At 43.1% G+C, this 134984-nt stretch overlaps 24 protein-coding genes, 2 non-coding genes and 1 pseudogene across 31 annotated transcripts; 14 read left to right on the top strand and 13 right to left on the bottom strand.

Annotated features, from left to right (window-relative positions):
• Window positions 1-1233: 1233 nt before the first annotated feature.
• On the top strand, window positions 1234-5362 carry LOC127774125 (protein SODIUM POTASSIUM ROOT DEFECTIVE 3-like). Its single transcript, XM_052300408.1, has 3 exons — window positions 1234-1753; window positions 1887-1962; window positions 4418-5362. Exons 1-3 carry the CDS (start codon window positions 1508-1510, stop codon window positions 4576-4578), a joined length of 483 nt encoding a protein of 160 aa, XP_052156368.1. The 5' UTR covers window positions 1234-1507; the 3' UTR covers window positions 4579-5362.
• An 88-nt stretch (window positions 5363-5450) lies between these two features.
• LOC127774124 (calcineurin B-like protein 4) lies at window positions 5451-7626 on the bottom strand. Of its 2 annotated transcripts, none has more exons than XM_052300406.1 (8): window positions 7252-7626; window positions 6977-7070; window positions 6791-6850; window positions 6562-6670; window positions 6424-6476; window positions 6217-6297; window positions 6000-6112; window positions 5451-5904 (listed from the first exon to the last, which is right to left on the bottom strand). In XM_052300406.1, exons 1-8 carry the CDS (start codon window positions 7323-7325, stop codon window positions 5850-5852), a joined length of 639 nt encoding a protein of 212 aa, XP_052156366.1. In that variant the 5' UTR covers window positions 7326-7626; the 3' UTR covers window positions 5451-5849. The 2 variants fall into 2 exon arrangements, with proteins under 2 accessions (XP_052156366.1, XP_052156367.1); XM_052300407.1 differs by having other exon boundaries at window positions 6977-7059; window positions 7252-7622.
• An 11849-nt stretch (window positions 7627-19475) lies between these two features.
• LOC127772842 (uncharacterized) lies at window positions 19476-22449 on the bottom strand. The gene is made up of 2 exons (XM_052298826.1): window positions 21774-22449; window positions 19476-20352 (listed from the first exon to the last, which is right to left on the bottom strand). Exons 1-2 carry the CDS (start codon window positions 22407-22409, stop codon window positions 20191-20193), a joined length of 798 nt encoding a protein of 265 aa, XP_052154786.1. The 5' UTR covers window positions 22410-22449; the 3' UTR covers window positions 19476-20190.
• A 903-nt stretch (window positions 22450-23352) lies between these two features.
• Window positions 23353-25587, top strand: LOC127773205 (pentatricopeptide repeat-containing protein At3g49240, mitochondrial-like). Its single transcript, XM_052299232.1, has one exon. The coding sequence runs from the start codon at window positions 23443-23445 to the stop codon at window positions 25363-25365; it is 1923 nt and encodes a 640-aa protein (XP_052155192.1). The 5' UTR covers window positions 23353-23442; the 3' UTR covers window positions 25366-25587.
• Window positions 25588-25809: 222 nt separating this feature from the next.
• On the bottom strand, window positions 25810-32388 carry LOC127773206 (CLP protease regulatory subunit CLPX1, mitochondrial-like). 2 transcript variants are annotated; one of them, XM_052299234.1, is made up of 15 exons: window positions 32257-32388; window positions 31943-32138; window positions 30699-30827; window positions 28721-28821; window positions 28558-28637; window positions 28369-28419; window positions 27983-28057; window positions 27819-27896; window positions 27526-27582; window positions 26986-27056; window positions 26788-26887; window positions 26604-26708; window positions 26457-26519; window positions 26220-26342; window positions 25810-26153 (listed from the first exon to the last, which is right to left on the bottom strand). In XM_052299234.1, the coding sequence occupies exons 2-15, from the start codon at window positions 32131-32133 to the stop codon at window positions 25833-25835; spliced, it is 1545 nt and encodes a 514-aa protein (XP_052155194.1). In that variant the 5' UTR covers window positions 32134-32138; window positions 32257-32388; the 3' UTR covers window positions 25810-25832. The 2 variants fall into 2 exon arrangements, with proteins under 2 accessions (XP_052155194.1, XP_052155193.1); XM_052299233.1 differs by lacking the exons at window positions 30699-30827; window positions 31943-32138; window positions 32257-32388 and adding exons at window positions 28900-28958; window positions 29183-29484.
• Window positions 32389-32846: 458 nt separating this feature from the next.
• On the bottom strand, window positions 32847-35528 carry LOC127773208 (uncharacterized). The gene is made up of 2 exons (XM_052299235.1): window positions 35026-35528; window positions 32847-33450 (listed from the first exon to the last, which is right to left on the bottom strand). Exons 1-2 carry the CDS (start codon window positions 35403-35405, stop codon window positions 33216-33218), a joined length of 615 nt encoding a protein of 204 aa, XP_052155195.1. The 5' UTR covers window positions 35406-35528; the 3' UTR covers window positions 32847-33215.
• A 300-nt stretch (window positions 35529-35828) lies between these two features.
• LOC127773300 (probable starch synthase 4, chloroplastic/amyloplastic) lies at window positions 35829-44269 on the bottom strand. 2 transcript variants are annotated; one of them, XM_052299344.1, is made up of 16 exons: window positions 44043-44267; window positions 43443-43551; window positions 42839-42914; window positions 41804-42749; window positions 41661-41712; window positions 41209-41331; window positions 41057-41132; window positions 40784-40968; window positions 40470-40661; window positions 40313-40381; window positions 39319-39528; window positions 38915-39040; window positions 37508-37657; window positions 36915-36976; window positions 36756-36831; window positions 35829-36684 (listed from the first exon to the last, which is right to left on the bottom strand). In XM_052299344.1, exons 1-16 carry the CDS (start codon window positions 44165-44167, stop codon window positions 36514-36516), a joined length of 2748 nt encoding a protein of 915 aa, XP_052155304.1. In that variant the 5' UTR covers window positions 44168-44267; the 3' UTR covers window positions 35829-36513. The 2 variants fall into 2 exon arrangements, with proteins under 2 accessions (XP_052155304.1, XP_052155305.1); XM_052299345.1 differs by lacking the exon at window positions 38915-39040 and having other exon boundaries at window positions 44043-44269.
• A 4323-nt stretch (window positions 44270-48592) lies between these two features.
• On the top strand, window positions 48593-50010 carry LOC127773301 (probable serine acetyltransferase 5). Its single transcript, XM_052299346.1, has one exon. The coding sequence runs from the start codon at window positions 48595-48597 to the stop codon at window positions 49681-49683; it is 1089 nt and encodes a 362-aa protein (XP_052155306.1). The 5' UTR covers window positions 48593-48594; the 3' UTR covers window positions 49684-50010.
• A 2047-nt stretch (window positions 50011-52057) lies between these two features.
• LOC127774637 (disease resistance protein RGA2-like) lies at window positions 52058-53636 on the top strand. The gene has a single exon (XM_052300917.1). It carries the CDS (start codon window positions 52758-52760, stop codon window positions 53544-53546), a length of 789 nt encoding a protein of 262 aa, XP_052156877.1. The 5' UTR covers window positions 52058-52757; the 3' UTR covers window positions 53547-53636.
• Window positions 53637-56333: 2697 nt separating this feature from the next.
• LOC127774972 (putative disease resistance protein RGA3) lies at window positions 56334-57865 on the top strand. The gene has a single exon (XM_052301266.1). It carries the CDS (start codon window positions 56369-56371, stop codon window positions 57830-57832), a length of 1464 nt encoding a protein of 487 aa, XP_052157226.1. The 5' UTR covers window positions 56334-56368; the 3' UTR covers window positions 57833-57865.
• Window positions 57866-60895: 3030 nt separating this feature from the next.
• On the top strand, window positions 60896-62557 carry LOC127774282 (putative disease resistance RPP13-like protein 1; annotated as a pseudogene).
• A 334-nt stretch (window positions 62558-62891) lies between these two features.
• On the bottom strand, window positions 62892-66014 carry LOC127773823 (RGG repeats nuclear RNA binding protein A-like). The gene is made up of 6 exons (XM_052300006.1): window positions 65523-66014; window positions 64863-65250; window positions 64643-64784; window positions 63785-63943; window positions 63638-63700; window positions 62892-63309 (listed from the first exon to the last, which is right to left on the bottom strand). The coding sequence occupies exons 1-6, from the start codon at window positions 65725-65727 to the stop codon at window positions 63121-63123; spliced, it is 1146 nt and encodes a 381-aa protein (XP_052155966.1). The 5' UTR covers window positions 65728-66014; the 3' UTR covers window positions 62892-63120.
• Window positions 66015-69482: 3468 nt separating this feature from the next.
• TRNAV-UAC (transfer RNA valine (anticodon UAC)) lies at window positions 69483-69555 on the top strand. Its single transcript has one exon. It is a non-coding gene; the product is annotated as a tRNA-Val (tRNA).
• A 100-nt stretch (window positions 69556-69655) lies between these two features.
• On the top strand, window positions 69656-71095 carry LOC127774528 (uncharacterized). The gene has a single exon (XM_052300789.1). It carries the CDS (start codon window positions 69842-69844, stop codon window positions 70097-70099), a length of 258 nt encoding a protein of 85 aa, XP_052156749.1. The 5' UTR covers window positions 69656-69841; the 3' UTR covers window positions 70100-71095.
• Window positions 71096-71661: 566 nt separating this feature from the next.
• Window positions 71662-75537, top strand: LOC127772487 (hexokinase-2). The gene is made up of 9 exons (XM_052298416.1): window positions 71662-71939; window positions 72772-72922; window positions 73015-73197; window positions 73388-73462; window positions 73571-73726; window positions 73988-74086; window positions 74157-74287; window positions 74708-74789; window positions 74875-75537. The coding sequence occupies exons 1-9, from the start codon at window positions 71677-71679 to the stop codon at window positions 75217-75219; spliced, it is 1485 nt and encodes a 494-aa protein (XP_052154376.1). The 5' UTR covers window positions 71662-71676; the 3' UTR covers window positions 75220-75537.
• A 952-nt stretch (window positions 75538-76489) lies between these two features.
• Window positions 76490-79475, top strand: LOC127772857 (uncharacterized). Its single transcript, XM_052298841.1, has 3 exons — window positions 76490-76808; window positions 77465-77575; window positions 77762-79475. The coding sequence occupies exons 1-3, from the start codon at window positions 76557-76559 to the stop codon at window positions 79010-79012; spliced, it is 1614 nt and encodes a 537-aa protein (XP_052154801.1). The 5' UTR covers window positions 76490-76556; the 3' UTR covers window positions 79013-79475.
• Window positions 79476-79846: 371 nt separating this feature from the next.
• TRNAK-CUU (transfer RNA lysine (anticodon CUU)) lies at window positions 79847-79919 on the top strand. The gene has a single exon. It is a non-coding gene; the product is annotated as a tRNA-Lys (tRNA).
• Window positions 79920-80269: 350 nt separating this feature from the next.
• On the top strand, window positions 80270-84297 carry LOC127774727 (putative F-box/LRR-repeat protein At3g18150). The gene is made up of 5 exons (XM_052301009.1): window positions 80270-80488; window positions 81569-81681; window positions 82562-83389; window positions 83487-83645; window positions 83753-84297. Exons 1-5 carry the CDS (start codon window positions 80407-80409, stop codon window positions 84167-84169), a joined length of 1599 nt encoding a protein of 532 aa, XP_052156969.1. The 5' UTR covers window positions 80270-80406; the 3' UTR covers window positions 84170-84297.
• A 796-nt stretch (window positions 84298-85093) lies between these two features.
• On the bottom strand, window positions 85094-87460 carry LOC127774775 (glucan endo-1,3-beta-glucosidase 8-like). Its single transcript, XM_052301067.1, has 2 exons — window positions 86697-87460; window positions 85094-86067 (listed from the first exon to the last, which is right to left on the bottom strand). Exons 1-2 carry the CDS (start codon window positions 86934-86936, stop codon window positions 85999-86001), a joined length of 309 nt encoding a protein of 102 aa, XP_052157027.1. The 5' UTR covers window positions 86937-87460; the 3' UTR covers window positions 85094-85998.
• A 1495-nt stretch (window positions 87461-88955) lies between these two features.
• Window positions 88956-93645, bottom strand: LOC127774885 (probable hexosyltransferase MUCI70). The gene is made up of 9 exons (XM_052301177.1): window positions 92950-93645; window positions 91944-92186; window positions 91633-91846; window positions 91418-91527; window positions 91140-91339; window positions 90594-90697; window positions 90003-90190; window positions 89723-89922; window positions 88956-89543 (listed from the first exon to the last, which is right to left on the bottom strand). Exons 1-9 carry the CDS (start codon window positions 93188-93190, stop codon window positions 89334-89336), a joined length of 1710 nt encoding a protein of 569 aa, XP_052157137.1. The 5' UTR covers window positions 93191-93645; the 3' UTR covers window positions 88956-89333.
• A 1826-nt stretch (window positions 93646-95471) lies between these two features.
• Window positions 95472-97005, bottom strand: LOC127774933 (non-classical arabinogalactan protein 31-like). The gene is made up of 2 exons (XM_052301223.1): window positions 96636-97005; window positions 95472-96102 (listed from the first exon to the last, which is right to left on the bottom strand). The coding sequence occupies exons 1-2, from the start codon at window positions 96850-96852 to the stop codon at window positions 95804-95806; spliced, it is 516 nt and encodes a 171-aa protein (XP_052157183.1). The 5' UTR covers window positions 96853-97005; the 3' UTR covers window positions 95472-95803.
• Window positions 97006-104206: 7201 nt separating this feature from the next.
• LOC127774796 (non-classical arabinogalactan protein 31-like) lies at window positions 104207-105335 on the bottom strand. Its single transcript, XM_052301088.1, has 2 exons — window positions 105004-105335; window positions 104207-104875 (listed from the first exon to the last, which is right to left on the bottom strand). The coding sequence occupies exons 1-2, from the start codon at window positions 105260-105262 to the stop codon at window positions 104529-104531; spliced, it is 606 nt and encodes a 201-aa protein (XP_052157048.1). The 5' UTR covers window positions 105263-105335; the 3' UTR covers window positions 104207-104528.
• A 2585-nt stretch (window positions 105336-107920) lies between these two features.
• Window positions 107921-108697, bottom strand: LOC127774505 (uncharacterized). Its single transcript, XM_052300764.1, has one exon. It carries the CDS (start codon window positions 108619-108621, stop codon window positions 108193-108195), a length of 429 nt encoding a protein of 142 aa, XP_052156724.1. The 5' UTR covers window positions 108622-108697; the 3' UTR covers window positions 107921-108192.
• Window positions 108698-109905: 1208 nt separating this feature from the next.
• LOC127774486 (uncharacterized) lies at window positions 109906-110718 on the bottom strand. The gene has a single exon (XM_052300744.1). The coding sequence runs from the start codon at window positions 110485-110487 to the stop codon at window positions 110038-110040; it is 450 nt and encodes a 149-aa protein (XP_052156704.1). The 5' UTR covers window positions 110488-110718; the 3' UTR covers window positions 109906-110037.
• Window positions 110719-118370: 7652 nt separating this feature from the next.
• On the top strand, window positions 118371-120141 carry LOC127772837 (receptor like protein 29-like). Its single transcript, XM_052298821.1, has one exon. The coding sequence runs from the start codon at window positions 118414-118416 to the stop codon at window positions 119827-119829; it is 1416 nt and encodes a 471-aa protein (XP_052154781.1). The 5' UTR covers window positions 118371-118413; the 3' UTR covers window positions 119830-120141.
• Window positions 120142-125413: 5272 nt separating this feature from the next.
• LOC127773559 (serine/threonine protein kinase OSK1) lies at window positions 125414-129846 on the top strand. 2 transcript variants are annotated; one of them, XM_052299662.1, is made up of 11 exons: window positions 125414-125581; window positions 126114-126291; window positions 127055-127239; window positions 127464-127646; window positions 127747-127878; window positions 127972-128157; window positions 128250-128339; window positions 128415-128498; window positions 128631-128771; window positions 128859-129086; window positions 129377-129846. In XM_052299662.1, exons 2-11 carry the CDS (start codon window positions 126117-126119, stop codon window positions 129488-129490), a joined length of 1518 nt encoding a protein of 505 aa, XP_052155622.1. In that variant the 5' UTR covers window positions 125414-125581; window positions 126114-126116; the 3' UTR covers window positions 129491-129846. The 2 variants fall into 2 exon arrangements, with proteins under 2 accessions (XP_052155622.1, XP_052155621.1); XM_052299661.1 differs by having other exon boundaries at window positions 126110-126291.
• Window positions 129847-129930: 84 nt separating this feature from the next.
• Window positions 129931-132737, bottom strand: LOC127773560 (heat stress transcription factor A-4d). Of its 2 annotated transcripts, XM_052299663.1 has the most exons (3): window positions 132452-132737; window positions 131740-132208; window positions 129931-131502 (listed from the first exon to the last, which is right to left on the bottom strand). In XM_052299663.1, the coding sequence occupies exons 2-3, from the start codon at window positions 131974-131976 to the stop codon at window positions 130360-130362; spliced, it is 1380 nt and encodes a 459-aa protein (XP_052155623.1). In that variant the 5' UTR covers window positions 131977-132208; window positions 132452-132737; the 3' UTR covers window positions 129931-130359. The 2 variants fall into 2 exon arrangements, with proteins under 2 accessions (XP_052155623.1, XP_052155624.1); XM_052299664.1 differs by lacking the exon at window positions 132452-132737 and having other exon boundaries at window positions 131740-132364.
• Window positions 132738-134984: the final 2247 nt, after the last annotated feature.

Below are 134984 nucleotides of genomic sequence, written 5' to 3'. Positions count from 1 at the left end.
AGTGGCCACTAGTGCATGTTTGCCAAGGTTGCACATTGTCACATGGAGAGCCCAGCTGCTTGTCTCCTCCCACCTATCAAGCCAAAACTTGTCAGCATCCAGCACGGCATGCTATATAGGCCTGTTTAGATTCCAAACTTTTTTTCTTCAAACTTTCAACTTTTCTATCACATCGAATTTTCCTACACACACAAACTTTCAACTTTTCCGTCACATCGTTCCAATTTTCCAAACTTCCAATTTTGACGTGGAACTAAATACAACCATAGTGTTGTTTGCAACAACTCTTTAGGGTGTGTTTAGTTCACACCAAAATAAAGTTTGGTTGTAATTGGAACGATGTGACGGAAAAGTTGAAAGTTTGTGTGTGTAGAAAAGTTTTGATGTGATGGAAAAGTTAGAAGTTCGAAGAAAAAGTTTGGAACTAAACTCGACCTTAGCAAGAAAAACATCTACTCCATCCATAAAAAAAATATAAGCATTTCTGTCATTTGAATATATCCATAAATATAAGCATTTCTACAGTAGTATTACTTTCCCAACCCAACCGTTTATGGTTTAGGCCCTTATTAATTTCCAAAATAAAAACTTTTCACCCATCACATCGAATATTTGGATACATGCATGGAGTATTAAATATGAAAAAAAAACCAATTACACAGTTTGCGTGTAAATTACGAGACGAATCTTTTAAGCCTAATTGCGTCATGATTTGACAATGTGATGCTACAGTAAACATTTGCTAATGACGGATTAATTAGGCTTAATAAATTCATCTCGCAGTTTCCTGACAGAATCTATAATTTATTTTATTGTTAGACAATGTTTAATACTTCAAATGTATGTACGTATATACGATGTGACACCCCAAAATAAACTTTTTTGCCATCTAAACCGGGCCTTAATTTTCACCTCATCCTACCCCCAACAACCTCTCATTTAATAAGATTCATCACAGTCTTTTTTTTTTCTCTTCATCCTTAATCCCTCTTAAAAAAGCTCAGAATTTTACTTACATTTGTGTATGGAGGGAGTACTATCTCTTATCATTGGACATTGGACAAAAATACCTACCTGTCCTTTGGTTGTAACTTTTCAAACGTATTTGAGCAAGAGGAGCGCACTGACGAACAAATTTGCCTCTGTACTCTGTGGCCCTCATCTTGCTCACCCTAGTACTGATAGTACTAACCTTAACCTGGTAAGTCTACTACTAGTAGTAGTCCAGTACTAGCTAGCTCTTGTACAAACTCTCATGGATATTCCCTTGCAATAGCACAGCCAAATAGCAACGGTACCATCACCATCATTTATCATGGGCACAACTTGCTAGATCTCATCCAATCTTGGTGATAAAGAAGAAGGGAATGTCAGCTGCCATTTTAAACATCCCTGTGCTTGTTGTTCATAGCAACTTCAATTCGATCACAGAGATAAGGTCAGGTCATAGATAAATAGAGAGATTGTCTCTGTCACTGGTTGTGTGTGTGTGTGGGAGAGGCAGTGGATGATGAGGGCAATGAGGAGGAGGAGGCTACGCATTGGCAAGGTGCTGGACTGCTTCTCCTTCTCCATGTGTTGCGCGAGAAGCAGCGGCTGCCTCTGCTTGCGCGCGTCGGAGGAAGACGGCGACGAGGAGGCGGCCATGGAGAGGAAGTCCCTGGTGAGCAGTAGTAGCCAGGTCGACCAGGTGATCAGGCTTCGCGATCTTGTTGATGGCACGAGGACGCTCGGGTTCCATCTAGAACCAAAGGTATGCAAAATGTTCTTCGTCTTCGTCTTCCATCAGATATCCAAGTGCAATTGATCAACGTGCTTGTGTCATTGTGTGCCTGTGCCATTGGTTGATGTGCATTCTCTGTCTTTTTGGTTGTGTTTTGATGCAGACTGTGGAGCTCAAGGTGTCCATGCACTGCAATGGGTGTGCTAAGAAAGTTCAGAAGCACATCTCAAGGATGGAAGGTAACAAAACATCATCATCTTTTAGCTTTTTCTATGACGAACTTCTCAGTTCAGAAAAACAGTTTATTTCTTCCGGACAGTTTTCAGACTGTTTGATAGGTAGAGAATGTTAACTCTTCTGCTATCGTCTTGAGAGTCTGCTCTCCCTACCTTCATCGGTTCATCGAACATATACGTTAACCGGTTTTATCCAAATGCTCGATCATTTCAACTAACGTTAGAGAATCCAAAACATAAATCCCCTCCAAAATGGTTCAGGCCAGGTAATACCTTTATTTTCCAGACCAAGCTGAACTCCACATTTGCACTCACCTCATGAACTTTCCTAAGATACACTGTACTTTGCGACCCTTTTTCAGTCACGGACAAAGTGCCCTTCTTTGTTCTTTCTTCTTTTTTTTGCTTTTGCCCCTCTCCAACACTCTGCAAAGATCAGTTCAGTTTCCAGAGCTTGCCATGTAAGGGCCTGTTTGGGAAACAGGGACTTGTTTACATCGGATGTTTGGACACTAATTTAGAGTATTAAACATACACTAATTACAAAACCCATTCCATAACCTTGGACTAATTCGTGAGACGAATCTTTTGAGTCTAATTACGCCGTGATTTGACAATGTGATGCTACAGTAAACTTTTCATAATTATGGATTAATTAGGCTTAAAAAATTCGTCTCGCAGATTAGCTCTCATTTATAAAATTAGTTTTTTTATTAGTCTATATTTAATACTCTAAATTAGCGTCCAAACATTCGATGTGATATGGACTAAAAAGTTTTAGCTCCATCTAAACACCCCCTAAGAGTAGTTTAGACTGTAATTCATCTTCTCCAGTCGCTTGCTAGGTAAATGGCCTGGGCATTTTCTTGGCTGTACTGTAGTCTGTAGTACAACCGATGAACCGAAAAACACCGTACAGACCAAGGCCACAGACGCATGGTACGGTGAACATTAACTCGGCTGCTTTTATGCATCTGTGCTTCACTGTCCTTGTACTACTCCAGATCTTGATACTCTCTACCAGCAAAATACTCCCTCCCTCCTTAAAAAAAAGACAAACCCTGGTTACCGTATCCAACGTTTGACCGTCCGTCTTATTTAAAAAAATTATGAAAAAAATTAAAAAGATAAATCACGCATAAAGTATTAATCATGTTTTATCATCTAACAACAATGAAAATACTAATTATAAAAAAATTTCATATAAGACGGACAGTCAAACGTTGGCACGGGAACCCACCGTTTACCTTTTTTTTTTAGACGGAGGGAGTAGTCAGGACGGATCATGTTCCGAACATGGATGGCAGCATAAAATGCGAACACAATCCTTTCACCTTTCCTCTGTTCCCCAATCTGGATGGATCTACTCGCAACTGTCATTTGGATCTTCCTGTCATCAACCCATGATCCTGTGATCATGGCCACAGCAGTAGTAACAGTTCACAGTGATCCTCAATCTTGGCAATTCAGAATTCAGAGACGCCATAGATCATTAGCAGTACAGTACTCGCTTGCTCTATTATTGCTCCTGCATACTGTACGCTGATGAATTCGCAGGCTGTCATCAATTTCATCAAAAACCACGGTGTTCTTGTCACCGTCACCGATCAAATCACCCTCCTCTGGTCGCATGATCGCGTGTCCTGAACCCTGAACTTGCATGTTTGCAAGCTTCTCGTGTCGCTCGATCGAACTTGCTCGTCGCGCCGGGGGGGGGGGGGGGGGGGGGGGGGGGTCCAAGTGTTTCAGTGCAAGTGTCGCTGCGTCGGCGCCGGCCGACAAAACGCTCGCCTTCTCCTTCTTCACATGCTCGCGCTGGGTACATGTGTGCTTCCCCCTGGTGCTGTGGTGCATAATTGATCCTTCGAATCCACACGCGACAACCAGAAAAAAAATTATAACATTAGCATATCCATTTCAAACTTGAAATGTGACATGAAAATTGTTCAACAAGTCTATGCTGTGGTTTGGCAAAGAGAATACTTCATCCGTATCAAGATATAGCAGCCTAATACTGGATGAGACATATTCTACTATGAATCAGTATAGTGTTTTATACAATACTATGTTATGTACTCCCTCTATTTTATATTATAAGACATTTAACTTTTTTCCCAGTCACTTTCGTTAAAAAAAAACTTTTTTCCTAGTCGAACTTTGTTAAGCTTAACCAAGTTTATAAAAAAATTTAACAACATATAAAATATAAAATTAGTATAACTAAATCTAACATTAAATACATTTTTATAACACGTTTGTTTTGTGTTAAAAATACTACTATATTTTTCTATAAATTTAATCAAACTTAAAGATGTTTGATTAAGAAAAAGTCAAATGACTTATATAATATAAAAACGGAGGGAGTATTTTAGAAGGAAGGGACTTATATGCTGGTGTTTTTTTTTAGATAATATATATGCGGGTGTGTTGAACTTGTGGCGTTTTTGTTGGGTTGCAGGCGTGACGTGGTTCGAGGTGGATTTGGAGAAGAAGAAGGTGGTGGTGACGGGGGACGTGACGCCATTGGAGGTGTTGCAGAGCATCTCCAAGGTGAAGTTCGCGCAGCTGTGGCCCCTGCCCCCCCAACCTGCTGCACCAGCCATCGTCTCCTCCGCCTAGATCTCGATCCGTTCCCATCTCAAAATGGCGGGGGCCAAGCCAAGCCAACCGCGCGTCGTGTGCCACCGTAATATTATCGCGCTCACGCGGGGAAATTGCAGATTCAGCGATGCATTGGCATTGTTACCGAGACCAACCAGGCAACCATCGTTTTTACTGCACCCTCTTGCCGGCTTCTCTCTGTGTTTGGAAATAAACCAACCTAAAATAAGTTGAAACGGCACAAGTTCAAAATTGTTATACTAGGTAACGTCTCATTTTATTTTAGGTTGATTTATTTTAAAACGAAGAGAATAGCTCCATATGTATACATGCCACGGTAATCTAAGGCTGACGCGTTAGTCGATCAAGCTACGTTTGAATTTTCACGGCGATCTATATTGGCACTAGGAATAATGAAGAGGGAATTATAACTACTAGAGGCTGTTTGGTACGTACTCCCTCTGTCCCTTCAAAAATCAATCTAGGATTGGATGTAACACATTCTAATACTACAAATCTATGTTCAGATTCGTAGTACTAGAATATGTTACATCCGATACTAGATTTGTTTTCTGTGCAACGGAAAGAGTATGTGGATATACTACTTTATAGCTTGTGTGGAAAATGAATTGTTTCATGGGGAAGGTGAAGGTTTCTGCAGAATTTTACGAGATTTTCTGTGTTCCAAATAGGCTTGTAAACATTGTACTACTCGTGTTCTGAAAAAAAAACATTGTACTGTTTGCTTTGCTATGAGATTGGTCGATCTATTTTTCTGAGTATTTTCCGCCCGTCGTTGTGCGTATGGTGGGAGCAGATTTCTCACCCGACAAACACTTTACAAGGACACGTTTTGATTCTGCTAGGCCGCTTTGGGCCATCAAAATCACTTTCAAGAAGAAAAATGAACACTCCTGCATCTCTTCAACTATAGGTCAATGGTCACCAGTGTCACTTCTGACTCACAACTATACATACAAGACGGGAAAAAAAGAAGGCATTTCAGCAGGTCAGAGTGCTTAATTTTGCTTGTGTTGCTTCGTTGAACAATCTTGCTGCTGGGCCCTCTGTATCCCTCGCATAAGCAGAAGAAAAGCCACTCTGATACTTATTATCAGATGCCATTCTGTTGTTCATGGCGTCATTCACTCATGCGATGACGGTCAACGCATTTCAGTTGCAGCCTGCTTCTGAACTCCGGCGCATCCAACAAATTGAGCTGCCTCGAGCTTCAGCAACAATGGAGAACTTTTGGTTGCTTGTAATACGTTCCAATGGGATCTGTATTTTCAGTCATGGGCTTCTGAATGCATTACAAAGCTCGGGAACGCCATGGTAATGTCCCTGAAAATAATCAATAACACAAAATTGAGATTGGGAAAAAAGTACACTTCTAGTTCTAATGTTTCTAGTGAGAATTCAGTATTTTCACTACTCACTGCAAATAGGGAAGTGACATGTTCCTTAGTGATGCCGGGTTCGCCTTAACAAATTCTTCCCATTCCTCAGGGTCTATCCTGCCATCTCCATTTGAGTCTGCTTGACTGAATGTCTGCAAGACAAAAAGGAGCAGCATGAGGATCGAGTCAGAAAAATCATCTGAAAATTATATTTGAGAGAGTAAATGCTTAGAAGGATCTTTGTTAACTAGAGTACATTATCGACAATTGCCTCGACAGCACATTCGGAAAGATGTAGGTCTGATTCATCTAGAAGTGCCAAGACCATCTCCCTGAGCTGTTTCAGTAAGCAAACACAATCTGTTAATTTCTTGAAAGGGAAACAAAATCAACCTGTTAATTGAAGTTCAGGGTTAATAATGAAAAGTACAAATTGCCGTGAAAGAGAGTGATTCAGATTCACCTCTTCTTTCTCAATATATCCTGTCCCTCTTAGATCATAGAGCTTGAATGCAACTGCCAAGATGAGGAGAAAGATAAACTGAATACGCCTATTTCTGAAAATAATAAGAAGATGAATGCACAGGAGGCAGGGCCATACACGCAGTCTTCTCTGATTTAGGCGCTTTTGGGTGGAACACACTGAGCGACCGTACAAACTCCCCAAATTCGATCACCCCATTTCTCTTCAGATCAAACAAATCAAACACCTGCCATGAAAAACATGCAACAGAATGATCATTCTTTGTTCAGAGAAGAATCAAACAAGATGACCATTTGGTTGGCCATCTCCTGCCTGCTGACAGAATCAGGACTCAACAAGAACAAACCCTGTCTGCGAAGAGATTCGCCTTCCTGCTGTTCCTGAACAAGGCAAGCTGAAACTCCTCCTGCTCAACAAAAAACACACCATGATCAGCGCATTCAGAAGGTACAATGGTAGTACATCATCAAGAAGATTGGCATCCCAGAAACGCCATTGGAGGCAGCTATCTAATCAACTCTGCTTAAATCACCTTGTGGATGAGGCCGTCCTTGATGATGGAATAGCTCATCTTGTTGTACAGCTCGCGCAGCGCCTCCACCTCGTTCACCGTAACTGCAAGAACACTGCAAAATCATCCACAATGCAGAGGCAAAACAAACACACAGCCGTTGTAACTTGTACCAATAACTGCTTAACTATCAATGGTGTTGCATATGCATCGGTGATGTAATTAAAGTATTTAACGAGTGCAATAAAGCTTCCATTATCTTGAAAAAAAAAACGCATAGGTGAAGAGGTGCTCACAGGTGGTTTGGGCGGCGAGGACGGCCGGCTCCTCGTACCCCGGCGGCCGCTTGAACTGCTTCGACGGCGCGCATCCCATGGCGACCTCGCCGTGAAATCCGAACGATGCCTTCGCCGACGAGAAGAAACTAGCCTACTCAGCTACTCTCCCTCTCTCTCCTTGTCTCCTTGATATCATCCATACACACACGTATTCGCGCGAGGTGAAATCTGAATTATTCTGACCTGAGATTACGGGGAGAGGAGAAGACAAGAAGAGGCCGAAAATTTTCTGGAGAAGCGTGCGGAAAAATTTTGTGGGCGACACGCACGCCTCCGCCTCGGCGCCTCGCTGGAGTCTCGCTGTGTCGCAGCTTACGCAAGCCCACCGTTATTTTTTATAGCGAGTTCTCCGGCGCTCCAAGTCAAATTCGCTAAGCATATGTCGCCAAGAAAAGAAAAAAGATTGCGTTTTTTCCTGCGTGCATTTGGCGATCGTGTGGACTGTGGACCTCTGCGCTCCGTGAGCGTGACAGCTTATAGCAAGCGTAATATAGACCGTGTTTAGATCCAATTTTTTTTTCAAACTTCTAACTTTTTCATCACATCAAAACTTTTCTACACACACGTAAACTTCAAACTTTTCCGTCACATCGTTTTAATTTCAACCAAACTTTCAATTTCAGCGTGAACTAAACACAACCTATAATCAGCTACTAGTTCTAAAAATTAAAACATCATTTACAACCTACTTACACAATAGTACTAGTTAGTTAATAGATATATACTATATTATTAATACATAATTCATCTATTTCTCACATACTTCCTTTGTTTTATATTATATAAATCGTTTAACTATTTTCTCAGTCAAAGTTTTTTAGATTTGACTAAATTTATAAAAAAAATCAACATCTATAATACAGAATTAGTTTCATTAAATTCAGCATTAAATATATCTATCTATTATATACTAAAAATCCATTAGACTTCCTACAAACGCTCTTAAGTTGCCACGTGAGATTTCTATAAACGCTCCTAAGCCGCCACGTGGCACTCTAATAAATTAGAAAAAATATATAATTTAAACTGATGGGCCAATTAGATTTATCTCATAAAAAAATATCCTTCCTCAATTACAACCTTACGTAAGTTCTCATCTCCTTCTCCTCATCTCTTTCCTTTTTTTTATGTATGGTAGTTAAGATTTTTCTTTTATTACTTAATAATTAATTTCTACACTTCTATCTCACGAGAATGGCTGTGGACTCTTGATTGCGTGTCCCATGCCTAAATATATAAAATATTAATGATTAGATGCATGCTTTTATAAATAACAAATCTATTTTTAACTAACAATTTAGAAAAAAGATAATAGTTACATAGCAAAATAATCATAATTCTAAAAAGTTACTCCCTCTATTTCATATTATAATTCCTTTTAACTTTTTTCTTAATTAAAATTCTTTAGGTTTGACCAAATACATATAAAAAATTTAACAACATCTATCACACAAAATTAATTTGTTAGATATAACATTCAATATATATCCATAATATGTTTTTTTTTGTAAAATTTTACTATATTTTTCTATAAACTTGGTCAAACGTAAAAAAATGACAAGAAAAAGTCAAAATGACAAATGACTTATAATATGAAATAAAGGTAGTATATCTGTTTTTATTTAGTTTATTTGAACGGTTGTTTCATAATTAGACAGCTAAATAATTTAAATCAATATTACCAATATTTTACTATAAAATAAAATATGTTATTTGAACTGCCATCTATTCTTTACATGACAATCCAGATAACATCCGATTTTTAATTTATTTACACTGTTGATTTTATTGCTCATATTTTACTATGTAAAATTTAAAATATGTAATTTGAACATAGACCAACAAGCAAACAACACTGAAACATTAAAAAAGTGACAACATGTATTATGTCATCTTAATCATTGTACATAATAAAAATTAGAAAAATACAAAGTCACCATGTATGACCTTTTAGAGCCATGTTAAACTACCAAGTATCACATTTTAAAAATTAGTAAAACTTATAAATTCAAAGAAAAAATAAAACATCTACCCAACAGTTTTTGCTTAGATCGATGACCTATTAATATTATTTTCAACTATCAAATCTACTTTTAGAAAAAAAAATCTATCAAATCAGTGACATGTCACATCTTGAAAAAAAAACTTGCAAATCGTAGGAAATTAACATATGATAATTTGCTTTCACTTAAATTACTTAGAAAAATACAAAAAAAAAATCCGCTCCATATGCGCCCATCACTACACACCCACTCCTTCCCCTCTCTGTCTCAAGCTCTACGCTTTTCATTCCACTCACGTTCCTATTTAACTAAAAGATAAATAATCTTTAATTATAAGTTTCACGTCTGATTTCTAATCTTAACTATTGATCTGTTTATAACCAAACCAACGATATAAGATCCATATGCCTATATATAGTTTGCTATATAACAAATACGACATTTTAACACAATCAGCCTATTACTTACAGGTATATCAAATGCAGCCTATGATACATGCCCGTGCGAATGCGCGGACTACCTTCCTAGTTATATACTAAAAGTTCATTAAACTTCCTACAAACGCTCTCAAGCCGCCATGTGGCACTCCTACAAACACTCCTAGACCGCCACGTGGCACTATCTAATCTCACCGTCGATTTTCACTTAAATTGGTGGCCCCTATATTTTTGACCATTAGATTAGATCTGTTATTAAAAAAATAATACCTTCCTCCCACACAAGAAATATATAACTGTTTGTACTACGTACGATTCAAAGGAAAAAAAAATAAAGCTGGCCTACTGTGCCGCAAGAAAAAAAAAACCATATACATGTACTTATACAATATACAGAAGAAAATAAAGTCAAAGAAACATATGTACGTAATACCATCATTGGAAAGAAAATCGACAGGATTTCCTATATATTTTTAAAAAATAAAATATATCTATCTATCTATTATATACTAAAAGTTCATTAAATTTTCTACAAATGCTCTCAAGCCGCCACGTGATACTCTAATAAATTAGAGAAAATCCTAAAAATTCTAAGAATAAGCAAACCAAATACTATGGGGTCCCACCTCTCCTCTTCTCCCGGGCATGTGTAGGTATACTAAAAGTCCATTTAAACTTCCTACAAATGCTCTCAAGCCGTCATGTGACGCTCTAATAAATTAGAGAAAATCATAGAAATTCTAAGAATAAACAAACCAAATACTATGGGTCCCACCTCTCCTCTTCTCCGCACATGTGTAGTTATATGTACGTACATTCCATCCCTTCTTTTTTTTCTTCCTTTTCCATTTATATAATGGATATATATTTTTTAAATAATCATAATTTTACTAACAAAGAATCTACCATCAAACAACTCACATGTAACTAAATTAGCTCTACAGTTATTGAAAATAAAATTTACACCATTATATGTTACCTATTAAATTAATAATGTACTCCCTCCGGTTCTATAATAATTGACCTTTTGGACAAGGTTGAGATCAAACTTTTATAACTTTAACTATCAATAACTTTAAAAATATTTAGTTTAAAGGAACTAGAACAACATATATAGATTTGTCTCTCAAAGCACTATAATAAAAGTAAACATATATTTATTTATCTTATACATTATAATAGAAACATATATTTATTTATCGTATATATTATAATAGAAAAATAAGGTCAAAGATATATTTTGTAGACCGTGTTATTATCCAAAACTTCAATTAGAATGAAACCGGAGGGAGTAAGATAATTTCCACTTAATTAAACCGTCATACTCATTATTTGTACTATTATTTTCAAATAATACACTATTTTAAAATAAAGTTTACACAATTATATTGTGTACCTATCAAATAAATAATTTAAGATCTATATTAACTAATTTATACGTGCACTTAAACCGATGAACCCATTATTTAAATCATTGGATCTATTTTTTATTACAGTGGACTATCATTCTCAAATAATGCATTGTTTCAAAATACAGTCTATGACATTATATTGTGTACCCATTAAATTAACAATTTAAAATCTATATCAACTAATTTACACTTACACTAAAACCAGTGGACATTATTTAAATCATCAGATCTATTATTTGCTAATAAATAAAGCATCCAAAGTTCCCTTTTGGCCCGCTGCACAATGCATGTATGCACATTTGCCTTTTGCACGCGTGACAAAGCGTCGTGTTTGAGGCATAAGGTGATCACGACCGCCGCAGCGCTACCGCTTTGCTACATGTCAAATCATATATGGAGATGATAAATTTTGTTAATAACATGAAAAGAAAATTAGAGGTGTGATGCAGCGAGAGAAGAATTAAGCACTGTGGGTTGTGTTTTTGGAACACTTAGCTCCGTTTAAGCTGAACCGAGAGTTGATTACAGAATAATTATAATGTATTGTGTTATGTTGTATTTGGATTTTGTACTATTTGTTCGTACAGTTGAAAGAAATCATTATATTATAAATGTGAGCACAATATTAACGAATATCAATGGAACTCTTCTAAGACAAGGGAGTTTAAAACCCTCTTTTTTTTTCCCGATTCCATAGTTTGAATTTCATTTGCATGTTTTCCAAGTTTCTAAATGGTGTCTTTTTTTAAACAACATTTTAACTTTTTAGAAGTCAATTCATTCGTTTATACCCTCAAATAGCTATCACATAAATCAGATAATTCATCAATTTCAGTTGTCCTAAACCCTAAGTAGTACATTTTTTTCATGCGAGTCATCGTGAACAGTAAATTGGGGATCAACGGATAATCATAGTCATAAGATGAATATGTAAGAGCTACTATGAACAACGGTAAATAGGTGTCAAAATCAATTGCTATAATTAGACATCTAATGGCTTCTCTCTACATGTATATAAACATCGACGAAGCTGGAACAAATATTACCATATACCCCATACATATATATTACATGGTTAATATTCTAATTACATGTGTTAAGTCCTATAAAATTTCTTAAAATGCTCTCGAGCTGTCACGTGGTGCTCTAATAAATTCGAGAAAATATTAGAAATTGTATGAAAAAAAAGCAAAGTATATATTACTTGATTTTCACTTAAATTGGTACATCCAATATTATAAACCGTTAGACTAAATTGATCTTAGAAAACACTAAATACTATGAGGTCCCACCTCTCCTCCCACGGCATAGGTGCGCACCTACGTACGTGGGTACATACACTTCCCCTCCCTTTTTTCATTTTCCCCTTTCTCCCCTCCCTTTTTTCATTTTCCCCTTTCTTCTTTTTTTTCCTTGCATACGCTTCCCTCCCTTTCTTACTATATCATGCGTCTTCATGAGGCGATTTAATCACAAGAATTTTGAATATCTTGCTCTCGCACTATTCATTTGTGGACATACTACATGATATGTATATGGATGGATTGTATGATAATTAACTATCAATAGTTTCTTATTTACTCGAGAAAAAAACATGATTCAAAAGTGGTAAGTACTTAATCCATCTCCTACTCAAATGTTTATGAATGGTTTTTTAAGATACCTTAAGAAAAATAGAACCTTTAAATTATTATAAAACGCTATTATCCCAACTTTAGTTTGCCCTTAATCTATTTGACAATTTAATTTTGAACAAATAATAATCTTACCTTTCAATAATATAAGTGCACGCGCATGCGCGCGGGCCACCTTTCTAGTTTTGATATAATGTTTGTTTTGTATTGATAATGCTATTGTATTTTTCTATAAACTGATCACAAATTTGATTAGAAAAAAAAAAGACAAACGACTCATAATAAGAGATAGATGGAGTAGTTTATCTAAGTTCGTGTTACAGTTATCTATTAATTTATAATCCCTGTTTTTTTCTTTTATTTTTCTTCTCTACGTATAAATTTAATGCGACAACTTATACAGCTCACTTATGTCACCTTTTTAACTTCTATATCGCGCTCGTGACTCGTGAGCGAGCGCCGAGTCCACACGATGATGCACGGTGCGGCGGTGGCGGTGGCGGCGGCGGTGCTCCCCAGCTTTTGCGTGCGTGCGTACGCGCGTCGCCGTGCCGCGAGAGCGGCTGACGGCCACGGATGATGGGTTTGCTCGGCAAGCCGGCGACAGACACACAGTATCGGATATTTTATTTCCTTTTCGCTTACTTCCGACATCAAGCTGGCTCTTCACCGTGCGCACACATGGCGCCTTTTTTTTTTCATGACAAGCAGATTCTCATGGAAAATACTCCATCCGTTCCCTCTCAGTTAATCATTATATTGCATGAGTACATAATAAATTCTTTCATAATGACTTTACTCGGTAACAAACTCAATCCATACAACATTCGTATCATTTACTAATTAACCGATAATAAACCAAAACACTGTTATGTGTGTTATGTGCATGAATACAGCATCAATGTCTATTTAGGAATACTCCCTCTATCCTATAAATAGAGCGTGCACACATTTTAATATTTAATTTTAAAAATATTTGGCTAACAATTATTATATTATAAACTAAATTTTATTTACTAAGATAGTGTCAAGTTTGACCACGCCTTATATTATAGGATGGAGAAAGTATCTTTTAGGCACATATAACGAATAAACTTAGAAAATAAATACTAATATGATGATTATTTAGAAATAATTTAAAAATTGTATACGACGATCAATTGGGAATGTAGAGAGTATATACATGAACTACTAACGATCTCAGATATATGTGAAATTTTTTTGTGATAATTTCTGATAATAACAGCTTGTATCCAGATTCAGAAGATATCGCAAATAAATAAAACAAATCCCTGAATAAAGCCATGAAAAAAAGATAAGGGCGTTCTTCGCACACTCACAAAAAGATTAATTATGTTTGCTTCGTTCGGGCAAAAGATTGTTGCAGTGTTTGATTTGACCACGGCAGAACAAGATCACGCCTTAATAATCTCAGTACATTCAGCAATCTACCACTAATGTTACATATGCATATGCAAGAGCCGGGTCAAAGTGCGAGCGAGATTCAGATTAGCCAGCTCCCAGCCATTCGATATCATGCATGAGCGGTAAAAAGTAAGTTTCAGTGAGATGAGAGAGCTAGTGTCTGTGTTTTCTGTACAGTTTTATTATTATCTATTAAATGAAATTGACGGCTGTCTGATTCGTTACAAAAAAAACCAGAGAGAGCTAGTGCCATCACACGCACGCAAGTTGGGGGCTTGGAGCGAGGCAGCATCGTCGTCTTCGCTAATGGTAATGGACAACTCGTTTCGCCCCAACTGTGCGACAGCAGTATTCAGTACTATGTTCGCCTAAAAAGACGACAATTTTACACTATTTATATCAGACGATTATTTTTAAAAAATATTATTATTATTATTGTTATTATATGATAAAACATAAATAGTACTTTATATGTTACTATTTATTTAATATTTTATATATTTTTGATAAATAAACAGTTAAATATTGGATACGAAAATCCATGACTCCGCTTAAAATGGACTAAACTAGTATTACTTTGTATCCACAGCTTGCGGTTTCAACTGCACATAGGAGTAGCTCGCTTGAGATTTTCTTTTAGCTCGCTTGAGATGAGACTTGGCCACACGTTTGCCACACCACACTTGTGGCTGTCACAGTTTATTAGGCATGTGTTTGGTTCACTGCAACAGTTGTGGCTTGCCACAGTTTTTCAATAGCATGTCCCACATATCATAAACTTAATTTTCTTGCTAACTTTGCCACACTTTGTGGCTAGCAATTTGTCCACCACAGTGGCTACCACAACTTGCTTGATGTTAGTTGTGGAAGTGTGGCCGGCAACCAACACACCCTTCATTTGCCGACGCCAGCTGACTTTGTGCCCTGTCCTGTTTCCTATGTGGCCTGTGCTACACTACAGTGTCACTAAGGTCCCGTTGTTTTCAGAACTTCGCTTAACTATTTCACGTCTCTGAAAATATGTTTTTTTTTTCAAAAGTAGTTAGATCTCTAAATGTTTATTAAGTTTATCGTTGAAATATTTAGTTTATAATTATAATTTTATTGGTAATCTACTATGATAATTCAGTTAATAATCTATTTTAAATAGGACTAAGTTTCCTTCCTTTCCTTTCGCTTTCTTTATTTTCTGCAAAGATGAGAAAAATGTAGATTGAGATTACATGCAGTCACAACTAGAACTGTAAGTTAATAACGGTATGGTATCTTATCATTCATTTTTTATTTTTTTAGATCAAAGACGCAAATCAAGTGCTATAGCATCATCACTACAGTGGTTGTACGGTACTATTTTCTATGTAAAACAGTGCTCCAAGAATAAAGAATTCAACCCTTACATGTAGGGATGCAAGTGGGTAGTCTCACTACCCGCATAAAAATTCGTTTGATAGTTCATTTTTCGCATGGTGATATAAAAATGAACTGGAAGTGAGAATAAAAAATCAACTTGCCCGTCCCGCTTGCACCCATACTTACACGCAATTTGGATGGTCGTGACTGTTTAAGATGAGTCACACTAACGACTGCACATGAGCAAAATCCTGTGAGTGGCTATAGCTAGAAATTCAGAGAAAGCAGGACCGGGTTCAAGCCTTTTGCCATGATTCGTCGCTCGATTTTCGCTGGGGAAAAGTGCTCCGCTTCCACTGATGATTTTGGTGCAGTCGGCTCACGTTGACGCTCGATAAAGAGAAGTTAGTACTACGTGGCCGCTCTCGGTGCACCCGCTTTTAGCTACGCGTGCGGGGCAGCCAACGGCGGGCGGAAGAAGAGGTGAATTGGGTTTGAAGAGAAAGTCCAAAGTGCTGACTATAATAGATAGTCATATCATCTATAACAAACAATATAGTTATTGTCTATAATAGATTGACTGTAACATATATATTTTATTATCTTCATGGGACCCACCATCTTTCCCAATCTTTTCCTCTCACCTCTTCTTCTCTAGTCCTCCGGACTACGGTGACGCACGTGGATGACGGTGGCGTACTAGTGCCCACGGTGGCTGGGGCGGACGAAGACACCAATTGCGGCGGAAGATGGCGACAACACGATGGCGGTGACACGACGGTCGCGGCCACAGTGGACAAGGTGATGCTGGCAGAAGGATGCGACGACGCAGTGGATGAGCGCGCTGCGGCGGAAGAACGCAACAATGACGACCATGGTGGACCAAGGACGACGACAGCAGAAGAGAGCGATGGCGGCGGCCGCCGTAGACGAGGGCTGCGGCCAAGCCGGACACGGGCTGCCACGGTGGATGAGGTTGTAGCCGAGGCGGATGCAGGCAATGAGCGTGGAGGATAAGGCCAGCAGTCCGACGACCGCAACGGACTAGGCGGTGGCGGACGCGGTTGATGGTGACAGCGATGGTGGCGACGGTGGACACGGATGAGGGTAGCGGCGACGGACGTAGTCGATGGCGACTGTAGCCATGATGGACGAGGGCAGTGGCGGCGGTCACGACAAACGTAGTCGACGGCAAGGGCAGCCATGGCGGACGAGGACTGCAACAGCGGCAATCTGGTGGAGCGCGACGCCCGCGGACGTGGCAACGGCGGCTTGCGTGGGTGCACCCATCGTTCCTGGTGGGCCGACGTCTCGGACAGAGAGTGCAGTCGGGTGACTAATTAGTCGCTCGCTCCTTCTCTCTCTTCCCCTCTCTCCTTTAGCTCATAAAAAATCCTATATGGATCATCTACCATCTATTATTGTATCCACTCTAAAACGTCCATTATTTTTTTTCCAATAACAGCGTACTTTCACCACGACACCACGTGCACACCGGATTTTGAGTTATTATGTATTTGAAAGATGCATGACTTTCCCACCGTATGTTAACCAAAGCCAAATATTATTAACTGTAGCCTTTGAATTTTGGAACTCAAGTCACGCTTTAGAGTTTATTTTGGTTCTCTTTTTTAAGAAAACATAACAATAGATTAACGTGACATGTTTTACGAGCTTCTAAACTATGATTTTTGTGAAAATTGTATATATATAAACTTCTAATACAGATATAAAGATTTACTCCCTCCGTTCAGATTCGTAGTTCTAGGATGGGTTATGGATCTAATCCCATCTTAGGTTGCTACATATTAGGATGGATGGAGTAACTTATAAATTAGTTTTTGCTTGTTTCTCTCTCCTTTTAAGACGCAGCTCAACTGATCAAAGCACGGTGATAGCAATGGCCCGTGCATGATATGGCTAACATTTAATTCCATTCACTGCATCATGGTATGCTCTGATTGAATGTGCGTGTGAAATTGCGAATGTCCATGCATGTGAATGTACCTAACAGAAACACCCCTGAAAGCATGTCATTTTATATTCTTTTCATCACAATTATGGTGTGCAGTTTGCTATCACCAGGTACATTTGCGTAACAAAAACAACTTAACATTGATATCTTTTTTTTTCCAAAAAGACGAAAGGGCAGGAGCCATGACTATTACATGCATTTATACTTGCTGGAAACAAGACATGCGGCCTTGTTTGCCGCTACTAAAGTGTGTTACTGATGACACTATTATCTTAGATACTCTAATGAGTGGCAGACACCTTCAAGCATGACATGAGCATTCCAAGGAGCTGCTTTATCTCACTTTCTTTGAATCTAGAGAATTTCCATCTTTCCGTTTCTTTCCATGTTGACCTCTATTTTCTTAAAGCACCAAGGTGGAATCAGCGTCATACTTTGCCTGATTAAGAGTTGTGTTTGAAAAATCTGTTATTTTGTACAGAATTATTACACGCAGTCACGCCCCCAGTCATTCGTCCAAAGATGGTGAACAAGCAGGGAGCAACACGTCTTGTCTATTATGTGGACTAGGATTAATGGTCAGTTGGGCTGAATGTACTATCACCGCTACTGGCTACTCCCTCCGTCTAAAAACATAACCTATTATTATAACGTGACACATCTTAATATAATAAATTTAGACATAGAGTATGTTTCTACTTTTGTTTTTTTAACGGAGGGAGTATGCTCTTATCTATGTTCCTAACTTTACCTTTCTCCTTTTTAACATGTACACTTTTCAAACGTTAAACAATGCATTTTTTAATTTGTATATATAGTTGTTTTAAAAATCATATTAATCTATTTTTAAAAGATACCCCATCCGTCTAAAAAACCTAATCCTAGCTACGAATTTGAACACATGGTTTATCTTTTTTCGAGACTAAGTAGTAGCTAATACTTAGTTAATCATGTGCTAATGTGTGTTTCCTTTTACGTGTTGAAAAGAAGGGGTTCCTAACCTCTCCTCTCGAACACACCTTTATAAGGTCCCAATATCGTTTTCGTTTTTAACTTTATCATTTTCAGTTTTTTTATCAACCAAGATAAACATATATGGCAAAACATGGTTTTTCACTCGTTTCCACTTTCCAGCCGTTTTCAGGTTTTCGCCCTTACCTAAAGCACCAAAGTGAAATCTGTGTCATGCTTTGCCTGATTAAGCAACGTGTCTGGTTAAAATCAGTGTTTTTTTTTTCCAAAACACGGTATGGACGCAATCGCTCATATAGATGTGTGCAAACTCACCTATATAAACGCATACATATATACCCTACTCCTAGGACTCTATAAACACCTCTTAAAAATTAGATCGTTATATCTTGAGATTCATAAATTAACTATAGACGTCTTATTAAGTTATTATTGGCATGAATGTTGTCTACCCCTAAAAAAATAAATAATCGTAAATATGAGCACATGTGCTAAGGCCCTGTTTGGTTCGTGGGACTAATCCACTAGTCACTCTATTTTAATCCTTAAGAATCCAAACAGGGGTGAGTAAAAGGGATTAAAAGTGCATATTGAGACTTATAGGACTATAGTGGCAACCCCTCTCTAATTCGGTAAATGTGACTTTAGTCTCTTTTAGTCCCTAGATCCAAATAGTAGGGGAATAAAATTTTAATCCAGGGACTAAATGATTCAAACGGGATCTAAATCTAGAACTTAAATCTAGATGAACATATTCCACCAAAAAATTAAGTTACACTCGCTTTACATGTCAGTGCTTCACAAAAGCGCACCTCATCCGCTAAGTTAGCCTAACGTTTTGATGTTAGATGAGCAAATTATACAGTAGTTGCATTACAGTAGTTACAATGTAATTATCCTACAATTTAAAGTATTTTAATAAAAAAAATTGTAGAATGTTATATACCTCCACCTTATCACGAATAGGGCAATATGGCCTCGTGAACCAGCACGCCCTGAGGCATCGTCAGGATTCGTGGCGCACCACTGGGCTCTTGTCAATGTTGAGTTTCACGGAAATCTCGTCGTTGACAACCGACAATGCCATGCTTCATGTGATAAAAAATCGATACCATCGTCGACTTTGGAGCGAGATCCCTCAATTGAAAAGGTGCGAACTGCCAAAGTGCCAAGTAAAGTAGTACCAAAAACAAAAGCATTGAGCAGCACGTGTGCCCTAGCAAAGCAGCAACTTAGCATGACCCAATTTGCCAAACATAGCTAGACCAATTTGTACTTGCTGGTAATACACCAATACTAGTTGTTAGTAACAGTTAATTGTCCAGACAGAATTTGTTTGACTGAAGCCAGTAACAATCAGCATTGGTTTCACTATATGATACAGAGATAATATGCCCAAATTATGGCTTCTTGATCACAGTGGTTGTACAGGGTAACTCCAGAATTTTCAGATCTGAGAGCAAAACACTCCTACATTCAATGATGTCAATCAGATCAGAAAAGGACTTAAATCTCAACTATGAATTGAGAATATCAAATTCGTGGCTATCCCTGCTATTGAGTTACATATATGTACAGGCAAACAGGCCAGGAAATAAAATTAGCTATCTCCTGGAACAATGGTTACACCAGATGCACCAAAAATCTTCGTGTCAAAACGATTTTTCCATTTCTGAAGTACAACAGCAGTCAAATGGGAACAATACAGCCCTGACAACAGAACCAGGCCACCATGATGCCTAGCAAAGCGCCGGCAAAAACCTGTGATGGAGTATGCCCTAACAACTCCTTCAGTTTTCTTTCACTAATTGGATGGCCTTGAAACAGGTCCTCAACGATCTTATTGAGTACCTGTGTCAATCATAAGGAAGATATCAAGTAACAATAAGCGAGTACTATAAAACTGACAGCATTTGGTGCATCTGGTGTTATTGTGTATTACCATTCAGGAAATAAGCACCCTATCACAAGTCATATATAACACACTATTGCTACTGTGTTGTTGTGATGGCTATCCAAAACCAATATCCAAATGGTCCTGAATCTAAACTCGAGCATCAGAATGCAATCGTGATAATTATCAGGATTTTCCCCTTTCCAAAAAAAAAGTATCTGGACTGCATTTTTTTTAGATGATATGTACGGCAAGCTTAACTGGATTTGCTGCTTGCTATCAGTTTCCATGTGATAAAACAGTAATGTTACCACTACCCCTTAAAGTAAGTTGATAAAGAAAAGCATACTGGCAAAATGATTGCAGGTCTCAGGTCTGTGCCATGTGTTATTCTAAGGTAATATGTGAAGCTTCAATCAGGGAAGTAATATATATTTGAGTAGCTGGTTTTATGATTTACAAAAAAGATAATGAGCTAAGTAAGGTGAATGTAGCACACAAGTTTCATACCAAACTACAGCAATTGTTTGGAAGGAGCAAGACATTGGTCTTGAATGCCTGAAATCTATTTTGATGCTAAATACTAAACAATCACAAAACTATTTAACACCGTTCCATTGCCCCCAACAAGTACACTCAAGTTTGTAGTTCAACATATGGTGAAAAAAGTATCTGGGGCCACTGGAAAGCTAAGACAAAGCCAAAATTTGTTTATGCGAAAAGATACTAAAACTGCCATATAACAACTTCTAAAGCCCAAATAACAGCAGCTCGCACATGATTAACTTTTGCAATTTGGCTGGCTTGTTTTATATCAGGACAGCCATAATCTTATATATGTAGCACAATTCATAATAGTATCGCAATGATGCCAACGCGAAATCATAGTCCCCATTGAGTTCAGAATGTTAGCTTCAGATTTTCAGTTGTAAGTCATATCACAAATTTACAATCATTTGCAAATGGTAACCATTACACTTACTGCTGAGAGACGAAAACCATAAAAGCAGAGTAAAATGAACACCAATGTTATCCCAAACAATGATAACATAAGCAATCAATCTGTATGTACACCACAAATACTACCACATTGAAAGTAACAACATAGGAGTATGCAATCCCATAATCACTCCAACATTGGGTAAAAATGTAAAATATACCACCAGCCGCAAGTTCAAACCTCACAAGGGCCATCGAATCAGTCATTCATCGATGATTGAACAATGTGAACAAAAAGTATCCTACCCCAAATAACAAGCAATCTCTGAATCATTTTGACAAATTAGCTATCAAAATCAAAAGTTCAGAAAAAAAAATGTATCACATACATCTAAATGAAATACAGAAATGGACAAAAGCAATCGAAGCATTGGCTCACCTCGGCCTGCATCCCCGCGTGGCGCCTGACGCCCGTGGCGTCATACATGACTATCAATGTGAACCCGAGGCAGACAGGGAAGAGCGAGTCGCTGACGCCGTGGCAGAGCGCGACGGAGGCGGTGAGCGCGGTGCAGAGCGCCGTGTGCGACGACGGCATCCCGCCGGAGCTGAACAGCATCCGCAGGTCCCACCGCCGCTCCACGAACGAGGTGAGCACGACCTTGGCCGCCTGCGCCACCGCCCACGCCACGAGCCCCGACACGAACGTCGGGTTCGCCGCGAGCGCCAGGATGTACGGGTTCTCCCGCGCCTTGGTCACCGCCGCCGCCGTCGTGCTCATCAGCAGCGTCCCTATCCTCGCCCCTCCCCCCGCCGCCCCCGCCCCCACGGCTAGGTCCGGGAGCTCCCCTCCCGCGCGCCCTCCCCGCAGCGCCGCCGCGAGGAGCCGGGAGAGCGAGGCGGGCGGCCACACTGGCGGCGGCGTGGACGGCGCCGCCGCGGCATCGGAGGACGAGGAGGATAGCGTCTGGACGCGGCGGCGGCGGTGGCGCGGGGGCTTGAGCGGCTTGGAGACGGGGCTGAGGAGGCTGCTGGGGAAAACCCTAGAGAAGCGGCTGGAGCTGAGCACCTCCATGGCTGCTGCTCCGCATCGCCGCGGAGGTGGAGACTGGAGAGTGGTGGTGTGGCCATGGCGATTAGGTGGTTCAGTTATTTTATACCGACGTCACATTGGACAAAATTACCCCTGTTTTTCTCGCGTTATTACGTTATTACCGTGGTTTGTGGCATGGGAGGGGTAGATGCTGCAGGGGTTGTTTTGGGGAATTCGCCACGGTGGCATATTACTGCGAAGATTCTCGGGTGGTCGGAGTCGCCGTCTCGGCGTCCGGCGCGGCCAATCGCCGGCGGACGCGTGGCCGGAGCGGCCAGTGCGGTCGGGGTCTTGGACCCAGTGAGCTCGAGTCGACACTGGAGTTTTTGAGCTTGGCTTGTGGTGGCAGCTTCGGAAATTTTCCTTTTTCTGTTTGTGAGAAATGGATTTTGGGAAATTTTTCTTGTGTTCTTTGTTGTTCCTGACAATGACATACTGCTCCACCTGGCACATATTTTCTTCTGCCTTGGAAATTTGCAATCAAAGAAATGCAAGAGTGATGTATGGCCATTTATTCCCACAAGCATATTCTTTTTTTCCAATAGGGAATAGCATATGCTGATACGAAGCTCGAAATTGCTCGTTTTTCTCCCCCCAGCATGAATTTCTTGCAAATAATTATATATATATAACATAAAAATATTTTCAACACAAACAAACATATTATCAAAAAATAAATAATATTATTTTAATGAGACTAATTTGGTATTTTATATAGTTGTTATTAAATTTTTCTATAAATTTGATAAAACTTAAATAAATTTGACTAAAAGAATCAAAATGATTTATAATATAAAATGAAGGTGGTACTTTTTTTTTTCGCAATCCCCGAGAAAAGCAGAAGTATTTTGAAGTGTGGCTCGAACATCCGTTTCTTTGTAGAGAAGGCGTATTTTTCCAAACACCGCCTTCGGGCCACCGCCTTGCGATTTTCCCATAGCCCCAGAGTCCCCAAAACCCTCTCCTCGCTCGCCGCTCGCCGCCGCCGCCGCCGCAGCCGGCCCAGCCGCGGGAGATGTCGCTGTCGAAGCCGTTCTCGGCGCGCCGCCTCGTCCCGGCGCTGTTCCCGCTCGCGCACGCCGACGCCGCCTCGGCCGCGGCGTCCCGCCGGGCGCGGCGCCGCGACGCGTTCGTCGCGACGCCCCCCACGCCGCCGCCGTCCCCGAGCGCCGTGCGCCTCGCGGAGCCCCTCCCGTCGCTCGCGCCGTCGCGCCTCGCGCTCCACAACCGCATCCTCGCGCTCCTGTCCCCCTCCTCCAAGGACGGGGAGAAGGGGGCCGACCTCGCCGAGGCCGCGCTCCTCACCCGCCACGCGCTCCACTCCAACTGCCGCCCTTCCTCCTTCACCTGCGCCGCCGTCCTCGCCGCGCTCCTCCGCGCGCGCCGCCTCGACGACTTCTTCGCGCTCCACCGGTTCGCCCTCCAGGCCGCCGTCCCGCCCACCGCCGCCACCTACGCGCTCTACCTCTCGGCCCTCGCCGCGCGCCGCCTCCCCGACGCCGCGCTCCACCACCTCCGCCTCATCTCGCGCCCTGGATCCCCCGTGCCCCCGTCCCCGACCGCGTATCGCGTTGTCGTCAAGTCCCTCGTCGTCGACCATGGCCGCCTCACTGATGCCCTCGAGCTCAAGGATGAGATGCTGGCCTCCGGGTTCGTCGGGCCCGATCCACAGGTCTACAACCTTCTCATGGCTGGGTTCGTGGAAGCCGGTGATGGCGCCAAAGCCGTGGAATTGTACGAAGAATTGAAGGAAAAGATTGGCCGCGAGCCAATTCTTGATGGCATTGTGTATGGGAGCCTCATGAAGGCTTACTTCCTTATGGGAATGGAGGAGAAGGCAATGGAGTGTTACAAAGAGGTTCTCGGTGCAGAGTCGGAGGTGAGGTTTGGAGCTGAGAGTTATAATGGTGTGGTTGATGCGTTTGGGCGGAACGGAAGGTTGGATGATGCGATCGAGCTGTTTGAAAGAATGCTTCGGGAGCATGATCCTCCACTAAAGATTGCTGTTGATGTTAGAAGCTTCAGTGTGATTGTGGATGCTTACTGCACTGCTGGTAGGTTCGGTGATGCAATTTCTTGGTTCAGGAGGATGGGGGAGTGGGAAGTTGTTGCTGATGTTGCAGCATATAATAATTTGATCCGGCATCTCAGTCTTCAAGGGTTGGTAAGTGAGGCCGAGTTGCTATACAAGGAGATGGGAGAAAGTGGTCTTAAGGCAGACGAGGAAACATATGTGCTACTGATGCAAGGGTGCTTTAGGGTTGATCGCATCGATGAAGGCATTAATTACTTTGACGGAATGGCTGAGTTGGGGTTGAAGCCCGACGCAACTGCCTATCATAAGATTGTTGATGGCCTAATTGGTTTTGGTATGCTGGACAATGCCCATGGGTATCTCGATAAGATGAGGGGGAAAGAAATTAGCCCAAGCATTGCAAGCTATGAGGCACTGCTAAAGGCATACATTGGTGAAGCTAGTTTGGATAAATCAATTGACATCGCAAAGGATATTCTTTTGGATGAGAAGGTGGTGTTCAGCGATGAAATGAGGGACCTATTGGAAGGCGCACTCCGTGAAGCAGGGAGGGAAGGTGACATAACCAAACTATACGAGGATGTGGAGGAGAAAAAAGCTGTGGCAGCGGCTCGGGCAGAAGAAGAGAAGGCAAAGGCAGAAGCTCTTGCAAGGGAAGAAAGGGAGAAGAGGAGGGCAGAGGCTGCTGCAAAGGACGAGGCTGCAGCTAGAGCTAGTGCCGCTGCCATTGAAGCCATCCTTGGCCATAAAAGGAAGACTGAAAATGTAACAGGAGAACCTGCACCTGATGCAAACTCACTGGATGGTGTGTTTCAGAGTAGGTTTGGAATCACATCAGCTGGAGATGGTGCGCTTCAAGGCACTTCTTCAGGAGGTGAAACTAAACAAGGAGATGGACACTAACATTTGATGACCACAGGAAATCATGTCTTAGTCTGCCTGTGGATCTGATAACCCCGTCATTTTATATCGATTCTAAGAGCATCGATCAGTAAATTGAAATTCTCAGAAGCCTGAAGATTTCAACATTTGGTGTCAAATGAGTAAACGGCAGTAACTCTGGTTGAGTCTTTTGTAACTGCAATTATTGCATACGAATAAAATGACGGCCACAAAATTTTGATGCATTACGGTTTAAAGTCCCTTTTCTATTTGTGCAGTGTGAAATGCTTTTCCAACTTTCCTTTTCAATTTGCCACCAATTTTTTCTCCTCTGTATTACGGAGACCAACCTTGGCAGTTGTGAAAAACATCAAAATATTATAGGTGAACCGTGAGCCCCAGATATTTCCAGGCTCAAATTTGTTGCATCCCATTTATCAAAAAGACAACAATGACACCGTGACGAAAATAAAGCTTAATGCTATGCTTTATTGTGTGAAAATGTTGGCTTTACATAGTATCGACACAACCCATTCGTATATCGAGGAGAAACAGTGAAATGTATGGTAAACCCACAGCTTAGTTGCTGACAAAGCGACCAAAAGGCAGAAGCTGACAATGCGAGTACGTTTAGGGTTCCCAGGGATTAAGCCTGGCAGTCTAATATTATTCTGGTAAACATATAGTTCTAAGGCTCCATCATCCCGGAAAATCTTGGCTCCACATCCTCGAGAATGCACTGACCCTACAGACTCTTCATCAACAAGAACAGCAATTATCTTCTCTTTTCCCTCTCTTGCATCAGGAATCTGCAAATAGAACCAAAAAATTAGTGCTGGTCGATGTTGATAGAAGTTACGGCATGTGCAAGTCACCTCAAACATTGCTTCTGTCAAAATATCTTCCATTATAGATCTCAGTTCTCGAGCCCCTGTTTCTCGTGAAGCTGCTTTCTTTGCTATTAACCGCAAAGCATTTTCAGTAAAATGCAGCTTGACCTTACATGGGTAAAATGAGAAAATAGTTTGTTGTTAACATACAACAGAAGACGGTGTTTTTAATCATAACTTGCAGTTGAATCAAAACAATCAATACAACAGAACCAGACTCACATCATTCATTTTAAACAACTTCTTGTATTGTTTTCCTATTGCATTTTTTGGCTCCATGAGAACCTGAAGAGATAAAGTAGATTCATTTAGGAATATGTGGTCAAAAATAAATTGCATAAAATTACAAATTTATAGAACCATTGCTACCTGAACCAATTGAGCTTCACTGAGATCATTCAAGCCAACTGTTATTGGCAACCTCCCAATAAATTCTGGTATGAGGCCGTATGCAATCAGGTCATCACTTTCAATCTAAGTAGGAAATCGTTGAAAATTATCTCTATGTGGAATTAAAATAATGTGTTTGACAAATGTCAGCAACTGATCTTACAGCTTCAACACAGCATGATTCCCCGATAGCATTTGTCCAACCACAGTTTCGCAGATCACCAGATGTTGGAAGTCCAAACCCCATATGACAGTTTCGGTGTCTTCAATAGCACAAGTACTTTAAGGCAATATATAAGTCTGGATAAAGATGGACAATTCAGAGAATTATAGAAGTTTGTATTATTTGTAAGTGCACAACCTTTCTGATACTATCTTTTCCAAGCCAGAGAAGGAACCTCCACAGATGAAGAGTATATTCTTTGTATTAACCTGCAACACAAAATAAGTCTTTTTAAATTCTAACAACCTACTTTGAGTGTTCTTGATCATAATATACTGGAACTACAAAAAGTATCTTGCAAGAAAAAAAAATCGTATTTTATTATTTCCAGGCAGTTATTCTTTTTTTGCCCGGCCTGACCAATTTCATTAAGATAGGGAAGAAACAGGCAGTTATTCTATATATTTCCAATTCAGCAATGATCAAAGTAAAAGGTTACCTATATAAATCCCACAACAACCTATATTTAGAGACAGATGGAACTTAGTAATTACTTCGACTTTGAACCACAAATGCAATTTGCAGAGTACGACAACACCAATGATAAATTACATTTGAAATCAAGAACCCATAACTTCGTTCTGTAGCAAAACTATCATGCTGATAAACAATAAGGTAGCTATTAACAAAACAATTTAACTGACTTAACAACTTAATCAAAAGATTCAGAATCAATACCTCAACATAACCATCGGATATACTATCTTGATTTCTTTTTCTTGGTACATTGATGACCTAAGAATGATAGCAACAAATGGGTCTTATTTCAGAGACAGAACATGACTGAATGTACATTCAGGGAGAAAAAAAAATTATGGTCAGCATCAGTCACACATGCATTAATTGACATATACTTACATATGTTGTTAATCAGATCTCACTCTATTCAGAAGGGCTAGTGTAATTACCAAGTATGAAAAATACAAAGATAAATTTACTTTACAGAGCAGAAGATTAATATATGCACTTACTGTTCCTTCAAATATTTTTAACAAAGCATGCTGGACACCCTCTCCAGAGACATCCCTCCTGTCCTCATTGCATTCAACCTGGATGTGGGAATGTATCCAATTATTGCAAGTGCAGAAACATTCGCTAGGCACGGAAGTAGTTCAAAACTAATTTGTTCAATGACCTTCTTTATGAGTTTATCAACTTCGTCGATGTAAACAATCCCGCGCTCTGTGGCTTCCACATTGAACTTAGCAGCCTAAAAGGAAGAACATGTCAGAAAAGCAATATATGGTTAATGGTTAATAGTTTAATATATAAGCTTGATCCTGTTCAGATTATGCCCAACGTAGCTATTGGCACCAAAACATTTTCTTGCAGATGATAGGTGATCCAAGATTCATTATACACAAAAAGGAACTGGTTATTAACAATTTGCAGGAGAACTGTTAGTAGCATGGTAGCTTAGGAAAATAATGTAAAACAGTATTCAACTAAAATATTAGGAACACTAGATAGCCCAAAAGAGTACATAAATGGCCAGAAAGAGAGTGATAGGCTGTTACATACCGCCAGAAGATTGCAGATTATAGATTCCACATCTTCACCTGAATACCCAGCCTGAAAAGGAAGTTGTTTTGGCATCAGAAAGAATAAAATAGCATACACAATCAGCTTTTTTTGCCACGATAGCCATGACACGCTGGAGTAAGCACACATAGAAGAAATTTTCAGAATGCTTGAACCAGCCTTTCCTACCTGTGTAATTGCAGTTGCATCAGCAATCACAAATGGAACATCGGCAAATCGAGCTAAAGTTTTTGCTAACAGTGTTTTGCCTGCCATAGGTTCATAGCAAAAGAACGAGATAAGCAAACAGCATTTTCACAGTACAGATGAACCACGTATGTGTTCGCGTCACCTGACCCTGTCGGCCCAATCAGAAGGATGTTACTTTTTTCAAGCTCAATGTCATCATCACCACTCATACTAACATCGCCACATGCCGAGCTCTTCATAGAACTATATCACCACAGATGAAATTGAAGTCAAAATCGTGATGCATAACTGAACCACCAAATGAAATTTCCAGAATCTAACCAATTTGAAGATTCACTGTATATCCTCTTGTAGTGATTGTGCACGGCAACACAGAGCACCTGCATAAGCAAAGCTCCCTTGTTAAACCTAGCCGCGAAATTTGTACATAGTTCCATAATTTCAATCGAACTTGCACAATTGTAAATTGCTAGCAGATAGATCATATATGTAGTAAAGCAAAGTAACTCATGCTCAAACTCGAGCTCATAGCGTCATCACTGGTCACACCCCCAATCAGCTACACAGTACACACCACACTAACGAGGAGGGAGGTTTCGTTAACCTTCTTGGCCTTGTCCTGGCCGACGACGAACTCGTCCAGGCCCCTGCGGATCTCCTTAGGCGTCGGGAACCGACGCGGCGACGAGGACTGGGCCGTGGAGGAGTAGGAGCGGAGCGCAAACACCGCCGCGGACAACCGCGAAGCGGCGCCGGCGCCGGCGCCGGCGCCGGTGCGGGCGGCGAGGAGGAGGCGGCGAGTGGCGGAGTACATGAGACCACCCGCCGCCGCCGGCCCCGGTCGCCGGAGCAGTCACCGGACGGCGATCTGTTCGCCGATTAGCTAACTTCGCTGCCGATTTTTCGCCTGCGCGTTATTATTCGCTTCAGAACCTTCGAAATTATACTAGATTATACCGCACATGCGGAGTATAATTTTCGTTGGCCCATATAAATGAGGCCCATCATAAAAGTCCACATGGCAGCTACTATTTAGGCCCATATAAATGCAGCCCAATATCGGTACCGCGTGATGGTCCGATGTGGGCCTTACTCCTCGATAAGTCTGAAAGGTGGACCCAACTTAGTTTTAATCTGGGCCGTTTTTGTTCGATCAAGCGATGTCCGGTGGCCCAAGGTAGGGTCGCTGTCAATTATAGCGATCCAAATAGGGTCCCACATTGAAGAGTTACGTTTAGCAAGGGTCTTTTTTGAAAAATCTGGGCGGCCTGTGTTTGATCAAGCTGTCTACGTTGGATCAAGGTTTTACAAATGGTCTTCATAGAAAATTTACCATCAGTCGTTCGTTCAGAATATAGCTGGATTTTATTACTATATTAGACCTTGAAACTAAGAAGAGGAGACGTAATGATACAAACTTTAACTGAGAAATGGACAAGTGTAATGCAGTTACATACATTTACATCACAGATTGACGGTAATGGATAAGAACCTACATAAAACAGGGAGAGATCAACTAACCGAGTTTGCAATGCAAATCCTTGTCAGTCAAAACTCAAAACTCAGAAGAAATAAGTATGAGATAAACCATCAAAATGTAATGTGTATATAGGTATAAGCACACCAATGAGCTTGGTGCTAATGTTAATCGACAATTATCAAGAACAGAGGCTAAACTGAAATTTGCTAAAAGCAGACTTGGTCACTGAACTGAAAGATAAGGAGAAAAGTGCATGTCCACATACAGAGAGACAGAGAAACTATATGCTTGCGACAATGAGAACTGGCATCAAACACGCAGCAAAATAAAGCAATCAATGGCATCAATATTCAATAAAATATCGGAGAAAAATTACTGCATACTTCAACTACGATTCACTGAATTATTGAACTTCGTCATGTTGGTTTAACTGAGCCGTCTGTTACACCAGCATCGAGAAATTTCGGAAAACAAAACTCTGAATCAATCAGTCATCCCATCTCAAAAAACTGATATCCTAACACTCTAGCAGAGTCTTCAATGAGAAACGGCGAGTCGGCGACTAATGTGGTTGCTTAGCACTCAGACATGGTAGCCAGTGAAAGTAAATCCTCTACCAACGATCTCACCAACGCAGAACCACGCGTACAACTCAATGCCAAAAAGTGCAGCAACGCCAGCATGCTCAACGTTCAGATCCTTTCTGTTTCTCCACAAGTTCTTCACTTGATCCGCTTCCTTCCAGAATGCCTCATAGCGACCAGGAAGGCTGCAAGAAATGTGTCACTAGTCAGTAAAGACACAGAGATTGAAGATACGAAATGCACCTTATAATGTGAGTGAAATTATGGTATCAAATGAATGATCAAGTATCTTCTGTCACCTATGTAATGAATCATCAAATTATGGCACCATATCAGATGTATATTATAATTCATAATAGCACTGGCAAAGACAACCAGAGGAATGTGCACTGAAGGCGCACTTTTAGCACAACACGGATGAATAATAATGGTGAAATAGACAAACTACTACTCTATCTCTATGAAGTACAAGCAAAATGCAGCTCAAACAAATAACTAGTATCGGTCTTCTCAAAAGACAAATGAAGACAAAATGGCTGATCAGGAACAATTACATCCCTGGGACTCTGTCCAAGAGAAAAGCATTGGCTCAAAACAAAGTAATTTCTCACAGTTAAAAAAAACTCAAATAAAGCTTGCTTCTCATCAGATCAATCTTGCTAAGGCCAAGATCAGTGACTTTCAACCCACATTACCATATAAACCCACTACCCATCTCTTGCGTCTTCATTTACATAGAATTTAGGAGGAACTTGTTTTCCATGGCTAATTGCATGCAACGTGACAACTTGTTCAGCAAAAATACTTAACATCCTCAAAACACGGTTGCAATGCATCGCTATGGACTATGTTCACAACATGACCATTATGCATTATGCATTGCTCAGCTTCTAATAGACGGGAAGCATAGATTCCATTATTAGGATGGATGGAATAGACATCGCTGATCATTATTCTAACTTCCGATATAGCAAGAGAACATCACCAAAAATAACACACTTTTCAACACTGCAATTTCCAGACTTTCAATGGTACCAATTTCCTGCATTGTCACTTTACATGATGTGCTGCTAATTTATTCAATTAAAACAATCAGCCAAAATTGCTGGTCTATCTAATTAGGCAACATAATTAGGTTTCGCCATAGATGATTAGAATCCCATATTCGGCCTTCCATAATGTGGAAGTGATCGAGATCGTGTTCTAATGGAGTGCGCAATCTAAACAATAGAGATAATTCAGATGTGGAGGACTAAGAGATCGTGGAGAAGGTGGAGGGAGATCGTGAGGGTGGACCGACCTGGCGAGGCGGGTGTAGAAGAGCTGCTTGGAGAGCTCCTGGCACCTCTCGATGGTGGGCGGGTCGGCGACGTACTTCTGGTTCTTCTCCATGAGCGCCCTGTGGTACGCGCACCCGTGCTTCGCCGCGAACCTCGCCGCGTCGCACGCCTTCGCCTGCATCTGTGCCAGCTTCGACGCCAGCACCGCCATTAGATCTGCTCCAAACCGAGCCACAAAACCCCGAGGTGGGAATCGCAACAGCAAATGCGGTGAGATCGTGAGGAAGAGGCCTCGATTTGGAATCGAAATCTAGTGGGGGTTTCTCTGATTTACCTGCGGGGGAGGGGGAGATCGGAGGGAGAGGGGATCGAAGAAGAAGGCGGCGTCGCGAGTCTGAGAGCGAGCGGATTTTGCCTCTCTTGTGGGGAGGTATAAAAGGGTTGGGGCTTTTAGGCTTTGGGAAGGGGTCAAAGCCGGTTTAGTTTGGGTAAATCACGATTTGATTTAGGAGTATTTTTATTCAGGTGTTTCCTACTATCTACTATTCGTTTGTTACCCGGATAGTTTTTACTTTATCTGCGGGTGAATAGCCCATATAGTGATATAGGCTTTGGAATTTTGCCCCATGGTCAATTTAGTCTTTGATGTTTTAAATTATCCAAACAAATACTCAAGATTTATCAATTGGTTTAACATAGTCCTTCGGTCCAAAAGAAACGCCATAAAAACGTCATGTGGACATATCACGTCATCGTGCAAGGTCAGCAATTGTACATTCTATCTTTATATTTACTGTAGTTAAAAAGAAAGAAATTGGGATAAAAAGAGAAAAAACAAAAAGTACGCATGACTTAACTTCTGAACTCTCCAATATACAAGTTATATAGACTGATGAGTAAAGAAATCAGAACATATAGCAGCCATTAACAATTTATCATCACTTCTATTAATTTTTTTTATATTATCATCACTTCTATTTACACAAGTTGGTAAAGTATACAGCATCACAACGCCATTGAGCGTCATACCCAATGTTACATCACTAGTAGAAGACAAACACAAATTACAAGATATTATACATAGTATTAAAGCAGCAACACCGCAACAGCATCACCAATTGTTTTTTTGTCCATGAACGGTGATCAAGGTAGCCAAGAGCTCACTATCACTGCATCTACTACAGAGAGTTTGATGATCGGAAAGCACACGCTTTCCTTTATTTAACACAGAAGCTCGATAACATTTTGACAGGATCGTATTCGTAGCAGATAGGAAAGCAGAGAAGTGCTGGTTCACTTGTTCCACCAGTGAAGGAAATCCCTGCGCCTGTTGATCTTCTTCTGCAACTGCAGGACGCCATACAGTAGAGCTTCAGCAGTTGGAGGGCATCCAGGGACGTAGATGTCCACGGGAACAATCCTGTCGCATCCGCGCACAACGGAGTAGGAGTAGTGGTAGTATCCACCACCGTTGGCACAGCTGCCCATTGAAATAACCCATCGAGGTTCTGGCATCTGATCGTAAACCCTGCAGAGAACAACAGACAGCTACAAATGTCAGCAACATTGCAAACTATAGCTGTGCGACTATCGGTATTGAGCTGGTAGTGAATAAAAGACAACCACTAAGGAGAAGGTCACCAAGTTTACACAGGTGTCTGTCAGTTAGTAGTTCACATAAAAATTACATGTACGCATGTTTTAAAGGTCTCCAACCAATATTATGTTTTTTACTGTTGGTCCTTATTCCTTATGATTCCCATAATACACGCACATTGAGATTTGAGAACCATGAGATCATCAACACAAAAAACACTGTTCTTTCAAAAAGCAATAAACATGTCGGCAATCAGAACCAAATTCTCATAAGAAAATAGGTTTACTCCGTAGGGTAACCATATAGGCACACTTGCAGAGGTTAAACCAAATTCCTATAAGAAAAATAGCTATGCTCCCTAGGATAACCATATACATACATTTTGCAAAGGTACTACAATTGAAGGGTTTTTTTTGGACGAAGTACTACAATTAATTAAAGTATGTGACCATACTCCACTAAGGAACCAGCAATCTTTCTTCTACAAGATGCATACATTTAGATTTGTTGCTTTCATAGGATTCTCTGAGTAAGCAAATGGACATGTTTTTATTTCAGCATAGAAAGTTGGAATGTAACACATAAAGCACACAAAATATTATTGTACTGTGTACCTATGAATTTTATTCATGAGGTGTTTAAACTCATCGAAGTACCTATGAATTTTATTCAAAATGTATTTAAACACATTGCACTCTCCATATCCTAAGTCCTAATAATGCATTAGAAACAGTACCAATTCTAATATTGGTACTACATAGCTACAAATAAAAGAAACAATGAAGGGAAATCACTCTTTAAGTACAAAACATAACTACTTTCAACTAACAGAAGTGGATATGAATGCATATTTAGCAGTTGTACTTACATCAACCATGTTCACAAGACACATGGCTCATGTTTTGATATGGAAAACCATTATTCTATTCAATGAACCCTTATGATATTTGAACAAGCACGACACTGTTCTATTCCTGACACTAAAAAATGCACGTGCCTCTGATTTACAAACGCATGCTAAACCAGTATACAATTCTCTATATAATCTAAGAGGAAAAATAGTTCAACGGCATATGCCATACAAAACCGAAGCTGTGAACACATGGGAAGCTCAGACTAAGCGCAAATTTATCTACTCCTATGAGGAACACGCAAGGGATTGACGCCTATAAGGATAAAAAAAAGAATCTGCAAAAAAATTGATCTGCACAGAATCATTCTTAATGAAATTGGTCGGCCTCGTTCGGCCGACCCGGCAAAAAAGAATCTGCACAATGAAGTATTAAACATCGTATGCAACTTGACATGACAAAAAAAAATCCCCAATCCAATCGCCCTCCTCTACCGAAGTCTATATAAGCAGCATCACCAACCAATTCAAAGTGCAAAATAGAGCATCCTAACAGAAAATTGCTACTCTTCTCTCAGAGACGATACGAAATAAATCACAAATTTGATGGTTGTATGTAAAGAAGAACGCAAGGTAAAGGGCGCAAGTGTACGGACTTGCGGAGCGCGGGGGCCATCTTGTTGGTGAGCGTGCCGGCGACGATCATGCAGTCGGACTGGCGCGGGGAGGGGCGGAAGATGACGCCGAACCGGTCGAAGTCGTAGCGGGAGGCGCCCGTGTGCATCATCTCCACGGCGCAGCAGGCGAGCCCGAACGTCATGGGCCAGATCGAGCCCCGGCGCGCCCAGTTCATCAGGTCGTCCACCTTGGAGATCACGAACTCCGCCGCCTTGGAGTTCGCGGCCGGCGGCGGCGCCCCGCCGTATGGCGCGGGCGACGCGGAGCCACCCGCGCCCGCCGCCGCCGCCGTGGCGGACGAGTAGGCGCGCGGCGCGGAGAGGGCCGCCAGCCGCGCCGCGCGGGGGAGGAGCGCCATGGGTGGTCGTAGGCGAGCGCGGCTTCGACGAGTCCGAGTCCCCGGGGAGGCGGAGAGGTCGGCGAGGCGAGAAGGGGGAGGGGGAGGAGAGCGGTGCGGGGACACGCCTCCACACTGCAGTACTCCTAGAAACTAGAAAGTTGACTGGTCTGGTCGGCTCGCGTCTGTGCCACGTGGCAGAATATAGATGGACGTGATGAATGATGAGGCGGTTTTACCGAAGCGAAATGTGAGGCCCATATGGGAACAGGCCCAGGCCCAGGACCAGGCCCAGACCATTGGTTCCGCTACCTTTGGTCTATTTTTGTTCTCTTGGTTCCTAAATCTAGGAGTATAAATATTTCTGGAATTCAATTTTCATACATATTTTTTTTGGATACTGATTTAATGCACAGAAATCTAGGTATTTTCAGCCAATAAAACTTATAGAAGAGAAATCCAATCAATTCAAAATTTAAAATTTGACTACTGTTGTGACCGAATGGAAATATCCCCTTTCCTTAACGGTGGGAGTACATCAGAGAAGAAAAACATGAAATTTTCTACATGAATTGTAGTGTTCTCTAAAAAAATTTCAAAGAGCCTATGAAATTTTTTTCTACATTTCAGAGTTCAAACAGGAAAAAAAACAGGGTCTGTCTCTCATCTCTTTGCTTTTGACGAAAGAATATTCTATAGACAACACACACGACTTTGCACAAATAACAAAGCACACTGCAAGTGATACAAAGAACAAAACTTATCATTTCACCGTAGCGCATGATAAATATATCGAGGCTAGTGAAATTTCACGACTGAGCAATCACGTACTATAAGTTATATAACTGTATAGTCCACACTGTCACTGGGACACGACAATGGGTGCCAAGATTTTAGTTCTTCGACCATTCCATAACTGCACTATGGAACATCTCGGCTTCCTGCATGAGTCTGACGGATCATGTCTTCAAATATCTTGGGTTCCATTCCAAGAATCGAAGCTGCAGATGAAGCCATGTTCGCACATCAGAGAGGTGCATGGTGCGGCTTCTTCAGAAGGCAGAATCTGTGCCTGTGGCATCAAGCGCCGCGTCAGAGAAAGGCTCAGGTCTCACTAAACCGCCAGAGTTCATGCTGCTGCCCTCGCTCGAGCCACTGCTCTTTGATAGATATCTTCGTACTGGGAAGCTGAAGAGGCCCAGCTGAAATCTATCCTCATGTCCTTCTGCACCAGCTGTTTCCAGACCTCAGGCTTTCTATTGTAGTAGTTGAACGCTCTCTCCATTGCACCACTTAGAGCCTGTCAAAAAAGGAACACCCACATGAGTTGTGTCCACCAAAAGAGGAGAGATGAACTGAAACGACATCCACCTTTTCATCAGGATGCACAAACGTAAAGCCATTCCGCAGCTCCTTAGGTATCGTTTCGTCGTCGAAATCGAAGACACTGCAAAGCAGGTGAGTGGGGGCATTTTACATGATTAAGGAGAATAATATTGGGAGATAGTTGGTTAATTAATAACTATTTACCTGTCATTCAATCCACCGGTTTTCCGAACAATCGGCACAGAACCATATCTCATGGCAATCATCTGTGGATACAGAACATGTCAGAATTGCTCAACAGGAATGAACCAAGAACAGCTTTGCAGAACTGCAAGCTTGTGCTCATGAATTTTGGAAAGCTCTGGAAACATGTTTATTTTTGTGTTGATGAAATTCTTCAAATCTGAGAACATATTCTACTGTGGGTTTCAAGGGTAAAGGGCAGAATTTCATTGACTAATTGGAAAAACATCTTGGCACATTTTATTTTTCTCACTCTGTACTTCTGAATTGTGTTCAAAAGTTTTCAATGATCATATTATGAGGTATTGGATCATATATCATACACCTCAAAAAAAATAAGGCAAGAATAAATCCTCTACCAAATAGGAAAAAAAAGATGGAAGTACGATCAGAGAAATTGATTGCATTGCATATTTATATCTAGGAATATAATTTATCAAGACAATCATAGAGTGCATAGTAAATAAAGAAACAGATTACGGATAATGCTAAATGGCACGTTTCAGTATTTACATTTAATACAAACTACGTAATATAAGTATGTAAAGGCACACCTGTGTGAGGCCACATGGCTCAAACATGGATGGAACAATGAACATGTCAGATGCTGCATAAATCCAATGGGATAAAGAATCATCATACTTCAAAAGCAGTCGGATATTGTTATTGTTCTGAAAATGGTCTGCAATACCCTCAAACTCTCTCTGCAAAGTAAATTAGCACCAAACATGTTCACTATAGCAACAATAAGTAAAGAGGTGTTCAACAAAAGGAGCAAGAGCAACTATTTTTCAAATAAAAAACAAGCTCCATCCATATAAACAGACTAGAAAATAGGCGTGCCTTTTGGCACGCCGGCTGATTAGCCTATTTCTCTTTATAGATTTTACCCAAATTTATTTATTTATATAAGATTCATTAAAAATGCTACATTTGACGGGGACTCTGTACCCCTGGACAATTAAATGACCTCAAAATATATATCTATAATTTACTATTAATTTCTATAATAATATAAATAATAAATAGGTCAATATTTAATTTTACTAAAGTATTTTAACCAATCTGTACACCACACCAAGTTTTAGTGTCATCAAATTAATTATTTGATCTCATTTTTTTTTCAAAACATCAAGAATTATGGAACTGGAGGAAATACTTTGGACTAATAGTATTAAAGGAAGTTGTAAACTGGTAAGCACTCTCATAGCCTATTTGTTGTTTTATAAGCAACAAAAAAAATTTAAAATTTTAGAACATAATTTTTAGATTGATTTTGTGTCTTTTTTCATAGTTTGTATTTTTTGGTCTTTGTTCTTTTTACTGATTAGAGGTATGCAGTTTTACATTAAAATTATTTTGGATTGTTTTTTATACATTTGTTATTTTTACGTAAGAATAAGAATTATTTTTGTGATATTGTCATCCTTTATTATGTGACGGTAGTATAATTTTGTCATATGTACGAATAATAAAATAGGGCTTATATATACACCTATATATTAAAATTTCCTATTTCAAATTGGTGCACGTATGTATCTTCACATGCATGTTTTTACATGCATATATTTTTCCCAATGACTTCTAACCGTGCTGCCGTAGCTCTTAAGGATGGCCCATCTCAGTTGTTTTTTCAGAGGATTAATAATTAGGATATTTTAAGGATGGCCCATCTGTCAGCAAATCAATAGAGCGTCCAGGCGGGGCAAGCCAATCGGTGTGGGCTGATGCGCAACACCAGCGAAGCCTAGTAGGATCCGTTTACTGCGCGCCAATGTGAAATGGACACGTGTCAACAGATTGATGGTGGCAAAATCCACCAATCAGCTGGCGGGGAGACCCGCCAGCTTTAGATATATAGATTGTTCACGAGCTAGTTAAGTTTTTTTTTTATTTCCTTTTCTCTACATTCAAATATGATCATGTTAGCTGACCCTACTATAGTTCAGAAGAAAATGTACTTGAATGTGTGGTACTGGACTTGAGCCCAGAAGAACAAACTGTCCTCCTAGCTCAGCTGTTTTGTATATTGCATGCCTGATGAGATGTACACCCTTTTGAGGAACTAGCCTTGTAATACACCCAACCTGCTCAAGGAAACTTTAGTGTGTAGTTAGTCTTGAATTGAAAGCGAAACTTCTATAACAAATGAAAGAAAGCAATAAACCTTGTAAATATTTCACTTCTGTTTTATCAATATACATAGGTAAACCATACTTGAAAAAAAAAAGGGAATATAATAAAACCAGATAGCTAAAATAAACTGCAAAGCTGACAAGAGGGAAAATTCTTAATTCAAGTACAGGTACATGGTCATAATTTCTGTATCCAGTTTAGCAGTAGATGAGGGGATTAAAAATCGTACCAGTGGTTGAGAAGCATTTGTAGAAGACAAGTTTAGCTGCTTTCTGAGAGCTGCTTTGTTTGCTGCCTTACCCTGGAGATCATTAGCATTATATTGAACCTTGAGATGTCTATCTGTTGAAGGATTCCATGTGTCCGTGTCGATTCCATTAAGTATCCCAACAAATTTCCTGGAATGTAATTTGAGTGAATCTTGTAGTCCACGTCCACCCTGAGCACCAGAAGAGCTTGTCAATAACAGAATGCCAACAGACTTCGCTTACAAACTGAAACTACTACAATGAACTTCTAATCAGAGAAGGCACTAGACGTTAGATGGTCGGCAAGACGCTGCCTAGTGCCTAGGTGCGCCTAGGATCAACTTAACAAGGGGCTTCCAAGCAATTAGCATATGACATAAAAGAAAGACAATAGAACATTAATATAGCAACACTGGAGCCCCCAAAGCTGGGCAGACGCCTAATGCACCATTAAATGCTAATCGTGGCAGCTACCTGGTGCCTAGTGTACTGCTTTTAGAACACTTGTAACAATATAGGGTATAAGACATATTGAATAATGGAAACTAGAAACACCAGGAGTCCAGGATAGTTGAGGCATTCTATGGATATGCTGATGTAGTGATATGTATAGCATTACATATAAAGGGATTTATCAAGCAGTCAAGCTCTTAAACAACTCCCTATGTTATGATGCAGCAGCTTATTTCAGTTCATGTAGGAATGCCACTGGAATAAATAAACTGCATAATGAACAACAAGGTAGTGTGGTAGTTTCCCATGAATTGTGCATCAACTTATGGTCTTCTTCCCTTCTCTCACCCCCCCCCCCCCACCCCCCACCCCACCACACACACACACACATAAAACACATGCACACACACAAAAAAAAAAATCTGGTATATAAATTTTGAGAAACACTAATCTCGCTATTAGAAGGTACTACTGAAACTAAAGTTAATCAAATACACACAACTAAAGTTACAAGAAAATTACCTCTGATCGCACCTCTAGTGCATATGTTGGTGATACAGTTGTCACAATGTTGGAATACACAATTGCACCCTGAAAACAATGAACCCAAAACAACCTTGTTGGTATCATACAGGTGAAATTTGAATTCAATCTATTGCACGGTTTCAATGGTCAGTACCTTGACAACATTTATTCTGCCATGTGAATTGTCCCGCATCCTGTCTTCCCTATCAAGTTGCTGAACATCAAGGCCACAGCATGCTAAATCTTGAGCAGGAGCAGCTCCTTGATATTCAAAATTATGGCAGGTGAAGCAAATTCTAGCTGAGTTGAAGCCCAGATTTGCATATGCTTCCCAATAAAGAGGTGCCTGGAATTTCAAAGTAAAAGATGAGCAAATTAATATCTTCAACTTGGCAAATCAACCAAGAAGAGCATGATCCATTTTCAGTGGTCAATTAACCAATACAGCCAAGTGCATTTGACACGTACCACAAATGCAGTCTGCCAGTCATGGCAATGGATGATGTCAATTTTCTTCTGCGATTGGTAAAGTAATTCCAGTGCTGCACGGCTGAAGTATGCAAAACGTTTAAAGTCATCGTGTTCTCCATAGTATTGTGCCCTCCAAAAGAATTTTGCTGGATGTTGTGGCTCGATAAAATAGACTGGAAGGCCTGCATATGCTAAATTTAGTCAGGTCGATGAAGATTCAATGTTATGACTTAATTTTACAGAAAGGTCGAACTGAGGGATGCTTCAAACCTTCAACAGTCCCAGTCCATATTTTGTTGTTGAACAAATTTCCTTCAAAGTAGGATTGTACAACAACATCTAAAACCTGCATGATAGAAAAATAAAATCTTAAACAAACAAAAGAAGCGACCAAAAACTTCGGTGAGAAACAAACTATATACCTTAAGGTTATTAACTTGGTCATTCTGCATGCAGTCATATTTTGGAAGAATAATCTCTACTAGGTGGCCCTTTTTCTGAAGTGCCTTGCCAAGACCAGATATCACATCCGCCAAACCACCAACCTAAAGAATCATGCATATAAGCAAACTTAAAGAGTAACTGATAGGATTTCAATTAATCAGCATTAACAACAAATCAAATTCCAAAACTACAGCTGCAGCCTCAGCTGCAGCAGTGGGCCATGCTGCACGCAAGGGACTGTAGCAGCTGACTGCAGCACAGCCGCAGCCCAGGCTACCAATTAGACCCTTAGTCAACTATCACATCAGTAGTTTCACATCTAATCAGCAGAACCATATCAAAATATACTAACTAGAAATGTATTTGTGTCAGGAGTAGTAATGAAATGAAATGCACGTGATGAAAGGTTGAAGGGAGTACCAAGGATCACCTTTGCAACAGGAGCCATCTCTGCTGCTATGTGGATGATGTGCAAGCCAGAACTACATTAATCAATAAATTGTAAAACTAAATAAAGACAGAGTATTATCCTATAAACAGGCTTTACTCCTACTAGCAAAGGAGAAAGTGTACCTAGTCCCTGGCAATGTGATCTTTAGAAAATTGTCCACAATTTCCCTATCTTTCATACCTCTGCATGACAAGTATGCTTCCCGAAGACAACTATCCCTTTTCCTGACCATTTCCCGTAATGTATTTGCATCGTTGTAGGATATTCTCTTCTCGAGCAACCAACCATCAATCAGAAGAGATATCCTACTCCACAATTCTGAAGGCATGCTACTTGCTGAATGCTCTAGTGATCGTTTCTCAGTTTCCTCCACTAGCTTGCTAAGAATATCGTGAAATTCCGCTATTGAATTCTCATAGAGTTCAATTTGAGAATGCATTTCATGATTACATACTTGGAAGCGCTCTTCTACTGATTTTATCTTTTCCTGCAAAAGATCAACAAAATAACAAGAGAACTTTGATATATTTGCTTCAGCCAACGATGCCTCTAGTTTGTCGACCTTATCTTCCAAATCATGATTGCGTCCCAGAACCATAGCAGCATTCTCTACTTTGTTTGTTGCAGTCTCAAGCAAGTCCCCCAAATTTTCTACTTTCTCCCACCATGCATCATACTGCCTAGGACCAGACTTCAACATATCTGCTTGGGCATCTATAAATCTAGGCTCCAGCTCCCTAAGCGAAGCATCTAAAAGAGCACGCTCCTTCTCTAATGTGAATATACTGTTCTCTGTCTCAGCAACCTCAATAAGCATTGTTTTCAGAAATTGTATGTCATCCTTCAGTAGCATATTCTCTTCCTTTATATCATCTAATTCCAGTACTGGTAGAGAGTCATTAATCTCAGTACCGAACTGCCCTTCAGCTGAAAGCTTAAGCCGTGCATCTGTTTCTGACAATCTCGTCTCCAAAATTTTCAACTTCCTCTGTAAGTCTTCTTTTTCTTTAAGAACTGTTTCAACATGTTCCAATGCTTGAAGACGAGCTTGATTCAGAAGCATTATATCTAAACAAATACGTTTGAAGATAGTGCTTATTATGTGCATGCCTACAACATTATAAATACCATTTATCCAAAAGAAAGGAGCCCCTTACTCTTCTCAGTGTTTTGTATCATTTGTATCAAATCTTCCAATTGAAGGTTTGATATACCATTTTCATCTCCATATTTCTGTTGAAACACACAAAGCCCAAAATATTAAAAGAAGCAACAGTGAACAAGTAGGAGCATACATAAAAATAAAGATGAAATTGACGCAAACAGTAACTTCATGATAACTACTGCATCCATGGTGTCTCTTTCTCTTTCGCTTGTTCACGCTGTGTCTGGGATCTCTCCCGGACTAGCGCAACATTGTAATGTCGCTGTAACATTACTTTGTTTTTCTCCCCAATCTTAAGAAATTGGTCGGCCAACCTTTGGCCGACCCGGCATTTTTCTGTGAAGATAGCCTGCCAATATCAGGTATTGCCTTTGGATATTAAATTGTTTAGCTAGTTTAGTGACAATGTGTTTCACTTCAGTTTCTTATGTAAAAATAATATAAAAACACAGAAAATTGTATTAAAAGGGGGATATTGAGTGTTTGGGGACTTTAATCTACACCACATACATAGTATCGTGAAATTGGCCCAAATATTATATCAATCTCACAAAATCGGAAAACATATGAAATTGCTAATGAATGTGCCGTGGTACCTCTTGCCGTTCTTTATCACTGGAAACAGATGCTTCATCTCTCTGCATATTCACCCTATTATGGTGTTTATCATTACTTGTACTCTTCCGAGGAAGTTCTGCAGCAGTCCTAGAACCCGCAAAAATGAAGCTAAGCTTAACAGAATTTCTTGACATATTCTATGAATCAAAACAACAAAAATGTACAAATATAAAGCGTTCCGACAGTATCGATTTCTGATGATTTGATCAATGATCATGATTACACAACATAAGCTAGGATATTTTCTCAGATAGGTGGAACATTCCGGTGATTAAGAAGCATTTCAGAACCTAAGCCAAACAATATTAGGAGAGCAGCATTCAGAGGTTGATGATCCCCACTTGGTCACGATCGAAGCATTCCATGCATACAAGCACGCACCACCAAGGGAATTGAATTCCTCGATCCCCTGTCACCCAACCCAACCCAACCCAAACCCCAAAAGGCCATTCCCCCGGTTCGCCGCAGGAGCAGACTACTGAGAACGAACGAACGAGACCACGCAACACACCAGTAATCACAACCGGGTGCACCGACCACGCCGCAACCACGCGATCCTGCCCCTCTGGGCTACCAACCTGAGACCGCGGCGGCGAGCTCGGCACGACACGAGAAGGCGGCGGCGCGCGGCGACTGGGGATGGCGCTAGCCGCCGCCGGAAGAGGAGAGGGGCCGCCTCGGCGCCCGCCGCCAAGCACGCCATGGGAATCGGATGCGGAGGCTGGGGAAGGGGGGCGCGGCGTCGGGGTTCGCGTGGGGCGACGGTTGGAAAAAGTAGCGGAGTGGAGTGAACTGGAAGGAGAAGGAGGGCGGCGTGTGTCTCGTGCGCCGCGCGCGGCCCACATGTCAGTGACAATGGCACACGGTGCAGTCGACTGCATAATCCCAATCCGGGAAGGCGGATGGCCAAACGAACGGAGGGGGCTATCTGGCGGTGGTCTGGGCCCCACCGGCGTTGGCGCGGAGCGGGGGGGAGTGGGGCCCGGACGACAGTGAGTGTGGGACAGATGGACCGTCTGCGTCTGGCGCTGCATTCGCTCGTAGCCGTAGGAACGGCTCCTGTTACAGTACAGTATGAAAAAGAATAAGTACTCCCTCCATCCCAAAATAAGTGTAGTTTTGCACTATTTATATTCAACATTTAACCGTTCGTCTTATTTGAAAAATTTTTATGATTAGTATTTTTCCAGTGCTACTATACGAATTTCCAGTGCAATTACAGTTACGGAAAAATGAGACCTGCTATACGTCCGTCGAAATGATCCGACGGCGAAGGGCGACGGTGTGAAGTGATGCTCTAGATCGGACCTGCGCCATAAGCCCGTAACACTCTGGATCAGGCTCCTCTACCTTTAAAGACATGTGTCTTTGTCACTGACATGTGGGTCCGATAAACCCTGGGTCTACCTGTCAGTGACAAAGGTATGGTGCCTCTATGAGGACGTACATATGCCCATCTACAAGTCCAAACCCACCATATCATGTCAACATGGCCACAACTACATGCTGTTTCTGCCAAAGCTTTAGGTCAATCTGAAATTCTGAATCCACTGACTGTCAACTTGATCTCAACATTCTAGTATTATTTACAGTGTAGCAGATGTTATCAAGATCAATTCACATAACTAGGTAAAGCAAATTCTTTTTTTTTTACTCTTTTATGTAGTATAACCACCAATATCAGTTCATATAACTAGCTTATCAATTATCGATTGTGCTTATGTCAACAATTAAGCTATGCATGATTAATTGAGGACCATAAGCATTCCAATAGCATGTGAAAACCCACTTATACTCTCACAGCTGTAATATACAAACAATTTGTCTTAACAGACTTATACAATGTACTGATGAATAGAAGAAACTAAGAAAAGAATTGAAAATTAGCACTGAAGAAGACCCATTAAAATCTCATGTAAGACGATGATTCCATGCACACACGGAATCTGTTTGTTGTTAATTCTACGGACGCGCACGGCCAGACATGGTAATTAGCCACGGTTGTAACTAGGATTTTGGAAGACCCAATGAGATTTAGATTCGGATCACAGCCCAAATAGGTCAACTCGCGGACGTCCAATACGCCTTCGCCGTGGTCATATATACGATAGTAATGGTCATATGCAAGGCATTTTCACTTAAAGATAGTAGCATAGTTGTACTTGTCATGTACTTCATCCGTTTCACAATGTAAGTTATTATAGCATTTTCCACATTCATATTAATGTTAATAAATTTAGATAGATATATATGTCTAGATTCATTAACATCAATATTAATATGCGAAATACTAGAATGACTTACATTGTGAAACAGAGGGAATAGCTCTAAAGAATATGGTTTTCATAGCCCTTTCTATTGAACATGTATTTTAATTTTTAGTTTAAACTCAAATCCTAGTCATACTTCTCATTGAACTATAAAAGTATTTATGATGTTTCTTTAGTTGCAATGGTTATAAACAGAACTCATAAGTCATCCAAATGAGAAGTGTAGGATTTTTCCCCCATCAAATTAATACTTGATTTTCAGTTTCTAGCCGGGCAAACCAACATAGAGACTCTTCGAATATACTCTAGTTGTTATTACATTTAAATCAATTTCTTGACAATAAAGCTATAAGATACCCCTCCGTCTAAAAGAAAAAGCATAATCCGCGTACTCAGATTCGTAGCTAGAGTTTACCTCTTTTTTTACAGAGTAGTACTAGATACAAAATAGATAGTAGCGTGCAAAATAAGTGACAGTGTCCTACAACATGCAAAATTTATTAAATTGTGAAAAAAAAATAGCCTTCAAGACCTTATAAATTACAAGTAACCGCTAATGCAAACTTCTCGGTTGATGACTTTTAATGGCATTGTTAGGATAGACATGCTGGTATCCTTGCTGGTAAGTAGTTTTCCTTCATCAAGTAACACGTAGATGGCTTCGCTACCTCCAAACAAATTAAACCTATGGTCGTATTTTGTCATAAAGCGCAATCAAATGTTCATTGAACCTATCCATGTTCTTCAATCCAGAAAAGATCAACATTATTTAAAACAATGAAATGCAACATCCACAATAGCTTACTATGATACTAAAACAAAACAGTTGACCTTCAAATTCTAGGGGATGGATGATGGATAACCATGTTCCAGAGATTGCATCACTTGTATGTTCCCTAGATTCAGTCCAGGTTCATGGCCACACTATCTCATCAACACTTGACTAAAGATTGCAGCAGTTGGAATCCCACGTGTCAACTCCTAGAGCATCAACTGATGTAAGGTGGTCCATTTTTTTTTTCCTACTCCTACATCAACAGCAAAAGGAAATTAAAATAAAATAAAATATTTACAGCCCAGGCTCAACCGCTCAACTAGAGTCCTGTTTAGCTCCAATTCGGACCAGAGTTAGGTATTTCTAGTTATATAAACAGATTTTTAATTTCGTTGATAACATTTTAATAAATTATTTTTCTCATTTCAAATAAAATATTAAAATTCTAAATCATTATAATTACTCCCTCCGTTTTACAATGTTAGACTTTCTAGCATTGCCCACATTCATATAGATACTAATATATATATATATATATATATATATATATATATATATATATATATATATATATATATATATATATATATATATATATATATATATATATATATATTAGTATCTATATGAATGTGGGCAATGCTAGAAAGTCTTAAATTGTAAAACGGAGGAAGTATCATATAAATTTTAAATCATATGTAGATATCTGACCTGGAGTTATGCCACAAGGTCTATGTAGAAATCTGCGCGAATGCTAATTAGTTACCTCCGTCCCAAAATAAGTGCAGCCATGAGTTTTCGCGCCCAACTTTAATCGTCCGTCTTATTTGAAATTTTTTTATGATTAGTATTTTTGTTGTTATGATATGATAAAATATGAATAGTACTTTACTCGTGGCTTATTTTTTAAAGTTTTTTCAAAAAATTTTTAAATAAAACGAACGATTAAAATTGGACACGGAAACTCATGGCTGCACTTATTTTGGGACGGAGGGAGTAGTGACTAGACGCACGTGTCTCCACCCGCGCAACTAGTTCGCTATTTTCTCGTTTCTTTTCCTTTTTTATTGATTTTTTTCTTTTCTTTTACCTTCTTTTTTTGGGCTTATTTAAGAAAAATTGTGGCCCAATCTGAAACAGCTGATTTCTTGTTTACGAAATTTATCTATACAAAGTTTCTATAAAGTAGAAAGTTTCATATTGTATTGAACTCGGCTTGTTTGCATTTTTTCATGTGCTATCCAAATTTTTTTATACATATATATGTACACGTATATGTATATATACATACTTTATACACTTATATATATACAAAGTTTGTATATATGCGAGCAAACTTTTTATATCCAAAATACATATGTATACATATAAAATTTACACATATAATTCTGTTTGATACATACATAAAAATACACTTACATTTATCTCTACTATTATAAAAATTGAAGATGTTTTTGCCGGTATTTTGGTACATCATCCGTGTTTGAGTTGGTTTTTAAGTTCGTTCGCTTTTGCAAATACAAATCCGTATTTGAGTTGGATTTTAAGCTCGTTTGCTTTTTTAAATACAAAATGAGTTGTATAAGAAACTTTTAAAAAACTCGCATGCTAACTTGAGATAAAGTCAGACTCCTAATTGCAGCTCATAATTTTCTAAAAAAAATATTCAAGCAAATTTCCACAATCAATTTTATCCTAACTAAATAGTATAACAATAATACGATTAAAATATCATTTACCCGTTGCAACGCACGGGTCTTTTTTTCTACTCCCTCCGCCCCCCTAATATAAGGGATTTTGACATTTTTCTTTCACTGTTTGAAATTTTGGAATTATTATTTATTTTATTTGTGACTTACTTTATTATCCAAAGTACTTTAAGCATAACTTTTTGTTTTTTATATTTACACATATAGAGTGCAAGTAAAATGTCAAAACCCATTATATTAGGGTACGGAGGGAGTAGTAAATATAAATTTTATACGTATACGTATAAAACTGGTATACAAAGTACATAAGGGCTGGACTAGTCGCGCGCGCGCGCATTAGCGACACCCAGTATATAATCTGTATCACTGTGTCTGTATGGCTGAGTTGTGTAGGCAATCGCTCCACTTGTCGCCTATATACGCCTTGGCCTCTCGGCGTCCGATGCTAGTGGTAGTGGCCCGCAAATCCTCCTCCTCCGCTCGCGTCGCCGCCCACCAAACCCGATCCCACCGCGCCGCGATGCCGGCCGGCCAGCCGCACGCGCACGAGCCCGACGGCGGCGGCGCGAGCCACCGCCGGCCCCAGTCGCCGCCGTCGCTCCCCGCGGAGGTGGTCCCGGCGTTCGCGCCGCCGGAGTCGGAGGACGAGGAGTCCTGGGTCTGGTCCCAGATCAAGGCCGAGGCGCGCCGCGACGCCGACGCCGAGCCGGCGCTCGCGTCCTTCCTCTACGCCACCGTGCTCTCCCACCCCTCCCTCCCGCGCTCCATCTCCTTCCACCTCGCCAACAAGCTCTGCTCCTCCACCCTCCTCTCCACGCTCCTCTACGACCTCTTCCTGGCTTCCTTCACCGCGCACCCCTCCCTCCGCGCCGCCGTCGTCGCCGACCTCCTCGCCGCCCGCTCCCGCGACCCGGCCTGCGTCGGCTTCTCCCAGTGCCTCCTCAACTTCAAGGGCTTCCTCGCCATCCAGGCGCACCGCGTGTCGCACGTCCTCTGGGCGCAGCAGCGACGCCCCCTTGCCCTCGCCCTCCAGTCCCGCGTCGCCGACGTCTTCGCCGTCGACATCCACCCCGCGGCCGTCGTCGGCAAGGGCATCCTCCTCGACCACGCCACCGGCGTCGTCATCGGCGAGACCGCCGTCGTCGGCGACAACGTCTCCATCCTCCACCACGTCACACTGGGTGGCACAGGCAAGGCTGTCGGTGACCGGCACCCCAAGATTGGGGATGGTGTTCTGATTGGCGCCGGGGCGACGATTCTTGGCAACGTCAAGATTGGAGCCGGGGCCAAGATTGGTGCCGGGTCAGTGGTGCTGATAGATGTGCCGGCGAGGAACACGGCGGTGGGGAATCCAGCCAGGTTGATTGGCAGGAAGAACGGTGAGGTTGAGAAGGATGAGGACATGCCTGGGGAATCCATGGATCACACATCCTTCATTCGACAGTGGTCGGACTACACCATTTGAGGGCGACGCGCCGAGGTCTATTTCTCTTCCTCTCTGTATAATCCGTAGTGTTGATATGCCAAAAACTGATGTACTTGTCGTGCTTTGGGTAATCTGTACTGTAGTGTTGTATCATCAGCCGTTTTATCAGTCGAGTGCCCATGCTCATGTACTGATAACTGGTGATTGATGAAATGATGAGTCAAATAAAAGTTGTATAACTTTTGATTTTATCATTTGCCAGATGAGTCAAGCTTCAAGGACACATTAGATTGCGATTTTAACTTTTTATTGTGTAAAGATTCCATATGATGTTTCTGCTATTTTATATGATGCAACTCCAGGTGCTATATCTGTGTGCGTGATTTAATTTTACCACAATGACTGATGTCACAATGCATATTCTGAACTTGTGGAGTTGTTATTCAGTTTAGGTGTCACATTGTCCCCCCATCCCCAGTGTCATTTTCTTTACATTAGGTAAATTAAACGAAATGTCAGTTTACAAGAGCTCTTATTGCAAGAATTTGTTCGAAGCTTTTGAAGGGGTTGATGAATGTCTCCTGAGAATTTCTGAAAGCATTTTTGCACATAAAAGGTTCTTCTTCTAGCAGGTTGAATCTGGTGACGGATCATTTTCATTACTTTCCATATGTTTACTTATCCATTGATATGTGGAAACTCGTCATGTGGTGGTGTTTCGCTTTCGCTGTGTACACCTTGATTTGCCTATCTGTACAAGCAGTTACGTTATTGAAGTCAAACCTTTTTATCCTTATTGATTATGTCGTATTTGCATCAACTTTTGTGATAATTGCATTCCATTAGTTTTTCAAGACTGTTGAGGATCTGTCGAGCCTTGAAACTCTTGTGATGAATCACTTGTGTGCTTGCAGAAGTTGCTTTTAAATCTGTTATTTTTCATATGCTTCGGTTCCTAACTTCTAATCTCTTGGGCAGATACTTATAATTGTACATATGTTTGATTAACAGAACTAAATAAGAGCATTGAATAACTTTCCTTAAAAAACAGCAGGTAAATAGTAAACCTTGTCTCAGTTTCATCACCTATTTATTCTCAATTCAGTAAAATTTCCATAAGTGATGAGCTCAACTTTGCACTTTATCTTGTCTGCATATACTTATGTTTGCACCATCCTTTTTTTTTTACATATCTTGTCTTTCGCTACTTGCACATGGTGAATAGTTCTTAAGCATGTCTACTGATTATGACTAGGGACAGTTAGTTAACACTCATGTACTTTGCTTAAAATAGCATGTGTGACATTGCAGTTCGCATAGGACAACACGGTGCTTTGCATTGTAAAAAGTTCATAACTTATTGATTTAACCAAATTCTGAATTACAATTACTTGCAGAAATCATTGGTGTACTAGCCACAGATGCATTGCTTACTGGAGCTAGTTGTATTTTATGCCACTTGGATTTTTCGTGTGCCTTAAGGCCTGTGAATGTGCTAAACTGCATTATTGGGAAACAACTGGGGTTGGAGATCAAATGTGGACCACAATCTTCTACTAGAAAGTAAAAGACATCCTTAAGATCGTACGCGGACATGTTTGGATACTGTGAATTTGCTCTTTGGGAAACATACTAGCAACTTAATATTTAAGCCATACTAGCAACTTAATATTTAAGACATCCTGTAAGCATTAAGCCCTGTTTCGACGAAGATCTGAATTAAAGAACTGATACGGAAACTAGCACAAAGGATGTGAGGAAAGGAAATGTCTTTTTCCTCACAAAGGATCTGAGGAAAGGATGTTTATTTGGTAATTCTTTTCTAAATATTTCGCTAAAGCTAAGATTCTTTTACTCAGTCTTGGGCACCATTTTTTCTTGAGAGTGCTATCCTTTGACCTTTGGTCTTGTTTTGCTGGTTTGCCCATTGTATCTTATTCTGTCTGTTTTGAGATGTGGTGAGGAAGTGCTCATATTAGGTAGTTGTGCCCTTTTGGTGAAACAGTCTTGAGTTGGTTTTAGTGTGGTAGGTTGCTTTCAGGGAAGGAGTGAATCTTCTGTATTGCCATGACTTGTCTAGCTATAAACAACCATAGAACTCAATGGGTTCTAGAACTTCTAGGTGTTTATATGTTGTTTCACTTGTGGCAAGTAGATGAGTCACATCCATCATACACTGTTTGACAGTATTTTGCTCTGAAGTTGGATCAACAGTTCAAATCATAAATCAACAGTACTACTCCGTCCCCCCCCCCCCCCCCCCCAAAAAAAAAAAAAAACGAATTCCTAGCTACAAACCTGGATACACATGTCTCTAGGTTCGTAGGTAGGATTGGTCTTTTTTTGGGACGGAGGGTTTTTTTTTTATTTATTTCTTTTCAGCACCTGTAGAGAATCTGGTTGCATTCACTCTGCTGATGAACTGGTGTTCATCTTATTAACCCAAATTGCGAATTCCCTGCATATATTTTCAGGCATGCTACAAGTACTTTGAGATGCAGGTGCAGATTGCTCCAGGCTTGGGTCTCGTCAGCAGCCGGTGCTCCCAACTGCTGATCGATGACGGCGACAGCAGGTTTGCATTGGCCCAACTTGATTTGCTGCTATCACGAAAGGATGCCCATTTTCCCAGCTTCCGTTTCACTGCATCAGCCTACCTGCAGCGATGAGCAACTTCTCGGGGTCCGGATACCGGTTTGCCGGCGACTGGCAAGGCAACAGGTATAGCTCTTATTTTTGCAGATGGTGACAGGTTCAACTAGGAGGCATTATCGAGCTTGAAACTTTGGAAGTCAAGCGCAACACACACGTCTGCACACCTGGGCGAACTGGAGCACAGTGGCAAATATTTTCTGTTTCCTCGAGACAGATAAGCTTTGAATAGCACACAGCCAGTCAACCACCAACAAAACAATTGCCGCAATCGTTGGAGCTGGGTCACAAGAATAATATATAACGAAGTGGCAGTCTTGCAGATAACACAGTTTATTATCCAAATCCTGCGCTGAAGCTTTACTCTGCAACAAGTGACAAAGCTCCCAAGAACCTTCAGACTCGATTAGTATCATCTTCAGACTTCAGTGAGTGTGTGTGGGACTCTAGGAGAGATCAAGATGTCCATTTCCAGGTCACAGTTAATGGAGATGTTCATTTCTGCAGCTATTGGGGATCTTATCAGCAGGTCCATGTCCTTCATAGTTGGGAAGTACTGCAACTGCAATCAGGCAACTGCTGAGGAGAACCTACAGAGGCTACGGCAGCTGCTTATGAGGATCAGTACCATCGTCGAGGAGGCTGAAGGGCGGCACGTCAGAAACCAAGGGATGCTCCAGCAGCTCAAGATCCTTAGAGATGAGATGTTGAAAGGCTGCTACATTCTCGATAACTTCAGATACCGAGCTATTCAAGACAAGGCCAAAGATGACGAGGTGAGCCATTCATTTGCTTTGTCCAGATTCAATCCTGCTAAGCGTCTTCGTTTCCCAACTAGTAAACCTCAACAAACGGTATTCAGTGGTGGGGAGGTAGAAGATTTGCAGAAGATGGTTCATAGGCTAGAAATCCTCATAGCTGACATGAAGGAGTTCATTGCATTTCTTGTGCAGTACCGTCCTATGTATCGCCAACCTTACAGCACGCATTTGTTTTTGGACAAGTGTATGTTCAATCGACATATGGAACTTGAACATGCCATTGAGTTCTTGCTACAGATGGAACCACCCGGTAGTTCAAATCTTGGTGTCCTCCCAATCATCGGTCCAAGACATATCGGAAAGAGCACTCTTGTTGAACATGTCTGCATCGATGAGAGAGTCAGAAATCACTTCTCTCTGATTCTCTTTTACAGTGGAAATTCCATGAAGGATGAAACACCAACCACTCAGAGAGAATTTTATCGTTAAGCATCGGGGTAATGCTTTCCACAAAAGATTGCTACTTGTCATTGAACTCTCCAGGTATGCTGATGAGGAGAAATGGAGATTATACTCTTCAGAACTGCGCATGCCACATGGTACTAAAATCATAATCACAAGTCGATCTGAGAACATCACAAGTTTCGGGACCACGCGACCTCTTAGACTGAGACCATTGACATGTGAAGCATTCTGGTATTTCTTCAAGGTACGCAACTTCGGAAGTACAGAACCCGAAGAGCATGTGAAGCTAGCATCCATAGCCATGGAGATAGCAAAGGAGATGGAAGGATCGTTCATGCATGGAAACGTTTTTGCCGGCTTACTAAGAACAAATTTCAATGCTCAATTTTGGTACAGAGTTCTTGCATGGACCAGAGAGCACATCCCAAATAACCTCAATTTGTACAGTGAATATCCAGATGATGTTACAATGAACCATCCTGCCTGTATCAAGGGAATAGCTCAGCCTATCAAACACTTTTGTATGTATGAACCTTACCCGAAAGGTTCTCTTGAAGATGATGTTCCAGATACAACAGTGCAAGATATGCTATGTGGAAAAGCTAAGGCTAGAAGCAATTCTGAAATCTTAGTATGGAAATCCCAGATTCCACCCTACCATAACTTTATTTCACGATGTGTGGTACAATCTTCACGAATCACAGCATGTTGTAGACGAGTTGGTGTTTGATGTGTGTTTATTTGCTCCTCTTTTTTAGTTATAACCTACATTTTCCTTGTACTCTATCTGAGCCATATTCTGATGTCTATTTGAACTATAAGATCTTAGAAGCATACGTTGGCTGTATTATGCTTGTCCATTTCTGTAAGTTCGAGATTAGTAATGGCTTGCTTTCCTTAGTTGAGCGAATGCTCTGGTTGTTCAGTCATTGCATTGCCCTGTCAGTTTCAGGCACTGGCAGCGTCTGTCGGGTCGCATGGGCTCGAGTTTGCTCACCCAAAGAGTATGGTGGTTTGGGTATCCCCGATCTCGAGAGGTTGGGAGTTGCGTTGAGTTTGCTCACCCAAAGAGTATGGTGGTTTGGGTATCCCCGATCTCGAGAGGTTGGGAGTTGCGTTGAGGTCGCGATGGCTCTGGCAGCAACGGACCTCGCCGGACAAGCCATGGCAGGGGTTTAATATTCCACTTTCACAGAAGGAAGGCAACCTCATCTCGATGTCTATGGTATTCTCGGTGGGAGATGGGATTTCGGTGTTGTTCTGGGAGGATTGTTGGCTGCAGGGCTCTTTAATTCAATTGCTGGCGCCGGCCGTCTACGCAGCTGTCCCCGCCCGCTTCTGGAACAGGCGTACGGTGGCTGAGGCATTGCACGACAGGAGATGGATTTGAGACATCTGTGCGGTGTTGGAGGTGCAAGCGATCCTGGAGTACTTCAAGCTTTGGGACCTACTTCGATCTATGCAACTCTTGGGGGAACCCGACACGCTTTCATGGCGCTGGGAGACCTCGGGACTGTACTTCTCTCGCTCAGCGTATCGTGTCCTCTTCTTTGGAAGAACTCGCCTCCAACACAAGCCAATCTGAAAGTCTTTGGCACGGTGGCACCCCCTTGTTGTTGGTACTTTCTTTGGTTGGTCGCCCTCAACCGCTGTTGGACAGTGTACCGCCTTCGGAGTCGTGGTATATCGCACCCGGCTCGCTGTCTTCTCTGTGATCAATACGACGAAACGATTGATCATCTCTTGGTCGCATGCTAGGAGTCTCGCCAGCTGTGGTGGATTGCTCTTAGAGCTATTGGGCATTCTGAGTGTTTACCACTCAACAAGCAATCTTTTCATTCTTGGTTGTGTCACAGTCGCAAAAAGATGGCCAAGGAACATCACCGGGGGTTCAACACCATCGCAGCACTGGTAGCGTGGACGATTTGAAAGGAAAGAAACAATCGGGTCTTCAACTAGAATAGCAGACAATGGACAGAGATTGCTAGGGCTATGACGGGTGAAGCGGATCTTTGGCGACTGGCTAGAGCCGCAATACTGGTCATGGTAGTTCCTATGAATGGAGATGGGTCGCCAAATTCTTTGGGAGATTAGGCTTTTGTTTCTTCTTCCCCCTCTTGTATCTTGTCCCTTTCGGTTTTAATTTTTCGGACCGCTTTGTACATACATTTATTCCTTCTTAATACAATGATGTGCTTCTCGCGTATTCCCAAAAAGGTTCAGGCATTGAACAGAACGGAACTGTGCTGTGCTAATTCCGTTGCTTTCATAGTCCCAGGCCTATAATCTTTTTTTTTTCTTGCTATATCGATATGAAATCTCGCATTGTTTGGTACTATTCGTTCCAGAAAACAAAAATGTTGCTTTCAGTCTGAGTCCAGCAACGACTTGTGCCAATTTTTTCTGTAGAATTCATAACCCCGCTGTTTTTATTATTCAGTCAACAGCTAGTGAGTCCAGCAACGACTTGTGCCATTTTTTTTCTGCAAGAATGCATAACACCTCTGTTTTTTTTATTATTAGTAGCTACATGGTGCAAATAACCTAGTCCCCTGTTATCACCGTACCAAACTTCAACTCACAAATCACAATCTTTGTCAAAGATGTGATATCTCAGAGATAAAGACCTGTGATTTCTTATGGAACAGGAAGGGTTAGTAAATTTGGTCTGATGAATCTGACCTGACAGTTTCTGTACGCCTAATCATCTGCACTTCGTGACCCAATCCTCACGGCATTGACTCTGCCCTTAGATAAGGCGTTTGGTCAGTCCTGCTACTCTTGTGCAAGCAAACAACACAACACCACCTGCAAAACTGCACTTCTCTGCTCTCATCTCTGCATCCATGGCACTCACTACTTTCTTCAGAGAAGGGTTCTTGATGGAGCTCTTATCTGCATTTCTTGGCGATTTTGTCAGCAGATCAATAACCTTCATGATCGACAGGTACCCGAAGCAGCGGCCATCGGTCGATGAAAATCTTCAGAGGCTGCACCATCTCCTTGTGCGGATCCGCACCGTCGTCGAGGAAGCTGAGCAGCGGCATGTCACGAACCATGGGATGATCCGTCAGCTCGAGCTGCTCAGGGAGCAGATGTTCAGAGGCCACTGCGTTCTTGACGCCTTCAGATTCAGAGATGAGGAGGAGGACGAGGTAACACCACGTTTTGCTCTGTCCAAATTCAACCGGGCTAAGCGTATCCGCTTCTCTGACAGCAGCAGCAACACTCAAATTCAGACAAGAAGCACGAACGATCTGCATCAGACTGTCACTAGCCTCGAGAGAATCATCGGTGACACCAAGGAATTCGTCGTGTTCTTGATGAGCTATCCTCCTGTGTATCGCCAGCCTTACAGCACGCATCTGTACCTGGATGGATGCATGTTCAGCCGTCAAATGGAGAGAGAAAATGCCATCAGCTTCCTGCTTCAGAGAGAGCCTCTTGCAGTTGCAGAAGAAATTGTTCAGGTTTTGCCGGTTGTTGGCCCGGAATTCGTCGGGAAGAGCACTCTCGTTGAACATATCTGCCGTGATCAGAGAGTGCGTGAACACTTCTCTCTCATCTTGTATTACAGTGGAGATGATCTGAGATATGAGAAGGCAGAAACTTTCAGTGAAATTTGTCAAACCAAGCATCGAAATGAATCAAACGATGCCATGGATGGAAGATTGCTGCTTATCATTGAGCTCTTAGGAGATGTTGATGAAAGAACACTCAAGAAAATCCACTCTTCTTTCAGAAAGCAAATGACACATGAGATCAAAATCATGATCACAAGCCGATCAGAGAAGATCATCAGGTTGGGAGCCAAACAAGCTCTGAGGCTGAATTTCCTGCCATTCGAAGCCTACTGGTACTTCTTCAAGGTTCTTGCATTTGGAGCCACAGACCCAGAGCAGCATCCAAAGCTTGCATCCATGGCGATGGAGATCGCGACAGTGCTAAGAGGCTGCTTCTTGTGTGCACACATCGGAGGAGCTCTACTGAAAGCCAATTTCAACTCCAAATTCTGGAGCAGGTTTGTTGCGTTCGTCAGAGAGTACAGAGACGAAATTAACTCCCTTATGCCTTGTGATTGCCAGGATCATCCTAAGTTCGGTTGGGTAATTGTGAGACCTAAACCTGAAAATTACTTTGTACTGCGTGATAGCTACCAGAAGGCTCTTGTTGAAGATGATGGTCCAAAGATTAAGCTGGTTGATTTGCTGTCTGGACGCGTCAGGCGCCGAGGGAAATTCGAGGTTTTGGTGTGGAAATCTCGGATTCCTCCTTATTACAGCTACATATCAAATTGTGTTATGTACTAGGTTAAATGACATGTGGTTCAGGCTTTCAGTAGGTTGGTGCATGGAATGGTTATTTGCATTATGGATTTCCTTTTTTTTTCTTAACTTCTGAACTGATTTAGATGCTGAAGGTTGACACTGCAGAGTGCAGTAGACTGCTTTCTCTCCTGTGATACTGAATTCATTTTCCTTGAGTTCAAAAAATATACCGACTGCAGTATAACTACTACTAGGATGCTAGCTGTACTAAGAATCGGCACTAAATACTGGCAGTTTGTTTGACCAACAATCAAATTATAAATTTCTTGTTGAAAAGTGACACGGTTGCTCGATCACATTTTCCAGTATTTAATCTCAGGACACAGTACATACACACAGGTGTGTTAAGTGATAAAAACACGTGGCTAGTGTCCTGTAATCTCGTTTAGACGTGTGCTAGAAGCCTAGAACACACGACGGCGATGGTCGGGAATGACGTCACGTGCGGTGCATGCCTCGTCACGGTCTTCTCTTGGGCCCTGGGGTATATGCCTCGTGTAGGCCAGACATGCAGACGAGCTACAGTGACTATAGTAAGTATTCTCTCCGATTCGATAATTAAACAATAATAACACTGTCTCTAAAATATATCTTTAACTAGATTTTGTAATATAATATATATATATAATAAATATGATTTTATTTTTATTATGCTGATTTGTAAAATAAATTTACATATGGCGTGATAGTGTCTTTAAATTATATATTTTAAAGTTATTGGTAATCAAAATTATAAAAAGTTAACCTTAACCTTATTTAAAACGTGAATAATACAAAACCGAAGGGAGTATATGCTCATCAAATCGAGGTGGATTTTCCTCATGTACTGTAGGCCAGACATGCAGACGACGCGCTATAGAAAAACAAGGACTCGTTGATCCATCAAAAAAAAATTTGGAGAATACACAAGGAGCGCATTTTTTCCATTAAGAGAAATAAAAGTTATTTACAGTGAGAAATGAAAAACAAGCACGGGACCAATACTAGAGACTAGTGATCTAATGGGATATCTGGCGCTAGATTTGGCTACCACGACCTCACAGAGGTAAAATGGAAGGGACCCCTGCATTTGCCGACTTCCAAAGTACGGCTTCTTCCACCATTGCTTTCGCCACTTCGATCCAAGACTTGGACTGCTGATTGAAGATCCGATTATTTTGCTCCTTCCAAATCGACCAAGCCATCAGCGTTGCAATGGTGTCAAAGCCCCGGCGATGTTGCTCTCTCAATTTCATTCGGCTTCCACAAAGCCAGAGGTGAAAGGATGGTTCGTTGATGGGTAGACAATCTGGAATGCCTAACGCTCTTAATGTCCACCACCAAAGTTGCCTCGACTCTGGGCAGCCTACCAGAATGTGGTCAATGCTCTCCTCCTTTTGGTCACAAAGGACACAACGGTCCAGGTGAGGCAACCCCTGGCTTCGCAGACGATCGGCGGTCCAACATCTGTTTATTGCTACCAACCACAGGAAAAAGCGGCATCGAGGTGGAGCAAGTGATTTCCAAATCGGGGTCGAGAGGAAGGAGATCCGACCAAAGAACAGAGCCTTGTAAGAAGATCTTGAGATGTGCTGACCCGAGCTTTCCCATTTCCAGCTGAAAGAATCAGGAGTGGTAGGGATACAGGTCGCCAAATGAAGTAGCGACCAAAGCTTCAGATACTCCAGGATGGCTTGGATCCCAAGTGCCCCGGCGATATCCTTGATCCATCTACGATCCGTTAGTGCCTCAGCCACCGTCCGGCGCCGGCGCATGCAAGGCGAAACGCGATCGTAGATGTTAGGAGCAATGGACCGGATGCAGCCCTCTTGCAGCCAGCTATCCTCCCAGAAGAGGATCGTTTGTCCATCTCCCAGCTGACAGACTGTGGATGCAGCCACGAAGCTCTTCTCTTTTTGCGACCCTGGGATGTCTAGGCCTTTCCATGGTTTACCTAGTGAAGTCCGCTGTAGCCAAGTCCATCTGGAGCGAAGTGCAATACCCATCAACTCCAGATTCGGCAAGCCTAAACCGCCATAGTTCTTAGGAGCACACACCCTCGACCAAGCGATCCGACAGCAACCTCCATTGGCTTGCGCTTTGCCTGCCCAGAGAAACCTGGGCTGGATTTTGTCAATTCCTTTGATCACCCACTTGGATGCGTCGACAGCAATCAGCAGGTAGATTGGGATTGCACTGAGTACAGCCTGCACCATTGTTACACGACCTATCGACGACATTTGGTTGGATTTCCAAGCTGGAAGCCGCTGGGCTATGCTGTCAACGAATGGCTGCAGGTCTTCCTTCTTCAACCGGAAGATGGAAAGGGGCAGACCTAAGTATTTGCAGGGGAAGGAAGCAATAGGGCAGGGCAATTCTGGCTGTATCTTAGCAAGCAACTCCTCAGAGCACTGAATCGGCAGGGCTGAACATTTGCCAAAATTTGTCTGGAGCCCATAGGCCTCACCGAAGATGCTTAGGATTTCAGTTGCGACCTTAACCTCCTCAATCGTCGGTTTGATGAAAACGACCACATCATCAGCATAGAGAGAGATTATGTGAGGGATTCCCAAATCCTGCAATAGCCCCTCGTGTTCCGCCTTTTGAAACAGAAGGCTGAGAAAATCCATCACGAGGATGAATATCATTGGTGAGATTGGGTCGCCTTGGCGGACTCCTCAGCGGTGATGAATCTCATTCCCGGGATTGCCATTGATTAACACTCTTGTTGTTGCAGTTCAAGAAAGCATAGCGACCCAAGCACACCACCGATCACCGAAGCCCTTGTGTTGATCCGTCAAATTTTCTTCAGATCTTTTTTTACGACATGCAAAAACGAGGGACACTTTGCCGATCAAGTCTTCAATTCGGTCTTAACTTGACTCTCTGTCACTTCATTTCCGCCCGGAAATTTAGACCATAGACCAAGACCTAACCAAGTGAAAATGCACTAGCTTGCTAATTACTCCCTCCATCCCACAATATAAGGGATTTTAAGTTTTTGCTTGCAATGTTTGACCACTCGTCTTATTCAAATTTTTTTTTCAAATATAAAAAACAAAAAGTTGTGCTCAAAGTACTGTAGATAATAAAATAAGTCTCAAACAAAATAAATAATAATTTCAAAAAAAATTGAATAAGACGAGTGGTTAAATGTTACAAGCAAAAACTCAAAAATCCCTTGTAATATGGGACGGAGAGAGTAATTAATGTAGTTACACCTACGCTGCATCGATGATCACTGTAGTCTGTATCCTAACAGTGTCTAAACTCTGAAGAAAACCTCGCCATGGAGCTCTTTTCTGCAATCCTCGGTGACCTCACTAGCAGGTCCATCTCCTACGTCATGGACAGATACTGCAGCAACCAGCCGGCGGCGATCGACGACGGCGTACGGCAGCTGCGCCGGCTGCTTCTACGGACACACACCATCGTCGAGGAGGCAGAAGGGAGGCATATCACCAACCAAGGGATGCTCCGGCAGCTCAAGGCCATGAGAGACGAGCTGTTCAGAGGCCACTACGTCCTCGACACCTTCAGACACCGGGCTGATCTCCTCCAGAAAGAGGAGGAGAAAGAAGATGAACAGGTGAGAAGCTCGTTTGCAATGTCAAGGCTCAATCCTGCCAAGCGAATCCGTTTCTCTCGTGCTAGAACTAGTAGCTTTCAGGATTTGGAGTCCATGATTCGTAGCCTGGAAGACGCCATTGCTGACACAAAGGAGTTCATCGTGTTTCTGATGAGCTGCCCTCCGGTTATGTACCGGCAACCTTTCAGCACGCATCTTTATCTGGACAAGCGTATGTTCAGCCGTCAGATCGAGCGAGAACAAGTCATCGATTTCTTGCTGCGGATTGATCCTGATCCTCATGGTAGTTGTAATGACATAGGTGTTCTTCCGATCATTGGTCCCGCGTTAATCGGGAAGAGCACACTGATTGAGCATGTCTGCAGAGATGAGAGGGTGAAGAGCCACTTCTCTCTAATCTTGTTCTACAATGGAGACGAGCTGAAGCATGAGACAGTGGCCACTTTCAGAGAGAGATGTATCATCAAGCACCAAAACAACTGTACCTCATCACCGAAAACACTGTTGCTCGTCATCGAAATCTTAGGCGATGTGGATGAAGATACATGGAAGGAGCTGTATTACTCCTCCGAAAACCGCATTCCCCGTGGAAGCAAGATCATAATCACAAGCCGATCAGAGGTACGACAGGTGCTCTTAGGCTGAAATGCCTGCCAACTGAAGCCTACTGGTACTACTTCAAGGTGTTTGTGTTTGGAAGTGCAGATCCTGATGAGCATCCAAAGTTGACATCAATAGCTATGGAGATTGCAGCAGAGCTGAGAAGATCTCTATTTTGTGCTCATGTTGTTGGTGCCTTGCTAAGGGTTCATCTTGACGCCCATTTCTGGCGCAGGGTTCTTGAAGGCACCAGAGAGTACATGCAGAAGAATCTTATCTTGGCAAGCGAATACCCTCATGATCTGAAGACGGACAAGAACCATCCTCGATACGCTTGGATAATTAGTGAACCAAAGCCTATCAAATACCTTCTAATCTACGACAGTTACCAGAAAGGTTCTGAAAACGCTGAGGTTCCAAATATTACAATTCAGGATCTGCTGTTTGGAGAAGCTTCAGGTCGGGGGAAATTTGATGTCTTGCTCTGGAAATCTCAAATGCCACCATACTGTAGCCACATCTGTAGCTGTGTTGTCTAGAATTTTTTTTTTTCCTTCAGATGGTTTTGCCCAGATAATATATACCATGACAAATAATAGGCAATTAGGTCTTTAGGTAGCAAATACTTGCAGAATAAATCCATTTTCAGATGGTTAAGCTCCTTGTCTGCAAAATCCCTTTGTTTTGTACCCTATAGAATCTGCATCACAGTAAAGCTTTCTGTTAATCATGTCGGGCTTCTGCAGTACATATGAACCAGCTGTCAGCTGTCACTTTATTCAGAGGAACCTGAATCTGCTTGTGCCAGCCAAACAGCTTTACGAACAAGGTAAGCCCAATCAAATCACAAACGAAACCAAAGCTGGCAGCACGTACGAAACGCTTTGCTGGTAACAGAAGGGAGTTCAATAACAGCCTACAAAATTCTGAAACGTAACAAGCAACTCCGATATACAAATTCGACTGACATATCGGGGACTCTTGACCAAATGCGACACCATTATTTGTTTGATCAGATCAGCACTTGCACAGTGATTTACGGATAGACAAAATTCAAAGTTGACCGCAAACATAACTTGATACTGCAGGCAGTACATGCATTTCACTTCCGACCAAGAGTGGGGAATTGGGATTGGTCTTTGATTTCTGGAGCTGGTGGAGCTGCAGAGCGATGGCCCTCACCATATCCACCCCTGAAACCGCCACGATCCCCGCGGCCCCTGCCACGACCACGGCCGCCATAGTACCTCTCTCCTTCAGCTGGTTTTAGGAACTCGTTGATGCTCAGAGACTGAAAAAATTGACCCCCAATCAGTAAACACTGAGTACATAATTAAAGCATTTCTTCTAATTGAAAGCACCAAAGCATGAAGAATCCCAAATGAACAGATAATAGGCTAACAGCAGATCAGACAAAATGTAAATGAAGTTGTAACAGCAGTTCAGACTTCAGGAGTGTAAAATGAATACAATACAAAAGGCAAAGTAAATTTACCATGACCAGATAAAACAGGCTGATGGTAACAAGTGGTTGATTATGCCAGAATATTAATAGTAAAAATCCATTAGCTTGTTAGGGGAGAGGTAGATATCTAAGGTAAGATGGGAACATGTAATACCTTCTTAGCACGCTCATCACGTTCAGCATTTTCTTTCTTCTTCAAAGCATCCTTGTCAGATCCCTACAGCGAAAAATTATCAGTCCATCAATATTTCCATCGGTTGAAGAGAATGGAAGGATTACAAGGCGTAAATGGCAAAGGTACCAGTTTGATGAAAACTTCATCATTTTCTTTCTTATTGGAAAGTGGTTGCATAGACTTCAAATCCTTGTCAATTTCAACCTTCCTCTCTTCAGTCTTCAAAGAAAGAAGTGCTTTCCTCTTCTCCTCCCTTAATTTCTCAAACTCCTCAAGAGTCATTTCCTATATCATCAAACATTTGAATCATAAGAGAGGAGGTATGGACAAATATAATACACTCCTAGACGACTGTTGTAAAAGGAAGTTATAGGAGTAATTCAGAAAACAAGGGCACAATTCACCTAAAAATTAGTATGCACCAAAATTATTTGTTCAAAAAGTATTCACATATGAGCACACAAGCAATCAAAAGAAAACAAGTAACCAGCCAGAATGGTTTCAGCTTAGAGTACTGTTACTTCATATTGTGGCCAACCTACAAAATAATTATGACAAACTTATGGCCATATGGCTATCAAAATCAATACTTCATTGGACAGTTGTTTGTAGTCAGAAATGGAGAGCCCTCAAAGTCTTTAGAAGATCTGCTACTCTCATTTTTAGCCATTTCCTCAGAGAAAAAGGAAGTCATTAAGCCATCTCGACTTTGTGGCTGCTGGAAAACTAAAAATTGTGCAAGTACCCTTTGGGACCACAGTGACTAACAATAAAAGGAACATTTTCACACATAAATCCAACTATGACTAATCAGGCAAGGAAAAGTGACATTTTTGAAGCCAGCAACAAGTCATGTTCGCAAACCTTACCAATTGGCAAGTTCAAAAGAATTATATTAACGTGTCTTACTTTCTATAATACTAAAGATGTAGTATAAATCTAAAAATCTGCATTCCATATTGATTTAAGTGATCAGAAGTATACCTTATCCTCTTCCTTTTCTTCCTCATTTGGAGTGACATCTTTGTTATCCTTGTTCTCATCTGCCTGTGGAGCACCCTCCGGTGCGCCTTGCTTCTCAGTAACAGGGGCCTTCTCATCCAATTTCAGGGCTTCCTCAGTTTCCCTGACCAATCAAACAACACAATAAGTACTTATATCTCCATAGTATGGACATGAACAGCTTAAATGATGAGCCACTTACTGGGCGAGAATTTCATCAGTGGTAGTTCCCCAGTTCCCACGCCCCGAACCCTCACGCTTCATCTCATACCCACGGCCAGTGCCGCTATGGCGCTCATATGGCCTCCGAGACATCCTCTCAGAGTCATCACCATACCCACTGTCCCTGAACCCACCTCGTCGACCTCCTCCCTGGAAGGGTGGCCGAGGGCCCCTCTCCATGTCCTGAGCGCCTTCTTCACCTCCAGCTCTGCTACCACCGCCTCCACCATATCCTCCCTGGAAGCCATTCATTTCTTCACCTCCAAAGTCTCGGTTTTGACCATAGCCTCGCCCACCTCTGCCTCGGCCGCGTTCGCCGCGCCCATACCCTCCGCGTGAGGGTGCACTGCCATCTCGAGACTCCCTCACTGAAACAAAACATGTATTAAACATAACCATTTCGCTAAGTAAAAAGAAGCCTTACATACCAGAAAATGGTAAAATTAAATCAAAACTCATATCTTTACAACCTACATATCCATGGAATCAAAATTTTATGCTGTACGGAACAATCGTTAGAAGAATCCTATATAAGTTGACAAGACCCATCATTTAATAATCCTAGAGAATAAGAACAGGAACAAAAGCGAACGCGTATCCCCCAGATCTAGAACTCCAGAACCTCAACCACAAAACTCACCGGCCTGTGAAGGGGGAGCCGGCTTGGTGGGGAACTTGGAGGCGGCCGGCTGCGCGCCGCCCTTCCCGGCGGCCGGAGCCGCCGCCGCCGCCGCGGCCTTCTTCGCCTCGGCCTTCTGCGCCGCGACGGCCGCCTTGGCCAGCAGCTGCGCGGGGTCGTCGTTGTCGTCGCCGCCGAGGAGGTCAAAGGGGTTCGCGGTCGCCATAGGTGCGAGTTCGACGGCCTACAAAAAAAATCACGCTACAAGCTCGCTCTCTTCGTGTGTGGGGTGGGTGACTGGGGAACTGACCCCTCCTGGCTACGAGGCTCGCCTGCCGGACTGCATCGCCATGGCTCTCCAGCCGCCAAGATCGAGGGCGTGGGAAAGGCAAGAGTCGGCGGCGGCGGCGGCGGCGGAGAGAGAGGAGAGAGACGTAGTGAGGGGGGAGAGAGTGTGTTTGTGAGGAAAGGAATAAAACCCTAGCCGCAATCGCGCTTTCTTTTTTTTTTTCTTTTTGCCCACTAGCCGCGCCGAGCCGAGTCCATATCCTCTCGCTATCGTTTCGCCCGCGTGAAATTACCTCGCTGCCCCTACCTTGAACGCGACGTTTACGCGAGTTTAGGCGTGGGTTTTGAAGGGTAGTTATGGAATTTGATTTTCGTGTGGGCCCTACGGATGGGTGGGGGTGCTGCCATCCTGGGCCGGACCCGGGGGGTACGTTGGTCTATTGGGCCGGACCGGGATCCTCTGTGGTGTGTCCAAGCTGAGGAAATTATACTCCCTCCTTTCCTAAGGTTGTTAACGATTTTGCTATATATTTGTCGACAAATTTTCTCCAACAAATTTGACAGATGTAATTATAGTATAATCGTAGTGTAATTACACTGTAACTATAGTATAACTTGTATGTAACTTTCAAAAATCTCTCTGTAATATGTTATTTCGATAAAATGGAGGTTGTGGGAACAAATCCTTACACATATATGTGTGCTGTGATTTTTTTTCTTCCTCACCAAAATAAATCTTGTAATAGATTTAACGATTCAAAATTACGTGAAACTTATATACAAGTTACACTCTAGTTACATGCAAGTTACAGTGTAATTACATATAAGTTACAGTGTAGTGTAATTACTTCTGTCAAATTTTTAGGAGAAAAATTGTCGTCAAATGTATAGGTGGTCCCTGTTGTTAATAGGCTGCCTTGTTAATATGAACGAAAGAATAATGCTCAAGTTTCACACCATCCTTGTATTTCAGTGCAATTTTTGATGTGCCAGTCAGATAAGTTTGTCAATAGTTTGTCAGGATAAAATGTACTCCCTTCGTCCCATAATATCTATTGTCAATGGCAACCTAGTATTGTTTCGTTGTACTATGAAATGTCCCATCCGATAATAGGTTGCTATATTATGGGACGGAGGGAGTATCAAATAAGAAAAACTGCAGCACGGGAAAAAAAATCAAGATTAATTGATAGTACAACACTGATAGACATCTTGGACACTGAAAGATATTATGAACAGTCAAAACAACAAACTAGAACTATTGGTTTGGTTAATTAAGAGTTGAAGTTGACAACAGACTTTATCTTAAGTAATTAGCCTCAAACAACAAAGGTAGTGTCCAAAATGTAAACCTTTAGGACTAACTACATAAGGCACTTGAGGAGAAAACACGCAGACAAACAATATTTGGTGACCTCAGAGATGTTGAAGCATTTTGCAATACAAGGTACAAACAGAGTCCCAAACTTACCAGTCAGAGAGTAAACATAAATCCCTGATTGCATCTCACATGTATTAAATTTCTCAGACAATTCCCAGATTAATCCTGTATTTCGATAGGGAACAAAAATCCCCTTCAACATAGAACTAGACACGATTGTCCTAAAACAGCTTATCACAAACATTAAACAGCCTACCTAGTAAACAATGATGAACATGCACTATAGATTATAACACAGGGTAACCACAACTGCTCGCAGTTATTTCTGGGCCTGATGACAGACAGTATTGCAATCCAAATAACATCAAACTATGGCCCTGTTTAGTTCCAAAGTTTTTTTTCAAACTTCCAACTTTCCATCACATCAAATCTTTTATACACACACAACTTTTCTATTACATCGTACTAATTTCAACCAAACTTCCAAACTTCAGTGTGAACTAAATACAGCCTATATATATTGTTAACATCTAGCTCAATAGCTAGGGTCTTTTTTTTTCGAACGCGCAAAAGGATTGCACGTCAATATATTAGAAGGAAAAGAGTTTTTGTTACACAGCGTAATTGGCACAGTAGCTAGGGTCTTTGTTTCACCCAGATGAGCTCAAAGCATCCAGAGATAACAAACCTAGCTAAATCAACAACATGCAGCACCAAATCATCCAAAAAAAAACTAACTTTCCACCAATCAGTTACTCAGTTACTCCCCAGCAGAATTTTTTTTAGAAATAGTATTATTTTAATGAAAAATCACAAAATTAGTGACCATCCGGAGGAAATCGCGAATTTGGGGACTGGTCGAATAGCTGCACTTCGATAGGCCACCTATTGAAAGGCAAGCATTCGACTAGGGCTAGTCGAATGCCGGGGATTCAACAGGGCAGCGTATTGAACGGAGGGAGTTCTGCTAGTCCCACCACCTGGCGCCGCGCGGCTTGTCGAACCGGGGGCGTTCGACAGGTCCTCTCCACCGCCCCTGTCGAACAATGGGAGTTCAACAGGCCCTTTTAAAGGCGCGTCCGACCCGGTCGAGCTGTTGTTTCATTGTTATCAGGACCACATCGCCATCGCCGCCGCGAGTCACCCCTTGGGTCGCCGTGCGTGCCGGAGGGAGCGATGGGAGGGTGTAGCAGGCCGGAGAGAAGCTTGAGCAGGCGTCGCCCAGGAGGAAAGGGTAGGCGACGGCCTCAACCAGCAAAGTTAAGGTATAAATTACTAATCCCTAAGTATGAGGCCTATGAAATTAAAAAGGGCTTGTGATTTGTTAATTGTTTCTCATTGTTTAATGTTAGTAAGTATGGTTTGTTAACATTTGTCATTGTTAAATGTTAGTAGAGATATTAAAGTAGTCGTATGGTTTAATGAGTTGTTAGTTAGTACATGTAATTAATTTCTTATGTGTTAAAATAGATAGAAGGTTGCAGCTGATGGAAGCCGCCGCCGCTGCCGCCACCACCGTCGTCGCCGGCTCGTGGAAGCGCGGCTTGAGGGGTCAAGCGCGACTATCGCCGCCACCTCTAGCTCGTTCCCGCCTACGCCCAGCCAGCCCTGCCTTCCTTTAGCGTGAGCGCTAATGGAGACTGCCCTCGCCGCCAACACATGCTTCAGCGAGGATAGGGTGAGGATTGAGGAACTAGAAAGCCATATGACATGTGGGCCCTACAAATTTTTGTATTTGGTATTACTGACTGGATTACCATGTGTGCGTCACATCGGACTAAAACTGCTTCGGAGTGAGTTAGGGGGGTAATTCGTCCGGTATAAGTAGTTTAGGGTTTTAAATGTCCAGTTTTGTGGTTTAGGGGGTAATTCGTACTGACACGATTGTTCGGAGGGTAATTCGTACTTTTTCCTTTGTGTTTTGTCTATCTTAAATTTGGAAATTACTGATACGATCAGTATACTTACGGCATTTTAATTTGTAGAGTTGAGTAGTTAAGACAACAAAAGCTCCAACTACTAATTCAAATATAATATTTTGTATTACTCTTTTCTTTTTCTTCACCTTTATACAACCAAGTTTTTGAGAGAGAGGGAGTACATAGCTCGGTTGACAGAATGCTGCCAAGACCTAGCCACTGTGTAGAGGTGTAAGTTCCAACCACATCCTAAAAATATATTCCTAGCATTTTTCATGTTTCTTCGTTTTAACACCACGTTTGCACTCTGCTCCACTTGGTATTATCAGTTTTTGTTCTTTCAAAAATTCATAAATTGTATTTATAATGAATCAAGTGAATAAAACATTAAAAGTTGCTGTGGTGTAGTGGTTATCACGTCAGTCTTACACACTGAAGGTCTCCAGTTCGATCCTGGGCAGCAACATTTTTTTCATTCTGCATTTTATTTAATCCTTTTCCATTTTTTTCTGCATTTTATATCTAACCCTTTTCCTTCAATTTCAATGCCTTTTAAATTCCTTTTCCATCTACAATTTCAATGCTGGATCATCTGCCGCGCAGGTAAAAAAACATCGACGAAGCGAAGTGATCTGTCCCTTCAGCAACAGCTAGTCAGCTACGATTCACAAAGCGGAATCACTTCCAGTGAGTCTCGAATCCGCCACTCCAACGAAGCGCACACGAGAGAAGGGAGGGAGGAAAGAATCGCGATGAGAGGCGCGCTCGGCGGCGGGAGCCGGGCGCGGCAGAACGCGATGCGGTCGGGCCTGGTGGTGCTGGGCGCCGCCGCCTTCGGCTACCTCTCCTTCCGCGTCGGCTTCAAGCCCTACCTCGACCGCGCCCAGGAGGCCATGGACGACACCACCCACCACGGCTCCGCCTCCGGTGCCGCCGCCCAGCCTGACCACGCCGGGGAAGAAGACGACGTCGCGACGTCCAAGGACCCGGCCGTCGTGCTCCGCGACTGAGGCCGCTCGTCGAAGCTTCCGTAGAGGTTGGTGCCTTTTGCTTTTGGTTGGTTATGCCATTCCGTCGAACACCTTGTGTGCAGCTCGTAGCGGAGCTGCAATCTTGCGCGGAGAGTGCTGTTGCTGAATAAACACTTCACATTACCAACAGACTTGAGCATGCATGTCGTTCTCTTCATAGAACACAGTTACTGTCTTGCTGATGAACATAAGTGCTGAAGTGCAAATGGGCGCTACTGAATTTGTCGAGCTCTTCGATTCTAATAAAGATTCTACTTGGATTTAGCATGTTGTGTTTTTTCTTTATCTACGCCCTCCGCGATTAATGAAAGCTTCCAAACGGCTAAGCAATTCCCATGCCATTTTTTGAGATGGAACTTCCAATTTCATATTGTTATAGCCTAGATAAATGTGATTACTGATGAGATTGTTCCAAGTAGTTCAACTCAGCTCAACATAGTCAGTCAGCACTCAGCACCCACCAAACTGAGCAGGAAAAAGTCCACTTTACGTCCCTAGAATTATAGGTTGAGTTTCATTTGTATCCTTAACCATAAAACCAAATATATAAACAGATATAGTATCGGTCGAGAATCAAAATCAGTATAAATCAAGTCCCTCGACAATTTTAATGGTGGTTTCCTCATACGTGATGTGTTGACTTGTCTTTGTCCCATGTAGTGCTTGCATATCATTGTAAGGAAAAAAAATAAAAAAAATAATAAACTCGATAGGACCTACATATCAGTTGTGGGGGTCCCCTTCAGACCAATTTCCCTTCCTCTTTTCCCACAGCCGATTTAGAGCTAGACGGAGAGGCACCCGCGGCGGGCAGGGACATGGAACGGGAGGCAGATGGAGGGAGGGGACTAGCCCACATGGATGGTTGAGCTTGAGCTCAACCCAGGCAGGTAAGGGGATGAAGATTGTCACTGAGATGTGGAGCCCATTGCGGGCCTGTTTTTTTCTCCAATAAAGGTTGGATTAACTTTTGGATACTCGTGGTACGTTTTTCAAACTGCTAAACGGTGCGTTTCGTGCGAAAATTTCTATATGAAAGTTGTTCTAAAATATAAGATTAATCCATTTTTCAAGTTTGTAATAATTAAAACTCAATTAATCACATATTATTACCACCTCGTTTTACGTGAAACACTTAAATTTTTATCTTTATCTTTAGGAGATTCAAACACCACGTTTTCATTTGAATTATTTTCTCATTTTTTGCAGACTAGAACATAATGTAAGCGCAACATATGTGAAAGAAGGCCAAATCAACAAGTTATGTAGGCGCAATGTTAGTCAAAAACCGCCCTCTATACTGTTAAGGACTCGATTTGTAGTGGTTTTACAAGTTGGGGACTCTCTGGGCTCATTTCGTGTAGTTTTGGGTTGAAAATTAATCCACAGCTGAGGGACGTAGAGTGGACCTTTTCCAACTCTAGCCACATGACGTCTTTTAGTTGGGCTGGGCTGGAACGGCACTGCAGCGCCCCGCGGCCTTTACGGGATGGTGGCTGAGGCCCACATATGTACGTAAGGGCCCCATCTCGCCGAGGAGAGGCTGGGCGACCGCGATGAGGAAGGCGGCGGCGGCGGCGGTCGCGGCAGCGGCGGCGGTCGGCGTGGCGCTGCTGGTGCGCCGGCAGCTGCGGGAGGCGAAGCGGTGGGGCCGGGCCGACGCGGTGCTGCGGGAGCTGGAGGAGCGGTGCGCGGCGCCGCGGGCGCGGCTGCGGCAGGTGGCGGACGCGATGGCCGTCGAGATGCACGCCGGGCTCGCCTCCGAGGGCGGGAGCAAACTCAAGATGATCATCAGCTACGTCGACGCCCTCCCTTCCGGGTAAAATGGCTCGCCCCCTTCTCGCGCGATTTGCATGTATCATTGTGTTGTATGGGGAGGCGTAGTCTGAAGAGTTGGTTTCTTCGCCTGATTCATTTGGATAATGGCTGCTGCGAGGGAACAGTGTGAAGTCCCGCAGATCTGCTTCAAAGTTGAAACGTTAGGTGGTTAATGTTTTCTTTTAATTTGATTGCGGTGAACGGTGTTGCGGTCTAGCAGCGCCTGCAAAACGTTGAATGGTTGCGCATTGATGTCACGGTAATGTGATGCTGCTAGGTTGGTTGCAGTGGCGGGCGTCTGATTTTGTGTAATGGACATAGTCCTGTTGATAATTTTGATGTCGGAAACTCGCAGTAATGTTGATTTGGTCTGAAAGATGTGAACTTGACAAACCAAGTCATATATGTCTTTGCTAATTTGCTACTTGATTACTACTCAGGAAAGTACGTTTCTTTCTTGTGTATATATTACTTCTCTTTAGATAAAAATGAACAAAATGTGAATTCAGCTGTTATGGCATTAGATAAGAAACCAACCTTATTGAATATGCACTTTTAGGTTGCATCTGATGTGGTTACTATAACCTTGCAATTACTGTATCACTTCACATATACATCAGAAATAATTCTGGTATCTATAGATATTTTAGATTACAGAAAGGGTGTCATAGTAATTGTCCGAAGACTGAATAAAAGAAGGGGTCTATTGTTCTAACGTGTACCACAGGCAGTTCAAACTTATTGCCGAGGCGCACCCTCGATCAAATTATTGAACTATTGCTGTTAGTTGTACTTTGGATTGACTTCTGATATGTCAAAGGCTGCATTTGCAGGGAAGAGAAGGGGGTGTTTTATGCGCTTGACCTTGGAGGTACAAATTTCCGTGTTTTACGGGTTCAATTAGGTGGCAAGGAAGGGAGAGTTATCAAGCAAGAACATGACGAGATTTCAATTCCTCCGCATCTGATGACTGGTGGTTCAAATGTAAGAATTGCTCCATTTATCCTATCTGGTTCATTCATTCCGTATTCAATTAAATGCTAAGTATGACTGTTGTCATATATTTTTTGTTTCAGGAACTATTTGATTTTATTGCTTCTTCTTTAGCAAAATTTGTTGCTTCAGAGGGTGAAGACTTTCATCTTGCTGAGGGGAGGCAGAGAGAACTTGGCTTTACGTTCTCTTTCCCAGTAAAGCAAACTTCAATTGCATCTGGCACTCTTATTAATTGGACTAAGGGTTTTTCGATTGATGAAACGGTTAGATCTTATTATTATGATCTTAACAAGTATATGCATATAGGTAGCAATATACTCTTACAAAGGATAGACAAGAGTTTCCTTTTCCCATTGGAAACTATTTAATTCTTTACTGGAAAACCTTATTGCTCATGATTGTTACATATTCCTCTGGGATGTAAGAATTATTTGCTTATTGCTGTAAAGTCAGGTTGGTGAAGATGTTGTGACTGAATTAACCAAGGCTCTTGAACGCCAGGGGCTTGATATGAAAGTCACAGCATTGGTGAGCTTCTTTTGATTTGACAAATTATGATAGAACTTTGTTAAATACCCTTTGTATGAAGATATGCTTGTAACCTGAAATCCAAACACAACTCCTTTTCTTATGCAGATAAATGATACTATAGGGACATTGGCTGGTGGGAGATATGATGATAATGATGTCATTGCTGCTGTTATACTGGGAACAGGTACTAATGCAGCATACGTGGAACGTGCCAATGCAATTCCTAAATGGCATGACCTCCTGCCGAAGTCAGGAGATATGGTGAGTGCTTTTGCTTCTACCTAGCTTATTGGTGATGAGGCATTACTCATTAGATAATAGATATGTTGCGAAAAATCGCGAAATCTGTTTATAATACCTGGGATCATGTGATTCGGGTTACTAAGACATGATATACAAATAACGCTGCAAAAGGAGAGAAACATTGTCTGTACTGTTAGCATGAGTCACTTGTGCATGTTTAGTTCATCCATAAGCTTTAGATGGTTTTCAGGGTTCTCATCAGCGTTTGTGCTGTCACAGGTAATAAATATGGAATGGGGGAACTTCAGGTCATCCCATCTTCCTTTGACTGAATTCGATCAAGCATTAGATGCTGAAAGTTTGAATCCTGGTGAACAGGTAACATAAAAAGATCCATCTCGTATTTCATTGCCAACTAGGACGAAGCATTTCATTCATTATTTTGTAGGTTTACGAAAAGTTGATCTCTGGCATGTATTTGGGAGAAATTGTTCGTAGAGTCCTATTAAAGATGGCTGAAGAAGCTTCTCTTTTTGGTGATGAAGTACCACCAAAACTCAAGATTCCATTTATTATCAGGTAATCTTAGTTTTGGGTTCATTTGCCAGCTTCTAATCTTCCATCATGAATATGCGTTGCTTCAAAAATCACAGCCGAACATGCACATACATAAGAGAAAAATATCATATTGCTTGATTGCTGTGTAGCCTGTGTTTACCTTGTAAAAGGTAGCCACACAAAACCGTAACCATGGCATCCTATACAGAGCAGTGGTAGTGGTAGTGATGTATATTGATCTTTGAATAAGCTGGTAGACGAATTCAAATTTTAATAATTTATATATGAATTTCATTCCTTTTACAATCTAGAGCCTGGGTATTGTGTTGTTCACTCCATTCTTTGAAGAAGTTGAACCAAAGAATGCCTGCAGTCCCCATCATCATTGTCCTCCCCCGAAAGATTATCTTTAACTAAATAGATTGAGGCTTTCATCTCCAGGACTCCATACATGTCAATGATGCACTGCGACAGATCACCTGATCTCAGAACAGTTGGAGCGAAACTGAAAGATATCCTGGGGGTACTCACCTTATCCTTTTCTCAAAGTTTCTCAGGCATATCTTTTTCCAATCGATTCACTGAAGCATACCAATACAAAATTGCAGGTCCAAAGCACCTCCCTTAAAACAAGAAGGCTTGTGGTGGATGTCTGCGACATCGTTGCGAAACGCGCCGCTTGCCTTGCTGCTGCAGGGATACACGGGATCCTGAAGAAGCTTGGGCGCGACGTCCCCAACACCGACAAGCAGAGGACGGTGATCGCTGTCGACGGTGGGCTCTACGAGCACTACACCATCTTCGCCGAGTGCGTGGAGAGCACCCTGAGGGACATGCTTGGGGAGGAGGTGTCCTCCACCATTGTCATCAAGCTCGCCAAGGACGGGTCAGGCATTGGCGCTGCTCTCCTTGCTGCGGCTCATTCTCAATACCGTGAGGCTGAGGAGCTCTAGTGGATCTCTTCTCTTGGCAGCTGTTATGCTTTAGTTATTTGGATTTTCCTGAGATTCTGAACCCTCAGGAGCAATTGCATTCTATAGAGTTGCACCAGCACCGTGCTGGTGTTTAGAACTTTAGATGTTGGCACCAACCTTTAGTAGCTTGCAAGTCCTGTAAACTGTATAAACGCAGAACACAGTATTGTCCTTCCAACAAATTTCCGGCTAAATTTATCCGGAGCAACAGAGAAATTTGAAATTTGTGTCAAGAAGGGCGGAAACTTGAAATGGGTATTTCTGAATGAGGGGCCACGAATTTGAGATCTTCAACCATACTGTCGCTGTAATTTACAAATGGTGCAATGCGGATATCAACCACATCTTTCGCCTACGATATGTATACCAATGCCAAAATTTAAATCTTAAAACTTAATTAATTTTAAAGTTGATTTTGAGAATTTTTTTATCGTCGTTTTTTTCCAACAGCAACATTTAAATGTTTTAATCATAAATTGTTATTTTTATTTACCAGCAATTGGCCAACCAATGTCAGCCTATGCTTCTTTACACCTCATCTTTTCGCTTATACTTATTCTTATCAGCTAAACTTTGATTTTTTAATCTTAAATTTAGAGTTGATTTTAGGGTTTTTTCTTCAAAGTTTACTTTTTAGCTTTAAATTTTAGATCGCTAAGAACATGTATATAAAAGTTTTATTCACAAATTATTTTTTATTTGTAAATATGCCGTTTAGTTTATTGGTGTCCATGGTGGTTTTTTGATCCAAGGGTGGATCCAAGCATGCCTCCTTCTACACGAATCTTAAAGCACAGCCACCTTCCAGCTTCAAGCCCGAGAGAGGCTGAGCCTGAGCCTGAGGTGGTATTTGGATCTAGGGACTTAACTTTAGTCCCTGTATTTAGACACTAATTTAGAGTATTAAATATAGACTACTTATAAAACTAATTACATAAATGAAAGCTAATTCGCGAGACAAATTTTTTAAGCCTAATTAATCTATAATTAGAGAATGTTTACTGTAGCATCATATAGGCTAATTATGGATTAATTAGGCTCAATAGATTCGTCTCGTGAATTAGTCTAAGATTATAGATGGATTTTTATTAATAATCTACGTTTAATATTTATTATTAGTATCTAAACATCTAATATGATAGGGACTTAAAAAGATCAGACCCATCTAAACAGGGTCATAGCCACCCGTTGTCTCTGGAAACTGCGGTGAGCAGTGGGCAGGTTCAAAATCCCCATTCCCCTCCCCGTAGACACCCTTCCCGACCGTTACGCCTCCTCCGACGCCGCCTCGTCCTCTCTCTCCTCTTCTCTTCTCCATGCAGAAGAGCCAGGGTCCGACGACCGCGCGGCGGCGCCCGCTCCGCGTCCTCCCCGGCAACAGGACGCCGCACCCGCCGCCGCCGCAGGGATCCCGACCCCGCAAGCCCGCGCCCACTCCCGCGGCGGCCTGCCGGCCCGCCACCCCAGCGGCCGCCGCCGCCGCCTCCGCCTGCCCTCCCGCCTCCGACGCGGCGGCGATCGACCGGCTCCTCCTCGCGCGCTCCGATCTCGCGGGGCTCGTCTCCCAGGTAGACTTGCCCTTCTCACTCAGCCCCCCTCGCTCGAAATCCCTCCCCCCAACCCCTAGTTGGGTCGAATCGGGATTTGGTCGTCCTCTCGGTTTAGCGATGTGCTAGTTGTTCTGGGTAGAGATTTAGGGGCGGCGAGTTCATGTTTGTAGTGGAGTAGCTACGAGGCACTTGCTGCAGGCTGATCTCGGTATAGAGAGAGTGTAACTTGGTAGTATTTTGTTCAATTCAAATGACACGGGCTGAGTTCGGATTGGGGAGATGGGAACCAACTTCTGCCCACGGAAAACGGAGCAGTCCATTAACCGTGATTAATTAAATATTAGCTAAATTTTTTTTAAAAAAAATGGATTAATTTGATTTTTTAAGTAACTTTCGTATAGAAACATTTTTACAAAAAACGTACCGTTTAGCAGTTTGAATGCGCGAGGAAAACGAGGGAGAGGGGCACGGGAAAAGGTGCATGAGAACACAGCCAGGTCTTGTTCGTTCCTGAATTATCTGGTCACTTGCCGAGTTCCTGAATCCGTTATGTAGCATGTAGATCTGTGTTGTTGTATATATTCTGAATATAATCTCGTTTGTGCAAGCGTGACATGGGGACTTACTTGACTTGTTGGTTCTTATAGCATTTTCCTGTTTTTCTCCTCACTTAGATTGATGAATTGGTCTGCGCCGCCCTCGAATGTCAATCTGTGTCTACAAAAGGGAAACAAGAAATAGAATCATTCAGCTGCTTCTTATCAGACACTAATTCTTCTTTGAAGGTGTGTACCCACTATCATCGAATCTTTCTTTTTTCTCTGAAACATATACATGTGATTCAATTTTATTTTAGCTTCCTTTTGTTCTGAAACTTCTAAGCATGAGCTCACTTTATGTTAGTTCATCATTATTTTCTCCTTTTGTGAAACATTAGACTTGAGCATCTTTTTTTTTTTTTTGGTAAACAGCAATGGTCTTCAAGACTGAAGCTAGCGTTACAAGCTTCTCCAGAGAAAAACAAGAATGTGTCGAAATTCACCAGTGGAGCCTGTTCAGTACCTGCTACAATAGGGAATGACAGGTTGCTCTGCAGCAACATAGATGAGCCCGACTTGATTGTCTCGCCTTCACCTCTTGTATCGTGGCGTGCTGGAGCATGTATGGTCGATAGTGGAAAGCAGTTGTTTCTCTTAACACCATTGACAAAAACAAAGACATGCTCATCCAGATGCCCAAAATCATCAACAACGCGGTTGAAGACAACTACCGGCCTGGATCAGCTAAATCTTCCCAATATACCTGTTTTGAAACTGACCATTTCTGATGACGATTGTCTCGATCTGGAGCAAAGTGTGAAAGCAAATGAAGCGAATACTTGTGTCATGACACCTAATTTTATCAAAGCAAAGAAGGGGTCATCAGGAAACAGTCTCTTCTCACCTTTCAGTTTCACAGTTCAGAAGAGTAGAAGAGCACTACCTAGTCCGTGCCTGAGGACAGCATTGTCATGCAAGCAACAGAGGTTCTCTCCAATATCAGAGGGATCAAGAAAGGAAGAAATTCCAAGCACCGGACCAACCCAGACTGGCAAACCTTGTGAAGCCAGTGGTGATATTTCATCTGATGAGATCTCGAAGGATCTGGCCTCGAGGTATCCAGACTTTTATGGGTTCAATCAACCTACCATGACTACATACCGAAGGAGAGAAGCAGATGATACTCTTGACTGGTTCTTATCACCACTCAAAACCTGTGTATTAATGGATCCTTCAGATGAAAAGCCCATTGCACCTCCAGCAAGAGACAGCAAGTCATTTATCGATGCTCCATGCAAAGGTTTGGAAAGTGATAACCTTCAGAAAATAAAGGAACTTTCAGATGACAAGCCTATCCAGACTTCATCAGTGCATAGCAAGGCCTTGCTTGGTACTCCCTGGAAAGGCTTGGAGAGCAATATCCTGAAGAAGGGACAGGGAATTTCAGATGATAAGCCCATCCAAACTCCAGCAATTCATAGCAGGGCATTGGTTGGTACTCCCTGGAAAGGCTTGGAAAGCACCAACCTGAAGGGAAAGCAAGCTGGAGAAACAACTCTCAAGAGAGAACTATGGACTAGATTTGAGGCAGTCTCTACCAACGAGCTCCACTTTGACAGTTCAGTCTTCCAACGATCTGATGGAAGGCGTTTCATAGACATCCTTGAAGAGGAGGCCTCATGATTCTATAGCAGCGCATGGTTTCTTTTTTGTTATTCTGCCGTTTTGATAAGCATTCTTATCCTATGGGGTGAAGGAGTAGAGTAACATGAACCTCACAATGTCTAGTGCGAGTCGTTCGAAAAAAAAGGAGTAGAGTAACATGATTTTTCTGGAAGCCCCCAAGAACGGCCGGGTTGATAGCATAATTTGGCACTTAGCTGTAACATTGGATGCTTAGTAGAATCTACTCGACTTGTGTTATTGAACTGTAATGCTATTTGTGGCTGTACGCTGGAAGGACGGCGGTTGATGGAGCATGGAATGAGTGCATTGTGCCCTACTGTGAGCTGCCGCGCTAATACAATTGTATACTCCTTTGACCCATAATATAAGGGATTTTGCTCATACAGTTTATGTGGGCAAAATCCGGTATATTATGAGACAGAGGTAGTACGTTCTTTGTTCCTAAGCTCTCTTTACTGTGGACTGTGTGCATGCTTGTGTTGGTGAGCAATCCAAGATCACCCGAGGTGAATCTTAGCTGGTACTCCTGTCTGGACAAATTACCCCCAAGATCTCCTGGCAATTTGTTTCAGATTGTGAAATGACAGAATTGCTACCATTCAAGATATAGGTATTTTCACACGCCATCATTGGTGTTTGATCCCAAAGCAAAATTTCTGAAATTCATATGTAGTTGGGAGTGATAGCTATGAGCGGCCAAGGATAATATTTTTCATGTACGAATGTGGTAGAATACACGTTTTAGGTGGATGCGGTTAACATTGCCATGGCATGGCAATAGTGACACAGATGACTATATAATGAGAACTTGTTGACAGTGTATTGAACAAAGCCCGTCTAGCTCAGTCGGTAGAGCGCAAGGCTCTTAACCTTGTGGTCGTGGGTTCGAGCCCCACGGTGGGCGTACATTCTTTTTGCTAGTTTAAAACTAGACTTTGATGGTCTAAAGCTTCCGATGTGTAGGAAACATGAATTACCACTAGGAATATAAGTCTATTTTGCATCACTCATACACGCGAGGGAGCTTCACGTGGATGAGGGACACGATTCATCCAGGAGCAAGAGTTAGAGGGAGGCAATTCCTTACCACTAAACGCGCAAGAACATGACACGCACGAAAGCCCATCAAGGCCTTCCCTTCTATTGTGGGCCCCAATCTCAGCCCACGACGTGGTCACGTGGAACAGCCGGCCTTCTGTTGTTTCCTGATCTCCGCCGTAAACAAGTGGAACAGTCGTCAGTCGTCACGGCTGCGGGAGTCCGGTTCGGTTCCCCTCTCCTCCCAGCCTCGCGCGGGTGGCTAAAAATTCGAGAGACAGCGCGGCGGATCGGGGGCTCCGTTGGTTTTCGAACAAACGGGAAGAACCACAGATCCAAGGGAGGGAGGGGTCATGGGGTTGCTGTCGCTGAAGCGGCTCATGTCGACGCAGCGGCGGCCCCGGCCCCGGCGACGGCGGCAAGTCCAAGCCCGTGGTAAAGCCCTCTCTTAGCTCCATTGGCCTCTTTGTTGCATCGCATGCCATCTTGTACATGTTCCTGGTCCTGGCTGGCATATATTATATATAGCTTCTTCAGTATACAACTATTCCTTTTTTAGATGAAAGATACTGCTATTGTGAGAGAGAAGAAAGAAAAAGGCTGGGATTTTCTTTGCTGAGAGTAGCTAACTGATTACTTTAGGGTGTGTTTGGATCCAAGGGTGTAAAGTTTTGGCGTGTCATATCGGGTATTATATAGGGTGTCGCACGGGGTGTTCAGGCACTAAAAAAACTAATTATATAATCCGTCAGTAAACAGCGAGACGAATTCATTATGCCTAATTAATACGTCATTAGCAAATATCTACTGTAGCACTACATTGTCAAATTATGGAGCAACTAGGCTTAAAAGATTCGTCTCGCAAATTAGTCGCAATTGTGTAATTAGTTATTTTTTTGCCTATATTTTTTACTTCATACAGGTGTTCAAACGTTCAATGTGACGGGGTGTAAAATTTTGGGGTGGGATTTAAACACCGCCTTAGTACTTTGGTAGGCATCAGCATGTATCAACAACGTTGCTTCCTTTAGTTTCTGGGAAAGTATTTTCTACACCTAGGTGCCTACCAAAGTAAGTTATATAAAAATTTCATAAAATTTGATAAGATAGACACCATACAAACATGCAAGTCTAAATTTGATCGACATATGAAAAAACAAAAATAACAAATTTTATCTGCGTTATACGGTACTATCACTATCTGATTTTATTATTTTTGATTCTCTAGTTGTAGATCAAATTTAGTCCTGTATGTTTATGTATAGACTTATATCATTACAATCGGTGTTACTAAATTTTTTCAGTTTTTTCTATGACTATTTGAGTTGCATGCAAAATTCTTGTCCTTAGTTTCTGATTGAGTGCTTCAATTCGCACTCTTTCACAGAAGTACAACTTGGATGGTTCTTGCCCAATAGTTGTATAACAGAGGCAGATTATGCATGTGGCATTGCACTCTCTATTTTATACTCCATTATCATTCGTACCTAGCATGCATAACCTTAATGTGCACAGCAAATGGATCAGTTACTTTATTGGCTAAACGAAAGGGCTCACCCTGCCAACAAGAAGAAGATGATAACCAAGATGTCAAAAGAATGAGAAATCCACGGGTCTCCCTTCCAGAGGTATAAATTTCTCTTCATGTATCCCCTTTTCTTCTTAGAAAGAAGGTGGTGGATATACCACCAACCACCATATGCTGCACTTCTGTCAATACTACTTTTGTTTGTACTGCTCTTTTCACATCCCTAATAGTAAAGTTCAGCTAACCATTGGGCTGACCCAATCTTTTACAGGCTACCCTGGATTCTGGGTCTGTATATGCACAGTATAAAACTTCCACAGATTGTTTTTCTTCTTATATTGCTTTTTCTAAAATCAAAATTTCAGACGAAGGCTCCAATATGACTAGATTACTGTTATGTATGAATTAATTTTAGCATGCTTGAACACTCTCAAATGCCATTATAAAAGAAAATGTAGTGATGTATGTGTTTTAAACAATATTAGGACCTTATTGTTCATTTACATTTAGCAAACGCAAGGCATTTAGATAATTGCAAGTAAAAAAATTCCACCATGACTTATACAAGACAAGAAAATGATCCCCCTACCCATTTTTGTTGATTCTGTCGTTCACACTAGGGCATTGCTTTTATTATCATGCTTCCTAGTTCCGTTACATATGGTGGTTTAGTATATCTTCTTATATGGAGCCTTTTGATTCAACTTATCTTCTCAAATATAGAACCCTTTTTATTTAACCATGTGCATGTAACCGCTACTTATTTTAGTTTTTACGTTCTTATTACATGGTTTCCGCCTGGTCGAGTACTCAGATGCACTATTTATGCCCTATTCAGAAATTATATGTTTGTTTATGTTTCTTTGCTACATGAACTTTTATAGGATTCTGTTGTACAATGGAACATCATCCCATGCATCCTGGTTCACTTGCCTTTACAGATGTGGTGTTGAATTTTTCTCCCATCCTTGTGTTTTCAGGACATCTGGTATCATATACATTCCTTATTGCCACTGCGAGATGCTGCTCGTGCTGCATGCGTGTCTAGCACATTTCTATGTTCTTGGAGATGTCGTCCCAACCTCATCTTCTGTAAGAAAGCACTGGGGCTGAATGGCAATTGGAGGGAAAATGTTAGGGAACTCATCAACAAAGTTGATCACATTATGAAAAACCACTCAGGCATTGGCTTGAGGACATTCGGGCTTCAATCTTATAATTTGATCAACACCTGTTATCTTGACCGTTGGCTCAATGTTGCTATTACACCAGCAATTGAGGAATTCAGTCTTACGCAGTTTCCAGAGTACAATGCAAAGTACTACAATTTCCCTTCCTCAATTTTATTCAATAGGGGTGGAAACTCGATTAAGCATATTCATCTTAGCTACTGTGCCTTCCGTCCTACTGGTGGACTTAAATTCTTGCGAAGACTACATCTGCGTGAAGTGCATATTACTGGGGACGAATTAAAGTGCCTTCTTTCCAATTCTTTTGCTTTAGAGCAGTTGACACTCAAATATTGCAAAGAGCTCAACTACCTCAGGATACCTTGCCAGCTACAACAGCTTAAGGACCTAGAAGTGTATGAATGCAAAGCATTGCAAATGATGGAAGTTAAAGCTCCAAATCTTTCAACCTTCCATTATGATGGTAATCTAGCACGACTATCAGATGGAGGTTTACTGGCAGTGAAGAAACTACACATATCATCCTTTTATCAGTATAATAATGTTCATTATGCCAGTGCCAATCTTTCATCCATTGTGCCAACTATTGAAACTCTCATAATATCTTCATTTGGTGAGGTATATTATTATGATATGATGATCTCATTAGATACCACTATTGTGCACATGGCAAGGGTCTTACCTTGAAATATGATTAATATGGTTATTTGTGCAGGAGGTCAATACAGTAGTTGCACCTTTCAAATTCCTCCACCTCAAGAGCTTGATGATTAATCTTATCGGATTCAATGGGGCCTTTTCCCCAGCATATGATTATCTTTCTCTAGCTTATTTTATTGACGCGTCTCCTGTCTTGGAGACTTTCACTTTGATTGTAAGTAAATTTTCATGTGTTTCCTTTTTGGAATTTAATGTGGCAAATATATCTATTATCTATAGTGGAACCATTTCTTCAAGTCTGCTTTACTTGTTCCTATGCAGGTATCACAGATTCGCATGGAGCATGATGTGATTTCTCAAGATTCCTCACATCTGAGGCAGATGCCAAGATCCAGCCATGGCAACATAAAGAATGTGAATATCATTGGCTTTTGCTCTGCAAAGAGCATGATCGAGTTAACTTGTCATATTCTTGAGAATGCAACATCACTTGAATGTCTTACCCTAGACACAATACATGATGATTATGTTCACCCTGATAGATTATCTGTTCACGAAGTTGGTTTCTGTGGCCGTATAGGTAGCCCTATGATCATGGAAGCCGAAAACGCACTCTTGGCTATCAAAAGATACATTGTGGGGAAAGTCCCCTCCACAGTTAAGTTAGTTGTTCTGAAGCCCTGCAGCTGGTGCCATGCTCCTGAAGGTTTGGGAGTAAAAGATCATCGTGTTGCTTAAGCTCGAGGTGGCTTGTTTTACATCTACCTGTTGTTTTTTTTGTCTTGCAATACTAGGGGTCATGCTTTATTTCTCAAGTTGTCACAAGCGCTACTGTTCTGATTTTTTTTTAAAACAAGAGACATGGCCTCCCATTTCCATTAATAGAAATGAAGAAATTTCCTACACAGGTCTGCAATTACATGACTTGTTAAGGTTTTTAAACTTCCCAGGTGCCAGACAGTTTTTCTGAAAGCCAGAACTAAAAAGAACTAGACTCCTGACATGACATGCGCCACTCTTTTGCTATGCCATGTTACTATACATCCGCTATACATGTTTGATTTATTGACCACAGAAGTACCATGTACAGAATGCCCTCAACTTTCTATGGTGAATCTGCAAAAAATGCTCAAGCAAAGAAACTCCATTTATCAAAATCCTTCTATACCCGCCGTCCCGCACCTTGTTCCTAGATCCCCAGGCGTTCTGCACTTAATAAATTTTACATGCAACATATGCCATCGAATTTATATAGATAATACGCTCAGTTAGACACATCAAGTCATCAACTACACAACAAGTCTCACCTCTTGTACCTCTAAAACATGAATTCACCTTGCTTTCAAGTATCATCTTGAATACAATGAACCACTTTCACGTGAGAACATTGTGACTTGAGCACTAGAATGTGAAGTCACGTTGCTGCTTCACCAACAAAAGAAAGTGCAAGAATATGAAGTCACTGAAGTCCAGAGAATCCGTACTGTTCCTCCAAACATTCACCAATAAAAGCACGCCTAAATTTCCCCAGTAAACTCCTTAACAAGTTTGTAGGATTAAAATACTCTGAATTTATTACATAAAAGTTCATTATGGCTTCCATTGGCCTCTACGGGCAGAAAACCTATAAATGATAGTCCAATTGGTCAACCCACTCGGCCACTCTGTATATTTACTCCACAGTCCACATACTCAATACTTTCCCTCAATAAGCTAGTTTAGTCAACAGTGAAACATATAAACACGATCAACAGAGGCGATTTATACAGAGACTTTCAGAAACCAATCAAGCCATATCTCTTTAGTATTTACATACCTTATACAACTTCCACTCTGAACCAACAAGAGAAGCGTGGTGTGATGCCACAGCATTCATATAAACCATGACATATAATGCACAAGATGGACTCTGCCAACTGATGCTATATGCCCGTAATATTTACATACTACTAGTTGCATGATGAAGGATACATATGGTGGATTGCCAGTAAGAAAACTCATTTTGATGTGATGTTAAGTAACACTGATGTCTTCCAAGCAACAAGAGAGAACTGAACTCAGCACGCTAGCAACAACAGTATGAACCATCCATTTCGCATAAACCAAAATTCAACCATGTATCACAGTCCATCCCATCAAACACTACAAGATCACGATTACACTAAACTCCATGTCCTAGAGCGGCATTCAGTCGACCAATTTCTGTGCGTCCGAACAGAAGTTCCAAGAAGTGCTATACGTAAGGTTCAATCCCAGTTACAATCTGGATATAAAAGTGACTAAAAAGTTCTTACACAATTCTTACAAAGAAAGTTCTCAACAATTCAATTTAATTAGCTGGGAGTTATAGAAAATCAAGATTCAATCAAAGCACCTAGAATCTGAATTGACTAAAGTCGGTAGAATCCACATTGTTTCTCCAAAGCCCAAACATTCATCAATAAGGACACACCACAGTGATTCAACACAATTTAGGATTAAAATGGTCTAAATGACACAGCATACAAGTTCATCCTGGCTTCCAATGGCATCTACAGTTATAAACCTAGAAATGGTAGTCCAATTGATCAGCCCAGTTCTGCGTTTATCCACTCGACATTTTGAGTATGTTTTGAATGAACTAGTTCAGTCAGCATCTGCAGAAGCATATAAACAGAGTCTACAGTCTACAAACAACCTTTCATAAATCATAAACTAATCAGTGCATGTTTCTCTAACATTTGCATAGTCATAACTTGTACAACTTCCACTCTGAACAAACATGGAAATCATAGTGTGATGTCACTGAATTTATAAAAACCGTGACACAGCAACTGGCACTGTGCACCAATATAAATGAAACTAGTTACTGCATGGTGCTGGTTGCAGGATACATATGATGGACTGCCTCTAATTAACACATTTTTATGTGATGCCTAATTAATTAACAGTAACACTCGAAGTCTTTCAGGCGATAGGACAGACCTGAACCCAGCAGGCAGCGACAGGAGCACGATTGCACGAACCATCGATTTCAGATCAACCACACAATACTGCATCTCACAATTCCATACCATCTATGAGGCATTCCGTCGAACACTTTCGACGCGCCCGAACAGATATCCGCTACACGCCCCGAATCGTCTCGCCCCGCGCACAACACCTAACATTTAGCATGCATACGCAAACAACATGCGCGCGCGACATCCCTCTCACCAATCCATAACCCGTAGCGACTAGCGAGAGCGCGATTCCCCATTTCACGAGAGAAGCAGTGCGGGCGTACCTGACGTCGATGCTGGTCTTGAGGTAGTAGGAGACGTTCTGCGCGAACCCATAAGCGGCCGCTGCGTGGGTCACTGGAGACGTAGGCGATCTGGTCTTCGGGGACGGCGATCACGATCTGGATGCGGGTGTCGACGAGCGCGCCGGCCGTCCATGGTTCGGCGTCGAACATCCTCACCCGGTCGACTCCATTGGCCTGCAGCATGCCATCATCCGCACCACGATTGCCAACGGGGGGCATGGGTGTGGGGCATTATCGTGCCCCAGTTGACACCCACGGCCGCGCCCCCGCCGGCTTCGTACGCCGCTGCGTGGCGTGGGAGCAAGGCCACAGCGACGGTGGCGAGCACGCCGCCGCGGCCCTGACGGAGCTTGGCCGTGGCGCGGTGGGAGTGGGGAGTGGGGCGCTGCGAGGGCGGAGGCGGAGAGGAAGAGCTTGCGCGCGAGGAAATCAGACGCGGCGCGGCGCCGCGCGGGAATCACACACAGCTGCGTGGCGCGGCAGCAAAGCCCACGGCGACGGTGACGCGCATGGCGCCGCGGCGCGCGGGAGCAAGGCCACGGAGACGGTGGCGAGCACGCCGCCGCGGCCGTGACGGATCTGTGCCGTGGCGCGGCGCCGTGGGACTGGGAGTGGGGATCGGGGCGCGAGGAGAGGAAGACATCAGAGGCGGCGCGGTGACTGGGCGCAGGTGAAGCAGGAGCGCGAGGCGGTTGGAGTGGAGCGCGTGGAGGGTGAGGGGCGCGGCCTCGGCGGCGAGGTCGATCTCCTCCTCGGCGGAGGCGTGGAGAGCACGGCGATTGTGGAGCGGAAGACGAGAGCGAACGGAGGTGAGAGTAATCGTGTCGAACACGGCGACGCCGCGGCGGCGATGGGCAACCTCACTGGCTCACTCTCGAATTTTGAAAATATTTACAGCCCAACCCCTATCCCTTCGGCCCCACCTGTCTGTCTGTCTGTCTATATAAACGGCGTCTTCCTCCTCACGAAACCACCTCCTCCCGAAATCCCCCGCCCCCGAAGTCCCACATTTCCAAAGCTCTCCATCGAGCTCGTCGGAATAGAGCGCGAGAGCAGGGTGGAGGTGGTTCTCGCCGGAATGGAGCGCAAGAGCAACAGGGTGGACTCCCTGGAGGACGCCCAGAAGCTGGCCGAGAAGAGAGGCAACGAGCACGGCGTCCTCATCTTCGTCTACGCCGTCGACGGCATCCACCACGCCAAGGAAATCGCCGACGCGCTCGGCGACCTGGAGGAGAAAAACAACTGGGAGGTGAACAACCTCCGCGTCGTCGAGGCGCTCTCCACCCTCTACGGCCCCCTCCACCCTCTACGGCCCCCTCTTCCTCTCCATCGGGACTCTCGGCATCATCCTCCGCCATCGCCACGACAACGGCATCACCGCTGGGCGGAAACAGGCTCGCCAGCTTATTCGCCAAGGTCGCAAGCTCAAAACCATGGAGCTCGGCGGGATTACCGGCACAGTCTTCCTCGGGCAGAATCATCAGGAGTCGGTTCCTCAAGGCGGACGCGGCATGGGCGACCGCATCATCAACCTCTGCAATCAAGTCATCGGCAACGACGCGGAGCATCGCACGAAGCGGAACAAGCCGGTGTCCGATGAGTGGTTCGACAAGGCTGACAAACTCCTCAAGGACATCGAGATGTTCGTCACACAACCTGTGCACCTCCCCGTGGACCCCGACGCCGCCTCTGGGCGAGACGAGCGCCTCCCCGCCGCCGCCGCGGACGACGACCACCTCCCGCCGCTCCCGGCTCTGCTTCGCAACAAGAGGAGCGCCTCCCCCGCCGCCGCTGCTGAAGCTGAAGGCGAGCACCTCCTAGCGGCTTCCGGCTCTGCCTCAGACCATGAGGAGAGCGTCCCCCGCCGCCGCCGCCGCCGCCGGCTGTCTCCGAACCTCCCCACCGTCCCCGACGTGACCCCCAAGTAAGCTGTTACCAACAAGAACACCAAATCGCTTCGCTGTGTAAGTAAATGACTCGCAGATTCAATAGAGACGCCTTGTTGGTTACTGGTTAGTTAGCTGTCATGAACAGATTGATGATAGAAATACAGAAACAGAGTATTTGATTACTAGATTGATGTTTCTCTCTTGTGCCAATGCAAATAGTTGCAGTTTTGAGTGTGCTTGTCCTGAAGCCTACATTTGCTGGGAGTTTCTATCAGATTTTGTTTTCTGTACATTTTCTACTTGCATTTGCAGCATATAGATCAGAAATCAGGCCCATCTTTACAATAGTAGCATATGCAATTGCCAACTTGACATCCCAAGTGAGTAACAGAATAAATCAGCACATCTCTTAGTTGCTATTCTGTCTAGACAAATCACCAAGAGATTTGGTACCAGTTTGAGAAATAACATAACCCTTTAGCTTAGTTGGTCACCTTGTGGTAGCAGCTGTTGTTACAAAGAAAAAATGGCTGCTCATCGAAAATATTTAATTATATTGCTTTCGCTGTTATTTACACCAACAATCAAGAATAAACTATGAACAAATCTCGTCGGAGGGAAAAAAAACTACAAGTATGTGTCCTAATAGAATCAGCTCGCCCTCCAGCAAAGTGAATTGTGTCAACAAAGAGGAAAGAGCCCTGGATCATCATGCGCCCAACTTTTGTCAGGTAGTAGAATCAGTCATCCCAGTGATTGGTTTGGGGAGACGCCTCCGTGAGCTCGATTTCTTCACTCTTTTCCGCTTCATGGAAGACTTCTTTGATGGAGGAGCTTTCCTGCTACCTAATCTGAGTTTTCGAGATGGTTCACTGGCCATTGGAGGGGGCTTCCAACCGGATGCAATCATTTGCTCTAGTAGCTCCCTGTGGTATCCCTGGTGAGATGTCAAACAGCAAAAACACATACACTAGTAAGCTTATGAGGTTCAACATGTGCTGCCAATAGGACACAGGAAATACAGGGCACTGGTAGTTTAGTTCTGCAGGTTAGGTAGTGTGTGCTTGTGTCCTAGGAAGTATGTGAAAACAAAAATTATGTAGTAGGATGAGAAACCTGAATAACGAAGTTGCGTCTTTCGCAGTCCAGGAACATTTCAGGCATCCAGCCAACTCTAGCCCTTATTTTGTCCCGGACGGTGCTGAAACTAATTTGATCCCTGGAGGTGAAACGGTCAACTTCATTGAACCAAAGGCATGTGAAGAGATTCGTGATGGGAATGTGCTCTCTGATGATGACACAACCTTCAGGGACATCTAAACCAATGCAAAAAGGACAGTTAAAATCTCAGAAAGTAACTGAACTGTTTTCGCCATACTTCAATGAGATCACTGACCACTTGTAATAGGAAGCTTAGCAGGTGCATAATATGTTAGGCCCTCATTTCGGTAAAACTCTATTTGGTAATCAATTGATGCATTGTCATACTTGCCAGCAGCTTTATTAGCTTCTGCTTCTTCAAATACATCAAAGCGTTTGTAGTGCCGAGAGATGGCAAAAGTAGCATTCTTCCTCCACAAAAACCTAATAGCCATGATATGACACAGTCAGACTCAACACAGTAGTCAAATATTGCAATATTGCGATCTTAAAATAATGAAAAGCTGGTAAGTTCCAAATTCTAATGTCAGCAGACCAACAAGGAAATACAAACAAAATACTAAGAAATTGAGTGAGTAGCTGTTATAAATAAAGCGTCTTGTGAGAAAGCCATTGATAATCTTTCTAGTCTAATATCCTCAACAGACTTAAATATGCAGTAATCCATTGATAGAAGTAATGGCAAATGGTGGCTGTTGAAATTGTTGCAAAGATGCCAAGGTGTAGAACAGCCCAAATTTTAATTTGACAAAACTATAGCACATGACAGGTTTCTCTCCTTAAAGAAATAGCATATAATAAACCAAGATCTTCACATAAATCATACCTCTCAAGTAGTAGATAAGGGTCCACAACGAGCTTAAGCTTTGCATCTATCCAAACTGAAAATCTCACATTTGGAAAAAGCCTATGGAGCAGAAGCTTAGGAATCTGCACAAATTAGATGTTTGTTCAATTAACAAGCACAAAACAAGGGCAACATATAACGTGGGCCTACACATTAAAGCAACAACTTTCAGTTTGGGAACTTCAATATCAGTGACAAACATTTGTTTGCAACATACGCTCTTCAGTGGCCCCTACAACAAGTTTGCCTAGTGCCCACTCAAACTGACTGTATCACTTTTATACATTTCTTTTCTCATGGATTAGTATTTTAATTTATCCTGAATTGCACATGACATTTCAACAATTCTCTACTTGGACCCAAACCACTTAAGCAATATAGTAAGAAGCCTCACGTAATTATACTATGTTAGCATTCAAGTATGAGGTTCATGAGGTTTGTTTGTCTCCTGTAAATATACCGAGAGCTAGTAATGCATCACAAGGATATAGCGTCGACAGAAATTACAAGTCATAAGAATGGCACCTTCCCCGTACGCCTTGGATCTTCGTACAGGAGATTTCGAACAACCACTAGCCTCCATAAGCCAACTTTATTGTTTCTGTACAATGAGCTAGAATTTTTTACATAAGCCTCTGTTTCTTCATCTACAAACATATAAAAACATGCATTTGCCTTTGAAAATTCGCTGGCATTCCTTGGATGTTGAATCATATCATAATTCCCTGGAAAACAGTATCAAAGTGTGAGCAGACAAGCAGAACGCAATCATAATTAATACTATTACTGAACAGTGATGTTACCAAAAATAGCAGAAGCTACAACCAGCTCACGGCATTTCTCCATCTCTAACAGATCATCATCATTGATATCAAATCCAGAACCTTGGCCAGGTTTCTTTCCTCTAACAAAGCTGATAAAACAGCACAAATCATTTCATTCAGCATACACATTTCAGCCATTAAGTTTTGGCAGAAGTTCTGGATTAAATATGGGTAAGAAGATGCAAGTAACCTACCCACAGTGGACAGTCATAGACTCACTAATGTCAAAAGATTTATTTCTCTGCTCCAGAGATGGATGCCCACCAAATACAGAGCCCTGATTTGAGAAATTTGCAGTGATGTTGTCTTCAAATACATAACTTAAGTTCTTAAGGACAGGAGATGGTGAAGGTTGTAGAGGCATAAGAGCGAACGCCTGGTCTACAGGCACGTAGCAAACATCACATGCTACAGGGAAAATGAGAACATATCTTACGATTAATGACAAGTCAAACACAAACAAACTTGCAACGCTAACCAAAAAGATGTAAAGAACTAAGCTTACGTCGTGGTCCAGTGCGTTTCGGATCAACCAGGGGAGGGGCAACTGAGAAACCTTCACAAGGATGATGTGTAAAGTTTGCAAATGAAAGACGAAGTCGATTTGGAAGTTCAGTTTTGTTGACGCTACTAGCAGAGAATTGGTCGCTGGACGTCATTAGAGGCCTTGTCATGCTGGGATACACAGAGTTCTGTATGGTATTTGCGACTTCATAGTTATTTGCAATGATCATTGAAGCATTATCATCTGAAACAAGTCACCAAACCAACAAGTCAATGACTATGCTTTCTAACAAAAACATATATTATTTTTCATTCAAGAAACATCATTTTGTTTTGAATTCCTTGAATAAAGTACATGTTTGAGAATTCCATAGTAAAAGCATATGGCATGAGCAGCTAACGTCCCTTGATAGTTCGGATTGGCAGACAATTTATCATATCTGAGGCTCCCAAGTAACATAACAAATTTTAGTACTAAGTGGGAGGGTATTCGGTGATCAAGACGGAGGCCACACAGCTCTGCAAGATTCAATCTACCATTTCAAATCTGAGAGTGTGTAGTTCCCTTGACCTTATGAAGGTCTCTAACCATCAAGACCACTTGTATGCATCAAAACCTGGTTTATAGAGAAGTACTCTACCTGGACCAAGATATACATGACACTGCCATCAGACCAGATCACAGACAACAACATCCAATTAGTCTAACTGATCCGCAACACCACAAAACTGATACATGTAAATGGGAGGCGATCACACGATCAGCATAGGCCAGTATGTAACCAGAATGAATGCCGCGCGCTATTGATTCCCAATGTTTAAAGCATCACAAAGACATAAAACTAATCTGGATTTTTGCAAGCGTGAACTGCGTGACCGGCACAAACTGCTAGTACAAATGCCCATTTCGCTACGAACAGCAGCTAGGGAGGGAAGCTTGCGGCGCGAATTCAGCGCAGGCAGCCAATTGGCAGCGGCGAGAAGAAAAGGGCAGAGCGCGTACAAACCTTTGACGACGGCGAAGATGGAGCAGAAGACGGCGGCGGAGGCGGCGGCGAGCAGCAGCAGCACCCCGGCCCTCCGGCGGCCCACCAGCCGCAGCGCGCGGTGGAGCAGCTGCAGCCGCTCCTTCTCCCCGCCGCCTCGCCACCCCCACCCCCTGCCCCCGCCCTTCCTCCCGCCGCCGGCCGACGCGAGGGAGCCGTAGCTCCCGCACCGCATCCCCAGCGTCGCCGCCGACCCACTCATCGCCACCGCCGCAGCCGCCGCCTCCCCTCTCTCATCCCAATCGCCGAATCACACGACGCCGCAATCCCCCCCACCGAAACACGCGAGATCCCGCGAGCTGTGGCGCAACCAGATCAGACAAGGCGCCGCCCACGCGGGGATTAGAGGATGCAGGTGGAGCACCGACGCGCGCGCGCGCGGTGGGTTGGTGGGTGGGTGGGGGTTAGAAGCGCGGCGCGGGCGCGGCGGGCGGCGAGACGGGGAGGATTTTTTTTGCCGGTTCGGAGCTGGAACCTACCACCACACCACCACCAGCAGCAGCAGCAGCATGTGAAATTCCTGCGCGCGAGCGCGCGTGACGACTCACTGACGAGATGGCGACGCGGTGGCCTCGTCGTCGTCGTCGTCGTCGTCTTCCTCGCGGCTGACGAGTCGCCTGGCGCTCGCGTGGAGTGTAGTGTGCGCCGCCCCGTGGTGACAAGTCGGGGAGGTTAAAAAGCGGCCCAAGCCGCTTCGGTTAAACGCCATCACTAGTGATGATGACTTGATGGGCAATGCGATCTTCAGTAGGGGTCGGTGCACGTTAGATGGTTAGAGCTTGCTGCTAATGGACGAAAATTTTACACTTTCTATCTCTCCCTTCTCTTTTAAAAGGGTGAATACCTAATATGATCCTTGAACTTTCACTTAAGAATCAATTTAGTCCCTGACATTTCGTATTGTCCAAACAAGTACCACCTTAAGTTCATTGTGTGATTCAATATAGTCCTTTGACCCTCTAAACATGCCATGTGTACATGCCACATCATCTATGCATGCAAATTCAATATTTAAGTGTCCTTTACACCCTTATGTTTTCATAGTAAATAAAGAAAAACTATTGAGAAAAAAAAAGCTTTTGACCATTGGACACTTAAATATTGATAGATAAAAAAAATTGATATTTTTCTTTGTTTTATGATTGCTTCTTCTTGTTTTTCTTTTCTTTATTTGATAGAAAATTGAAGCTTAAAATGGACATTTAAATGTTATCTTACATGCACAAATGACGTGGCATGTCCATGTGGCGTTTTAAGTGACTCTAAGGACTATGTTAAGCCGCATGATAATCTACTCTCTCCGTCCCAAAATAAGTACAATTTTAGCACTGTTCATATCCAACGTTTGACCGTTCGTCTTATTTGAAAAAAGATTATAATTAGTATTTTTATTGTTATTAGATGATAAAACATGAATAGTACTTTATGAGTGACTAATTTTTTTAATATTTTTTATAAAATTTTCAAATAAGACGAATGGTCAAAACGCTGAACACGGATATCTATGGCTGCACTTATTTTGGGACGGAGGTAGTAATATCTTCTTTGTTTTTAATAAATATTAACATTTAATATAAAAGACGCAAATATTAGGGAATGACCTAATATCAAATAATTAGAAAGGGTGAGGTTTTAAACCCAGGTCGTCTAGCCCACCGCCTTGTGGAGCTAACCGGAAGATCTATGGATATTTCTCAATATTTAGTATGAAGTTGATAGTATTATTCAAAAAAAGAAGCATTAGATGTGTCGTATACTTTAGCACATTTACACTTTTTTTTAATAAGATGAATTATCAAACGTTATTTAAAAGACAAAAACATTATCCACTACTAAATTAAACTACCGAAGAAATACGTGATAATGATTGATGCCATATTGCCATTTGGCAGATTGAAATACCTGGAGAGATTCTCAAAAGATTTTTTTTAAAAAAATGGAGAGAGATGTGTGAGAAGAGGAGTGTTTGGCAAGTGAGAGTGGCTGAGAGCACGTTTGGATGATTAATGCGAAAGCGAGAAAAAAGGGTTGAAGGTGGGAGGAGCATAACCATGATACATCTCCTTTTGATCCCCTTTTTATAATGGATTTGCGCCTTTCTGAAATGACGTCTTAGCAACCATACTTCCTTTCAGTCTATGGCTCCCAAATGATCTTGTCTTAGCTACAAGCATGTGTGATTAGTGTGGTTGTGTGCGGTCTTGCCGGCTTGCCCAAGCCAAACCGCGTTGGGTATAGATCGTCGGTGACCAGTCGACTATACGTGATCTTGATGGGTTTGTGGATCAAAGATTGACAACAGATTGGGCTCTTTATCTTGCCTTTGGTGGGCTTTTCTGCTTTACTATTCTTTATTGGGCTGGGCCTGATAGCAGCAAAGACAAACCAATTCTTTCTTTATTTGAATCGCAATCGAGTCTACTTATTACAACCTATTCATGTCCAATCCAGCAAAGTTGTCAGCATGGGAGACTGAGTTAAGATCAAGAAATTAACGGATTCTCTGAGGTAATTTTACGTGATAGGAAGAACAAGGTTACAGAGAAAATTAAACGATAGCGAAATAAACATACAAGCTGTCTCGATTGCATAACATCTTAATTATTACAGCCATACTCCTCTACCATATAAGCATCGTAAACCAATGCAAAACCAGCCCTAACTACGCACTACAGCAACTAATCCATCTCCCCAATGCAAGATCGAGTCAATGAATTAATTAGCCTAGCCGATCGATTTATTCAGGCCCGGTCTCTGATCTTGGCGACGACGACGATCGAACACACCAACATGGACAGATCGATGGATCAATGGATCAGTAGCACTTGTTGGGGTATTTGGGGGAGAAGACGAAGTTGCCGACGGAGTAGAGGCCCTGGAGGCCGTTGTCGCGCTTGACGAACTCCTCGAACTTGAGCGGCAGGCCCCTCCTGCCGTGGCCGGGGACGGCGCACGCGCGCGACGGCGACCGGGGCACGTACACCCTGCACTCCTGGCTCGTGAACGACGTCAGCTGCGACGTCTCGATCCGGAAGTAGCCGCCGCTCCCGGCCACCCCCCTGATCGACGCCACCCGCCGGTGCCCGTGCCGGCAACGCAGGTAGGCCACCGCTCCTGCAGACACATATACACGCACACGCACGGCCGCCGGCGAGATGTTACGTTAAAACAAAACGCGAATATATATTAGGGAAGAAACTAATATGATAAATTAAAGAGGTGAGGTTCGAACCGAGATCTTATGAAGCTAGCTGAAATACCCTAGACGTTTCTCAAGATGTTATGTCGACAACAACAACATGTACTCCCTCCGTCAAAAAAAACCCAACCTAGTATGTGATAGGATATAAACTAGTAGAACGAATCTGGCCAGACTCTTATCTAGATTAGTTGTACTAGATTATGTCCTATCTCATATTAGGTTAGGTTTTTTTTTGGGACGGAGGGAGTAATCGAGAACATTGATTTTACAGTTCTTAAAAAGATGTTGGGTGGTGTCATATTTTTTAAGTGTAAATTTGGTGTCTCTAGTATTAGGAGGTACGGAAATGCATTAAAAAATTTATTACCTCTTGGTAACTACTAACTTTGAAGAACTGTAAATTTTTTCAATTGTGAAATGTAATGGTCGGTCACTGTGAGCTTACCTGCGAGCGGGGACGCGTCCATTGCGGCGAGGTAGCCGGGGTACCTGCAGGTCTTGCACCACACCATGCCCTGCACGCCGATGCTGAAGTTCACCGTCGGCGGCGGCGGGGGCAGGCCCATGGCGGAGGCGCCGCCTCCGCCGCCGCCGCCGCCGTCGAGAGCGAGCAGCACGGCGGCGAGCGAGAGTACAACGAACTTGACGAACAACAGTGCCATCGCGATCGAACTCGCGATTAATTAGTCAACGTAATCCACACACGATCGAGTACGTAATAACTAGCTACAAGACACTAATTCGCTAGCTAGCTAAGCAAGATCTAGTCTGGTAAGATATGGTATATAGTATACAGACAGAATTAAACCCTTGGGTTAACTAGGATCGTTGCGAAGACAAGAAGCGAGAGATGATGGTGCAATTTATAGCGTGCGTGTGCGTACGTAGAAGTGCATAGACGCATATAGTGATAATAAATAAATAGTAAGAAATTTAAGATGGCTCGTGATTGCTGTTTTGGATTCTGATTAGAAGGGGATCAGAGAGACTGTATATTCAAGTTGTGTGGAAAATACGAGGGTTCGTTGGGGAATCGAGGGCCAGGAAATGATGAACTCGCGTGTGGGCTGGAGTGCGCTGCAAGCGATCAGTACTTCGTTAATAGCATTATCTCTGTTTAATTACTTGATTCCAGGTGTGTTAGAAGTTAAAATACATGACACTATGTACCACTGTATCGCACTACTGTGGACACATCGTGTTTTTTTAAGACAATCACGTACATCGGCCGTTTTAATTCGCCTAGTGATCGGAGTTTAGTAGTGTACACTCCAGTAGATCTATCTAAATACCATGCATCCTTAGTAAAATCACCTGGTTAGGCAAATCGAGGATGCATGGGATCGATGAACAAGAGTGCATATCTTGGACATCAGAATAACTGCAGTATACGTAGCGTTCAAGGCATCGGATCTGTTTCGATCGGGAATGTAATAAGCTGCTTAACTGGTACTACCTCTATCCTAAAATAAATACAGCCGTGGATATCCGTATATAAATGTTTGATCATCCGTCTTACTTAAAAAATTTATGAAATTTTTTTAAAAAACTTAGTCACACATAAAGTACTATTCATATTTTATCATCTACTAACAATAAAATAATATTAAACATAAAAAGTTTTCAAATAAGACGAACGGTCAAACATTGTACATCAACAATGCAAAACTACACTTATTTTGTAACAGAGGAAGTATAATCGACAAGCCTAAAGTCTGAAGTGGAGTAAGTAAATACTACTCTCCCCGTTTTTTATATTATAAGTCCCGCTTTATTTTTCTCTTAATCAAACTTTTTATAATTTAACCAAATTTATAAAAACCTAGTAAAATAGTTTCATTAAATTTTAAATTGAACATATTTTAATAATATAGTTATTTTAGGTTGAAAGTACTACTGTGTTTTTCTATATATTTGGTTAAACTTAAAAATGATGACAAAGAAAATCATATCGATTTATAATATGACTGATGGACAGTAGTGACAATGGCGGCTAGGTCGAGCTATTAGTTAGTAGTTCAGGTAGTAGTACTCCAAGTCACCAACGCAAATAAAATTTGATCCAACAGTGTAAAAATAGTGGTTTTTTCTGGTTCCAGTATGTAGTAGCTCCTTGGGGCACCCCTAATGGGCGGGTGATCGCTCCCAGCGATCAACCCACCCCTCCCCCTATACTCCTCTCCCTTCTCTCCTTTCATCATACTCTCATTAGGGAGTAAATTTTAAAAAAAAACAAACAAAGTTAGTAAAAAAAATAGAAAAAAAAATCTAATACTTTCATTCATGTTCATAGACTTTGCACGCATAAACTTTATGTATAGAAATATTCTATAAATAAAATATTTGAATCTGAATTTGAATTTGAATCGGGTATATAAACTTTTGACTTATAAACATTTGCTCTACAAACTTTAGATGGATAAACTTTAGATGTGTAAACTTTAGGTGTATAAACTTACTAAAAGAGGAAAATAATGCACACATAAACTTTATGTATAAAAATATTCTATATATAAAATATTTGAATCCGAATTTGAATTTGAATTGGGTATATAAACTTTTGACTTATAAATATTCGCTTTACAAATTTTAAATGTATAAACTTACTAAAAGAGAAAAACAATGCTTCTAAACTTACTAAAAGAGAAAAATAATGTGGTGACAAAAAAGAAATCAGGTAGGGAGGGGATCTGATCGTCACCGATCGCGCGGGACGATCGTTCACCCGTTATGATTTTCGGCTCCTTGTATTGTTGATGTATTGTATCGTAGATGCAACTCGCAACTGAGATTCCGTTCTGCAGTTGCAAGCGCAGGCAATCTAGTCCGCCGTTTTCTCGAGCGGGCCAAAAGACCCCAGTAGCCCATGCAACCTGAGTCATTTGGCCCAATACTCCCAAGCGGTCACATCTACCAAACCAACATGGGCCACGCACGCTGCGCGACGTTCGAAGCAGAGTTCCCGCTCGTGTGCAACTCACTAATCTGATCAACAGCAGCGGCGCTCCATATTATAGCTCGCGGTTGCTACGATCATATTCTCCCGCGCAGCTCTCTGCTCTGTCGCCGAGCAGCGAGGAAAAGTCCTTGCTGCTATTTCTGAATTTTCTGTAATTGTTCAATCCGGAAATCAGGAAATTATGCATGTATAGCTGCTTCAGCATGTCGTTTAACCCGGACCAGGAGATAGCCCGTATAGCTCCCTGTGTCCTTTAAGGTGTCATGAAAGCCCGTGACACACCAGGATACATAGGGCGTGTTTGGTTGCCCGGACCATACCTGGCTCGCACCTAGCTAGCAGATTTGCGTTTGTTTGGTTGTCTGCACTTGTCTCATAGCTAGGTCCGATGGATGCAAAAAGGCCCGCGGAGCCAGGCTGAGGGGAAACGCTCGAATCGACCTTCGCAACTCAGCCTGGCTCGCCTCATGCCGCGAGGCTGCACCCACGCATGCACCGCTTGCACCCGCACGTGCAGAACCCATGGATGGGGTCACCACCATCCCTCCTCTCCTCCTCCTCATTTGTTCCAAACCAGTGGAAAGCTAGGGTTCCGCCGACTCGCGAGTGGAGGGCGCTGCTCGTCGCCAGGCTCGTCGCGCCGTCCTCGCCGGCGGGAGGGCCGGTCGTCCGTCAGCATCCTCTCTTCCGTTGGTCATCCTCCCTCTCTTTCGCTAGCCGCCATCGCTCTCTTCCACTGGTTCGCTCTCTCCGTCAAGCCGTTTGGTTTCGCCGGCTCTCTGCTACGCCCCTCTCTTTCGTCGAGTCTCTCCGTTGAGCTCTCTGGTAAGGGCTAGGTTGGGCATCTCCTTCCCTTTCTCACCTCCTTCAGTTTCTTCTCCTCTCTTCCTTTGATTTCACCCGATTTGTTTGGATTAGACCGTGTCCCCTTCATAAATATGCTAGATCTACTAAAAGCTGATATCTTTCTTAGTTGATTTCGATGGAATGAAATGTCTAGTGGCTTGCTTTTTTGTTCTAAGATGGCCAATGATGACTAATGTTGCTGATTTGTGATGCTTATGAACAGATTTTTCCTACACTTATTCCTATTTTCCTGTTGATTTGTGTTATGCCATTGTATCTTTGCCTATTGATCGAGACCCCAAGGTCCATAAATCGGCGTGCCGTAATTACTATCACTAAGATCCATCAATCTGCCTGCCGTAAACCTGTCGTGATTAGGCAAGCTCTCCCATCTGTTCCTGAATTTGCGCAGAAATGGGATCCCATCCACAAGATGAATCGGGCAAATGTCCATTGTGCCTGTCATGAGTCCGTCGAATCCCAGGTAAATTGCATTGGCACTAATGGAAGGAAACACCAAAGGCGACACAGAAAGGGCTAGCTCAACGCCGATGAAGAACGCGCGTCCACCGAGCGAACGGACAGGCAACATCCTCCCTGCATCCAAGTCCACCCGGTACACCTTGAATTTTCTCTCCTTTAAGCTGCCGTTGCATTCCCGGTCGACGAGCATCAGCTCCCCGCCATTGCCCACCAGATGCACGGTATTCGACATCATCGTGGAAAACGGCCTAACCAGATCGGCGACAACGGCCATCCGCGGTGCACTAGTCTCCACCACCATGACACAGCATCAATGGTGGCACAGTAGAAACGGCCGGCAAAGGACATGGTTGGCATGAAGTGAACGCCACGATCAACCACCGTCCAATCCACATCACCTGGCTTGACGACGGCAATGGTTCTCGTCGAGCCGAACTGGACCGCGAACGTGCGTTCGTCGGCGAGGCCAGCGCCTGACACCGTACGCAGGGACCTCAACCGATACGGCTGTTCCTCCACCGTTCTCCGGTTCAACAGGTTGGTGGCCGGCGGCAGGTCGGCCGCCTGACGGGTGAGAGGGTTCAGTAGACGGACGACGTAGGTGGCGGTGTCGACGAGGACGAGGAGTCCCTCGGTGGTCGGGCCGAACACGTCGTGGCCGCGGAGCTCCGGGAGATCCACGTACGCGCCTGGAGCGGCCGGTGGTGGCGTTCAGGAGGCAGCGGCGGCACGGGGAGGTGCGGGTGCATGCCCCTCAGCGTGATCCACCGGCGCGGGTGGAACCGGCGGTCCAGGACGCCGTGCGCGCGCGGGTCCGCGCAGCAGAGGCGCCACGGGCGGCAGACCGCGCGGAAGGTGACGTCGCTCGCGAGAAGGCGCTCCGCGATCAGCCCCGCGGGCCCTTCCCCGAGGTTCGTCCAGTCTCTCCTGAATAAAAGACGAGAAATCGTCGTGTTGGATTCGGATATATACCGGAGGGTAAACTAATATATTCCCCGTCGTTTGGCTTATTCACGGTATATTTGTGAACGGAAAAATAATTTATGAGTAAAACTTTTCGGAAACGTTTAGTATCGGACGTCTGACGTATCATGAAAAATCGGATGGGCAAACTTATATCTCCCTATCCACTTCATACATCCATTACATGATATAATGATCTTTAAAATATTTTTTTCTCCTAAACTACTTATCTAATCGACGATATGATCACAACATTATATTTATTATAATTAAATCTTTACAACAAGATATCACATCATTACATTCCGATGAAAGAAAAATATATGTTTCAATCCGTTAAAACTTAATGTTTCAGACGCGGTAGCAATATGTTTCAACACATGTTTTCATTATGTTTCATAAAAAAAATTAAATGTTTCGATAACTGAATTTTTTATTTCACCATATATAACCTAATGTTTCATAAATGACCGAGAAAAAGTATGGGATGTTTACGTCACTACTCTCTCCTGCCATTCGATTGGCTTTCTCCCCACTCCATGCATGTATGCATGTATTTAGTGATCTTAAAAATACTTTTTTCTTCTAAACTATTTATCCGATGAGCGATTTGATCATACCGTTGAATTTGTTAGAATTAAATCTTTACAATAAGATATCATATGACTATATTCTGATGAAAGAAAAACATATGTTTCAAACAATAAAAACTTAATGTTTCATACGTGATAGCAATATGTTTCACCATGTGTTCTAATTGTGTTTCACAAAATTTTTGTATATTTCAGAGGCTGATTTTTTGTGTTTCACCATGTATAAAATAATGTTGCACCAACAGTCAACTGAAAACATTTGACCGTCCGATTTTTTTATACCATCGGACGTCCGATTTATTCGTACGTCCGATTTGTAGCTCTGTCCAAAACTTTTATATACGCGTTCTTAGCAATCTGAAAAAAAAAAGCAAAGGCTAGAAAATAAAATACAATAAAAAGATCTAAAATCTACTTCAAATTTAAGATTAAAAATTTCAAGCTTGGCTGACAAGTATAAGTATAAGCGAAAAGATGAGACTCGTAGAATTAGAGTGGAGGATAAACTGTGAAACTGTAAGTACCAATTAATAGGCCGGATGAAGGCACTGCGTGGTCGTTTCACCACCCAAATCGGAGAGATCTACGATGACCACCAGCGTCGCGGATCATTTTCTGCCGTACGGATCTGGGAGGTTGTTGCCTCCGGATCGTGACGGTTGTTCGGTCGCTTTGCCGACCGAGAGGCTGCCCGGACTTTGCAGGACGCTCTTCTCTTCGCCCCACAAGAAGAACGCCTCGGCATCTTGCGTCGGCCGGACACAAAAGATTTAGGGTTCATTGTTTAGACTTTGTAGAAATGGCTCATGCATCTATCTAGGTTTTTAACTATTTGCCACTCTTACGAGTGGTACTTAACGATTTGCCACTGGGTCCACATGTCATAGACACATGAGGGCCCACATGTCATAGACAGGGTGTGGCAAATCGTTAATTGCCATGTCACAAGAGTGGCAAATAGTTAAATTTCCCACTTTTATAGGTCCCACATCTCTCAACGACTGAAAGCACCAAAGGGGAACGACTTGGATTGGCCCTGCCGCGGCAGCCCATAGTTATTCGGCTTGTTACTATGTAGTCGTTGGAGAAGATATACGTATCGCACACGATTTTGTGACTCTACGTGTATTTCTATTTCAGTACCTCTCCGAGAACAATAAAAATGCTCCATTTTGGATGCCCCTGAAATTTTAGCAACATATCCCATAATCTTCGACAAATGCATGCGCTAAATAAACGTCAGATGATTAAAAAACATTAAAGTTACAATGTTCAGTATCAAATATAAAATACGTACATTGGTCATTTAAAGGAAGGCTTTTAAAAAAGTAAAAATAAATAAAGCGGAAGCCCCATGGTTAAACTCCATAGCTGTATTGAAGGGACTGTATCTTAATAAATAAAATTATTTCTTTGCTTCGAAATATTTCAACATGTAATATAAAACTTTCTTACAAAAGTGAGAATCACGGTAACTATGTCGTGGCGTTTTTTTCTAAAAAACCACACAATATAAATGCACGTACTCATAACGGATGTACACACTTCTATAAACGCGCACACACATCCTACCTCTATTAACACCTTTGAAAGATTGGGTATATCACTGGAAGAATGATTAGCTATAAATGCAATTTTGTAATAGTACCTAGGAAATGAACAATTAAGTGGTGTTTTATATGAGTAGCGAGATTTTGCAGCTAGAGGAGGTCTCATCGTGGTCACTATCACGCCATAATTCTTTTAGGAATTAATAAATTGTTTGTAGAATTTATATTAAAGTGCAAGTAATTAAACAAGAGAAGTTAATATGAGAAGTAAAATAGCCTTAGTAAATTCTGGCTATACTTTACTTTTATAAAATTCCCCATGTCATAAAATACTCTTTGGAGTTTCTCAGAATTATCGGAGCCCAAGATTTAATTTTAACAAAATAAACATCATTCAGTAATTATTTGAAATGAAAAACAAATAAAAACCACCCTCTGATCTTAGGCCAATTCTAGCCCGTTTCCTGCCTAGTGCAACTAGTACAGGGCCATTTGATCCAATGGTACTTACTCACATCTACCAGCCAACATGGGCCGCGTCGGTGGGCCTATCGAGGCAGCGTATCCTGCTCGTTGCGTTTCTCTTGGCATACAAGAGATGAAAAGATTCGAAAAAACCCTCTGAAACAACAGCATGATCGGATACACAAACTCATCATGAATCGACTAAAAGGATAGACGTACTCAGGTAACTTTTTCCCTCATGACGTTACACTGACGAGCGAACTAAAACCACTGCAAACCTAAGCGACGAGCTACTACAAAGTTACAACAAATGCTCCATCGACCGAGACGAGCTAGCTAATTTCTACCCATTATTAATTCCAAATAACGTGCACGAACTTAATTAAACCATATGCATCATCCAACCAAACCACTAATTAAATTGGTGACATGCGCGATACGCACATCTCGAATCCTCCATGTCAATATCGATCGTCTCATCACATCATCGGCACGCCGGCGGCGTCGTCGGCGGCGGCGGCCGGGCACTTGCCGCCGGTGCCGGGGCCGAACATGAGCGTGCTCTTGGGGCGGTACACGCCGCGAACGCCCTTGGGCAGCGACGCCACCCTCTCCCTCTCCAGCGTGAGCCCCAGCCACTTGTTCGACGGGATGAACGGCGCCGCGCACAGCGGCGACGGCGACGAGCCCAGGTACACCCGGCACCTGCTCCGCCGGAACACGTCCAGCCTGTACACCATCACCAGGAAGTAGCCGTTCTTGTCGGTCGCCGTGCTCGTCATGTTCAGCACCTTGTCCCCGTAGCACACCAGCTGCGCCGTCGCATCTGCAAAACATTATCATAGACGACGACCTTAGTGATCTCCAAAGTGAAGATTAATTAATTTCTACGTACGTAATGGAAATGGTTTACATCTCCGGCCTCCGGCCTCTAAGGTGTTTTTGGATACTAACTTGGTAGGGGAGACGCGTCCATGTAGCGGTTGTAGCCGCTGAGCTTGCAGGACTTGCAGTAGATTGTGCCCTGCACGACGACGACGGGCTGGATACGGCTCGGCGGCGACGGCGACGGCGACGGCGAGGTGTGCGGCGGCGGAGGAACAGGAGCAGGAGCAGGAGCCGGAGCTACATACTTCCCCGACGCATGAGAAACCGGGAGGAGAATGGCAAGGAGCAGCGCGGCCATGGCGCAGTGGTTCTTGGAGGACACCATCGTTGATCAGTGTACTGTACTGAACTTAGCTTGAGTGGAACTGAAAAAATGAGCAGTCCTGATCGAGTGTGAGAGGCCTTCCAGATATGATCGCTAATTTATAGAGGGAGATGGCTAGGGTTTCCTGCCGTTTGGAGTAATTTGGTTGGTTTGCTTAATTTGCCATCAAACAACTGATAGCTGCTAATTGAGATTCCATTTGGATGCATCGCAGTTAATGCTGTTGTTGGCTTATGACAGTAGAGTCCGTTAGGGTTCTAAACAAATGCATCACACTACTCCAGTACGCTGCTGCAAGCATGAAAGCGTGGACGTCTTTGACGCCTGTAGCAAGGCAACGCAGGATCGAATTCATGAACTGCCAACTGTTCTTTACCTGGCTTCATCTCCTGCAATTTGTTGTCACCTTTGATCTCAGCATCATATCCATTCTCGGAGTTTTTGCTTAATGCAAATATCGGCAGAAGATACTACTACACCTGACCAAGTGACTACTGCGTTTACTTTGACAGAGTCTGAGCCTTTTATCGGATTCAATCCTTACTCCAACTTGACACTTCTTTACCGTGCTCAGTTGGATTTTTCGTGTTTTTTTTTACCCCTGAAAGTTTTAGATCGAGCTAGGCAGATAGCTGAAGAAGAAGCTGTACATAGCTTTTCGGGGCGCTAAAAGTTTTATCTGATTTGTCATTGGAGAGCGTGGCCAGTACTGATGTTCGCGCTGAACGGCGACGACCTGTGTTTGTACTCTTCTACATGAACGAACTATAGAGTAGTTTTTTGAGCTGGGTATTTGTGCGGAGTTGCTTCTAAGGCAGGCAAGCCTCCCTCCTGAATCCTTGATTTCTGGTTCTGAATTCGTTCATCGATCGTTACTAGTCAGTACTCTTTTTTTTTTCCCACTCAGAAGATGATCTAGTCACTCGATCAACTACTTGTCACGAAATGGATGCTTGTAGCAGAGGAAACGTGAGGATATACAAGTGTTCACGAACAGATAATGCTATCAAATTCAAATGTATGGATGAACTAGGGAATAAACTATATGTCTAATTTTTTTTCAGCAAGTTTGCCTCGACTGCACCAGTTTTCAGTCGAGACAAAATTTGACTCAGGTTGACTCATTGAGTGCGCATTTGGGCCTGCAAGCGGAAGGCGAAAAGGCCCATCTCGGTATCTCTCTTTCATTAGGCAACCCAACACGAGACGGGGGCCAATTTACAGTGCTATTGCTCCTCTATTGGGACTCCAATTGTAATGCAAAAGCCCATGAGGTTCTCTTTTCGCTGGGCTGAAAGCTCATGTAGTCTTGCAGGAGGGAAAGGCTCTACATGCATGATGCAACTACATCAGGACACATCAAACCTAAATAAAAGAAAAAAGAAAAAAAGATTTGAGGGGAGAGACGTCATTCTAAACATTTTTAAGAAAAAAATTATGAGCGTGTTGGAAATTAAACACGGAACTATCAAGTGCATGTCAGGAGACATCAAACCTGTTTTTCAACTGAAACTTTGATGAGGAGGAGGTAATTGAGAAGATGCTTTTCGCTGGTGATATATATTGAGCTTGCAATTGACGGTGACCTAGATTTCTTGATTGAGAATCTGGGAGAAATCATGAAATCATCAGGAGTATGTGCGCCGATGGAAGTACGCTTCCGGTTGCTATCATCCCTGACCTTTTCCCTCCGGCTTTGGGAAAATTTATTCCTTCAATCCATCGCTAATGCTCTCTCGTACACGCAACTTGGATAGCTACGCTGCACAGCAGAGCATAATTGGATTATGGGTCCCCAAAATTATTGATCAAGCGAAAAACAAGGAGATTGGTAATGCTGGAAAAGAATCGCGCGTTTAACGGCTAGCTGTTCTAAGCAAGACATTGGCTGGCAGACGCAACGCAAGAATGTTTCTTCAGAAAACGTAGTGGCTTTTTCCCCAAATTGGTAAATAGTGACATAGTGTAGTTGTGATTATGGATAGTTTTTGCCCTTTTTGGCTCGATTGTTTTACTGTAGTTGACTTGCTTAAGGAATAGGCCGGCTTCCGGGGGGAAATGATTATTCAGGATTTGTTTTTTTTAATGATTTTGATAACTGTTCTTATTCTCTGAGAAATTGGAGTACTAGAATTTCAGGAAGCACCGAAGGACGGCCAGTTTGATAGGATACCTTGTCATTTGCTGAAATTAATGAAGTTTAGATAGTTTGGTAGCTAGCTTATTGAGCTATAGCAAGTAGTAGTTCCTGCGTTCGCATAGGCCGGTTCCCATCCCAAACAGTTGGCACGAAAAACGGAGCGGTCCATTAGTACATAATTAATTAAGTATTTGCTATTTTTTTAAAAAAATGGATCAATATGATTTTTTAAAACAACTTTCGTATAGAAACTATTTTTTGACGCAACGTTTAACAGTTTGAAAAGCGTACGCGCGGAAAACAAAGCAATGGAGTTGGGAACTTAGAGTTCCAAACACACCCTAAGGTAGTCGTCGAAGCATTCCGGTATCGTGAAATGTTGCCCATGTTTCTGTATGCGAACCAGTAAATTTATTTTTTGCATGAAGATTGAATTATCTAAAATCACCTAGATACCTGCTAACTACTAGTTTAGATTCTTGACCCAATCAAAGTTTTCTGAATTTGCTAGATGGAAATTTGTTTTACAGAGTTACAATAATTGAGCAACTCTGTAGCATCTGGCATTCATTTTTTCCCCTTTCTTTTGTTAATTTCTTATGTAATACATGTACATTTATTCCACGAGCCAGCAACTTGCAATCCTACAGATGATTAATTAATTAAACAAAGAGTTATTGCATTCCGCAAATATCTTCAGCCTTCAGGCAAGCTGAAAATCTTCAGGTTTCAGTATATCCTATTCGCAATCAATCAATCAACCAATCAATCAATAATCTTAATTCTGTGTTCATTTCTCGATGAATCCGGTCATCTGGAGGACGAGGTTCCTGACGTTGCGGAGGTCCCGCCCTTTGAGCGTCCTCCCCTTGCCGGCGCACATGGAGTACGCCGCCGTCCTTCCTCGGAGCCTCCTCCGATCAACAATGGCGTGCGGCGGCGCGACCATAACTCCATTATTCATCATCTTCTTCTTCACAGCGTCGTCGTCGTCGTTGGTCTGGTCGAACATGTTGTACTCGGAAGCCCACGACCGAGACCGCCGCTTCCGGCGAGAGGCGGCGATCTCCACCGGAGCAGACAACGACGACGACTCCGGCGAGCCCACAGGACGACGAGCCACCGGAGACGGCGTCGTGGTGACAACCACCACGCCGTCGTCGGAGTTGTCCTCCGCGGGCTCGGGCCACAGGATGTCAGCCTCTTGGAATTCCTCCATGGCGTCGCCGTCGCCGTCGCCGTCGCCGGCCGTCTCCTGGACGACGGAGAGAGGTCGGCGAGGCGACGGCGAGGGCGTATTTATATACTGTGGTGTGCGCTGCAAGGAGGAGGAGAAGAGAGGAAGAAGCTGGCGTGTCTTGGTGAGCAAGCACAATTCCTTGGGGAGACGGCAATGAGAGGAGCGGAGCGGAGTGTGTCTGTACGCTGGAAGGAACCGAACGGGGTTGATGTGGAGTGCGGTGCACCTTATCGTCGGCTGCCACGTGGATAGCACACGCTAATACAGTTGCGTTGGTCATTTTTGTTTTTGAACATGTGGGTCATTTTAGTTTTTACTGTGTGGCACACTCTCGCTGTAAGCCCTTTGTGTAGTTCTCAAATTTTTTTCCCAAAAACATCACATCGAATCTTTGGCACATGCATGTAGCATTAAATATAGATAAAGAAACTAATTGTACAATTTGCATGAAAATCGCGAGACGAATCTTTTGAGCCTAATTAGTCCATGATTAGCCATAAGTGTTACAGTAACCCATATGTAATTAGGCTTAATAAATTCGTCTCGTGGTTTCCAGACGAGTTATGAAATTATTTTTTTCATTTGTGTCAGAAAACCCCTTCCGACATCTGGTCAAACGTCCTATGTGACACCTAAAAATTTTCTTTTCACCAACTAAGCACACGCTAAATCCCTGAGAATGTGGAGAGAGTCTGAAAATGAACTACAGTTTTGTTCAGACTGTTTTGATTTGTGCTAATAAGGATTTGATTTTCTTTTTAAAATAAATTATCTGAAATATTATAGCATGGGTTTAATTGGGTTGTAGTCCCTCAATCCTATAAAAAATCAACTTAGTACTACGAATCTGGACATAATATGTGTCATATTCGATTCTAGATTCGTTTTTTATGGGACGAAGGGAGTATATATTAGTGAGGATGAACAAGTTCTTTTGTGCACCACAGCAAAGCGGCAAAACGGCAATTTTAGAGTGGTGTTATGATTTCTGCCAAGTTTAATCCTACGCTCTCTCTAACTAGGTCGCTTACTGTGTGCCCACGTGTTGATTAACAACGTAACACACGAGGTGGTATTAAACTGGGGTAGTCCAGTTTCCTGGTAAACCCAACTTGATAAATGACAGAATTTTCACACGGCAAGATAGGTATTTACAATCCACGGCATCCTCAGTGTTTGATCCCTTTTGATATACTGAAGCATGACAAAATTTCACGGAACTTATTTGTTCAAGTAAAATTAAAGCAACGAGACCAATTCAAATCGAGCTCCCAAATCATCTTCTTACATTTTAATTCCTCATTCATGATACAAATCCAGTACTTCCATGGATGCATATACAGCTTCAACTTCATAACCTGTCCTTAACCCTCAATGGCAGCAGCGCATGCATCATCATCCTTCGATGAACCCGGTCATCCGCAGCACCGAGTTGCGCAGGTGGCGCAGGTCGCGCGCCCGCTTGCACGGCCGCGTCCCCAACGACGACGGCAGCGTGCACGGCGCCGCCGCCATCTCCTCCTCCTCCTCCTCCTCCGGCCGCCGCACGCCGAACAGCAGCAGCAGGTGCGGCGGCACGATCACCACCTTCCCGACGACGCTGCCGTGGCCGTCCTCCTCCATGCTGGCACCACCGTCTCTCCAGTTCCACCGGTGTAAGCGCGCTCCCCTGCAGGGGACGTCCACCGGCCGAGAGTGCTTGACGCGCGACGTGGGCGCGCGTGTCTCGTATGGCTGCACCGGCGGCGCAGGCGAGATCGCCGGCGGCGGCGCGTCGTCGTCGGCGGCGTCGGTGTCAGGCCACAGCACCTCGAACTCGTCGAGCTCCTCCACCACCATCGCCATGGCAAGGCGTGGCAACCAGCTGCCGAGAGAAAGAGAGAGAGAGCTCGCAGCTCAGCTCGGCTCAAACTGAGGCGCGCGCCGCGGCGTCGAGCGCGTCTAAATATACCGGGGCGCGCGGCTTGCCTGCCTGATGGGATTCTACCGCGTCTGATCGGATCGGATCGCGAGAGAAATTCTGGGGCGACGGCGACCGCTCGGCGGGCGAGCTCCACACGCGTCCGCGAAAGAGAAGCGGCGGTGGGGAGGTGTACGTGTGGATGCCGCGGCCGCCATCGCGCCGCGGGCTCCGGACGCGGCGAACGGAACACACGTTTCCTCTCGCCGGCACGCCGCCCTGTTGCAGCGTTGCAAGGGAATCGACGCGAGCCACTTAGTACGTGACTGATCGCAGTGTGCATGGTTTGATTTTTTTTGTTTGGTGATGAATTTACTAAGCATGGGTTGATTAATTGGGCCCGGGGTCGTAATCAAGGCTGTAATCAGTGAGCAGTTGGGAATTGGGATCGACAAAATGCAACTAGGGATATAGGAATATACAGTATATGCTTCTGTTCTGCTCCAGTGCACTACTACGCCAGTACGTAGTAGTAGTTGCGCCCGTCAACATCCTCACTATTCATCAGCATGGATCTATCAATGATCAATCCGTGTGAACAGCCAAACAGGGCAATTTTGGCTCTGGTTTCTGGGTGGATTTAGGCTGGACGTGTTTAGTTACTTTTCACAAAAAAAAAATTAGAGTATACGGACACACCTTTCTTTGAATTATTAAACGTAAACTAACAACAAAATAAATTACAGATTTCGCATGTAAACTACGAGACGAATCTATTACGCCTAATTAATCCATCACTAACAAATGTTTATTGTATCACTACATTATCAAATCATAGCGTAATTAGCCTTAAAAGATTCATCTCACAATTTACATGCAAACTGTGCGATTGATTTTTTTCGTCCACATTTAATCGCTATGCATGTGTCCAAACATTTGATGTGACGGAATTTTTAGAAATTTGAAAGGAACTAAACATATCCTTAGTTCTTATCTTCACTTTCCCAACTCATCTCCCTCGTTTTTCACACACACGCTTTTCAAACTGATAAATAGTGTGTTTTTACAGAAATTTTCTATATGAAAGTAACTTTAAAAAAATATTTTTCAAATTTATTTTGGCTAATACTTGATTAATCATACACTAAACACTGCTTTGTTTTGTGTGCTAGGGAGTAAGGTTCCCAACCCTCGCTCCCGAACACAGCCTTATCCGTCTTCCCAACGCCGGAGAAATACCCAGGGTATTTTAGCTAGATTCACATAGTGATGGGCTAGACAATCTAGATTTAAAGTTTCACCCCTTTTAATTATTTATATTAGGTCCTTCTCTAATATTTGCGTATGTCTTCCCAACGCTGCAGCAGGGTGTGAAGTCGGCAGACTTGCTACAGGCCTACAGCCAGTGATCTCCACGACTCCACCTAACCTAGGCTGCGTTTAGTTACACGTCAAAAATGAAAGTTTGACTAAAATTGAAAGTTTTTTTAAAAAAAGTTGGAAGTTTATGTGTGTAGGAAAGTTTTGATGTGATGGAAAAGTTGAAAGTTTGAAGAAAAAGTTAGAAACTAAACCAGCACCTAAACTTAGGCCCTGTTTGATTCAGCTTATAGGATTATTATAATCTAGATTATTAAGAGTAAGCTGAAACAAACAAGTATATTATTATACTAGATTATTATAATCTATAAGCCAGATTAGTATAATCCAATAATCTTCTTTAGAGGAGTTTTTTTCCAGATTATTAAATGGCTAAAGACCCTCTACCCTTAAATGTCTCCAATAATCCCAAGAAACAAACAACTTATAACTTATTTTATATCAGATTATTATAATCTAACTTAGAGTAATCTGATTTAATAATCTAGATTACAATAGTTAAACTGAAAGACCTTAAACCTGCACGGAAATCTCGCCGGGTCAAGGACGACGATGAGGGCGCCACGGACGATGGACCAGACGGAATTGGGGCAGCCCGGGGCTGGGGCAGCGGGGGGCGGAGCTTCCGTAGTTGTCACCAAGACCATGCGAGATCAGGTGAGTCGTGATGTGGACGAGTGTCACAACTCACAAGGATTTGTTCTGAAAAAGGACGTCCACATCACATAAATCTCAGCACAATCAGAGCCGTTCAATCTTGATCGAACGGCGCAGCAGACAACGAGATGCACTTGGTCTTGATAGTGCCTAAGCACAATTAAAGCCGTTCAATCTTGATCTAACGGCATAATATACAATGGGATGCACTTGACAGTACAGTACAGTAGTAAAATGTGTATTGTTATAACCCCGAGTTTCCGTATTCTATACCCGACACGTTCCTCCTTCCAAATCTTCAATAGACATTTTCACGAACCAAATCTGCTATTGTGTAAAAGGAAATAATCTATGGTTTTGCTATTCTCTTCGTTTTATATTAGAAGACGTTTTGATTTTTTCTAAAGTCAAACTTCTTAAAAGCTTTATCAAATTTATAAAAAAAATGTAACAATATTTATAGGGATTAATTCGACTAACATAACATTTATAGTAGGATGTTATATAGCAATTTCCTAATTATAGTATTAAATTAGTTTTAATAAATCTAACATTGAATATATTTTAATAGTTTGTTTGTTCTATATTAAACCTGTTGTTGTATTTTTTTTTCTTTATAAATTTGATTAAACTAAATAAGTTTGACTTATAAATATACAAATTGACTTATAATATGAAACAGAGGCAGGATCTCATTTGTAACAGATTTTTTACTCATATCTTTTGATTTTTCTTCTGTATAATCTTACATAAAAGATTTATATCCTGTAGATCCAACTTATAGTTGCACCCAGTTATAGAGCACTTTATACTTTGTTACTTCTATATAGTAATTACACTCAGCTACAATACAATAAGATTATATTTTACAACTATTTTTGTCTTTAAATTTACGATTTTTGACATATTTATTCTTTTTTTATTTCATTCAAAATGGGTTGTATCTATTGGTTGGTAATTCCATAAGATTTGAGCCTCTAAGTTCTACCTAAAGATCATTAGTAGTCCCATAATCAAAGGCTATCCTGTGGCGATACGTTTCATCCCTGCGCTGACTTATCACATGCTCAATCCAAGCCGCTCAAATGTGATCGAACGTCTCACGGAGTCCCGGAGCGGGTTGACTGGTTGGTTCCTCCTCCTCGCCGAGTCGCCGTTGCCGACTTGCCGTCGTCATCGTGTTGCCGCCCGCCCGCCGCCGGCTACTGTACCTCAGTAGTTCGCGCCGGTGCGCCGCCTCCTCGCTGCCCTAGACGATTGCCCGATGCGGCAGCCTCATCCGCCGCCGTCCACTGGCACTACGGCGGCGGATTCAGTTGCCACCGTGGCCAAATCAAAGGATGGCTACTCATCAGGGCGCCTCCGCCGCCGGCCATGGCACCCTGCCCTGTTGCCCTGAATTATCACTGGCACGGCAATGTCCGGCAACGCTGCCTCCGATGTGCAGCGGGATGATCACGGCGACGGCAGCATGGAGTTACACATGCCGACGGCGACTTCACTGTCGGCTGTGCACTCTGCACTAGTCCACTACTGCAGAAGTTCAGAGCCATATCATCCTGATCTCATGTTTAGTCAGATCTTGCAGGCCGCAGGTTATAGACCTCTGGTCTGTGACCTAGGCTGATCCTGCGGTGCAAAATAATCGATCGAACCTGTTGATTCAGTGAAGCAGATTGTGCCTTCTCTGCTCGCTCGTGTCAATTTGGCCGGGCACAGTATTGGGATTTGAGGAAGGCGTCAACATTAAGTTTAGTTTGGATCAAAAAATTGCTTTCCAGTTTCTCTTCTTTTCTTTTTTTTTTTTTACATCTTCTTGTCTTGTCATTCTGTACATAAACTCTTTCTATATAGGCGTGAATTGTTTATGATTATTTCGTTATCAAACATGACAGGAAACAAAGCAACGGTTGCAGCAAATGCTATACAATTCAGACAGACAGCACCATCAAAAGAACCTCCTTTTCAGGCTTGAAATCTCTGGGAAGTGATCAGTAGAATCCTTGGAACTCAATTGTCAAATAATCTCAACCAAATATAATGCAGAAATTTTATTTGTACAAAGTTTTAATGCTGAAACTTTGCTTTTTTGCAGATGAATATATCTTTCCCCACAGTATGTGCAAATGTGCAATCAGCATCTCCATTGCAACAGTTACAGTATCTTGAGAGTTGAGTGAGTTGCCACCCTTGATTTCCTTTCCCTATTCCAACTGCTTGCAATTTCTAACTATTCTAGTGAAACTTCTTGCTGCCATAAAACTGTTTGCAAACCCAGCTTTCCAAATGTTGCTGAGACAACGCACGTTGCAAAAGTTATGGTCGTGGGACTCACACGATCACATCAGACCAAATGCACAGTTTAGATGTGGTATAATAATGCACATATATAGTCTGTTATACTTTCGGCCTGTTTGACCCATTGATGATTTGATGATAAGCCTGATAAAACTATACATTGATATACTTATCGAGTTATTTGGCCCAGTTCTGAAGTATAGTAGGAAAAATATGGTCACTTCACGGCAGGCTGCCTGAAGATGCAAAATCAGCTGCAAGTCACATGGCATGCCAATAAGCCCATAACCATTTGTAATTTTGTACTGACGTAGTGAAGATTACAGCCTCCCTACGATAAAACTCAATGAGGTCAGATTTATTCTGCATTAGCTCATGTTAAGATTGAAAACGAGATCTCCGGGTTAAAATCACACACCTCTTGTTATCAAGTGCATCTCATTGGTTCCAAATTTCCAACTTTACACTTAGCAGTTAGCACTGGTTGTGGATGGGATCGATGCATGGATGATCGAATCTCTTCGCCTTTGCGTTTTGCAAGAGCCCATGGCTCCATTTCCGTCCATGGCGCGCACATGGCAACAGCGGCTCACGCTCGCGATCGAGGAGCCTGATAAGCCTGAGGCACTGCATGCGTCGACACGATCGACCAGTCATCTCAGCCAGTGGTGGCTTTCCGGTCAACTTTCTCCCCTCCCTAGCAAGCACACCATGCTCCCCAGCAATGGCAGCAATGGCAATGGCGCTCTCTCTGTCAGGTATCTTTTGTCACATCACCTGGGACTGCGAGGTGTCGCCACACATGCATGCAATCCCGAATGCATTTGCAATTTATTTGGATTTGCATTTGCTTTGCATTGCATGATGATGCCATTATACTATGGCCCCCCATTGCTTGCTCCTCTCGTGCTCACACGAGGTCACACACTTTGTTCTTGCCTTCAGTCTTCAGAGCCAGTACGATCACCTGTGTGAATATATATGTCACATCGATAAAGCAGTGTACGTAGTAGGTGAGGAGCAGTGCAACTCTGGTGATGAATGGTGATCGATTATGATGATGATGATGCAGTGGAAGCACTGTATGCCTTCGCTGTAGAGATTGGAGGATCGATCAGCAACACCACATGTGCATCGGTCTGTCTTTGGGCGATTCATTGGGGCTGTCTCTGGTTTGGTCCTTGTTGCCATTGGCTTCTTTGGAATGCTTAAAAAAAATTTCTCCAAAACATGGCTCCATTTCAGTTCTGTACTAGTAGAGAGCAGTGATGCTGTTTAAGATGTTTACGTTGGAGACTTTGGAGGAGAGAGAGAGAGCCTCCAAAACAGCAGTCATGGAGTCATTTTACATGGACTCATCAAGGTGACCACTCGCCTGCAAAGTGCATCGCTTGCTGTCAGCATGCAGTTCAGTTCAGCGTTCAGCACTGCGACTGCTCGAGACGAATGTTCAACTCATCAATATATCTGGGTTCCAAAAAGTGTGTGGAGCCAAAGCTCCAAGCATCATCTACAGAAGTGCAGAGAAGGAACCCTCTCTTCTTGTGATCTCTTCGTCCTTCTCTCGGGTGCAATAATTCAGAGGGGCCAATTCAACAGTGCATCTGGGGCTAGAAATAGAAGAGCTATTTGGCTACAAATCTAGCTCTTGTCCCCCTCACGGGTGCACTGATCAAACAATATAGGAGTGGTGTCTTAACTCTCTAACCACTGTTTGAGCTTTGAGCCAGTCAGGTTTACACAGTTCATATTGCTGTAGCATGCTTTGCTCTGTGTGTGTGCGTGTGCAGTGCTGTGTCTGAAGCATGACAAGAGCAAATAAACAACATGAGCTAGTATTACTGTAGTAGTACTCCCTTGGTACAGGAACCAAAGTCCGGACTGCTGTAATTTGGGAAAAGAAGAGATTCGGGGTTGTTTGAAGTCTTGCATATCCGTCTGTTGCAAACGGTTCAATTCCAATATCTCGTTCACGGTTCACCAAGGCCGTGTTTAGATTACCCTAAACTTCTAACTTTTCATCGTTTCATATTACATCAAAAACTTTCCTATACACGTAAACTTCCAACTTTTTTTCCAAACTCCCAACTTTCCCTAAACTTCCAACTTTTTTCAGGAACTAAACACAACCCAAATTCACGTCTCATAGACAAATCCTCAAAAAAACACCATATTAAGAGGTGTCAAATCCTCAAACTCCCCTTCACAGATTTAAGAAAGATGCGCCAATGGGATATGAATTTGCGTGGTTGATACAAATAAATATAATAGAAAGAAATTTACTTATAGAATAGAATAGCTTGTCAGTCTATATATGAACCTGTGTCAAAACCAGGACGGAGCCAGGAGAGTACCAGGTAGGAACAAGTACACCCAAGATTTTCAGGGACCAGGGATTATGCATGTATTTGACTAGTAGTACTTCGTATGTTAATTCAATCATAACACGAAGTGGGAGTAAGGTGCAAAAAGTCATGAAAAAGAACCTTTTTGCATGGACGATTCTTGGTTTGTAACTAGGGCCTGGTTTAGTTCCTAAATTTTTCTTCAAATTTCTTCAAACATTCAATTTTTCCATTATATCAAAAATTTCCTACACACAAACTTTCAACTTTTCCGTCACATCGTTCCAATTTCAATCAAACTTTCAAATTTAACGTGAACTAAACACACCCTAAGTAATTTATTGTTTAAATTTCTTAGCTAGTAATTATTTAGAAAGTGTTTGAGAGGAGGGGAAAGGTTAAGATACGCAAAACAAGTTGAGTTATTAGCGTATAATTAATTAAGTATTATTTATCTATATGTTTTTTCAACGCCGATTCATACCCTCGTGTTGTTGCCACGCCGATATGCCTCCTCATGCGTTTCCTTCTTCAATTGATTGTAAAAATCGATTCTCCACTATCTCTCGTCATTGTTCCCATGTTTTTCTATTTCATTTCCACTTTAATTTATCGGGTTGAATCTCCATTTTAAATCGTAGTTTTCATCTAAGTTTTATATATTTGCTCCGATTTTAATAAAAACTACACGTGTCAGTTTTATGGAGGTTGAAGACACAGCCGGCTATACGTTTTGGATCTATAGCTTTACTTATAATCAAAGAGAGACAGACCAAGCAGAGAGATAGTGGATTGGGTTAGTAAAAAAAAAAAAGAAGGAATGAATAGGCTTTTAAAATAATATATGGCAATAAAAATATTTTTACCCGTCGCAATGTAAGCGTTTCTTTTTCATGTTTTTGCTGAAAAATCGATGCTCCTATCCTATGTGCCTCCACAGTCTAAAAGTTGGTAGCAATTGATTGATTCCCCATCACACGCACGCACGCACGCTCAGACACTTCCCTGTCCATGTTCACGTACGGACATGTAGGCCCCAGTGTCGTCACATCAGATACCCCCGACCCCACCACCCCCACGGCCCCACCCTCCCCCTTTCCACATAAACTCCCCCCATCTCCTCTCCCCACCCTGAATAACATCGGCGCCTCCCAAAAGCGAAACCTCGACGCCACACGCGCGCGCGCCATCATGCCTGTAGCCTCCGTCGCGCTCCTCCTCCACCTCCTCTCCATGGCGGCGGCGGCTAAGGCGGCGCTGGCCATGGACCCCGCCGAGAGGGAGACGCTGCTGCTCGTCATGGAGGCCGTCTCCTCCGACCGCGACTGGCGCTCCGTCGGCCCTGACCCGTGCGGCTCCCCGTGGCCCGGCCTCGAGTGCAAGCCTGTGCCGGCCGCCGGGAACGTGTCGTCGGCGGCGGCGAGGCTGCACGTCACGCGGCTGGACTTCGGGGTGGCGCCGAACCCGACGTGCAAGGACGGCGCGGCGTTCCCGCACCTCGCGTTCGCGCTGCCGCACCTCCAGTCGCTGTTCCTCGTCGACTGCTTCAAGAACCCGGCGGCCACCACGGCGTTCACGCTGCCGCCGTCGGCCAACCTCACCTCCTCCCGCCTGCAGCAGCTCAGCGTCCGGTCCAACCCGTCGCTGTCCGGCACGCTGCCACCGCAGCTGTCCAGCATCCGGTCGCTGCAGGTGCTGACCGTGTCCCAGAACGCGCTCATCCGCGGCGAGGTCCCGCAGGGCATCGGCGAGCTCAAGAGCCTCGTGCACCTCGACCTCAGCTACAACTCGCTCACCGGCACGATCCCGAGCCGCATCGGCGAGCTCCGGAGCTTGGTCGGCCTCGACCTCAGCTACAACTCCTTCTCCGGCTCCATCCCGGGCCAGCTCGGCGACCTCGCCATGCTTCAGAAGCTGGACCTGAGCTCCAACAACCTCACCGGCGGCGTCCCGGCCACCATCACCGGGCTGACATCTCTCACCTTCTTGGCATTGAGCAACAATGGCCTAAGCGGCCACCTCCCGGCCGGCCTCTCCGACCTCCGCGACCTCCAGTACCTGATCATGGAGAACAACCCGATGGGCGTCCCGTTGCCGTCGGAGCTCGGCGACATTGCGCGGCTGCAGGAGCTCCGGCTGGCCAACTCCGGCTACTCGGGGTCGATCCCGGAGACGCTCGGCCGGCTGGCGAGCCTGACGACGCTGTCGCTGGAGAACAACAACCTCACCGGGAGGATCCCCGCCGGGCTGAGCCGGCTCAAGCGGATGTACCACCTCAACCTGAGCAAGAACGGGCTGGACGGCGTCGTGCCGTTCGACGGCGCGTTCCTCAGGCGCCTCGGCCGGAACCTCGACCTCAGCGGCAACCCGGGGCTGTGCGTCGACGGCCGCGCCGTCTTGCAGGCCGACGTCGGCGTCGGCGTCTGCCGCCGCGCCGGCGACGGCGGGGACATCGCCTCCGTGTCCGCCGCCACCGACGTACTATCAGTTGGCACATTGTTCAGGCGAGATGGACAACTCCGGCTCGCCGGCGGCCGCTGGTCAGCGCTGCTGCTCATCCGGCCGGTCGCCGTGGCGCTGTGCTGCAGCTGCTGCCTTCTGCTCTGAGCTCGCGGCACGCGCGCGCGTGGTGGTTTGATCTGTATGTAACTCTGCTATGTTAGTGGTAGTAACTTGTCACGTTAATTGCGAGAATTCCGAGGCAAGGGAAAAGAGTTTGGTAGTGTTGGGGTACTTCTACACTTCTACAGTACTTGGGTGTGGATTGGATTGGATTGGCACGTTGGTTTCAAATCGTCGCGCCGGTTGTTGGGTTGGGGCCCGGATCTGTGATCGGTCAAAGTTAGCGTCCGGGTCTCAGGGGAGCTAGGCTGTGTTTAGATTCAAAGTTTAGATCTAAACTTCAGTCATTTTTCATCACATCAACATGTTATGCACACATAATTTTTCAGTCACATCATCTTTAATTTTAACCAAAATCTAAATTTTGCGCTGAACTAAACACAGCCTTATAGTAACTGGCTGTGATTTGTGCGTGGCCGATCTGGCCATAAATCCGGCTGCGCCAGCAATTTGCATGCAGTTTTCAGGCACTCTGCAGCCTGAGCTCTGCCCTGATTTTCATTGCTTGCCGCTGTATAATCCAATGAGTGTTATGCCCCTCATTGCCTTAAGTAAGGGAACCAGATGCAGTGGTCAGGTGATCATGTACTCCAGCGTTGATGTCTGAACTGTTTGTACTAACTGACAGTATGGCTTGTCTATAGGGATGCATGAACAAAGTAGGAGTATGTGTTAACCGGACTATTTCTCATCTGCACTGGAATTTTATCATCTCTTTGGTTCTTTCTTTAACTATAACCACGGTTCGGGCTTGATGTCCGGGAAGATGGAAGAGTTTTGAAGTCCTTTGGGAGGTGCTGAGAGTTGCAACGTTTTTTGAGCTAGGGAGTACTCCACGTAGTACTCCAAGTAGTACTAGTGCATCACATTACTGGCTACATGACTTCACCGTAAAGATCTCAAGCAAGGCTTGGTTTAGTTTCTAACTTTTTATTCAAACTTCTAATTTTTCTATCACATTAAAACTTTCCTATACACATAAACTTCCAATTTTTCCGTCACATTATTTTAATTTCAACTAAACTTTTAATTTTAGCGTGAAATAAACACACCCAAATAAAGAAAACCTTGTGACGAGAAAATACGGCAGTACTGTTTGTACTGTACGGAGTAAGAGTAGTACAGTACTGTACTCCTACCAAGGAGGAAAGAGAAGTCCCGTGTCCTGTGACGGGAAAATACATGCCGAGGAGTACCTGGCAATGTACAAAATCATTGGTGTCTATGTTCAGCATGCATGGACATGAACTGTTGAAAAGGACAGTGATAGGATAAGTGATTGACATGATAAATGTACATCCTGCCGGGGCTATACAACAAGCTTGCGGTAGCTAGGGGCATGGCGTAAACCTGAAAGATTGTTTTTTAAAAAAAACAAGAGTAAACATCAAAGCGATCGATTGATCGAAGTAATAATATGAAAAGAAGAAAGAAAATCGGTTCCCTGCAGGCAGTATGATCGATCCTGACCATGTTAGCACTACTGCCGGCTGGATACTCCTAGATCGATAGATACCCTCCATGGCTCCATGTACCGAAAGCGAGCGAGCGGGAGAGACAGAGACAGTTGTCATTAGCTGAAAATGACGAGGGGAAAATGGATGAGTGATTAACGCACAATTAATTACTCCCTCCATCCTCTAATATAGTAAACTAGATAGAATACCAGATAATTATTTTAGGAAGGGTCTAATCCTATCCTAGGTTGTTATAGTCTGGGACGAAGATAGTAGTAAGTAGTATTAATTATTTTAAATTCAGAAAATAAATTTATTTGATTGCTTAAGAAAACTTTGATATAAAAAGTCTCTAAAAAGAACGTACTACCGTATACTCCCTCCGTTTCACAATGTAAGTCATTCTAGCATTTCTCATATTCATATTGATGTTAATTAATTTAGACATATATGTTTAGATTTATTAATATTAATATGAATGTGGGAATGTTTATAATAATTGACAAGAGTTGCTCCCAAACAGCTCAAACAAATGTAGCCTAAACCGTCCCATTCTTATAAACTATGTACACATATCTTAACTACTTTAAAAGTATGATTGTTTCTCTTCCTCTTCTTAAAAAAAAACCGCTCCCTTTATTTTGAATAAAAATCACTAAAATTGTGGTAAAAAAAAAAGCCAGTGCAGCCATTCTCCTTGTTCCCTGAAAAACCCACTCACCATCATAAAAAACTCCCTATAGAAACCGGTAAAAAAACTACCCTTAAAAAAAAATCTCATAATCCCGTTACTACTTCACCGTACCGCATCGTATGTGTAGCGTGTGGCTTGTGGCCTCTCCTCTCTTACGCCGTGTAACTTCTCGCTCGCTCGCTCGCTCGGGACATCGCCGGCGAAACATGGCGTCGATCGTAGAATATGCATGCGCGGTGATGCTAAATTCTCTACTCGCGAAAGACCACCACTCACCCATCGCCCATCGGCGCGCACACGCACACGGCACACCTGGTGCGGCCGTGCGGGCGCGGGTGAGCCGCACAGGAAAAGAGAGCAGCAGAGCGCGGCACAGTGCCTCACTGTGCCGCCTGCGCGCGGTGCGTGCGCGTGTGTCGTGCACTTGTGCTGTGCCCTGGTCAAAGCGCCGCGCCGGGGAACAGCAACGCAAGCAAAGCGAGCGAGCGCGCGGTGGTGGGCACACCAAGGAAAGGAGTAGTACGTACTGTACGCGCGCGGCGGCCGGGCCGTGCGCACGGGCGCGCACCTGGCTCTGGCTGGCTGGCTGGTTGGGGTTCTCTGCCCGCCTCACGTGGGGAGGAGTCGCGAGCATGCAGCGACGCCCTGTAGCGATGGATGGATGGCCAGGACGGCTCGTCTCTATCCGAGACCTGGGAAAGGGATGGGGTATTGGGGTGTCGTCGTCTTGTTGTGTGTGCCTTTTTTGATGCTACGCGCCACGCATCTTGCGGTGGTTTTGGGAGCCTCGGCCGGCCGGCCCTGGCGCCTGGCGGCCTGGGCTTTTGCAGGAAATGGGCGGCACCTGAGTCGTTGTCTCACCTGCCGCTGTTTTGGAGTACATTTGTGCTACTTGCACAAGAAAATTAGCCGTACATTTTGTGCACGTGATGTGTTTACGCGTGTCCAGTGGCTGGCGGTGAACGAACCGGTCACTTGTACAGGCCACTCAGGCGAAGTTGCAGAGTACAGTGGGCCATTCTACATCTACCTGTCTACTCTCATTGGGCCTAAAAGATATCGCAACAAGAAAGAGAGCCCACAGCAAATCACGCCTAGTGGACCTTAGGAGTTAGGAGCCCGTTCAGCCCAGAGGAGGAAGCAGATCATAACGCACCGGGGCCTTCCAAAGGTAGCGACTGGCTTTCCGTTTGTCGTTACACCATCGTCATGGGCCTTATGGCAATGGCACAGTACTGTACTCCCTCTCTGTCTCTTTCCTAAAAAAACAAATTTAAGATTTAACATGACATATTCTAATCCAACGAATCTGGATATGTCAAATTTATTGTACTGTAGTACTAAGTCATATTCAGTTATATATTTATTTTCTTAGAACGGAGGAAGTAGTACTACTTTGTCCTAAAAAAATAAACTGTAGCTAAAAATCTGGACACGCATGTGTCATCTGTCCAGATTCATAGTATGATTAGTTTTTTTTTTCCGACAGAGGGCTACTTCTCTAGTTTTTTTATGGTTGTCCTAGCCTATTCTTCTCTAGAAGATCTGCGTGATCGAAACAAGGAGTGCAAAGACAAGTGCAGGTAGAGTCAGATCAGACGTCTTTGCACGCTGGTATTTGTAGCTGGATTGCTGGAAGCTTTGCTCAGGGCACCCGCAATTCGACCCCTGCTTGAGTGGCAACTAAGGGTGAGTTTGAGGAGGAGTTTGATAAGATTAGAAACATACGCAAAATGAGGTGAGCCATTAGTGCATGATTAATTGAGTATTAACTATTTTAAATTTTAAAAATAGATTAATATGATTTTTTAAAGCAACTTTCCTATAGAAAATTTTTATAAAAAATACACCGTTTAGTAGTTTGGGAAGCGTGCGCGCGGAATACGATGGGCTTTCTCACCCAGTCCCCAGGAATGAACGCACCAAGAAACCTTGATCTCAGCTTTTCTTGTTAATATTTTCCTGTGCAATGCATTTTTTGTGGTGGTTAGCAGTGTAGTACTGATATAAGAGAAAAATCTTGGATTTGTCACCTTAGGCTGTGTTTAGATTACTTTAGATCCAAACTTCAGTTCTTTTCCATCATATCTACCTGTCATATACACACAATTTTTCAGTCATATCATTTTTAATTTTAATCAAAATTCAAACTTTACGCTAAACTACTAGCATTGTAAAGTGTTATGATATTATTGAACATGTAAAGGATGGATCTTGCTATAGTTCTGCAGCCTTTTCCCAACAGTATATGCCTGTGCTGTCCAATCATGGGAAGGGAATAATTGGGGCGGGACAAGCCGTTGGTTTTGCACGATGCCAATCGCGTTGCTCTCCCCGCCCGTTGAAAGCTCAGCACGGAGAAAACTTGCGAGTTACTCTCCTCTCGAGCTACTCGCAACTTGCAATGTTGCAACAGATTGTGCGCGCCGGCAAAGCCATCAGCCCATGCCCCATGCCCGTTACCGTGCCGTGTCACCAACAAATCAAACCGAGCGCCAGGTTATAGCGGGCCAGAGGCCAGAGGCCGCCGACCTGACCTGACACCGGTGGGTGTGTGACAGTGTGAGGAGGATCAAGAGGAATTCGTGTGAAACATCGCCAACAAAAAACGCCCAAATTTCTCGTGGGATTCGCGTGAAATCCGAGCAAAACTCGCAAAACCCGGTCGACTCGTGCGTGCGTGCCCTACCCCGTGTCGGCGTGTCTCGCGCATAGTTATTAAAACCGACCGGACCGGCGGTCGGACCGGAAAAAACCGGAACCAGCGCCTCCGCCGGTTCGGTCCAGTTAAAAGACCGGACATGCAATCAAACCGATATAAACCGGTTAGACCGGCCGGTTTTTATGAAAAACCGCTATAAACCGGAGAGTAAACCGCTGTTGAACCGGCCTCAGGCAGCATGTGCGTGGGAGTAGGTGCATGCAAGGGAGCGGTGGGGGGAAAAATGAATGAAAAATATGCTTTTGGGGGGACTTGAACACAGGACCACGTGGGAGGGAGGAAACTAAGCAACCACTGGGCTAGCATCCTTGTTGTGTTAGAAAGCAATAAGTAATATATTTAGTAACTATTGAACCGGGTTAAACCACCGGTTCGACCGGTTGAACCAATAAACCATCGAACCAAGAGCCTCACCGGTTCAATTACCGGTCCGGTCTCAATAACTATGTTCTCGCGGTGTCCCAATGGGACCCATCTCTGGTCGTTGCCTGTCGTCCGTCTCTGGTTACCATGCGACGCGACGCGATGCGAAGCGACGGCTCGCGTCGCGAGTCGCGCGACCCACCACCGACCCGGCCCACCGCGAGCGAGCGCATCTCCGCGCGCCACGAGGCCGCCGCTGGCAGGTGGGACCCACCTGGCCCACCACCACCACCTCCTCGTCCTCTTCCTCCACCTCCCCCTCTCTCTCTCTCTCTCTCTCTCCTCCTCCTCCTCTCCTCTCTCCCGTCACGGGCGCATCTCTCTCTCTCACTCCCCGCACCGCCGCGCCGCGCCGCCGTCGCCTTCTCGGGCGAGGGCGAAGAGCCAGGGCTCCTGCTCGCCGCCGCCCCTTCCCCTCGTCCGCGGCGCGCCGGAGGTCAGGTAGGACCCCCCCTCCGCCATCCCTCTCTCGCATACACTCTCACTCCTCCCTCCTCTTCATCATCCTCCACCACGTTGCCGGCGCGAATTGGCCCGAGCGTTTGGGACTGGGGACGTGAGAATTCCTCCCATCCCGTCCTGCTTCTCGTGGAGAGAGATTTCGCCTGCGGATGGATTCCGTACGGGCTCTCTCTCCGCGCCGCCAGATCCAGGAGGGGAGTTCGTGCCCGCGATACGCTCCAGTGGGCAATCCGGTTTCGCTTTCTGTAGGTTAGCTGGGCAGGCAATTTTCCCATGAATTGATTTCTGGGATTGGGGGGCGAGTTTCAGTCATCTTTTTCCGCGGGATAAATTGATGTTTGTTTTTGTGTTCCTACCGCAGTAAGTTAAACTATGCATCGGTAACTCGTCGAGATCCATTGATGTGCTGTAATATCGTACTTAATACTCCTGATTTGATAATAGCTATGAAGATTTTGTGTCTCCTAAAGAGCACAAAAATGTTAATATGCTTCGACTGGGACTTAGGTAGAAGATGGAGGGAGCTGGCAGAGATGGGAACCCTCTTGGCGGTTACCGGATTGGCAAAACCCTAGGGATTGGGTCATTTGGCAAAGTGAAGATCGCGGAGCATATATTGACTGGTCACAAGGTGGCAATCAAGATCCTCAATCGCCGTAAGATCAAGAGCATGGAGATGGAAGAGAAAGGTTGGTACTGATCCCTTTGACCCTTTTGTTCAAGATGTTTGTAGAATATATACGAAATGATAGATTCTTGGGTAAATATTTAAGGTCCATCACATGTTTCTCTAAATGACATACACTGCTGCTGATCCCCCAAAAGCACTCCCAGTCCCAAAACAAGTTTCATCTTAGGTTCCTTGTTTCCAGTTAGAGGGCATACATGAGTAGGTGCAGCTGGGTTTTGCAAAAAGGTGTCAGGGAAGTAGGAGGGCATGCATGAATCGCTGGTGCTGGTGGTGGTAAATTTCAGGTGGGAAGATGACTGATGTGGAAAAAAAGGGCTCAAATCGTATCTGGGTGGTTGAGGACAGAACTGTGAGCCTCATGTTGCTCCATTTGACAAACTATGAGCAACCTTAGGTGGCACGATTGGTTGGATCAGGCATTAATATTACAATCCAAAGACTTACACAAATTTAGCAAGAAGACATTATATCTTGTAATTTGTAGTATGCAGGAGCACATTTAGTTGAATAACGACACAATCATATTTCTAGAGTAAGACAAAAACTATTCATTCCTTTTGTGTAACAATGCCTTGTCGATCACCATTCACTTAGCAATATTCTTTGACTATGGGTCTAAAATACTGAATGTTTGGTCACAGTTGACCAGCCATGATTTGCTGTGTAAAGTGAAGTCTTTGAACCATGTTATTCAGTATACAGTCTGTTGCCAAACACTTTCTATCATTGATGAATAATCGTTTCGTGTTATTCCTTTGCAGTTAAAAGAGAAATCAAGATACTTAGATTATTTATGCACCCACATATCATTCGCCTTTATGAGGTGATAGACACCCCAGCTGATATTTATGTTGTTATGGAGTATGTCAAATCTGGAGAGTTGTTTGATTACATCGTTGAGAAGGGAAGACTGCAAGAGGAAGAAGCTCGACGCTTTTTCCAGCAGGTAGGCTTTGTACCATTTTCCTGGATTGGTTTTTAAGGAATACACTCAGTAATCCCATCTCTAGTTAGGGTTTGCACAAGTTCTAAATGCAGCAAGTCACTGTCAATTTTTCATTTTCTGTTGTTGCTTCCGCATTAAGATTTGGTAATTTTTTATATGCATTGTACTGATATGCTTCAGTTAGCATCCGAGGATAATTTTCTTTTGTTTGATCTTTGAATTAGATCATATCTGGTGTTGAATATTGCCATAGAAACATGGTGGTTCATCGTGATCTTAAGCCAGAGAACCTTCTTTTGGACTCCAAATGCAATGTTAAGATTGCAGACTTTGGCTTGAGTAATGTTATGCGTGATGGTCACTTTCTGAAGACAAGTTGTGGTAGCCCAAATTATGCAGCACCTGAGGTATTCATCTTGAATGATTTGCATTATTACTCCTTCTTCATGATTGCATAATTGCTTCTATCTTTCTTTACCTTTTTCAATTCCTTTTCCATTTGACTAGGTGATATCTGGTAAACTATATGCTGGCCCTGAAGTTGATGTGTGGAGTTGTGGTGTTATTCTTTATGCTCTTCTTTGTGGTACCCTTCCATTTGATGACGAGAATATTCCCAACCTTTTTAAGAAAATAAAGGTTAGCAAAGATGTGATATATCCTACTGATAACGGTGCTGCCTCATCTCCTTTTATATGTTAAAGTAAAACTCTGTCCGTTTTGATGTTCTAGGGTGGCATATATACCCTTCCCAGTCATTTGTCACCTTTGGCAAGGGATTTGATTCCCAGAATGCTTGTTGTTGATCCCATGAAGAGGATCACCATACGTGAAATCCGTGAACATCAGTGGTTCACAGTTGGTCTTCCGCGTTATTTAGCTGTGCCACCTCCTGACACTGCACAACAGGTTAAAAAGGTAACATGCTGCCATTATGCATCTAACTATTTAAAGCCGTATTCTGCTTTTGAAACTTTCAGTGTTTGATTTAATCAATGTGAGTTTTGTAGCTCGACGATGAAACTCTGAATGATGTTATCAATATGGGGTTTGACAAGAATCAGCTAATCGAATCACTTCACAAGAGACTGCAAAACGAGGTGTTTGCTTCACTCCATTGCTCTTCTTTGTTGTTTCTTGGGGAATGCATGACAAAGTTTCTGAATAATGTGCAGGCGACAGTTGCCTACTATTTACTATTGGACAATAGGCTGCGCACAACCAGTGGCTACCTTGGAGCTGAGTTCCATGAATCTATGGTATGTCAACTCATCTCTCTCTCTCTCTCTCATTTATTGCTTTCTATTGATTCCAAATTCCTGGCAAATGTGCTGTTCCCTGTAGCACTACAAAGTTTATGATAATTTGGTGCTTTGCTTTCTGTGATCCAGGAATCTTCTCTCGCTCAAGTAACTCCAGCTGAGACACCAAACTCAGCCACTGATCATCGGCAGCATGGGCATATGGAATCTCCTGGGTTTGGCTTGAGGCATCATTTCGCAGCTGACAGGAAATGGGCCCTTGGTCTTCAGGTTTTATGCTGTTACTATAAGGTTCTTATTTATTCACTTTATTTATTATAAGTTATCCTAATTCATTTGTCTGTATTTATTTAACAGTCTCGAGCACATCCACGAGAAATAATAACTGAAGTTCTTAAAGCTCTGCAAGAGCTAAATGTTTGCTGGAAGAAGATTGGACATTATAACATGAAATGCAGATGGAGTCCTGGTTTTCCCAGTCATGAGAGTATGATGCATAACAACCATGGCTTTGGTGCAGAATCTGCTATAATTGAAACTGATGAAAGTGAGAAATCAACCCACACTGTGAAATTTGAAATTCAGGTATCATTTTGAACTTGACATATGATTATTAACCCTGGGATCATGTACCGGTTAGAACCTTTGAAATGTAGATCTGTGCACGATCTAGTTAAGTCTTACATAGTTACGCATGCCTTTACTCCTCTATATGTGATGATTAAGCTGCAGAGTATTTATGAACTGTTACCATATTCATATTCCCTTAAGGCTATTTATGATTGAGGAAGTCCATATACCGCATCTTTTTTTGACGTGTAAAGTGTAATGTTTGGAATATTCAATTTATGCTGATATACTTCTAATTGCTGCAGCTTTACAAAACAAGGGATGAAAAATACCTTCTTGACTTGCAAAGGGTCAGTGGACCACAGCTTCTCTTTCTGGACCTGTGCTCTGCCTTTCTAACTCAGCTGAGAGTCCTTTGATTATGCCGTTGTCTGCTTCCCAACTGAACTTCCTGCAGCATACCGTGGATTGTCACGTTTCATTTAAGATATGTACATAATGACCATAATCCTCCAGTAGATAATATTTCCTGGAGTGTGTAGACGTTAGAGGCTGCCAGTGATGTATTTTGACGGTAATTGGCCAAACCAGAGGTAACAGGCAGGAGGCAAACCTTTCTCTGTTTTTGTATTTGCCGTTGTTGTTATATGACGGTTTAGACTTATCTAGAGTCCTTGAACCACTTTGCTTGTTTACGGTGATCTTTACTAGCCTGATTGCCCAGCCTGAGAATCACCTCTGTCGTTATAATGAAAGTTGAGCAGTTGGCATACTATTGTTGATCCTGCATTCCTTGACAGATGACCGTTGGATACATGCAGAGCTGTTATCTTTTTTTTTTCACATCATAATTACTCAGATTGGTTACCCATTTGCTTCTGTATGTGTTGACTGGAATGTTAAATAAGAATAGTTCCCTCTTGATTATACTAGACCGTGCAACGGTTCATCTGAGATCTGTGCTACCATTCATAAATCAAGCTGGAAATCAGATCATGAAATAGTCAGGTGTTAAGTTATTGAGAAATTCGAGCATAGATCTGAGATTTTAACGAGGAATCTTAGAAGGGCAATGGAGTACAAAAATGGATATGGTCTACTAAAAAAAATTTATGCACAGTAGTCAGCGGATAGAACAGAATCATAAATTGTGAAAGACCTATTGTAATCTAATAAAAGGTTGAAATCTGTAAAGTAACACGCAAGCCTCTAATCCGATCTAAGCTATAATTTACATCTTCGCTAATTTACACACGAACTATGAATCCGCGCAAATGGTATTACTGCATCAGGTATGCAGAGTCTGCTCGGCTGAAGCAAGGTGCCCCATTTGCTCGGTGATCTGATCAACCTTCTCCCGGTGATGGAAGCCATTGCAGCCTAATTCTGCTTTTACATCGTCCTTGAGAGACTCTTGTCTTTCTGACTCATCCAAACATGACCGTGGAGTCTCTGTGAGGAACCGCTCCCAAAACACATCGTTGGTCGGTCCATGCGAAGCTTCAGTTTCTGACGTGCCATCTTGTGAAGTATCAGTGGAGGAGGCAATCTCAGAATTTACATCAGCTTGTGTTGGGTATCTTGTCACATGGATATCTTCACGAATCTCTGCCATTGGCAGCTCTGGACTCTGCACAAAACCTGGAGACTCTGTGAGTTCAGTGGATAAATGGAGATGGGCATTCCCTGTGTTGGGTGAGCTGGGATGGAGGCTAGCTGGTAACTGAAGATCGATGCCTGTCTCCATTGGAGCAGTGTTCATCTCTTCAGGACATATAGCAGTGCTGGGTTCAGTACCACCATGACCATGGGAGTACATTTCTTCAGCAGCTGTGAAAGCATCATTTGCTCTCTGGAAGAGTTTCTCCAGGGAGACCAAGCTCAGCTCAACCCTGTCAAAAGCCTCACCATTGGTCACAGGAAGCACGGGAGGCATGGCCGGTGCATCCGTCCCAATTCCCTGGAACTGGAACACCTTCTGTTCTTCGCCCGCCGCGCAATCGTCGACGAAGAGATCCATCTTCGGGACCCTCCTCTTCTTGCTGAAATGGTCGGACTCCAGCAGCGAGCTCGACACGGCGCCACCGCGTCTCTGCAGCATCTCGCACAGGGAGGCCACGATGTTCTTCTGCCGTTGCTCCATCGCCACTAGCCTGCCTTCCATCGCCTGCATCTGCCAGTTGATCACGTACTGCTGCTGGTTCTGCCTCTGGAGGTCCGCGACGAGGATGCTCTTCTCGTACTTGAGCCGGTTGATCTCTTCTTCGAGCTCGCGCCTCTCCGATTCGGCGAGTGGTCCGTTTATCTGGTTCTGGAGGGAGTGGCTGTGCACGGGCTTGCGTCGATGGATGTTCTTCAGAAGGTGCGTGTGCCCTCTTATGAAATCCTCGTTTGCGAACTCCCATCTCTCAGGATCGATTTTTCGGAAACCCTGAAAGGAAGATGCCAATTGAAGTCAAAATTCAGCTACGGTCAAACCAACCAAGAATAAAGAACTATTTTACAGAAAATCAAATAGGCTATATAAAACCGGCTGCTGTGTCAATGGTAAAATCATCCAAACAAACCAAGAACAAGGAACTACTAATTTACAAGCAAACAGTAGTACATGATTGTTGCAATGTTTGTTTCGTTTCAAGAAGCAAAGGGGATTGTGTTTGTGACTCACGTAGGTGTTGAGCTGCCTGATGAAGCTGGAGAAGTTGTTGTGCTTGAAGTACTTGGGCAGCAGGTCACGGGAGAAGTCGAGCGGGTTCCACACGACGAAGCTGGCGCCGCCGGGGCCCCACGACACGACGTGGTTGGTCGCCGCGTCCTCCACCATCTCGTACGTCTTGATCAAGAACGGCGGCGGCCCACCGCCGCCGCCTCCGCCGCCGCCGCCGCCCAGGTTGGAACTCTCCATGTCAACCGCGCCTCTCAATTCTCAAACCAGCAGCTGCTCTGCACGATGCAAGAACGGAGCCCGGTCTTAACGCGCGCAGCTTCGCTCTCCCACGAACAAGTCTTAACCACCTGAATGGACTCGGCGCCAAATCCAACTCGCCACGGGCCAAAATTTTTCACATTGAACCGCGGCGCAAATTCTCACCGAGTCGCCAAAAGACAGCGACTTTCCGATCGAACGCCAACTAGTTCTGCAAAAAGAAATGACCAGAGCATCACATACAAGCACGTGTATACACAAAGGCGCCGCCTGAACAGTTCAAGCAACCATAGCCGTCGAAGCAAAGAATGCAAAGAAATTAAGAAAAAGAAAGCCCAGTGTATGTTTTTTCATTATCTCCTGATACAATCTTGCCTGCCATGCCAAGGCGCGCCGACACGATCGAATCAACCAGACAACCACGCGAAAACTCACAACCTTTCTCAATTCTCACCTGATCAGCCACGGCCACGGAGACGGCAGCAGCTCGCCCGACGACGCGCGCCCTGCACGAGCGGGAGACGCGAGAGGAGGCGGCGCGGCGGAGAAGGCGGTGGTGGTGGCAACGGGTGCAGGGCGTGCAGCCGTGCTAGTGCAGTGGCGCGCGCGCGTCGGCGATAATATAGAGGAGAGAACGGGAGGCGTGCGCTGCGCGCCAGCGCGAGCGAGCGTGCGGATTTCTCCTCTCTCCGGGGCGTTTGGTCGCTGCGTGAGACGGTTGACTGACCGGGGAACGAACGGGAGAGAGAGAGAGAGAGAGAGAGAGAGAGAGAGAGAGAGGGAGAGCGCAATCAGGAGCGCGAGGGCTTCTAGAAATGGACCGGCAGCACAGCGCGCGGTTCGCTCGGCCCGGCCGGGCGGCCGCGCCGTGCGTGCGTGAGCAACGGTCAGCGCGACAGTGGTACACCGGTGGTGGTCCGGTCCGACCGGAATCGATCGTCGCTGGTGTGCCTGGCTGGCAGGCTGGCATCAGACCGGTACTGGTAGTATTTGATTCAACCATTCAAATACCGCAACAGGATTTCGGGATACTGTGCGTGTTTTCCTGCATGCTTTTTCCATGGCCATAGTTAACTCATAGTAGTACTAAGTAATTAATAACGTCAGTACCTGGTACCTATCAAAAGCTACTACTACCTTCGTCCCAAAATAAGTGCAGCCATGACTTTCAGCGCCCAATTTTAATCGTCCGTCTCATTTGAATTTTTTTTATAATTAGCAATTTTGTTGTTATAAGATGATAAAACATGAATACTACTTTACTTGTGACTTATGTTTTTAATTTTTTTCAAATAAGATGAGTGGTCAAAGTTGGACGTGGAAAACCATGACTGCACTTATTTTGGGACGGAGGGAGTAGTACTCCATTCATCCCATAATATAAGGGATTTTGAGTTTTTATTTGCATTGTTTGACCACTCGTCTTATTAAAAAAATTTAAAATTATTATTTATTTTTTTGACTTACTTTATTATCTAAAGTACTTTAAGCACAACCTTTTGTTTTTTATATTTGCACAAATTCTTTGAATAAGACGAGTGGTCAAACAGTACAAGCAAAAAACTCAAAATCACTTATATTATGTGACGAAGTACTATTTTCTCTGTCCTAAGATATAATAAATTTTAAAGAAGGTCCAACGAATATTATTGATGAGCGCCGAATTTAAAAAAATACTATCGACAAGAGCAAGTTTCATGAAATACTATTATACATGTGACTTTGTCCTAAAAATACTGTCATCGTTATGGTTGCTAAGGAGGGTTCTGTTAGCAACCCCTCTGTTAAGTGGTATTGGATGGAAACTTTATTTAACATCACGGAATAAGGTGAATCCTAATGATAATAGCATTTCTGGGATAAAGTCGTTTATACGAGAGTATTTTTGGAACTCGCACTCATCAATGACATTTCTTAAGGTTGGACGTTTGTCAAGATATTTTTTAGATTTTCTCTAAATTTTACTTATGAATATGGATAAATGGGGTAGTAGCTTGTACTACTAGGTTTTGTTCGTCTATTACTTTTCCCAACTCATCTCTCTCGTTTTTCCGCATGCACGTTTTTAAAACTACTAAACGGTTTATTTTTTTAAAAAAATACGAAAGTTGCTTTCAAAAATCATATTAATCTATTTATAAAAAAGATAATACTTAATTAATCATGTGCTAATGAGTCGCTCCGTTTTACGTACGCCGAACATTAGGTCCCAACTACTCCCTCCGTCACACAAAAAATCCATTCCTAGCATCCGAAGGTGGAATTAGTAGATAGTGAGAATGACTAAAATATCCTTAATTATTGAAAAAAGTAATAAGAGTGATAGGTAGGTAAAAGGGTATTGCAGGAATAAAACTTCTCGTTTTTTATGTTGATGGTAGGTAAGATGGTAGTGTTGATGAAAAAATCGAACACACCGGCCTGGGAGATCTGCTTAACTCCAGTGCAGGTCCAAAGGTTGGTGAGATGCGGGCGTGCCAATCAGTTTGATCCTGCAACTGACAAGATATGCAAATAATAGACAAAACAGCCGATCGGCTGACAAGCCGATGGAGTAGTTCCAGCCGATAGCCGATAATAGCCGATGCCGATACCAGCCGATCGCGATAGGGTTTAAACAATCGGCTATATGTCTAATGTAGATAATGATATAAAGGCAATCGGCTGATGATGATGTAATATAGTAATATAATCTAGTAGAAACCAATCGGCTAGCATTGCTATGATAGAATAAGCACTGATCCGAAGGTTAAAGCATACATCGGCTGGGGGTCCGATGTCATGAAATCCACAAGATTAGATTAAACAGTGAAACCTTTGTTGTCATTGGCTAAATCCAATTTATATGTATGTGCAATCCTTATGAGCCGATGCAACGTCCAGATAACTCACCGGCTGAAACCCCGATAAAACCCTAATTGGCAATCAAGAAGCAGGCTAGAGATTATGGTTCTAAGCACGACTTAGTAGATCAAACTTAACTGATG

This window comes from Oryza glaberrima, chromosome 5 (genome assembly GCF_000147395.1).
Source record: "Oryza glaberrima chromosome 5, OglaRS2, whole genome shotgun sequence".
Lineage (NCBI taxonomy): Eukaryota > Viridiplantae > Streptophyta > Magnoliopsida > Poales > Poaceae > Oryza > Oryza glaberrima.
This window is presented reverse-complemented; position numbering and strand designations above follow the sequence as displayed.

Bases quoted from the DNA above. Each gene is read 5' to 3' on its own strand.
- LOC127773300 (XM_052299344.1), bottom strand. From the start codon at position 44,167: ATGGCGTGCTTGGCGGCGGGCGCCGAGGCGGCCCCTCTCCTCTTCCGG. The intron at 39,041-39,318 runs GTACGATTTTTA...TTCCTTGAGCAG, and splicing joins CAAATGCTTCTCAACCACTG to GTTGGGTGTATTACAAGGCT. The intron at 36,685-36,755 runs GTGGATGTCGTT...CTTTTTTGACAG, and splicing joins TTGTGCATCCTGATGAAAAG to GCTCTAAGTGGTGCAATGGA.
- LOC127774486 (XM_052300744.1), bottom strand. From the start codon at position 110,487: ATGGCGATGGTGGTGGAGGAGCTCGACGAGTTCGAGGTGCTGTGGCCT.
- LOC127774125 (XM_052300408.1), top strand. From the start codon at position 1,508: ATGATGAGGGCAATGAGGAGGAGGAGGCTACGCATTGGCAAGGTGCTG. The intron at 1,754-1,886 runs GTATGCAAAATG...GTTTTGATGCAG, and splicing joins GGTTCCATCTAGAACCAAAG to ACTGTGGAGCTCAAGGTGTC. The intron at 1,963-4,417 runs GTAACAAAACAT...GTTGGGTTGCAG, and splicing joins GCACATCTCAAGGATGGAAG to GCGTGACGTGGTTCGAGGTG.
- LOC127773205 (XM_052299232.1), top strand. From the start codon at position 23,443: ATGTCGCTGTCGAAGCCGTTCTCGGCGCGCCGCCTCGTCCCGGCGCTG.
- LOC127774637 (XM_052300917.1), top strand. From the start codon at position 52,758: ATGTCCATTTCCAGGTCACAGTTAATGGAGATGTTCATTTCTGCAGCT.
- LOC127774124 (XM_052300406.1), bottom strand. From the start codon at position 7,325: ATGCGCGCCGTCGAAGCAGTTCAAGCGGCCGCCGGGGTACGAGGAGCC. The intron at 6,671-6,790 runs GTTTGTTCTTGT...TTTTCATGGCAG, and splicing joins CGAATCTCTTCGCAGACAGG to GTGTTTGATTTGTTTGATCT. The intron at 6,298-6,423 runs GTGAATCTGAAT...TTACTGAAACAG, and splicing joins GATATATTGAGAAAGAAGAG to CTCAGGGAGATGGTCTTGGC.
- LOC127772857 (XM_052298841.1), top strand. From the start codon at position 76,557: ATGCAGAAGAGCCAGGGTCCGACGACCGCGCGGCGGCGCCCGCTCCGC. The intron at 76,809-77,464 runs GTAGACTTGCCC...CTCCTCACTTAG, and splicing joins TCGCGGGGCTCGTCTCCCAG to ATTGATGAATTGGTCTGCGC. The intron at 77,576-77,761 runs GTGTGTACCCAC...TTTGGTAAACAG, and splicing joins ACACTAATTCTTCTTTGAAG to CAATGGTCTTCAAGACTGAA.
- LOC127774727 (XM_052301009.1), top strand. From the start codon at position 80,407: ATGGGGTTGCTGTCGCTGAAGCGGCTCATGTCGACGCAGCGGCGGCCC. The intron at 80,489-81,568 runs GTAAAGCCCTCT...TAATGTGCACAG, and splicing joins GCGGCAAGTCCAAGCCCGTG to CAAATGGATCAGTTACTTTA. The intron at 83,646-83,752 runs GTAAGTAAATTT...GTTCCTATGCAG, and splicing joins TGGAGACTTTCACTTTGATT to GTATCACAGATTCGCATGGA.
- LOC127774505 (XM_052300764.1), bottom strand. From the start codon at position 108,621: ATGGAGGAATTCCAAGAGGCTGACATCCTGTGGCCCGAGCCCGCGGAG.
- LOC127773301 (XM_052299346.1), top strand. From the start codon at position 48,595: ATGGCTGAGTTGTGTAGGCAATCGCTCCACTTGTCGCCTATATACGCC.
- LOC127773560 (XM_052299663.1), bottom strand. From the start codon at position 131,976: ATGGAGAGTTCCAACCTGGGCGGCGGCGGCGGCGGAGGCGGCGGCGGT. The intron at 131,503-131,739 runs GTGAGTCACAAA...TCTTCCTTTCAG, and splicing joins TCAGGCAGCTCAACACCTAC to GGTTTCCGAAAAATCGATCC.
- LOC127773559 (XM_052299662.1), top strand. From the start codon at position 126,117: ATGGAGGGAGCTGGCAGAGATGGGAACCCTCTTGGCGGTTACCGGATT. The intron at 127,240-127,463 runs GTAGGCTTTGTA...TCTTTGAATTAG, and splicing joins CTCGACGCTTTTTCCAGCAG to ATCATATCTGGTGTTGAATA. The intron at 127,647-127,746 runs GTATTCATCTTG...CCATTTGACTAG, and splicing joins CAAATTATGCAGCACCTGAG to GTGATATCTGGTAAACTATA.
- LOC127772487 (XM_052298416.1), top strand. From the start codon at position 71,677: ATGAGGAAGGCGGCGGCGGCGGCGGTCGCGGCAGCGGCGGCGGTCGGC. The intron at 73,463-73,570 runs GTGAGCTTCTTT...TTTCTTATGCAG, and splicing joins ATATGAAAGTCACAGCATTG to ATAAATGATACTATAGGGAC. The intron at 74,790-74,874 runs GTACTCACCTTA...ACAAAATTGCAG, and splicing joins AACTGAAAGATATCCTGGGG to GTCCAAAGCACCTCCCTTAA.
- LOC127774775 (XM_052301067.1), bottom strand. From the start codon at position 86,936: ATGCCCCCCGTTGGCAATCGTGGTGCGGATGATGGCATGCTGCAGGCC. The intron at 86,068-86,696 runs GTACGCCCGCAC...ATGCTTCTGCAG, and splicing joins AAGACCAGCATCGACGTCAG to ATGCTGACTGAACTAGTTCA.
- LOC127773206 (XM_052299234.1), bottom strand. From the start codon at position 32,133: ATGGCGGTGCTGGCGTCGAAGCTGGCACAGATGCAGGCGAAGGCGTGC. The intron at 28,822-30,698 runs GTTCTGCGTTGG...GTGGTGATATAG, and splicing joins GGCATTGAGTTGTACGCGTG to TTCTATGAAGAGCTCGGCAT. The intron at 28,058-28,368 runs GTATGTAACAGC...TCTTCCTTTTAG, and splicing joins TAATCTGCAATCTTCTGGCG to GCTGCTAAGTTCAATGTGGA.
- LOC127774972 (XM_052301266.1), top strand. From the start codon at position 56,369: ATGGCACTCACTACTTTCTTCAGAGAAGGGTTCTTGATGGAGCTCTTA.
- LOC127774796 (XM_052301088.1), bottom strand. From the start codon at position 105,262: ATGGTGTCCTCCAAGAACCACTGCGCCATGGCCGCGCTGCTCCTTGCC. The intron at 104,876-105,003 runs GTTAGTATCCAA...AATGTTTTGCAG, and splicing joins GGACGCGTCTCCCCTACCAA to ATGCGACGGCGCAGCTGGTG.
- LOC127774933 (XM_052301223.1), bottom strand. From the start codon at position 96,852: ATGGCACTGTTGTTCGTCAAGTTCGTTGTACTCTCGCTCGCCGCCGTG. The intron at 96,103-96,635 runs GTAAGCTCACAG...ATGTGTCTGCAG, and splicing joins GGACGCGTCCCCGCTCGCAG to GAGCGGTGGCCTACCTGCGT.
- LOC127773208 (XM_052299235.1), bottom strand. From the start codon at position 35,405: ATGGCGCTCCTCCCCCGCGCGGCGCGGCTGGCGGCCCTCTCCGCGCCG. The intron at 33,451-35,025 runs GTCCGTACACTT...TGTTCTCTGCAG, and splicing joins ATGGCCCCCGCGCTCCGCAA to GGTTTACGATCAGATGCCAG.
- LOC127774528 (XM_052300789.1), top strand. From the start codon at position 69,842: ATGAGAGGCGCGCTCGGCGGCGGGAGCCGGGCGCGGCAGAACGCGATG.
- LOC127772837 (XM_052298821.1), top strand. From the start codon at position 118,414: ATGCCTGTAGCCTCCGTCGCGCTCCTCCTCCACCTCCTCTCCATGGCG.
- LOC127773823 (XM_052300006.1), bottom strand. From the start codon at position 65,727: ATGGCGACCGCGAACCCCTTTGACCTCCTCGGCGGCGACGACAACGAC. The intron at 64,785-64,862 runs GTAAGTGGCTCA...TTGATTGGTCAG, and splicing joins ACTGATGAAATTCTCGCCCA to GGAAACTGAGGAAGCCCTGA. The intron at 63,944-64,642 runs GTATACTTCTGA...TTGATGATATAG, and splicing joins AAGAAAAGGAAGAGGATAAG to GAAATGACTCTTGAGGAGTT.
- LOC127772842 (XM_052298826.1), bottom strand. From the start codon at position 22,409: ATGGAGGTGCTCAGCTCCAGCCGCTTCTCTAGGGTTTTCCCCAGCAGC. The intron at 20,353-21,773 runs GTGAGCCAATGC...TGATTGACACAG, and splicing joins ACGCGGGGATGCAGGCCGAG to GTACTCAATAAGATCGTTGA.
- LOC127774885 (XM_052301177.1), bottom strand. From the start codon at position 93,190: ATGAGTGGGTCGGCGGCGACGCTGGGGATGCGGTGCGGGAGCTACGGC. The intron at 90,191-90,593 runs GTATGATTTATG...CATGGCTATTAG, and splicing joins CCTTATCTACTACTTGAGAG to GTTTTTGTGGAGGAAGAATG. The intron at 89,544-89,722 runs GTTTCTCATCCT...ACATCTCACCAG, and splicing joins GACGCAACTTCGTTATTCAG to GGATACCACAGGGAGCTACT.